This window comes from Sus scrofa, chromosome 5 (genome assembly GCF_000003025.6).
Source record: "Sus scrofa isolate TJ Tabasco breed Duroc chromosome 5, Sscrofa11.1, whole genome shotgun sequence".
NCBI classification, from domain to species: Eukaryota; Metazoa; Chordata; class Mammalia; order Artiodactyla; family Suidae; genus Sus; species Sus scrofa.
The window spans coordinates 6,240,604-6,352,234 of NC_010447.5; the positions used below are offsets into that span (position 1 = coordinate 6,240,604).

At 53.7% G+C, this 111,631-nt stretch overlaps 1 protein-coding gene and 3 long non-coding RNA genes across 6 annotated transcripts; 2 read left to right on the forward strand and 2 right to left on the reverse strand.

Annotated features, from left to right (window-relative positions):
* Window positions 27,726-33,421, reverse strand: LOC110260621. Its single transcript, XR_002343868.1, has 3 exons — window positions 32,920-33,421; window positions 29,558-29,665; window positions 27,726-28,395 (listed from the first exon to the last, which is right to left on the reverse strand). It is a non-coding gene; the product is annotated as an uncharacterized LOC110260621 (long non-coding RNA).
* Window positions 42,822-49,909, reverse strand: LOC110260622. 3 transcript variants are annotated; one of them, XR_002343871.1, is made up of 4 exons: window positions 49,498-49,909; window positions 45,885-46,031; window positions 44,859-45,105; window positions 42,822-43,551 (listed from the first exon to the last, which is right to left on the reverse strand). It is a non-coding gene; the product is annotated as an uncharacterized LOC110260622 (long non-coding RNA). The 3 variants fall into 3 exon arrangements; XR_002343870.1 differs by lacking the exon at window positions 44,859-45,105 and having other exon boundaries at window positions 49,498-49,902; XR_002343869.1 differs by lacking the exons at window positions 42,822-43,551; window positions 44,859-45,105 and having other exon boundaries at window positions 45,457-46,031; window positions 49,498-49,900.
* On the forward strand, window positions 56,318-92,768 carry NFAM1 (NFAT activating protein with ITAM motif 1). Its single transcript, XM_021093097.1, has 8 exons — window positions 56,318-56,327; window positions 57,676-57,708; window positions 57,796-58,068; window positions 73,824-74,153; window positions 75,709-75,821; window positions 81,034-81,132; window positions 90,005-90,091; window positions 92,317-92,768. The coding sequence occupies exons 1-8, from the start codon at window positions 56,318-56,320 to the stop codon at window positions 92,374-92,376; spliced, it is 1,005 nt and encodes a 334-aa protein (XP_020948756.1). The 3' UTR covers window positions 92,377-92,768.
* On the forward strand, window positions 105,843-110,633 carry LOC106509193. Its single transcript, XR_001306506.2, has 2 exons — window positions 105,843-106,067; window positions 110,310-110,633. It is a non-coding gene; the product is annotated as an uncharacterized LOC106509193 (long non-coding RNA).

Sequence of the window (111,631 nt, forward strand, 5' to 3'; positions counted from 1 at the left end):
TGACCCAGTTATATGTGTATATATATATATACATTCTTTTCCCCATATTATCTTCTATCACGCTCCACCACAGCTGATTGGATATTCATTCAATTCATTGCTTATCCATTCAAATTCGGGGTTTGCATCTACTACTCCCAGTACCCCAAACTCCCAGTCATCCCACTCCCTCCCCTTTGGCAACCACAAGGCTGTTCTCTATGTCCATGTGTTTGTTTCTGTTCTGTAGATAGGTTCATTTGGCCACACCTACAGCATATGGAAATTCCTGGGCTGGGGTCCAACCCAGAGCTGTAGCTGCTGGCCTATGTCACAGACACAGCAAGGCCAGAACTGAGCCACGTCTGTGACCTACACCACAGCTCACGGCAACACTGATTTTTTTTTTTTTTTTTTTTTGTCTTTTTGCCATTTCTTGGGCTGCTCCCACAGCATATGGAGGTTCCCAGGCTAGGGGTCGAATGGGAGCTGTAGCTGCCAGCCTACACCAGAGCCACAGCAACGCGGGATCTGAGCCACATCTGCAACCCACACCACAGCTCATGGCAACGCCGGATCCTTAACCCACTGAGCAAGGCCAGGGATCAAACTGGCAACCTCATGGCTCCTAGTCAGATTCGTTGACCACTGAACCACAACGGGAACTCCAACACTGGGTCTTTAACCCACTGAGCAAGGCTAAGGATCAAACTCGTATCCTCATGAATACTAGTTGGCTTCATAACCCACTGCACCACAACAGGAACTCCAAAGCTGAAATTCCTGTAGGCCAAGGTTGAGGTCCAGTGAAGAAGAGGACTCCGATGAGACTGCCTAGTTTGGTCAAGGACAGTCTTTGTCACTTTCCATAGTAGCAGTACAGAGCTGCTCTGTCCTTTTCACAGCGGATTGTCCCTCTTGATGGGCATTTGAGAGCAGTGAGGAGAAGGTTTTATAAATCCAAGTTATTTTCAAGAAAACAAATATGAAATGGGAATTACTTTTTCAAAAATAATTAATGTAGCATATAAAGAAATAATATAATAATCTGAAGTTCGTTTTATTTAAAGAATTCTGGGAAATTGGCACAACATTGGAAATCAACTATACTTTAATAAGAAATAAAAATGAATTAAAGGCATTCCCGTCGTGGCTCAGTGGTTAACGAATCTGACTGGCATCCATGAGGACGCAGGTTGGATCCCTGGCCTTGCTCAGTGGGTTAAGGATCTGGCATTGCCGTGAGCTGTGGTGCGGGTTGCAGACATGGCTCAGATCCTGAATTGTGGCTGTGGTGTAGGCTGGCAGCTACAGCTCCGATTGGACCCCTAGGCTGAGAACCTCCATATGCCAGAGGTGCAGCCCTAAAAAGACCAAAAAAAAAAAAAAAAAAAATCCCCACAAAAAAACAAAAAACTCTCCAACATTCACTGATGATTTCATGAGTAACTACTCCCCAAACCTCTTGCTGATCCCATTGACTTTCCATTAGCATCCTAAGTAGATTTTCCACTGTAGAATTTATTTTAATTCTCCATGTATTATCATTTGGGGGTTCTTGTCTAATCTTGGCTACTCATCTTTTTGACACCCCCGCCCCCAACTCAATAACCTCTAAGCATTTGCTGAGGGTCTCGACCCATAGAGGATACTCAAACGGAGTGAGGGGAAGTTTTCTTTCACAGAAAAGCTATGGCTACTAGCTTTCCAAACTCTGCCAAAAGGTATGACATGGGTAAAATTGCTTTGTTTTTCATCCATGGCCTGGAAATCTAGAGGAGTCAGAATCTTCAAGGAAGGAGGAGTGGTTTTGAGGTAGGTCTTCAAGGATGCTTAGCGTTTGATAGGTGGTCTTAGCAGGAAGCAGGTGCCTAGGGAGGCTGTAGAGAGAGCCTGTGGAGAGAGAATTCCTATTTGGAGTGGGAGGGGCAAGGTGGGACCAAATTATGGGGGACTTTGGAAAATAATCAGCTCTTTGGATGTGACAAGAGGCATTCCTGTTGTGGCTCAGTGGATAAAGAACCCAACTAGTATCCATGAGGATGAGGGTTCGATACCCGGCCTCGCCCAGTGGGTCCACGATCTGGCATTGCCTGGAACTGCAGCGTGGGTCACAGATGCGGCTCGGATCTGGTGTTGCTGTGGCTGTGGTGTAGGCTCTAGCTGCAGCTCCGATTCAACTCCTAGCCTGGGAGCTTCCATTTGCCACAGGCGGGGCTCTAAAAAGAAAAAAAAGAAAAAAAAAAAAAAGATGTGACAAGAGAAGAAATGGAGAGACCCTGTGTGTCTTATGCAAAGTCTTAGATAATTACAGCCCTGCTAAAAGAGCCGGTGTTAGGATAATAAAATCAGTGCAGTAGAGCCTGGGACTTTTTTGTGAAAAGCCGCTTTTAAGTATTTATTTATATCTTAGTTTTTGTCTTTAATTAGTAGGAATTGTGAGGGGGAATTGAGGTTGTGACACATTTTATTCTCTCTCCACTTCATGAAAAAAATGCTAACTTCTGATCCCAGCAACACCTGGCATTGACCTTTCCTTTAGGCGGCGTTTCTTCCTTGAATCAGGAACCAGCACATGCTCCCTGCCAGTGAGGTGTTTTCTCATTAAATACTGACATTCTGCTGCATTCTGGGTGTGGTATTAGTGGCCATAGATAAACAGGGAAATACCATATATTTTTGTTTTTGTGGGCTTAGTGTCTTTTTTGTGGGGTGGGCTTAGTGTCTGGTTGGAAATTGACATATGGAGTTCCCACGTTCCCACTGTGGCGCAGCAAAAACGAATCTGGCCAGCATCCATGAGGATGTAAGTTCAATCCCTGGTCTCGCTCAGTGGGTTAAGGATCTGGCATTGCTGAGGCTGTGGCGTAGGCCCGCAGCTACAGCTCCAATGCGACCTAGCCTGGGAACCTCCATATGTCACAGGTGCACCCCTAAAAAGAGGGAAAAAAATAATACAAAGCAAGCAAGCAAGAAAAAACTGATGTATAAATACACAAATAGAATAGCCCAGCGGTTGGCACATTTTTTTCTGTAAAAAGCCAGATAGTAAATATTTGAGGCTTTGTGGTCACACAGCCTGTTCAGCTCTGTCACTGTAGCATGAAATGCAGCCATGGACCCTAGCTAGCTAAGTACAGGAGTGTGGCTGTGTTCCCATCCAATTTAATTATGGACTGAAATTTAAATTTCGTATGATTTTCATGTGTCATGAAGTATTCTCCTTTTGATTTTGTTCTCCATTTAAAAAATAAAATACAAGTTTAGCTCGCAGGCCATACAAAAACTGGTGGCAGGCCAGATTGGGCCCATGGGCCAGAGGTTGTCACCTCCTGGACTGGGCTGAGATAGACCTCGCATGTATGAAATGCTGGGGAGTACAGAGCGGGCAGAAGTTCATTATTTCTGTGGGGATGAGGCAGGTTCTGAGGGTGCTTCTCGGGGAGGGGAATTTTAGACATGCTTTGATAGTTAAGTATTTGTTTGCCTGCGGTCAGTTGAAGAAGGTGGAGGATAAGGACCAGGGCAGGGCAGATTCTAGGCTCCATGAGCAAAGGCATAAGGACAATAAGACCTGCAGGGTGTGGCATGTTCGGAACCGTGAAAGGTTTAGTGTGGCTTGAGCTGGGTTAATGGGAAGCAGAAGGGCCCGAGGCGGGCGTAGAAACTGGGCCAAGTTTTGCAAAGGGCCTTTATTGCCATGCCAGAGAGTTTGGATTTTATTTCATAGGCCATGGAAACCCTGGAAGTTTCCCAGCCGAGAAGTGATTCAAAGTGTATCAGGGTTTTAGACCTCAGGGGCAGGGGCACCGGGGCCGGGTTCGAAGAGGGGGCTGGGCTGCAGTCAGTGGTCAGGTGAGGCTGGAGGGGCAGGATCTGGGCACGACGGCTGTCCCCAGATGGCCGCTTGTGAGCACTGCAGCCAGAAAGATGCTTCCGTGGAGTCCAGGGAGGGAAGCCAAAAGCTGAGAGCCAGAAACAGCCTGGCAGGGCACTGCCTGGCAGGACTAGGGGCAGGGTGTTGGCAGAGATGAGAGCAAGGGATGGACAGTGTGGGAACGGGCAGAGATGGCCCCAAGAGCTGGACAGGACCTTGAGGGAAAAGATTTCATTTTTCATTATAAAAACAACACTTAATAATTGTAAAAAAGTGGAGTTCCCACTGTAGAGCTGTGGGTTAAGAATCCAACTGCAGTGGCTTGGGTTGCTGCCGCTGCCCAGGCACAGGTTTGAGCCCCAACATAGTGAGCTGTAGGTCATAGCTGTGGTTTGGGTTCAGTCCCTGGCCTGGGAACTTCCATATGTCTCGGGGGCAGCCATTAAAACAAACAAACAAACAACAACAACAAAAAAAAAAACCCAAAAAGAGTTCCTGTTGTGGCTCAGTGGTTAATAAACCCGACTAGTATCCATGAGGATACAGTTTCAATCCCTGGCCTCGCTCAGAGGTTTAAGGATCCAGTGTTGCCATGAGCTGTGGTGAAAGTCACAGATGCAGCTCTGATCCTGTGTTGCTGTGGCTATATAGGCCAGCAGTTGTAGCTCTGATTTGACCCCTAAAAAGACAAAAAAAAAAAAAAAAAGACAAAAAAAATTGTAAAAAAGTAAAACAGCACAGAGGTATACATGGTCCCCCCCTCACCCTTCGCCCTCCCCCACCTAGCGGGTGTTCTTGGTCACAATTTGCTGGGTGTGCTCCCAACTCCCTCTGCTCTGTGCTGTGCAAACATACAGAGCATGTCTTTTTAAATAAAAATGGATTGCATATATTTTTTTATCTTTTTAGGGCCACACCCATGGCATTTGGAGGTTCCCAGGCTAGGGGTCCATTCGGAGCCACAGCTGCCGGCCTACACCACGGCCACAGCAACACCAGATCTGAGCTGCCTCTGTAACCTACGCCACAGCTCATGGCAACGCTGGATCCTTAACCCACTGAGCGAGGTCAGGAGTTGAACCTGCATCCTCATGGATACTAGTCAGATTTGTTTCTGCTGAGCCACGATGGGAACTCCAAGATTGTATAATATTTTTATGCAAATAAAAAATATCTAGGGAATGGGGAGTTCCCATCGTGGCGCAGTGGTTAACGAATCTGACTAGGAGCCATGAGGTTGCAGGTTCGATCCCTGCCCTTGCTCAGTGGGTCAAGGTTCCGGTGTTGCCGTGAGCTGTGGTGTAGGTCACAGACGCGGCTCGGATCCTGCGTTGCTGTGGCTCTGGCATAGGCTGGCAGCTACAGCTCCGATTAGGCCTGGGAACCTCCATATGCCGTGGGAGCGGCCCAAGAAATGGCAAAAAGACCAAAAAAAAAAAAAAAAAATATCTAGGGGAATTCCTGTTGTGGCTCAGTGGTAACGAACCCAACTAATGTCCATGAGGATGTGGGTATCCCTGGCCTCGCTCAGTGGGTTAAGGATCCAGCGTTACTGTGAGCTGTGGTGTAGGTCACAGATGGGGCCGCGATCCCGTGTGGCTGTGGCGTAGGCCCCTATCCTGGGAACTCCCATATGCTGAGGGCATGGCCCTAAGGACAAAAAAAACCAAAAAAACAAAAAAACTAGGGCGCTCTCTGTGGCGCAGCAGGTCAAGGATCTGGCATTGTCACTGCAGGGGCTTGGGTCTCTGCTGGGGCGCGGGTTCCATCCCTGTTGGCCACACCCCCACCCCACCCCCACCCCCCGATGTTGCAGACTTCTTTCCCATCGGCATGTATACACCCACCTTGTTCCTTTTTAATGGTTTGTCACTTTTCAGAGTACGGCTTATCTGTAGAAGAGCGTCCGCCTCATCGCCTTCTATCCGGTCTTTTAGACACGGCTGCAGCTCACGCACAACGAATGCACAGGAACCCCGGCAGTGGAATCGCAGGCCCGGGTTCGCTGGTACAGCTTCCTGGGTGCTGCCCAACTAGAGCAGGAGGTCAGTGCAGCGCAGGGTGAGAGGCCACAAGGGGCTGCCCCAACCACGTACATTTGGGCAGAAAAATGGGGCTTTTTTTCTTTTTAGGGCCGCACCCAAGGCATACGGAGGTTCCCAGGCTAGGGGTCGAATCGGAGCTACAGCTGCCTGGACTACACCACAGTCACAGCAATGCCAGATCTGAGCTGCATCTGTGACCTACACTACAGCTCATGGCAACGATGCATCCTTAGCCCACTGAGCGAGGCCAGGGATCGAACACACAACCTCATGGTTGCTAATTGGATTGGTTAACCACTGAGCCACGACGGGAACTCCATAAAAATGGGGCTTTTTTGATGTGAGTGACACATTTGAAGTGGAAACTGCAGGACCTGGCACGGCAGATAAGGTAGCAGCAGGGGAAAAAAATGGGTAAAAATGTTCCAGTTCATCAGTAAATCCCAGTGGCTTTATCTTCAGGATAAATCCAGAGCCGGTCGTTTCTCCCTCCCCCTCCTACCACCCGTTCTCGTCCAAGCCACAGTCACGTCCCTGCGCTAGGAAACAGTCCCCAGAGCAAGTGGAATGATCCTTTTAAAATGGAAGGGAAACCAGTCTAGCTTCACCTCCTAAGGCTTCTCTGACTTGCCAGCCACACGGAATCAGGTGCAGCTCCTCACCAAGGCCCCCAGGGCCCTGAGGGCACATGCCCTGTGGGCTCCTGGCCCATCTGACCTCGCCGACCCCACGCATCTCCCCTCCTGGACTTAACCCATGCAAGGACTCTCCCTACGTGTCCCTAGACTGGAAGCTTCCCCAGCACAGGGACTTTTTCCGCTTCCTTCGCTGATACATCCTCTGTGCCCAGCACCGGGCCTGCACAAATGGGTGGCTCAGTAAATATTTGTTTTCTGGACTCACGCTGAAGGGGTTGCACTGATTCCAACTGAGAGCTGGGTGTGATGTCCAGCAAATGGAGAGTACATCATGGCCCCACGCTAATCAGGAATACTGGTATACTGTCAGTTTTGCTGACACTATGGGCTTATGAAAAGATGATTTGATGTGTTTATTAATGCGTTCATTCCCATAACAAATAACTTTTTGGGGTTTGGTTTTTTTTTGTCTTTTTTAGGGTTGAACATGCAGCATATGGAATTTTCCAGGCTAGGGGTTGAACTGGAGCTGCAGCTGCCGGCCACAGCCACAGCCACAACCAAGTCAGATTCAAGCCATGTCTGCGACCTACACCACGGCTCACAGCAACCCTGGATCCTTAACCCACTGAGTGAGGCCAGGGATTGAACCTTCGTCCTCATGGATACTAGTGAAGTTCGTTACTGCTGAGCCATCAGGGGAACTCCTAACAAATATTTATTTAAAAATGTTTCATGTTTTTTTTTTTTTCATATTTGAGCATTTCTTGAGCTTTTTTATTTTTTTTTTTCCCCTTCCCCCTGCTCATGACAGATGGAAGTTCCCAGACCTGGGATGGAACTGGAACCACAGCAGTGACGATGCCAGGTCCTTAAGTGTTAGGCCACCAGGGAACTCCAGGAATAGTTCCAGAGAGGCAGACCCAAGCCAGATGTAGATATCATAGTTTAATCATCAGCATTTTTTCTTTCTTGGTGGTACATAAAATATTGATTCATTTTACAATCGAAAACATCTTAGATGATGAAACAGTGTCAGTTCTCATCCAAAGTGCTGGGGATACAGCAGGAATCAAAACAGATAGAAATCGAGTTCCTGTTGTGGCTCAGAGGATTAAGAGCCAACATAGTGTCCATGAGAATGTGGGTTCAATCCCTGGCCTCGCTCAGCAGGTTGGATCCAGTGTTGCCGTAAGCTGAGCTTGCAGATGCAGCTCAGATACGAGGCTGCTGTGGCTGTTGGCCCCTAGCAGAGGAACTTCCATATGTTGCTGGTTTGGCCTTAAAAAAACAAAGGTGAATTTGTTTCTAAGTGCTTTCATGGGTGTAACTTTTTCTTATTTTTAAATACCATGCTGAACTTTAAAACTGAATATGCAGCTCATTATTGCGTTGGATTAGCTGGATTTCTGTCTCCCCCAGTAGAATGTAAATTCCACAAGAGCAGCCCCTTTGTCTCCCTTGTTCACATCTGTATTCTCAACACCTGGAATGGTACATATCGCATAGTAAGCAGCCATAAACTTTTGTTCAATTATATACATCCATTGAGCAGGGTCTTTGTGAGCAAGTTTGAGCCCCAGTGAGGGGAAAAAAAACCCCCCAAAACGGGGGTATCATGGGTAAAGTATAGCAAATATTCACAAAATACTTGTTCCTTCCTTTATTTATTTATGTATTTATTTTTGCTTTTTAGGGCCACACCCGAGGCATGTGGAAGTTCCCAAGCTAGGGGTTGAATCGGAGCTGCCACTGTCAGCCTACACCACAGCTCACGGCAATGCCAGTTCTCCAACCCACTGAGCGAGGCCAGGGATCGAACCCGCATCCTCATGGATCCTAGTTGATTTCGGTACCTCTGAGCCACGAGGGGGACTCCCTCCTTCCTTCTTTTCAAAACAGGCGAGTATGCACCTAAAGTCCTCAGGAGGATTTTGTACATAACTATTCCCTCCTCCAACGACAACACAGAGGGCGCTGTGGGCATCTCACTTGGATACCAATAGAATGGAATGGTCATTGCCTTCCACTGAAAAGTAACAGTATCTTTCATTGGAAGGCTTTTGACAATTTATACCACACTGATACCGCGTGCATGATTTACCAAAGAGGTACTGGGTGAATTTTCTCCTTGGATCACAGAGTCCCTTCAAGACAGGCCAGCAAAATTACATCACCATCTAATGGGGATGAAGGACCTCTTCAAGGTCACCCTGAAGGGCAGACCCAGGACGATAACCCAGGTCTTCTGACTTTGGGAAGATGCACTCCCAGTCCAGCGCCTCTAAATTGTCACCTGTGTCTGACCAATAAATTTGCAAGAAATCACCCCCCTTCGGGTCTATTCTAAGGTACCATCAGGGTTGGGGTGATTAGAAGAATAGTTCAAAGGTGGAAGCTACTCTCTCTGGAGTTTAAAAATAGGCTTCTAAGCTATTTATTTATTCATAAAGTAAGCAGTACTCCTTAGAGTTAAAAATGGAGGCTAATTTTTAAGGAGAGGGGATGGGGTTAAGGACCCTGTACACAGGCATCCTGGGGAGTATCCTTGTGATGCAGCAGGTTAAGGATCCAGTGTTGTCAGTGCAGCAGCTGGGGTTGCTGCTGTGGCGTGGGTTTGATCCCACATGCCGTAGGTGCAGCCAAAAAAACAAAATGAGGGGGCGTCCTGGAAGCTGGAGACAATGCCAGGTTCTACTTGGTTCCTAGTGTTTGAAGAAACTTGCCAGGGTTTATGAGCCTCTCTTCCTTTGGGTGAAATTCACAATTTCTAAATGAACCAGAAATTAATTTTTTTTTTTTGATGGCTGCACCTGTGGCACATGGAAGCTGCCAGGCTAGGGGTCAAATTGGAACTGCAGCTGCAGACCTACACCACAGCCACAGCAACACGGGATCCGAGTTGCATCTGTGAACTATGTCGCCGCTTGTGGCAACACCAGATCCTTAACCCACTGAGCGAGGCCAGGGATCGAACGGGTATCCTCATGGATACTATGTCGGGTTCTTAAGCCACGGAGCCACAACAGGAACGCCCTAGCAATTAAATTTTATTTTTTTTTCTCCTTGGGCAGCCGTTCCTCAGGACTTTGGTGATGGCTGCCAGTGCCCATGTTTATATCTCCGGCCAGAACCCCTCCCTTTGTGTGCCCAGCGCCTTCTCAGCATCCCTGCTTCCACACCCATCTCGGGCTGTTCCAGTCCACGCATCCTGCCAGAAACCCTGCCTGGCCCTCCCCCCCAGGTGACTGCACCTCCACGTCCTGCCACTCAGGCCCAAACCTTTGCAGCATCCTCTCTTCCTTCCACTCCAGAGCCCATCTGTCATGAGATGGCACTGGCTCTGTGTTCAAATAAATGCAGAATCCGTCCATGCCTCGCCACCTCTATTGCTGCCAGCCAGTCAGAGCCTCCCTCATTGCTCCTCCGAAATACTGCCAGAGTGCCTCACCCTGTCACTGTGCTTCGCCGCCCCCCCCCCGCTTTGCCTTTTCTAGGGCTACTCCCTCAGCATATGGAGGTTCCCAGGCTAGGGGTCTAATCGGAGCTATAGACGCCGGCCTACGCCAGAGCCACAGCAACTCGGGATCCGAGCCGCATCTGCGACCTACACCATGGCTCACGGCAATGCCAGATCCTTAACCCACTGAGCAAGGCCAGGGATCGAACCCTCAACCTCATGGTTCCTAGTCGGATTCGTTAACCACTGCGCCACGACGGGAACTCCCGTGCTTCCCCTTTGTTTCCTAAAACCTATTCTCAGCACAGCAGCCAGAGCGATGCCCTGTCCAAAACCACACAAAGGCTCCTCCTGTCCCTCTGTAAATGCCAGCACCTTACAGTGGCCTTTATTTTGTTGGCTCCACCTACTGTTATTTTTAAATTTTGTTTTGTTTTTTTGCTTTGGTTTTTGATTACTTGAAAAAGCTGCTTCTGGGAGTTCCCGTTGAGGCACCCTGGAAACGAATCCGATTAGTATCCACGAGGAGGTGGGTTTGATCCCTGGCCTCCATCAGTGGGTTAAGGATCCGGCGTGGCTGTGAGCTGTGGTGTAGGTTGCAGTCTCAGCTTGGATCCCGTGTTGCTATGGTTGTGGTGTAGACCAGCAGCTGCAGCTCCGATTTGACTCCTTGCCTGGGAACTTCTATATGCTTCAGGTGCGGCCCTAAAAACCAAAAGAAAAAAGAAGAAAGAAAAAGCTGCTGCTGCTGCTGCTGCTTTTTTTTTTTTGGCTGCACCAGCGGCATATAGAAGTTCCCAGGCAAGGGAGCGAACCTGTACCACAGCAGCGACCTTAGCCACAACAGTGGCAATGTTAAATCTTTAACCTGCTGAGTCACCAGGGAACGCCTACAAGTGATGCCCCAGACTCTTTCTGAGCTCATCTGTTGACCTTGACCTTGCTCATTGCCCTCCAGCCATGTCAGCCTCTGAAGGCCCCAGCATACCCCGTCTGGAGCCTTCCCCTGGAACGTCCCCTGGAAGGGGCGCTCGTCCTTCCCAGGTATCCCCAGGACCCCTTCATCACCTCCCCTGAGTCTTTACCTAAATATCCCCTCCTCAACCAAGTCTACCCTCATCGCCTGACTTAAGAATCTCTCTGCACCCCAGTGTCTAGGTCCCCCTTCTCTCCCTCCCCCTTTTCTTTTTCCTTAGTATTATCACTTTTTTTTTTTTTTGGTCTTTTTTTTTTTTTTTTTTAGAGCTGCACCCTCAGCAAATGGAAGTTCCCAAGCTAGGGGTCAAGTGGGAGCTACAGCTGCCAGCCTATGCCACAGCCACAGCACCTCAGGATCTGAGCCGCATTTGCAACCTACACCACAGCTCATGGCAATGCTGGATCCTTAACCCACTGAGCGAGGCCAGGGATCGAACCTGCACCCTCGTGGATGCTAGCCACGTTCACTTCCTCCGAGCCACCATGGGAACTCCACTTTCTTTCATCTATGGTTCAGTTTCCATGGCTATCATTTGTTTGTCTCCCCCTAGTGGAAGGGAAGCTCTGCAAGGGTGGGGCTTTGTCTGCTCCCTATTGTTTAATCCCAAGCACCCGGCACCTAGTAGGCCCTTGATGAACTGAGTGAGCAAATGAACGAATGCTCACGGCCCATCAGCTCAAGCTCAGCTGGCTTCCTTCTGGGATCAAATCTTGGGTTTCAGACAGACCTACGAGGAGCGGGGGCTAAAGGGGGCATATAGAAGGAGGCAAGGATGGATGGCACATTTGGTCTTGAAGTAAAAAGGGATTTATTATGCCCAGCATTTCAGTTATTGGAATTAGTGCATCGAACATTCTCAGGCTCTGGGTAAAAGCTCTCAGGTGGGGGAGGGGAGCACGGTGTGTTCCTAATTGGGGTCCCCTGCGCGGGAGAGGATCCTGTGGACGGTGTGAAGGTTCGTGTGCATGTTTATGGGGAGGATTCCAGAACCCTCGCTGGAGGCTTGGAGGACCCCTGACCCACAAAACGTGGGGAGTTCCTGACTCTGGACAGCATCAGAAGCGTCTGCCGAGGAGTTGCCGCTGGCCCAACAGGATCAGCAGCATCATGGGAGCACTCGGAGGCGGATTCCATCCCCCACCCCACCCAGTGGGTCGGGGAGCCACGTTGCCGCCGCTGCGGTGTAGGTTGCACCTGCAGCTTGGATCTGATCCCTGGCCTGGGGGAACTCCATATGCCTCAGGGCGGCCAAAAAAGGACCAAAAAAAAAAAAAATGTGTCTGCTGATTACTGCTGACTGTCTGCCCCTTTGGTGCCTGTGAGAGTTGCTGTTGGTCTTTTCTGTTTCAGGTTCCCCACTTTTTTTGTTCTTTTTGGCTGCCCGGCAGCATATGGATTTCCTGGGTCAGGGATCAGATCCGAGCTGCAGTTGTGGCCCAAGCGGTGCAGCTGCTGCCAACACCGGATCCTTAACCTTCTGTGCTGGGCTGGGGATCAAACCCGCGTCCTGGGACTCCCAAGACCCCACTGATCCTGTTGCGCCCCAGAAGGACCTCCTGGTTCCCTACTTTATTTTATTTTTATTTCATTTTTCTTTTTAGGAACACCCGCAGCATATGGAGGTTCCCAGGCTAGGGGTTGAATCAGAACTGCAGCTGCCGGCCTACACCACAGCCACAGCAATGCTGGATCTTTTAACCCACTGAGCAAGGTCAAGGATAGAACCCGCGTCCTCATGGATACTAGTTGGGTTCTTAACCCCCTGAGCCACGATGGAAACTCCCTGGATTCCCTACTTTAACACAGGGCAGTAACTTTCTCAAGAGCTACCTCTGTTCAAAAGGGCGTGCACACAGACTCAGGAAAGGGATGGCCTGGGTTTGAATAACGGTCCCACAAGTGTCTGCTGTGTGACTCTGCATGGTTATTTCACGTCTCTGAGCCTCGTTTCCTGCATCACAGAGGGCAGAGAAGTTGTGCTGAACAAGTTTATTCACATAAAAGTGCATGCTGTCCCGTGCCTCCTGGTGAGCGTGACCAGATAACACGACTGTCATCACTAAGAATGTGACACCGGGGCCAAATGTCCTGTAGAAGGGATTGGTATTTCAACCTGAAAGGTACCTGAATATTGTGTTATAGCACGAGGTACAGCCTGCTGGGCATGGGCGGGCCTCCGTTCTGAAACTTTGCTGTTAATCCCGTTAGTGTCACAGACGACTGTTTGTGCCAGTGTTGGCTTCAGTGAAGATCTGACTCAGAAGATTGGGTTCCTGGAAGGCTTTTTTCTTTCTTTCGTTTTTCTTTTTTCTGTTGTCTTTTTAAGGCCACACCTGCGGCATATGGAAGTTCCCAGGCGAGGGGTCCAATCGGAGCTGCAGCTGCCAGCCCACAGCAACATCCGAGCCGCGTCTGCGACCTACACCACAGCTCATGGCAACACTGGGCCCTTAACCCACTGAGCAAGGCCAGAGATTGAACTTGAATCCTCATGGATCCTAGTCGGGTTCGTCACCCACTGAGCCACAACGGGAACTCCCTTTTTTTCTTTCTTTTTTCTGCCAAACCCGTGGCATATGGAAGGTCCCTTGCTAGGAGATGAATCTACTGGTCAGGGTAGCGTGGCAGGAGGCCACAAGGTGGGACAGGCCGTGGCCTTTCAGCTGTGTGGGGGAAGGGCCCAGTGGACCACTGACACCTGTTCCCAGCCAGAGAGCGCCCCGCTTGAGACAGCTTTCTCTGAGTAGCAGACGATTTGCGGTGGCTTCATCCTGCTTACGTGCCCCTTCTGGGAGGTCTGGGTCAGCCTGGGTTTTTGGCTTTGTTTTTTATTTTTTTTTATTTTTTTTTAATTTTATTTTCCACTGTACAGCAAGGGGTCAGGTTATCCTTACATGTATACATTACAATTACAGTTTTTCCCCACCATTTCTTCTGTTGCAACATGAGTATCTAGACATAGTTCTCAATGCTATTCAGCGGGATCTCCTTGTAAATCTATTCTAAGTTGTGTCTGATAAGCCAAGCTCCCGATCCCTCCCACTCCCTCCCCCTCCATCAGGCAACCACAAGTCTCTTCTCCAAGTCCATGATTGATTTTCTTTTCTGAGGAGATGTTCATTTGTGCTGGATATTAGATTCCAGTTATAAGTGATGTCATATGGTATTTGTCTTTGTCTTTCTGGCTCATTTCACTCAGTATGAGATTCTCTAGTTCCATCCATGTTGCTGCAAATGGCATGATGTCATCCTTTTTTATGGCTGAGTAGTATTCCATCGTGTATATATACCACATCTTCCGAATCCAATCCTCTGTCGATGGACATTTGGATTGTTTCCATGTCCTGGCTATTGTGAATAGTGCTGCAATGAACATGCGGGTGCATGTGTCTCTTTTAAGTAGAGCTTTGTCCGGATAGATGCCCAAGAGTGGGATTGCAGGGTCATATGGAAGTTCTATGTATAGATTTCTAAGGTATCTCCAAACTGTTCTCCATAGTGGCTGTACCAGTTTACATTCCCACCAACAGTGCAGGAGGGTTCCCTTTTCTCCACAGCCCCTCCAGCACTTGTTATTTGTGGATTTATTAATGATGGCCATTCTGACTGGTGTGAGGTGGTATCTCATGGTAGTTTTGATTTGCATTTCTCTTATAATCAGCGATGTTGAGCATTTTTTCATGTGTTTGTTAGCCATCTGTATATCTTCCTTGGAGAAATGTCTATTCAGGTCTTTTGCCCATTTTTCCATTGATTGATTGGTTTTTTTGCTGTTGAGTTGTATAAGTTGCTTGTATATTCTAGAGATTAAGCCCTTGTCAGTTGCATCATTTGAAACTATTTTCTCCCATTCTGTAAGTTGTTTGGCTTTGTTTTTTAAGTGGTGGTTATCATTTTAGAAAGAAAGGTTGGGGCCCTCTCCTTGAACCTAAACAGATCGGGCTGGTCCCCTACTGCTGTCTCCATGGAGGGTTTGTGGCTCTACTTTCAGCAAAATCAATTCCTTTTCTCCTTTTACAGCTTTTGAAAAGGCAAGATGGGGATTTTTGTGGCTCCTGGTATGTTCTTCTGACACATACCTGCAAAATCAGATACAGACCAGAACCAGTGCCGAATCAACTTTTATTTAAGATTTGGTCAGTGGTTGGTATACCTCATTTTCCTATTACAGACAGGTCCTCGGGTGCCTTTCGCAGACAACCAGAGTGGAGATATATTTGACAGTCTTTGTGGCAAGTGGGATTGGGCTCCGAGTGTCAGTTTCACCGTAAACCTTTGGTGTCACTAGAAGCACACAGGTAGCAGTATAAGTTTTTCACCTCCCACTCCCTCTCTCCTCTGCTCCTGGTACACTCTGCAAGTCAGCCCCAAATAGGATATTACAAAATATATTGATGCATAGATAAAAGATAGGACAGCCAAGTTAATTTAAAAGCCCGCTAAACATCCTCTTTATGGACAGTGTTTCCAGGGAGATGACTGTTCTTTTTCCCCGCCACACTGCCATATCGTGGTCATTTGTAGGTGTTTTCCAGGGTTAGTGATTCATTTAGCAAAAAAAAATCTCTTGGGCCCACGTGGAGCAGCCTCGTAGCTGTGGAGGAGGCCCCTAGCAAGAGGCCAATGCTAAACAGAAAGCCCAAGAAATGTGACAGGTCGGGAGTTCCCATCGTGGCTCAGTGGAAAGGAATCCGACTCAGCATCCATGAGGACACAGGTTCGATCCCCGGCCTCGGTCAGCGGGTTAAGGATCCGGCGTTACCGTGAGCTGTGGTGCAGGTGGCAGATGCGGCTCGGATCCCACGTTGCTGTGGCTGTGATGTAGGCCAGCAGCTACAGCTCTGATTGGACCCCTAGCCTGGGAACCTCTATATGCTATGGGTGCAGCCCTAAAAAAGTCAGGAAGGAAGGAAAGAAAGAAAGAAGGAAATGTGATGGTTTTTCTCAAGTGAGGCTCTGGGGCTGGAGGTGTAAATCCAGGTCATTGATCCTGGTGTGAGCTCAGCCCTGGACTTTGGGGGGCAAGAGATTAAGGCCTAGAGAAAGGAAATGGTTTGCCCAGAGCCTCCTGACTCCAGCCTGTAGGTGTTTCTTCTACACTATGCCCACTCTGTTCTTGATTTGACTTTGAAACTTTGGAGGAAAAGGGAAAAAAATGTTCATACTCTTAAAACTCGTTGGATCTATATGAAAACACCATTTCCCAAGCGGTATTTCAGGGCATAGCAGTTCTATGAGATATTATTATGTATTCCCAACTGAAAAAAATCGTGTTAGCAGTATTTTTCTAAAATTATAGGTCTATAAAAAATTTTAAATCTGTGTATGTCATTATTATTTTATGATAATCTTCCTTTAATGAATTCTAGTCCAAATGCCAAATAACACAAGGAATAGAAATAGCATGAAAGATAAGTGAATTGCATGCTGGAGCTTGTGCTGTGGACCATACACATGTGCAGCATGTGTCAACTCAACATTTTGTATGTCATTCACTCACCTGCAAACCTGTGTTCTGGATTCTGGATTAGAGTTTTCGGTAAAACCTCAATATGTGGTTGATATTCAATATTTATTTTATTTTATTTTTTTATGCATTTATTTGTCCTTTTAGGACCATACCTGCAGCATACGGAGGTTCCCAGGCTAGGGGTCAAATTGGAGCTGTAGCTGCTGGCCTACGCCACAGCCACAGCCACAGCAATGTGGGATCCACGCTTCGTCTGCAACCTGCACCACAGCTCACGGTAACGCCGGATCCTTAACCCACTGAACGAGGCCAGGGATCAAACCTGTGTCCTCATGGATGCTAGTCAGATTCGTTTCTGCTGAGCCACAATGGGAACTCCAATATTTATTTAAATTTATTTATTTATTTATTTTTGTTTTTTAGGGCCGCACCTGCAGCATATGGAGGTTCCCAGACTAGGGGTCTAATTGGAGCTACAGCTGTCAGCCAATGCCATAGCCACAGCAACACCAGACACGATCTGACCTATACCACAGCTCACAGCAATACTGGATCCTTAACCCACTGAGCAAGGCCAGGGACCAAACCCGCAACCTCATGTTTCCTAGTTGGATTTGTTTCCACTGCACCACGACGGGAACTCCCAATATTTATTTTATATTAAACATCAAATCAGATTTTAAAAACTTATCAGAACCTTAGGTAGCCTTTTTTTCTTTTTGGCTCTTCATGCAGAAGTTCCCTGGCCAGGGATCAAGTCTGCGCCACAGCTGTGCTGTGCCCCAAGCCCCAGCAATGACAATACCAGATCCTTTTTTTTTTCTTTTCTTTTCTTTTTGACTGTGCCAGGGCACATGGAGTTGCTGGGCCAGGGATCAGATCTGAGCCACAGTTGTGACTTAAGCTGCAGCTACATCAAAGCCAGATCCTTAACCCACTACGCTGGTCTGGGGATCGAACCTGTGTCCCCGTGCTCCCAAGACACTGCCAATCCCATTGTGCCATAGCAGGAACTCCGTACACACATTTTTTTTTTTAATTTTCTTTTTACAGCTGAACCTGCAGTTCATGGAAATTCTGAGGCTAGGGGTCAAATCAGAGCTGTAGCTGGACTATACCACAGCCACAGCAACACTGGATCCAAGCTGCTTCTGTGACCTATGCCACAGCTTACAGCAATGCCAGACCCTTAACCCATATCCTCACGGATACTATGTTGGGTTCTTCACCCGATGAGCCACAACAGGAACTCAACAATGCCAGATCCTTAGCCCGCTGTGCCACAGCAGGAACTCCTACGGTAGCTTTATAAAACAAATTTGCATTTAAGCACTGAATTGTTCAATGCTGTGTTTATCTACAATACCCACTTGTTCCTACAGACAGATGAATGGGTAGCTGTGGTGCCCTCAAGAGCTGCGGCTTCTTGGCAGAAGAGGACAGCTCGTTGTTCCTGTCGTGGCGCAGCCGAAACAAATCTGACTAGGACCCATGAGGTTGTGGGTTTGTTCCCTGGCCTCACTCAGTGGGTTAAGGATCTGGCATTGCCATGAGGTGTGGTGTAGGTTACAGATGCGGCTCGGATCTGGCATTGCTGTGGCTCTAATCGGCAGCTACAGCTCCGATTAGACCCCCAGCCTGGGAACATCCATATGCCGCGGGTGCAGCCCTAAAAAGACAAAAAAAAAAAAAAAAAAAAAAAAAAAAGAAAAGAAAAGAAAGGAAAAACCTTTACTTGTCTTGTTTGATGATAAATACTGCATCTTCATTACTCACGGGTAGTGACAGAAGTTGAAATCATTTCACTTTGGTCCTCGGCTGTATTTATAGCAAGAATGAAACAGTATTTCACTCAAGTGAAATGGAAAGGAACTGCCCCACATTTGCTTTAATGAACCTTTTTTTAACCATATGCATGAATGGTTTACAAATAAGATAGTAGATAGATAATTTAAAACACTTATATTTTATTACATTTCGTCTAATTTAGACCCTTTGGGGACTCAAACCAGCCTTTCCCTCAAGCGGGCCAAATGGGCCAAACTATCATACACCAATGTCACCCGCACATGGACGAGCTTTGATTCCTGACCCAGCAGGCTTGCAGGTCAATGATTCGAAGTGCCTCTGCCGGTTTAACCTTATGTTCAGAGCAAGTCATTTCAAGCTCTCCATCTCAAGTTCCTGCTGGCTGGACCTTTTGGTGACTTTTAAGTTTTTTCCAAGAGGAAAGAATTATTATTATTATTATTATTATTTTACCAAACCCGAGGCATATGGAAGGTCCTGGGCCAGGGATTGAACCTGTGCTGCTTAACTCGCTGACACAAGAGAACTTCCACAAGAGGAATTTTTAAAGCCTAAGAAATGGGTGTTCCCCTGGGAACCTCACGCTGGAGACAGAGCAGGGATCAAGCCTTAGCGGGAGTCACCACTGGGCCGTGTCCTCTGCTGTGCGCCAAACGTTCGCGGAGCCTTAAGGGTCTGTCCAGTGGAGACAGAAGAGCGAACAGAGCTCCGGGACTTTGCAATCCGGGGCCTCCTCTACGGAGGGCGGGCCCGTGGGACGAGAGGCTCCTTCAAAACAAAGAGACTTGAGCCACCGCGGAGAACAACTGCGTTTTGGGAGCGCGTCCTGTCCACCCAAGCGCTGCGAGCCTGCATGGGCTGCCCCGGCTCTGCGACCTCGGGCGGCGGCGACCGACCGTGGGCGGGGCCTGAACCGAGGGGGCGCACGTGGCTCCCACCGCGGGGCCAGAGACACGGAGTCTCACTTTCTTTCTTTGTAAAGTGATTTCTCCAAGGGCTCCCGAGCCTTGGCTTGACAGAGCACCGGGGCGGGATGGGGGGTTGGGAGAGACATTTAAAATGCGTTGCATTGTCTTTCCCGGTGACCGAGCGGCCTCCCGCGGCAGGTGTCCAAGTGTCTCTTTGTAACCGTGCCAGAGGGTTCCTCCCTTCTCCTCTTGAAGCGGCAATAATGAGTAGGAAGAAAAAGTGCTTGTTGCAAAGCGCCATTATAGGTCTCCGAGTGTTCCGCGTCCACCTGCTGCACAAATCGGGGCTTTGCCCGTGGGGGCATTTATCCCGCAGGGCATTTGCAAGTTTAGGAGGCCAAAAAGATGGGACGCGCCTGAGGCTGGGCGCCAGAGGCAGAGCCAGCAGCGTATTTGAAGGGGTGCAACAGGGCTTAAGCATCTGGTAAGGTCTCCCCACCCCACGGGCAATGACAGCTCACATCCCTTAGCTGTGGCCCTGTGTGGCCCGGTGTAGCTGGCACATTTTCTAGAACATGACCTAGCTGGAGGTGGGAACCTTGGCTGTGCCAAGCTCCACGTGTAGCTGCTGTCATCTTACAGACCAGCTGGTGGGAGATTGGGAAGAAAGTGGAGGTGTGATTCCAGAGTGTTCCTTGTATCACGTACTTGCTGCTGTGGCTTTGAGGAAGTCCGGTAAACCTCCAGGGCCCCAATTTCCTCCTTTTCCAAATGGAGCATGGCCAGTGGCCTCCTTGGGTTCTAAGGCCATCGGACTCACAGGACGCTGCAGTGAGGGTTCAGCAGGGGAAGGTGGAGAACAGTATTCTGCCTCCAGTGTCCCTCAGCTCTGCTGGCCCGGAGCCTCCTTTGCACTGAGGCCCGAAGGCGGCTGGCAGCTCAGGGTAGCTGTGGCTAGGGGGTCCAATTGGAGATGTAGCCGCTGGCCTGTGCAGAGCCACAGCAATGCAGGATCCGAGCCGCGTCTGCAACCTACACCACAGTTCATGGCAACGCCGGATCCTTAACCCACTGAGCAAGGCCAGGGATCGAACCCACAACCTCATGGTTCCTAGTCAGATTCATTAACCACTGAGCCACGATGGCAACTCCTGTTTTTCATCTTATAAGGGCACTAATCCTTTGATGGGGGCTCCAGCCTCATGACCTCATCTAAACTTGATTACTTCCCAAAGGACTCATATGCTAATACCATCACATTGGGGGTTAGGGCTTCAGCATTTGAATTTGGGGGGACACAGGCTTTCTCAGTCCATAATATCTGGGAATCACCAGAAGCTGGAAGGGATGAGGTAGGATTCTCCCCTGGAGACTTCAGAGGGAGCCTGGTCTAACTGACACCTTGATTTCAGAACTGTGAGAGAATAAATGTCTTCTCTTTGAAGGGTGAATCAGTCCATTCAGCAAGCTGAAAAGGTGGCATTATCAACAAAGAGCAATGATCTGCTTTATGCTGTCAGATCTCAGAAGCAGCTTCGTAGAGCAAACCCACAAGAATCACATATAATTAAAATCCACCTGCCTCACACACACAACCAATGGCACAGGACACGTACGCGGCCTAGACTGAAGAGAACGCCACAGCATCTGCACGATCTGATTCCTGACTCCTTCCTCAGCCCCACCTGGAACCACTCTCCCCCAGCTCTATATACTGCAGCCTCTCTGGGCGATCTTCTGCTTCTTGATACTCAAGCACCTCCCTGCCACAGGGCCTTTGCACATGCTACTCCCTGTGCCTGAAAAGCTCTTCTGACTCTTCCCATGGTTGGCTCCTTCTTGCTCTTCAGAGCTTGCCTTCAACCCCAACTCTTTGGAAAGGTCTTTCCTGACCGCCCTGTCAAAGTACCACCCCACTGTGGGAGGCAGACTAATGCCCCCCTCCCCAACATATCCACGTGCCAATCCTGGGAACCTGTGAATATATTATATTCCATGCAAGGGGGGTTAAGGTTGCAGATGGAATTATGTTTGCTAATCAGCTCATTTAATGAGATTACCCTTGATTATCTGGGTCCTTAAATGGGGACGAGAAAGGCAGAGAATTCGGAACAGAGAGATGTGACATCGTGAAAAGGGAGGCAGGTGCCACGAGCCACGGGATGTGGGTGACCCCCAGAAGCTGGAAAAGCCAAAGATGTTTCTCCCCTGAAGCCTCCAGAGAGGAATGCAGCTCTGCCAGCACTTTGGTTTTAGCTCAGTGAGATGCATATTGGACTCCTAACCCCCAGAACTGTCAGATAATAAATCTGTGTTATTTTAAGCCGCTATGTTTATAGTGCTTTATTACAGCAGCAGTAGGCAGCAATATAGACCTTAAGTTCAGGGCCAGCCCCTCAGAGAAGCCTCCTCTGAGACCACCTTATCCAAAGTGGCACCTCTGCCGTCACCTGGTTGCTCTTTGGGCACCTCCACATGCTGAGCACTGTTTGGGGTATGAGGTATGAGGAACAGAGTAGGGAACAAGACGTTAAAAGTTCCTGCCCTGGAGTTCCCATTGTCGCTCTGCAGAAACAAATGCGACTATTACCCATGAGGATGTGGGTTCCATCCCTGGCCCAGCTCATTGGGTTAGGGATTGGGAGTTGCCGAGAGCTGTGGTGTAGGTCGCAGGTGTGGCTTGGATACCGTGTGGCTGCTGTAGCTCTGATTAGACCCCTAGGCTGGGAATGTCCATATGCCACAGGTGTGGCCCCAAAACACAAAACCCCAAAAAAGTCCCTGCCCTCACAGAGCCTGCCTTGGGTGGGAAGACACAATAAACAAATGGGGAAAGTCACAGTATGGTGAGGGAGTTCCCGCTGTGGCTCAGCAAGTGAAGAACCCGACTGGTATCACATGAGGATGTGGGTTCACTCCCTGGCCTCACTCAGGGGGTTAAGGATATGGTGTTGCCACAAGCTGCGGTGTAGGTCGCAGATGTGGCTCAGATCTGGCATCGCTGTGGCACAAGCAGGCAGCTGCAACTCTGATTCGACTCCTAGCCTGGGAACTTCCATATGCTGCAGGTGCGGCCCTAAAAAGCCCCAGTACGGTGAGAGCGTCTCGGGAGGAAAAGCAGATCCAGGAGGATGGAAGCAGGCATTGGGGGAGTGTGCCGTGTCAATTGCAAGGTCACAGAATATGACAGGTGGGCAAAGACCCTAAGCGGGTGAGGGAAGGCAGCAGTGCCATCGGGCAGCGGCAGGTCGGGCCAAGGAGGGGAAACACAACGGCAGGTGAGCGGCCCGCGCAGCCGTCTAACTCATCATCCGACCCAAGGCCTCTGAGAGTGAAAGGGGCGCTGTTAGTAACCACGCCTGACCAACAGGCATAAACCCCGTCACCTCTCAGCAAAGGGTCCCTGGGCGGCGAGGACAGGGATTACCGTGGATGAAGGAGGAAGCAGAGAGGAGTCTGAGAGGAAAGGGTGGGCTTTGTGCCGCCTTGCTGGTCACCGTGAGAACGATGGCTTTTACTCGGGGAGGCAGAAAATCGTGGGAGGATTTTGAGCAGAAAACTACGATTGGGTGTATGTTTTAAAAGGATTGTCCTGGAGTTCCCTGGTGGCTCAGTGGGTTAAGGATCTGGCATTGTCACTGCTGTGACTCTGATTACTGCCATGGCCTGGGTTCAATTCCTGGGAATTTCTGCATGCCATGGGCATGGCGCATAAATAAATAAAGACTTGCCCGAGCTGGCGTGGTGAGAGCTAAACCTCAGGGCAAGAGGGCAGAGGCAGGAGGCCAGTAAAGCTCCTGGGATCCCAGGGACCATGGTAATCCCAGACCCTTAACCCACTGAGCGAAGCCGGGGATCGAACCCACATCCTCATGGATACTAGTCAGTTTCGTTATCGCTGAGCCATCACAGGAACTCCAAAACTAAGTTTTAAAAGAATATTTAGGAGTTCCCGTTGTGGCACAACAGGAGCAAATCTGACTAGAAACCATGAGGTTGTTGGTTTGATCCTTGGGCTCCCTCAGTGGGTTAAGGATCTGGGGTTGCCATGAGCTGTGGTGTAGGTCACAGACGTGGCTCAGATCCTGCATTGGTGGCTAGGGGTCAAATCGGAGCTACAGCTGCTGGCCTACACCACAGCCACAGCAAGCTTCGTCTGCGACCTACACCGCAGCTCACGGCAACCTCAGATCCTTAACCCACTGAGAGAGGCCAGGGATCGAACCCTCGTCCTCATGGATACTAGTTGGGTTCGTTACCCCTGAGCCACAATGGGAAGTCCCCACAGAGAGTTTCTTAAAAGTGTGACCTCTACTCTGGTGGAGAATGGGTGGCCAAGGCCTTGGGAAGGGCCCCACCGGCCTCCTCCAGGCCCGCTTTTGCCCGGAGGTGGTGAAACTAGGACGGCTCCCCACCCCCCAGGCCCAGCACGCTTCAGGCTGGGGAGGCTGCAGATTCCGGGTAGGGCAGATCTTTATCTGTTCCTAGAAAAGGCTGTAACAGTCAAAAACCACAGGTGGATAGAAACACGGAAGGCTCCAGGTGCCACCGGAGGAGAAATGCAGGGAGGGGCCATGGGGTCAGAAGAAGAAGGAGGGGGCTGTGTGCGGTGGCTGTCGCAGCGAGGGAGGGAGGACGTAATCAACCTTGAAAATTGAATTGGGCCCCCATGGACTGAAAGAAATTAAGGTAACCTTCAAATAAATCAGCTACAGCCAAGTGCATAACGTTTTTGTTAAACATTTAAATCTAGGAGTTCTCTCGTGGATCAGTGGGTTAAGGACCTGGCATTATAACTTCTATAAGGCAGGTTCAATTCCTGGCCTGGGAACTTCCAAACGCCTTGGGCATGGTCCCCGCAAAAATTTAAAATCCAACCCTGGCTTTTAACCAACCAGGTTTAGCACGATGTCTTTCTGTGACTGGTCTTAGAGCTGGGGTCTGGGGGTGTCGTGTGGTGGAGACACGGGCCGCTCCCGTGGGTTCTGTTGCATTGGAATCCTAAGGTCCTGATTCAGGCTTTCAGATGTATCTTCGCCACCAAATGTCTGACATCTCCCAGTCCCACCCTATTGTCCTCTGTCCCAAGCGCCCTCTCCGCCCTTCTCCAACACAAGGGGACCCCCGACCTCATGGAAGCTCTCCAAACTGGGTGCACGGTCACCATCACACTGAGTCAGTGTCTCCTCTTTGTGTGTAAAATCCTTTCCAGCAGGTTAAATGTGTGTGTGGCCACTGCATTCAAGTTTCCAGCATGTGCCATCTCAGGTATTCGGGGAGACACCTTTTTTTTTTTTTTAAGTTTTGTTTTTGTTTTTGGCCATGCCAATGGCATGTGGAAGTTCCTGGGCCAGGAATTGAACTCGTGCCACAGTGTGGACCTGCACCACGTCTGTGGCAAGAACATATCCTTAACCCGCGGGGCCGGAGGGGCTCTTCCAAGCCCTTTGTTTTCTCATTCTACTACTGTTTTTTTCTGTCTGAGTTCAGATCCTAACCCCACCCCCTACTCCATCTGCATCCTCTGTGCCTCCACAGATAAAGGCAGTGTTGGTACATCCTGGGTTAAGGATCTGGCGTTGCTGCAGCTGTGCTGTGCTGTAGGTCGCAGCTATAGCTCGAATTCAATCCCTGGCCTGGGAACTTCCATATGCTCTGGCTGTGGCCACAAAAGAAATAAAAGATGCTAAGGTACACATGTTTTTCCTTTTTCTGAGGCCTGTCATGTTTGTCATTTGCTACTTAATGTCGTGGGCATGAGGACATTCAAAGGGAAGGTGCAGGTCTGTGGAGCCCTCCAGGGCCCTGTTCCCACCGGCCACTGGACCACAGTGGCCTGGCAGGGGGCAGGAAGCCAGTCCTCCCTTCCCACAGGCCTGCCACCCCACCTCATGGTGCTGGGGAACCCCAAGGGAATGCAGCTTTGGTGCCTGGAGAAGGCCCCCTAAAAGTCACCTGCTCAACACGCCGTGGTCCAGCCAGCCTGGGGCCAGGACAGCAGCCATGCATCTGCTCTACGGTCCCTGCCGGGAGCAGAGGGTGCCAGCAACACACTCCTCTCTGCCAACCGCCCCCCCCCGCCGCTAACACCCAGTCGCTGGCCTGGGCTGAGGGCTGCAGCGGGCTTGTGGGGTGTGGGGGGCGAGCCTGGGAAGAGGTGGGTTGAGAACTGCCTTGTCCCTAGTCCTGGGAGGTGGTGTGAGGCAGGGCCCCCCAAGTCCCCCCGCCTTCCACTGTCCCATCAGACTTCACTTTCAAAGCACAAATTCAAAGGCAAAATTATTAAGCATGTCAGAACCCTAAGTATGGGGCCCTTCAGAGTGTGGCACGCTGTAACTGCCCTAGATGCCAGCCCGTGGCCCCCCTCCACACCCCCTTTTCCGCCCTCTGGCTCCTCAGCAGCCCACACACGCCTCCCTCAAGGGATAAAATCTGCCTGCTGTAAGCAAAGGCGCTTCAAAATGCAGCTGAAAATGATCTATAATTGATGCTGTCTTGCTCACAAGCCCCCACTCCTGCTAAGGGCAGATAAAAGAAAAAGCCCTTAAACACCACGAACTTGCTAATTAAAGCTAACTCAGTCGCTTCAGGCTTCAAAAACCCCTTCTGAGTTAACTCAGACACATCAAGAAGAGTTCAGGTACATCCAGGTTTGGGCTCCCAGTGGGGGCTCCTTCTCCCTCCTCCGTCCCAGACAGGCGCCAGGCTCCTGCCTCTAAGGCATGCGGCTGAGCTGGTTCCTGGCTGCCTGTCCTGTGTCCCCTGAACAGCCGTCCCACCTGGTTTGCAGGCTCTAGCCCAGGGCTCAGGCCACACTGGCCTTCGAAACCAGCGCCCAGCAGCCTGTGGTCTGCAGCCACATTCACCTTGGCCTTCCCACTGCTGTTTTGACCTGGAGGAGGGACCCTCTTCCTACCTCATGGGAACCTCCCCTCTGACCCTATACCCTGCTTGTGAGTCCAAGGCCACCAGATTCAGGCATTGTTTCTTAACGAGGAGCCCTTGGAATTTAGAAAATCCCTTTCTTCTCTGAACCAAGCTCACTTTCAAGACTCTCATCTCATGTGCAGAGCTGGTCTTTACACTCAAAGGGCAAAGCGTCTTCTTTTTCTCTTGTCACATTCCTACTACGAAGATCACAACCTACTCTGGGGCAAACAGGTGCCTGTGGTTAAATCGGAGAAGGAAAAATATTAATACATTAAAATTGTATTTCTTTTTTACCTCCAGCATAGCACTTATCGTAAATATATTGAAATTGTTTTCTTATCTGTCTTCCCAAATAAAGTGTAGTTACTTAAAGGCAGGGGACAAATATCACTCATTTTCCAGGTCAAAAACCTAAATATCGTATCTGACACTTTATGGGCTCTAGAAATGATGGATGGATGATGGATAGATGGTGAATGGATGGATGATGGACGGATGATGGATGGATGGTGGCTGGATGGGTGGATGGGTGTGTGGGTGGATGGGTGGCTGAATGAGTGAGAGGATGGGTGGTGGATGAATGGATGCGTAGATAGATCAAAAATCTTCAAAACTATACCTACCAAACCCCTACTTATATCTCATTGGCCAAATGGTGTCACATGCTTCTCTAAGATGCAGGGGAACTTGGGAATATAGTATTGTAGTAGTGGTTATTTTATTTTATTTTATTTTCGTGTCCTTTTAGGGCTGCACCCATGGCACATGGAAGTGCCCAGGCTAGGGGTCCAATCAGCCACAGCCACAGCAATGCCAGATCCGAGCTGTCCTGGACCTACACTGGATCCTTAGCCCACTGAGTGAGGCCAGGGATCAAACTTGCATCCTCATGGCTACTAGTCGGTTCATTACTGCTGAGCCGCAATGGGAACTCCAGTGGTGGTCATTTAAAATTGGGATCTTATTATCCTGAGCAAAATTATGGTTCTCTTGGTTCTAAGGAAGAAGGGCAGAGCGGATGCTGTGGGACTAGCAGGAACAGTCAGAGGAGCTGCATTTTAGCCTTGCTCTTGCAGGATGTGTAAGAGGGGAGGGTTTTTTCCTTTCTTTCTTTTTTTTTTTTGGCTGCACCCAAAGCATACGGGTGCAGCCAAAGCATACGGAATTTCCCAGGCCAAGGATGGAACCCAAGCCAGAGCAGTGAACAAGCCACAGCAATGACAGTGCTGGATCCTTAACCCACTGAGCCACCAGGGAACTCCAGGGGAAGGGTTTTTTTTTTTTCCTTTCTTGGGGGGAGGGGGCACATCCACGGCATATGGTGGTTCCCAGGCTAGGGGTCAAATCAGAGCTGTAGCCGCTGGCCTACACTGCAGCCACAGCAACTCGGGATCCGAGTCGCGCCTGCGACCTACACCACAACTCACAGCAACGCCAGATCCTGAACCCACTGAGCAGGGCCAGGGTTCGAACCCGCATCTCATGGATACTAGTTGGGTTTGCTAACTACTGAGCCATGACGGGGACTTCCTATTTGGAGCTTTTTATTTGTTGTTGATTCTTTTCTTTTCTTTTTTTATGCCGCACCCATGGCATGGCATATGGAAGTTCCTAGGCTAGGGATCCAATCCAAGCCACAGCTTGGCAATGCCAGATCCTTAACCCACTGCACCAGGCTGGGGATTGGACCCATGCTGCCTCAGAGACAACGCTTGATCCTTCACCTGCTGCCTCAAATGGGAACTCCTGCTGTTGATTTTTACTGTGGCTATTTCAGAGGTATATAAAATTAGAGGCCATAGAATAAGAAACCCCTATGTACTTACTCATGTGCCCTCTGCAGTATTAACTCACAGCCAGTCTTGTTTAACACACAATCCTTCCCACAGCTGTCCACCCTGAGATTATTTTGAAGGCAAACTCAGATACCATATCATTTCATCTGTAAATATGGCTCAGATCTGCCTCTTCTTGTTTTGGTGATGTATTGTTATTTTCCTGAGAGCCTGAATCTTTCATTTTGGCCTTGAGTCATTATAAGCATTCTTGCACAGTCTCTTTCGGCCCCACGGTTGGGCTGTCTCCGAGGCTTAAGGCCCGAATCTGCTGTGTTTGATAGGACCTCCTTCTTCAGGAATACAGGCAGACCTCAGAGACAGCAGGGGTCTGCTTCCAGACCAACGCAATAAAGTGAATATCAGAATAAAGGGAGTCACAGGAATTTCTTCACTTCCCAGTGCATAGAAAAGTTACGTTTACACAATACTATACACTCGATGAAGTATGCAATAGCAGCATCTCTGAAAAGACAAGACACAGGTTTTATTAAAAAAACATTTTAGGGGGAGTTCCTGTCGTCATGCAGCGGAAACGAATCTGACTAGGAACCATGAGGTTGTGGATTCGATCCATGGCCTTGCTCAGTGGGTTAAGGATCCGGGGTTGCCATGAGCTGTGGTGTAGGTTGCAGACACAGTTCGGATCTGGCATTGCTGTGCCTGTGTGTAGGCTGGTAGCTGTAGCTCCAATTCAACCCCTAGCCTGGGAACCTCCATCTGCCACGGTGTGGCCCTAAAAAGCAAAAAAATTAAAAATGAAAATAAAAAAAATTTAGAAACATTTTAGGGAGTTCCCATCGTGGCTCAGAAGTTAACAAATCTGACTAGCATCCATGAGGATACAAGTTTGATCCCTAGCCTTGGATTAAGGATCTGGTGTTGCTATGAGCTGTGGTGTAGGTTGCAGATGTGGCTTAGATCCTGTGTTGCTATGGCTGTGGTGTAGGCCAGCAGCTACAGCTCCTATTCAACCCCTAGTCTGGGAACCTCCGTATGCCACAGGTATGGCCCTAAAAAGACAAAAACAAACAAACAAAAAAAATCCCACACACTTTAGGAGTTTTTGTCATGGCTGAGCAGTAACGAATCCAACTAGGATCCATGAGGACTTGGGTTTGATCCCTGGCCTTGCTCAGTGGGTTAGGGAGCCAGTATTCCTGTGAACTGTGGTGTAGGTTGCAGTCTCGGCTTGGATCTGGTGTTGCTGTGGCAGCGGTATAGGCCGGCAGCTACAGCTCTGATTTGACCCCTAGCCTGGGAACTTCCAAATGCCTTGGGTGCAGCCCTGGGGAAAAAAAAAAAACAAAAAAACCTTTAATGCTGGAGTTCCTGCCATGGCGCAGTGGGTTAATGATCTGGTCTGTCTCTGTGGAGGCACTGGTTCAATTCCTAGTCCCTGGAAGTAGGTTAAGGATCCAGTGTGGCTGCAGCTGTGGCATAGGTTGCAGCTGCAGCTCGGATTTGATCCCTGGCTTGGGAACTTCCATATGCTACAGGTGCAGCCAAAAAAAAAAAAGAAAAAAAATTACTTTAATGCTAAGAAAAAAAAGCTAACCATCATCTGAGTCTTCAGCACGTCCTAGCAATAACAGCACAGGTCACTGTAACAATGGGACTTACCAACCTGTGACACAGGACCATGAAGTGAACAAATGCTGTCAGAAAAGTAATGCTGAGAGATTCGATCGACGCAGGGTTGCCTTGGACCTTCCATTTGTAGAAGATGCAATATCTGTAATGCACAAGAGAGCAAAGTGCAATGAAACTAGCTATGCCTGTATGGCGACTTGCTGCTGCGAGCTCATCTTCGGAGCAGCCTGTTTTTCGCGTGAGAACTTCCTGCTACCTGAGTTGTAAGAGTATGCTTCTAAAGCCACTTTGCTTCTGCTTTGCCAGGTGGTCCTGAGTCAGGAGCAGCCTGGAACCATTTCTTTTCTTTTGACATAAGAATCTCAAACCCTGGCGTTCCCACCATGGCGCAATGGGTTAAAGGATCCAGCGCTGCCGAAGCTGGGGCTCAGATGCAATCCCTGGCCTGGGAACTTCCATATGCGGTGGGTGTGGCCATAAAAAAGAAAAAGAAAAAAAGACAGAGAGAATCTCAGATGATGCATATAAGTTTGGACCTCAAATCCACTGAAAACACATTCATGAGGTTTGAATTTTTCAGAGGATCCTTTTTCTAAGCTCCCCTACTGCTCTTGCTTGTGCTGTGATAGACAAGCTTCCTATTATCTCCCTGTGCCCTGGGGCGGTGGGGGGGGGGCAGGCGGGGAGTCTAGCTCACCCTCTCACTGAGAGATCAGCCTGCGGAGGAGCCTGGCTTTGCAGAGCCCGTTTCCACTCTCTGCCTCCTGTCAGCTGACCTTACCTCACATCTCCACATCTTATCTCCACGTGGAAGCCAAAGCCAAGGCCCTGGGGTTACTGGCTCGGATATCTTTCCACCTTTTCTTGCATCCCTTCCCAAGGGGCAGCTGTGGGGTCCAGTCACGTGATTACCACTCTGGTCTTTGCTTCTTTGCTTTTCCCTGGGGACATTCCTTTTTTGTTTGCTAACTCAGCCGTGCACTTAGAGTGTATTTATGTGGTTTTATTTTTATCATGCATGTCTATGTTTTTGTAAGGAGAGTTTTTTCAGTTTACCTTGGTCCAAGATTTTGTCAGAACTGACGGAGTCACCCTTACGGTGAAGGCTAGTTTAATGTAGTTTTTGCTTTCTTTCTTTCTTTTTTTTCTTCCTGATCGTTTTAGAGCCGCATCCATGGCATATGGAAGTTCCCAAGCTAGGGGTAAACCGGAGCTGCCACAGCCACAACAACGCCAGATCCGAGCCTCATCTGAGCTCTACACTGCAGCTCTCAGTGATGACGGATCCTTAACCCACTGAGGGAGGCCAGGGATCAAACCTGCCTCCTCCTGGATACTAACTGAGCTACAATAGGAACTCCATGTTTTGTTTCTTACTTGCAATTAAAAAAAAAAGAAAGAAAGAAAGAAAGAAAGAAAGAAAGAAAGAAAGAAAGAAAGAAAGAAAAAGAAAGAAAGAAAGAAAGAAAACCCAACTAACTGGTGTTCTTTTGTGCTGCAGCAGGTTAGGAATTCAGCATTGGCACAGCAGCAGCTTGGGTTGAGGCTGTGGCATGGCTTTCATCCCTGCCCTGGGATCTTCCACGTGCAACAGGTGGGGCAAAAACCAAAACCAAAACCAAAACCAAAACCAAACCTCACCGACTGAGAGCATCATGCTCAGATCAATCCCACCGGCCCCTAAAGCCATCGCAGGGATGCACCCATTGTCTCGGGTCATTGCCTTGCTAAGGACTTTGGGTTTCAGTGGGCCACCTGTGCTACCCAGAGGCAGGCCCGCTCCCAACCCTGGTCACGTGCCCACCCTTCAGTCACCTACAGAGACTTTGAGGCCAGAGCCCTTGCCCTTGTTTTGGTACAGACCAGCTGTGGTTTCTGCTCCATGTGGTTTCTGTGCTGTTGCCATTTTGCAGAAACCTCAGAATGCTGGGTTTTGCGGTGATGTGGCCTCTGTCCACCTCTCTTTGTAAATAGGCGACATCCATCTATAATACTGATTTGTATCACTACCGCTAAATAGCCAGCCAGCCAAAAAAAAATGGCCCGAGTGTTCATAACCCAGTTCTTTTCCTGTCAAGGAAAACGAATCTAAGAGATGGAGTAAATTTCACCGCTGCTGCCTCAAATCTTTCGCCCTGGTGCTCGGTCACTGCCGTGCTCCTTGCTGACATTCTGGGCTGGATGAGGAAGGGGCGGGCTTGCCCCCCAAAACTCCTCTCTGCTCTGCCACCAAACTGATATGAGGCATAATGTGGCCAGAACCCAATCAAAAACCCTACTCAGAAGGTTTCTTTTGGTGATGATGAAAATGTTCAAAAATTAGATTATGGTGGTGGGTGCACAACTCTGTAAATATACAGAAGTGTTACTATTTAAATATACAAACATTTTAAAAACCATTGAATTGTACACTTTAAGCAGTGAATTTATGGAGTATAATTAAATCTCAGTAAGATTTTTTTTTTTTTCTTTTTAGGGCCGTACCCTCGGCACATGGAGGTTTCCAGGCTAAGGGTCAAATCAGAGCTACAGCTGTTGGCCTACAGCACAGCCACAGCAGCAGAGGATCCAAGCCACATCTGCAACCTACACCACAGCTCATGGCAATGCCGGATCATTAACCCACAGAGCGAGGCCAGGGATCGAACCCGCAACCTCATGGTTACTAGTCAGATTCGTTTCCGCTGCATCACAATGGGAACTCCAGACTTTCCTTTTTTCCTCTTTTTTTTTTTTTTGGCTGAGCCTAGGGCATGTGGATCAAACCTGGGCCACAGAGTGACAACACCAGACCCTTAACTGCTAGGCCACCAGGGAACTCCCACCAATAAGACTATTTTTTAAGGGCATGAAATATGTGGGGGGGGGGGGAACCTGCTTGCACTCAAGCCCCGCTGTGACCTGGTCCTCCACATGGCCTTGACCTCCTCGCAGTCACCAGCCTGTTCCAGGCACCGTGACTCTGCACAGAGCGTCTCCTCCACCTGGGAATGCCTCTGCCACTGACCCCCGGTCATCCGAAACGTCCGAACTGCAGCTTGATTTTCTCCAGGAAGTTTCTCGGACGCTCTGTGGACCTGCGGTGTCCTGGCTTACCTCTGCCACGGCTCTGGTCTGGACGTCATGGAAACCAATGTCCCCAGTTTATCTGTTTGTCTCCTATGACTGCATCTTAGTCATCTCTGTGCCTCTAGGCTCTGTCTGGGTGTCTGGCACCTCGAAGAAGCTCTGTCAATGTTTCAACCAGACCCAACTGGCTTCCAGGGTCTCCCTATTGAGTCCAGAGCTCTCTAGAGCAGTAGGAGCTGTAGCATGAACACACAGGCAGTAGGAGTCCTGGAACTCCGGTCCCCTCTGTACCTCCCCTCTTTGCAGTCCTCTTTGGCTTTTTCTTACCTCTGATTGAGCAATTCCCAATGAGCAGTTTCCAAAGAACCACCTTCCTTGTCTTTCTGGAATGCTTTCTACTAAGGGGCTTTTCCCTTGCCTGGGAAGAAGGCTAGGGGACCGCGTGCACTCCCTGCATGAAAGAGCAGGATAAGGCCAATTAACATGCAGCTAAGAGAGAAAATGATTTCTCCCACCAGCAATAAAAACTGACAGCTCTATCAGAAAATGAGCTGGGGGAGCCGCCGGCCGCCGCGCCTGGCCAGGCAGGTGGGGCGGGCGGGAGTGTGCGGTCTCCTCGGTCTCCTCGCCAGGGCCAGGGATGAGGATGCGTGAGGGCAGAGCCCGCCGCTTGGGAGTCAGGGGATCGCTCAGGCGGCCAGAGGCGTCGCCTGGGGAGGTGACCCACGGTGTCCTCCGCACGCCTCTTTCGGATCCGCCCTCAGGCAAGAGGATGAGCGCGGCTCCGGTTTTATACCCGAAACTCGGAGCGCCGGCTCTCGGAACGGCCTCTCCCTGTGCGCTCGTTTCCTCTGACCTTATCGTAAAAGGCAGGCACGTGATGTCTATTTATGGAGGCGGCGTGGTCTGGGGAGAGGAGGCTCGCGGTGCGCGGATTCATTCCAAGGGCTGCAGAACCGGCTCGGGCTCTCCCATCGCTCCCTGCTGAGAATGATGCGGGGGCAGGGCGGAGAAATCAAACCCCACGGCTATCGGACAGACAGGGTCCTTCTGGAGTGCCACGTGGGTAATTTGGTCTCTAAATCAGACCTTACAAACCAGAGAGGAGTTAATAGAGCTCCAGTCCCATAGCCTTCATATGAGAAGCAATGCAGCGAAAAAAGATGCCGGGACACCCTCATTTGGCCTCCTGGGGAAGACGTCTCGCGTCTAAAAAATATAACCATTCACTTTCTATTTTCAATCTAAGTGCCTTTTACTAAAAAAGAAGAGGCCAATGAGACAGGCACAGCAAATGATTCGAAAGAGATCTGAAACTAGAGCAGCTTGTTTAATTGGAAACACACCCAGACGCGGTTGGGGTCGTGTTTTGTCCACGGTTCGGGACCCCGTCTTCTCAGAGAAACAAAAATGAGGAGGAGCTCCCGTCCTGGCGCAGTGGTTAACAAATCCGATTAGGAACCCACATGCTGTTGCGGGTTCCATCCCTGGCTTCGCTCAGTGGGTTAAGGATCCAGCATTGTCGTGAGCTGTGGTGTGGGTCGCAGACGAGGCTGGGCTCCCGCGTTGCTGGGGCTCTGCCATAGGCTGGTGGCTACAGCTCCGATTCGACCCCTAGCCATATGCCAACTTCCATATGCCTTGGGTGTGGGCCTAGAAGAGACAAAAAATAAGAAACAAAAATGAAACATAAAGATGTGCGAACACGTTCAGCTCCTAAGAGCGTCGGCTTCTTCCGAAGCACCTATGCGGTGGTCGTGGGGGAGCCGTGGGAGAAACCGCTAAAGCAGTGCCGGGTGTCTCTTTTCTCCAGACACCTGTCTTCAGCAGAGATTAATGGGGGCAAAGCAGAGGTCCCGGCCGGCGCCGTCAGACCATAGCTCTCGGGCTGTGCTTTTCCGAAGTGCTCCCAAATGCTTTGGAGCTGGGATTTCTGATCAGGTCTCAGGTCCAAAAGGGTCTCCTTTTTTATGTTCCCGGTAGTGTAGGTGTAACAAGGCCATAAACTTAAGGTCTTTCCTACCCAAGCATTGATTCTGGTTCAAATCAATAAGTTCAGGTACATTCACAGATGCCACGTCTGTAATGGGTTATTAGAGGGTGTCTCTTTCAAGTTACACTGCTGATAGTTTCAGGTTAACAGCAAAGAAAAGGTAGCTGCTGTGAACAAATAAATCCCAAACTATGAAAGGCTTAATGCAAAAGACAGGTGTCTCCCCATAATAACAGACGAATGTGCGTGTTCGTGGCTGGTGGGAACTTTCTCTCACTCATCAGGGATCGTTCCCTTTCCATCTTTTGGCTCCACTTGTCCCCGTGGCTTCACCGTCATCACCTCCCTCTGTCATGGGAAGGGAGAGAGGCTGAGGAAGGCATATTTCCTTCTTTCTTTCGAAATTTTTCTTTCTCTTTTTTTTTGGGGGGTGCACACCCATGGCATATGGAAGTTCCCAGGTTAGGAGTCAAATCAGAGCTGCAGCTGCTGGCCTATACCACAGCTACAGCAACACGGGACCCAAGCCTCGTCTACGACCTACCCCACAGCTCCCAGCAATGCCAGATCCTTCACCCACTGAGCGAGGCCAGGGATCGAACCCGCAACCTCATGATTCCTAGTCTCATTCATTTCCTCGGTGCCACAATGGGACCTCCCCAGGAATAATTATTTCTTATCTACATGGCTTGGAAGTTGCATTTGGTCCTTCTCACACTCCATTGGCAAGATCTGTTCATGTGACTGAGCAGGACTCTAGGGGACCTTCCTAGGACAACCCCACCCCCATGGCCTCTGCCTGGCTCTCATTTGTAGGAAAACTTTAGCAAAGAATAAATTTAATCGGAGAAGTGAGAAAATACAGAAAGAAAGGAAGGCAGTCAAGCAAGACCAAATAATAATAGTTTAGCCATTAGACAAAGTCAAGGACTTTTAGTTCCTCCTCAAGGGCTAGAGAGAATATCCTGAGCCGTATCCTTTGAGCGGTTTTGCAGATACTGAAACCCCACCAGGTGAGAAAAGTTAACTATACACCTCCCACATAGATCCCAGACTGGCTGGAACCAGAAAGTCGATAATGTTGACTCCTAGTTACCTCGCTACGCACCCGTCAGAAGAATGTCCACAATCACTCACTCCTCACCTTTTCTTTTTTCTTTTCTTTTCTTTTTGTCTTTTTAGGGCTGCACCTACGGCATATGGAGGTTCCCAGGCTAGGGGTCCATCAGAGCTACCGCTGCTGGTCTACACCACAGCCACAGCCACTCGGGACCCAAGCCGCGTCTGCAACCTACACCACAGCTCACAGCAACACTAGATCCTTAACCCACTGAGCGAGGCCAGGGGTTGAACCCACATCCTTATGGATACTAGGTTCATTTCTGCTGAGCAACAAGGGGAACTTCTTTTTTTCAGTATATATATATTATATCTCACATCTTTTGTGTGTATGTGTGTGTGTGTGTGTGTGTGTCTCTTGAAGGCCGCACCCATGGTATGGAAGTTCACAGGCTGGGGGGTCAAATCAGAGCTATAACTGCCAGCCTACACCACAGCCACAGCAACACCAGATCTGAGCTACATCTCTGACCTCCACCACAGCTCACAGCAATGCGGGGTCCTTAACCCACTGAGCAAGGCCAGGGATCGAACCTGCGTGCTCATGGATGCTAGTTAGTTTCGTTTCCACTGAACCACGAAGGGAACTCCAATATACCACATCTTCTTGATCCGCTCCTCTGTCGATGGACATTTAGGTTGCTTCCATGTCTTGGCTATTGTAAATAGTGCTGCAGTGAACATTGGGGCGCATGCATCTTTTTGAATTATGGTTTTCTCTGGATAGACGTCTAGGCGTGGGATTGCTGGATCATATGGAAGTTCTATATTTAGTTTTTTAAGGAACCTCCATATTGTTCTCCATAGTGGTTGCACCAATTTACATTCCACCAAAAGTGTAGACTTCCCACGTTGTCTTTAAAAATCTTTCCCTGAGAGCCACTGGGGAGTCAGATTTTTTAAGCACTAGCTGCCTGGACTCCTTGCTTGACGCTGTAAGAAATATGGTGATTGCCTTGACCACAACCTGGTGTCAGTAGAGTGGCTTTGCTGGGCAGTCAGACCCAAGTTTGGTTGTGTTTTTATTTGTTTTGTTTTGTCTGTTTTTAAGGCTGCACCTGAAGCATATGGAAGTTCCCAGACTAGGGCTTGAATTGGAGTTACAGCTGCAGGCCTACACCACAGCCACAGCAACATGGGATGATCTGAGCCGTATCTTCAACCTACACCACAGCTCAGGGCAATGCTGGATGCTTAACCCACTGAGCAAGACCAAGGATCAAACCCGTACCCTCATGGGTATTGGTCAGGTTCCTTACTGCTGAGCCACGATGGGAACTCCCCCAAGTTTGGTTTGATAACGTTCATATTCCCTCACCAGAGGCAAGGACAACTTGGAAACATAATCCCTGGCTGGACAGCCACTTCCTGGCAACACCTCTATGCCACTGAGGAGAGGAGCATGGCTTTTGGTAGGTAGCTCCAAGCATCTCTGGGTGCCACTTAAAAAAATAACTCTCTACGTAGAACCAAAAATGAAAATATGTGTGTGGAAAGTGTGTGGGATGCAGGTAAAGTGGAACTGAGAGGGAAACGTATAGCATTAAAAGTGCTTACATGTGAAAAGAGGAAGGTTTTAAATAAATAACCTAAATTCCTACCTCTTTTCTAGAAACTAGGAAAGAAGAATAAAATAAACCCAAATCAAGCAGAAGGAAGGAAATGATAAAGAGGAGAAATCAAGGAAATTGAAAATAGGAAAACCATGCAGACAATCACTAAGACAAAAACTGGCTCTTTGAAAAGAAATAAACCTCCAAGAAGACTGATGTAAGGGGAGAAGACACAAATCACCAGTATCAGGAATGACACAAGAATCTCGCCAGAGATCCCAGAATGAGGGAATGCTGTGGAAAACTTTACACCCATAAATCAACAATTTAGGGGAAACGGACCAATTCCTTGAAAATCACAGATTACCAAAACTCAGCCAAGATGGAATGCATCATCTGAAAAGTCCTATAACCATAAGAGAAATTGAATTCCCAAGTTTAATGCTCCCATAAAAATTTTCTATGCCCAGGTAGGTTCAATAGAGAATCCTACCAAACATTTCATGAAAAATTACCCCCAGTATTACACAAGCTCTTCCTGAAAAAAGTAAAGTAGAAAATACCTCTCAAACCATTTTATGAGGCTGGTACTGCCCTGATGTAAAAACCAAGGCCTGCATGAAAAAAGAAGACTACAGACCGATATATCTCATGAACCTAGGGGAATCCTCATCAAAATGTTACCAAACTGAATCCAGCAATCTATAAGGAAGAATTAGATGTATACCACAACCAAGCAGAACGCCTTCTGCAGAGGCAGAGCTGTCTCAATATTCAAAAATCAATGACTATAACCCACTATATGGACAAGCTAAAGAAGAAAAATTATCCACTTGTATCAATGAGTGCAGAAAAAGCATTTTGACAAAATCCAACATCCAATTCATGATTGTAAAAAAACCTAGACTTGGGAGGTCCCTTGTGGTGCAGCAGACTAAGCATCCAGTGTTGTCACCACAGCAGCTTGGGTCACTGCTGTGGCGTGGGTTCCATCCAGGAGCTTCCACATGCTGCAGGTGCAGCCCAAAGCAAAACAAACAAACAAAAAACCCACAAAAGGAAAAAACCCCAAATTCCCAGCAAACTGGGAAGAGAAGGGAATTTCTTCAACTTGATAAAGGGCATCTAGGAAATATCCACAGCTGATAATTCCATACATTGTGATATGTTGTGTTTTCTATTTCAGTCAGTGCAAACTGCTTTCAGGTTTCCCTTTTGACTTCTTTTTTGACCCATGCATTATCTAGAAGTATGTTAGTTTCCAAATACTTGGACATCTTCAGAGATCTTCCCGTTTTCAGGAAGGCGAGGAGGAACGCAGCAATGGGTTTGGCCGAGCAAGATCTGAGGGGCCCCCTGGACCTCCAGTGAAGATTTTGAGGGGGAAGCTAGACATTTGGGGAGTTCCTGTGTGGCTTAGCAGGTTAAGAACCCAACAGAGTGTTCATGAGGATGTGGTTCCTTCCCTGGCCTCGCTCAGTGGGTTAAATATACGGCGTTATCAAAAGCCGAAGTAGAGGTCGCAGATGCAGCCCCGATCTGGCATTGCTGTGTCTGTGGCTCGGCCGGCAGCCGCAGCCGTAGCTCTGATTCAACCCCTAGCCCGGAAACTTCCATGTGCCATGGGTGTGGCCCTAAAACAAATGAACAAAAACAAACAAAACAAAAAAACAAAGCCAAAGGAGGCTGGACATTTGAGTTCCAGATTCAGGGTGAGGTCCCAGCCAGAGGTCCGTGACTGAGAGTCCAAACCCTCCAGTGGGACTTAAAGCCACCAGACTAGGCGGGATTGTCTGTGGACAGGGAGGAGAAGTTTGAGGATGGCCTGGGACTTGCCCCCATTTAGAGGTTGGGGAGATAAGAAACCTGCGAAGACTTCTGAGGCGCCAGCGAGAAAGGAGGAAGTGGGTGAGGAGGGCCCGGCACCCAATGGCAGGGGGGTTCCCTGTGTCGACCTCACCTGGGGGTCAGGTGAGCACAGCCTGGGACACGACTGACGGATGGAAACTCCAAGATCATTGGACCTTGCCAAGATCATTGCAGAGAGAGGAGGGCACGGGATCGATCCGATCGGAGTGGGATTCGGGGAAGCCAGGAGGAGGGGAAGGGACACAGCCAGTACCGACGTGCTTTCAAAGCGTTTTGCCAGGAGACGGGAGGACGAGGGAAGCGATTCTTAGACAGCGGTGCTGGGCCAAGAGAGGCTTTGGCGGCTTTTTGGTTGTTGTTGTTGTTGTTGTTGTTGTTGTTTTTGGTTTGGTTTGGTGTTCTCAAGAGGGGAGAAATTGCAGTGTATTTGCAGGTTAGTACATGGGTGGAAATGACCCAGTAATGCAGCGGGAATGACGCGGCAGTGGGGAGAATTTCCAAAGCAGCAGCTGGTGTTGCCAAGAATGGACGGGGTCTGGTCCCCCTGGAGGCCGGGGTGGGCGCGGGCAGCGTAGGAGGGCAGAATCTTACTGAGCTCCCGCCTCGCACTGGCACTGATACGGCGCTGGGGACTCGGGAGTGGGTAAATGACGACTCCCTGCTCTCACGGAGCTCGCATGACATACAGTGAGGGGAGACGGACTCCAAAGAAGGGAAATAAAGATAAAAAAGACGCTGCAGGCGTGCCAAGGAGGAACACGGGGCGGGGAGGGAGATGCATTTAGGGGAAGATGCCATTTTATTTTATTGTACTATTTATTTATTTATTTTTCGGCTGCTCCGAGGCACATGGAGCTCCCGGACCAGGGATCCGATCCGAGCCGTAGTGGTGAATGAAGCCACAGCTGCGGCATCTCAGGATCCTTAACCCACGTCCCCATGCTCCCAAGACATTGCCAGTCCCATTGCGCCACAGCGGGAGCTCCTGGGGAGATGCTGTTGTAGATGGAATGGCCTGGAAAGGCCTCCTTAGGAGGGGAACAGTTCAGTGAAGCCGGTGACCAGAGGGACTGCGGAGGAGGGGGTGTCTAACCAGAGCCGGGCTCTCCCTGGGCAAGTAGGAGAACGGAGGGGGGTCCAGGTGTCGGAATGAGGGTGACACTGACTGAGGATGGGGTGAGGGTAGGCTCGTGGCTCATAGGTCCTGAGGTGGTCAAGGGTTGTCCAGAAGCCGGAAATGGTCAGTAGGAGGCGGTGACCAGAACGTGCTGGAAATGGAGGGTCTGAAGGATCTGGGCATCTGAAGGTGAGGTCTCGAGTCTGCCTTTGGTCACTGGGCTTCAAGGAGGACAAAGCCAGTGGAGGAGAGAAAGTGAAAGGCCGAGGCCAGAAGACCATCTACATGGGTTCTGGAATCACCGAGAAGACAGGAGCAGTTGGTGGATGGGACGGGAGGCCAAGCGCTAAGATCTTCAAGGACCGAGGGCAGCGTGGCCTGGAGGTCTGGGGGCCTGCGGCAAGGGGAGGTCACAGGCGACAGGTAAGAAGAGCTGACATCAGGAGGTGCAGAGGGCAGCTTCAGGGGGAAGAGGGACGAGAATAGTCCAGAAGCAGCAGTGAGGAGCAGGAGTTGCCATTGGTGGTCAGCAGGTTAAGAGCCCTACATAGTATCCATGAGGATGCAGGTTCGATCCCTCTCTCAGTGGGTTAAGGATCTGGCATTGCCATGAGCTGCGGTGTAGGTCGCAGATGTATCTTGGATCTGGTGTTGCTGTGGCTGTGGCATAGGTGGGCAGTTGCAGCGCCAATTGGACCCCTAGCCTGGGAAGATGCATATGCTGCAGATTCGGCCCTAAAAAGAAAAAGAAAAAGAAAAGCAGCAAGGAGCAAACACAGATCTACCTGCAGGCCAGTAGCACCAGAACTGGCCGGAAACACAGCCCCCCCCCCGCTCCGCCCCCGCCTGCTGTAGCCTGTGGATTACATTGCGAAACTCAAGTTTAGTGCTAGGAGCAGTCCCTAGCCACCCTCCTCCCCACCCTGGCCTGGTGTCCTGCAGCAAGACCCTGGCACGAGGCGCAGGACCAGGCCTGAGGAAGCGTCACCCTATGCGGGACGGGCGGCGGGGGGGCGGTGCTGTCCCACCTGTGAACCACCTGGGCTGGCAGGGCTGGTGAGGACTGTTGGTCCCTAGTTTCTGGGATGGTTCATCATGCTTGTCCACTTGACTGGGCCGCAGGTGCCCCGGCATTTGGTCAGGTGTCATTCTGGGTGTTTCTGGGCTCTGAGTGGATGATACCTGCGTTGGCGTCCCTGGACCAAGCCAGGTGGATGGCCCTTTCCAGTCCCTGGAAGGAGAACTTGCTCCCTCTGCCTGCCTTTGAGTTGGAACCTGGGTCTCCCGCCTTCAGGCTCAGACTGGGGCTAGAATTTACGCCACTGGCTCTCTGGGGTCTCCAGCTAGCTGACTGCAGATCCCAGGGCTTCTCAGCCTCCCTATATGTATCCTCCTGGGTCTCCTTCTCTGGAGAACCCAGACTAATTCAACATCCATGACTCTTCTGGCATAAGCAGAGTTTGAAAAATGGCTAATGCTGTGGAGACAGACAAGACAAGGTGGCCTTGGTACCCCAACCACGAGCTGTGGCAGGGTGGCGCTTGGGCAGCTCGGGGGCTGTGGGAATAGTGCAGAGTGGCCCTGGCTTTCTCCCAGCAGCAGTTTGGGAGGCAGGTCCAGCCACCCAAGGTTCCTGGTCTAGGACTGCTCTGTGGAGAGATACAGCTAAGGTCCACCAGGATGCCGAGGGTGGGCCTCTGCCTGATTTGGGGCTCAGCCTCTTCACCTTGAGACATTCCCTCTGCTCTTATGTTCACAGCAGGATGGAAATACATATAATGTTTTGTGACAAAACAAATCTGGGAGTTCCCCCTGTGGCATAGTGGGTTCAGAATCCGACTAGGATCCATGAGGATGTAGGTTTGATCCCTGGCCTCGCTCAGTGGCTTAAGGATGCAGTGTCATTGCAAGCTGCTCTATAGGTCATAGACGTGGCTCGGATCCCTAGTGGCTATGGTGTAGCTAGCAGCTGTAGCTCCAATTCAACCCTAGCCTGGGAACTTCCCTATGCTGCAGGTATGGCCCTAAAAAAAAAAAAGAGAATCCAACTGCGGTGGCTGGATCACTGAGAAGGTTCTTGTTTAATCCCCAGCCAAGCGCAGCGGTTAAAGGATCCAGCGTTGCTGCAGCTGTAACATAGGTCGCCGCTGTGGCTCGGATTCAATCCCTGGCCCAGGAACTTCCATATGCTGGGGGTGAGGCCATAAAAGTAAAATAAAATAAAAATATGTCTTTAAAAGTTAAAATAAAGGAAAATAATAAAATCTTATTTTTTCCAAATAAAGGAAGAAGAAAGTTGTGATACTCTCACATTTAGGAATTTTAAAACAAACCCAATCTCATCATTTTGGAGCTTTTTATCCGAGAGGGGGAGGAACGAAGGTTTGATGAGTAGCCAGCACATGCTGGGACCTCGTGTGTGTTTTCTTGTTTAATCCTAATGCATTTCAGGGGGCGGGGTTATTATCTGTGCTTTACAGATGAATGAACTGAAGCTCAGAGAAGCGAATTACATCCAAGTCAAAAGGAAGATGGAGCAGAGATTTGAACCCAGGTCGGCAGAGCCCCCAAAATATCATGGGAGAACAGAAGATGCTTTTTTTCTATTTTCCAGACTTTTCATTAGGTTACAGGGTTTTACAATAAAAGCATTATTTCCTGCCCACAATTCTGTGTCGTAGAAGGATCGCTCCCAAGTGGCTTCAGAGGTGTTTAAAACTAGGCGCCTGCCTCCTCTGAAGGAGATGCACCATTCTTTCTAACGATCCTTGCTTGGTTTCCGGAAGCTGCTGAAACAAAGTACCACACCCTGGGGGCTTGGAACCACAGGCATTTATTCTCTCGCAGTTCTAGAGGGCAGCAGTCCGAAATCGAGGTGTCCTGCTGGTGGTCCGGGACATTGCTTCCTTTTCTCTCCCAGCTTCTGGTGGCCCCCTGTCCCTTGGCTTCTAACTACATCACCCGAGTCTCAGCCTCCCCTTCGTACGGTCTTCCTTCCCCGCCACTGTGTGTCCCCTTTTCTTCTTACAAGGACACCAGCCATTGGATTTAGGGTCCACCTTAAATCTGAGATGATTTCATCTCGGGATGAAAGGAACTAATTATAGCTGCAAAGACCCTATTTCCAAATGAAGTCACATTGATGGGGGCTAGTCCTTGAATATATCTTCTGGGGAACACAATTCCGCCCCGTTCAGTAAGGCTTTCTCAGAGAGGGTGGGGTGAGCTGGAGCTGTGATGCTGGCTGGTGGCCCTTTAAGCATCGTTGACCTTGGCAGGCTGCCCTTGCTCTCTGCATCTTCTCTGTCCTGCCAGGAAGAGGGATGGGGAGGTGAGCGAGGGTTGCCACTTAGCAGCAGAAAATCACAGACTCACCATTCTTAGTAAACCCCGTTGCTTCTCCCTCATTCCTTCTCCCAGCAATTTCCTCAGTTGTGTCTGTGCTAAAACAAGGCCATCGGGAGGAACAGGAGGGAGGGAGTATAGGTTAGACAAAAACTGATGAAAACATATACTTTTTTTGGCTCCCCACTCCGAAGTTCCAGGGATCAAGCCTGTGCCTGTGACAACACTGGATCCTTAACCCACGAAGCCACCAGGGAACTCCCAAAACATATCCTTTTATGATAGAGGTGGTTCTGCTCATTTTTGCTGCCCAGCATCCTTCTCTCCCCGCCTCCAACAGCCTTGATTTCCCCTTGGGGAGTCCTGTCCTTCCCAGGTCATTTAGGTGGGCAGGGCTGTTCCCACCCTCAGCTCCACCCTGCCCTCTGCCACCTTCCTCAGGGCCAGTCCCCTTGCCTTCTCCTTGGGCCGAGCAGATCTTTGCTCTTCTGCAGCCCGGCCTGGCCGCCTCCTGATTTAGCTGACCAGCCAGGCACAGGCTGGAGCTGCCCCACACCAGCCTGCCCACCAGCCTGAGGCAAGGTGCATTCAAGCGAAAGAGGCAGGGCTGGCTCTCCTGCAGTAAAACCAGGCAAGCCCAGCCCCCTGGCTGTGGCTCTGTGCTTTATGTGTTTGCAGGTGAGAAGAGTGAGGAAGGGTGCAGGTGAGCTTAAGGGTATAGACACCTTTCTGGCAGAGGGGCTGGAGGGGGGGTGGGAGAATGGGGGATGCCCTTTTTCTTTGTAGCTTTTTTTTTTTTTTTTTGCTTTTTAGGGCCACACCCACAGCATATGGAGGTTCCCAGGCTAGGGGGTCTAATCAGAGCTACAGCTGCCGGCCTATGCCAGAGCCACAGCAATGCCAGATCTGAGCCGCATCTGCAACCTGCGCCACAGGTCACAGCAACGCTGGATCTTTAACCCACTGAGCAAGACCAGGGATCACACTCCCAACCTCATGGTTCCTAGTCGGATTCGTTTCCGCTGCGCCACGGCAGGAACTCCCATAGTTCTTTGATTTTGGCCCCTTCTGAGCTCTAATTTCACTGCCCCTCAGCACCCTCGCTGGGTCCCTTCCCTGGCCTGCTCCCTTCTGCCTCCTTCCTCACCCACGGGATTTCAGGGCTTCCATCCTGAGCCCTGGTCCATGGTCTACTCCTGCCACCCACAGCCCTGCCTGCCAGGCCCCTGGCTTCCTGGCCCTGGTGCCCGCAGGTCCCCATTGGGTGGACCTCGCCTTTCTGTTGCTCAACCTGTGAGCCTCCTCGACCGTTACTCATGAACTTGGCACAGCTTCTCTGATTCCAGGCTCCCTTCTCTGAAAACATGGGGAGCTGCCACTCCACGGGTTCCGTGCTCGAGGGAAATGACGGCTGAAAAAATGCTTTGTAGGAGTTCCCAGGTGGCCTAGTGGTTATGGATCTGCCATTGTCACTGCTCTGGTGTGAGTTCGATCCCTGGCCAGGGAATTTCTGCATGCTGCAGGCAAAACCAAAAAAAAAAAATGCTTTGTGAAACTAGGATTTGCTACCAAATGAGAGAGCTTACAACTAAAGATGTGGGCTGAGGGAGTTCCCGTTGTGACTCAACAGTGTTGAATCCGAGTAGGATTCGTGAGGATGCAGGTTCCATCCCTGGCCTCACTCAGCGGGTTAAGGATCTGGCGTTGCCATGAGCTGTGGTGTAGGCTGCAGACGAGGCTCGAATCTGGCTATGGCGTAGGCTGGCAGTGCAGTTCCAATTTGAACCCTAGCCTGGGAACGTCCATATGCTGCCAGTATAGCCCTAAAAAGCAAAAAAAAAAAAAAAAAGATACAGGCTGCAGAACGCTTAACCAGCACTGCAAGGATCTTTTTTCACTGTCAGGAAGGCCAAGCAGAGGCGGGGTGGAATCCAGGCTCTGGAGACAGGGTTGCCACCTTCTTCTGTGCACCCCTTCCCTCCCCCCGCCCGCCCCGCCCATCCGACCTCCAGGGGGCAGCAGAGCTCCACCCAGTGAGGACAGACCCGTCGCCTAGCCGGACCCTCTCAGCCAAGAGCTTTCAGCTGACCCTGCGGCCTGCATGGTGGCTCTGGTAAAGGGGAGACAACCAGGGGCTTTGGGAGCTGTGGGGGTGGGGCACGGGGGGTCGTGGGGGACGAAGGGGTTGTCAGAGAGCAGGGCATCCGGCCAGTATCGGACTTGGGGCTCCATCAATACATGTCCAGGGAGCAGCACGGACAGTCCTGCAAGATTCAGAACAACCCCAAATCACCACCTTTTCCGAAAATGGATGGAAAGCTGATCAAACAGACGTTTGATGCCAGGACGCAAGGGAGCTGGGTCCTGCAAGATCGGGTTGGAGGCAAAGTGCGGGCTGGAGTTCTCAACAGCAGGAGGAGGAGCTTCCCATCATCCATCAGGCCTGAAAGGAAAAGGAACGGAGGCTTTGTCCCTCCTGGAGCCTGACTGCCCCGGAGGGGGGAAAGGGGAGGCTGGCGCCCTGCCTGCTGGTAAACTGACAGCCTGGTTGGGGTTGGTTCAGAATCACCACTCACCCCCTCTCCTCCCCTGGGGAGATGGATGAGCTCCCAGAACCGGGCTCCTAGGCCCCCAGTAGAACCCTAAACAGTCATACCCCGGCCCATCCATGGCCTCTCACAGTCACAGGCACCTGCTCCTGGCAGCCCTTCTTCACCTCAAGGAGGAGGAAGCTGAGGCTCCAAGGACCCTCACCACCTGCACAGGGCCCTGCAGGTAGGAAGTAGCAGGGACGGGCCTTGAGCCCAGATCTTCTGCCTCCAAACCCAGACTCAGTTTCCTATAAGGCAGAGCCCCCCCCCCCCCCCGCCGCCCCCACAAGGGTTGTTTCCAAGGCTGGACCTTCTGGGCAAGACCGAGAACCAGCAGGAGTTTTGCATCCTCTTTGGGGCACTTTCTCTGGAACAGCCAAGGAGCATCTAGACTCTGCCTGCCTGGATGGGCTTTGCTAAGTCAGTGCCATTCAGTAAAAACAAATGCTTTATTTTGGCCACTGAACTGCAAAATGGAATTGCAGTGTGTTCACAGGATCACAGGTTTCTGCCAGGTTTGCAGGTGTGAGACAATTTAAGCTCAGTTAGTGAAACTTCTTTCCACCGCGGTCCCTACCCACTTCTCACGCAGGCAGGCGGGTGCTGGGACTCGCCGAGGGCATTCTGGGGGAGCCTGACTTGGGAATGCGCGTGGCTTGGGGTCCTGGGCTGTTTGATGTGGCTCACAGTTACCTCTGCGTGGAGGCCAGTTCCTGGGCTCTGGAGGGTATGAATGGCTTCTAGAACTTTTCTCCCACTGATGAACGAAGAGGTGAACACAGTGTACTATGATTTAAATTGCTTGTTGATTTGACATGAAATAGTGATACTAACAAAGGCCATGGGCAGTTCCCATTGTGGCACAGAGGACATGAATCTGACGAGTATCCATGAGGTTGTGGGTTCGATCCCTGGCCTCGCTCAGTGGGTGAAGGAGCCGGCGTTGCTGTGAGCCGTGGTGTAGGCCGGCCGCTATAGCTCCGATTCGACCCATAGCCTTGAATATGCTGTGGGTGCGGCCCTTAGAAACAATACATGCCACAGAAAATTCAAAACAGGTCCCTGCAGAGGAGGCAGCAAAGCCATACGGGCTATAGAGGGCCATCGAAGGCATATTCAAGGTTAGTTCCTGCGTGAGAATTGGACATGCCCTGAAGTCTTCCTGCTCATCTTTGAAGGAAACGATGGAAGTTTATATTCTCTCTATGGCGAATGGTGTTCCCAGATCCTTGTGCAGAGGTGGGCAGTGTATAAACATCACAGGGAGGTGTTACGGAGGTGGCCAGGTGGTTAATACAGAATATCCCGTTACTTTTTTGAGTTGCTTGATGCTCATGGGTTTGTCAGCCTTTTAGAATGTGTAGCGGTGCGTCCTGCTCTCACTGGTAGGGGAAGTTAATACCCACTGTCAGACCTAATATTGGCTTTGCAGTTATTTTTTTTCCCCCAGTGAGAACCTCCTCTGAACAGGGAAAGCCTCAGACCCCAGCTTCCCCTGTGCGGAAGGCGGGCCGTTTGCAGAGAAGAGAAGCCTTGGTCCTGCCCCTGCCTCGCTCTGGATCCTGGCTGACTGGGTTTCCCAGCTCGGTTCTTTCTCTATCCTAAGGAAATTCGTGTCCCTCCCTGGGGAGGCTGTGTGTAACGTGGCTGCGGGCCTCCTGAGTCCTTATCAGATGCCACTTTTTGCTCCCTTCCCCCCATCTTTTCCTGGGGCCTGCCCCACCCCGCCCCCGCCAAAGGTGCTCCTGGTTCCTCTCATGGGCCATGCTAAGGCGGTGAGGGTTAACTTTGCCTGATCTCTGAGCTTCTTCACAGAGCATGGATCCTGAAAAAGCTTTTCTTTTTTTCTTTTTTTTTTTTTTTTGCATCAAAATGACCAGTGGACAATCTCAGCCAGTGATTCGAGGGGTTGGGATGAGAGGGGTGGATTTTTTTAAAAAACAAGCATCTGTGTTTATTAACCAAGGGAGGGAAGCCCGAGCAGCGCAGGCTCCCACCAGCCCTCCTGTGGTCTCCCCGCCTAGGCCAGGCTGCCCAGGCCCTTGGAGAACAGTGGGCAGGCCATGCCTCCTGCCCCCACCCCAGGGTGAGTTCCCAGGGCACCAAGGCCCACCGGGAAAGGAAGAAGAAGTCAGCAGAGGGGCCAAGGAAGGACGGATGGAGCTGCTGGGTGGATGCTGGGTGGACAGCTCTGGAGAGGTCCCTTGGCCCCTCAGAGTCAGTGCGGAGGCAAAGCCCAAATCCAAATCCAAATCCATAAGCAGTGGGTCATTCAGTGTCCACCCCAGGGGCCTCTTCAGGGAAGGGCAGCCTTGCCGTGGGGGCGGCAGACATCAGCATGACAGAGGAGCCAGCAAAAGAGGACACGTGGGTGGCGGCTCCCCATCCCCAGGGAAGGACGGGCTTGATCAGCAAAGGGTCAACCAGCAGCCCTGGGGAAGGGGGAAATGGGGGGCCCACAAGGAGCTAGGGGACCCTTTGGAGGCATCTGTCCAGAATGCGGGTGGGGCTGTGGTCCCGTTGACCTCAGCCCCGGTCAGACCCCGGCTGGGACCAGGGAGAGGCAGGCTGGAGGAGCCCTTCACCGGGAAGGGTCTGGAAGCCGGGTCGGGGGGTTGAACAGGGTATCTTGATCTGGAGCGGGGAGGGTGTCCTGACCCGTGGGAAGAGATTGCTCAGGAGGTGGAAGAAGGTGGACCCCGGGGTGAAAACTCCAGTGGAACGACTGCACTGAAGGCAGGGGGTGTTGCTGAGCCTGAGGGCCTCCTGGCCCGGGGAGCGCACAAGCAGAAGGGAAGGGGGGGGGCAGAGCCACACGGGACCCGGGGAGAGGCAGCAGGAGCCCCAGGCCACCTGCAGACTCGGGACACCCATGAGCCCATCTGCCCTCCGCCCCCGCCCACCACGTTCCTCAGGCGGCCTCCGGCTCCCCATCCCCACTCCCACCCCCCACCTGACCCCAAACGCAGCCTGGACCCCAGGACCATGGTTACTCCCCTCCCCTGCCCTCTGCTTCCGCACCACGTCCCTGGGAACCTGTGACACAGGGATCTGGGCAGAGTCCGCGATTTTCCTATGCACCAAGCGGGAGGCCCTGTCTCCGGGGGCACCCTTTAAACACCTAAGGAATTGAACTGAAGCAGGAACCCCATTCTGAGGCCAACTCTCCTATTTCATAAGTCAACATGTTAGCCAATTCTTTCTTACACAGGGCCAAGTTCTGTTTTCAGACCCCAACATTCACTTTCCCCAAGTTTGTAACCCAAGTCATATTTCTCTGTCATTAATTTGCTTAGAATTTTCCCAGGGCCCTTTTACCTCTGTGTTAGCGAGAGGGCTTCCTACAGGACTCCTCTCCCCGTTTTCCATTCGTCCATCCATCCATCCCTTCATTCAAGAGGCACATAGCCTTGGCCTGAGCCCCTGCAAAGAGATGGCTGCTGAGCCCGTGGAACTGGATTCAAACTCCAGCTCTGCTCTTGTCGGCTGTGTGGCCTTAGGAAAGTGACTTCCCTCCTCTGAGCCTGTTTCCTCATCGGTATGATGTGGATACAGCAGAACCTGCCCCCGGAGAGGATGGATGCGAGCCTGGCCTCCGGCAAAGATGAGTTCCCTTCCCTCCTGGGGCGACCCGTCCTGTGCCCTTCCCTCTCCCCAGGCACTGGCCAGGCCTGCAGCAGACAAGTTCATGCTGGCTGCCAGTGGTGGAGTGGGGTGGTGGTGGGGGGGGGGCAGGGCAGGGTGGTGTCAGAAATCACGAGAAGGTTGTGGGTGAGGAGTGAGGGAACCCATGCTTGGGTCCAGGCTCTGGGCCAGATGACCAAGGGCCTCCTGCCCACTCTGAGGTCAGCTGCACCTGGCAAGGAGCCCAGACCTGGTCCCATGGGCAGCTGAGATGGCCACGTCCTGTGCATGGCTCATCTTCCAGAAGGTGGTGACACAAAGATCAGCAGATAGATTTCGGGAGGGGAGAAAGGAAGAGAAATGGCCAGCAGGCGGGCGGTGACTCAGCCACGGGCGCCCGGCCAGGCTGGGCTGCTGCTGAGGAATACTTTTGCCCAAGTCAGATGCAAGAAGCCGGGAAATACCTTCTTCTGGCCTCCGCAGGGGTGGGGCCGTTCCCTGGGGAGGAGGCATCTGGGGGAGTGGACTCTTCAGGCCCTCAGGCTGCTGCTCATCTGCTGTGACCTGTGAAATATCCCAGCACAGCATCCGAAGCGCTAGACTCAGCTGATTTTTCTCCCTTCCTTTTTCTCTCCGGACAAAGGGCAGACCGTGGTTATGGCCCATCAGCACATTCTCTGCAGGTTTTGGGTCCTAAAAAGCCCACAGCCTCGGCTCGGCTCCGTGTTGCCGGCGTTTTGTAGAGAATGGGCTCTTCAATGAACGCAGGAAGTCTCTCTACTCCCAAGTCTTCTGGGGAAAGTCTTTCCACTCAGAAACTGTGTTGACAATGATACCGGGCTTCCAGGAACAGCCAGAAAGCTGCTTAACTCAGAGTGTGGCTGCAAAATCTGTGCATGTGCAATGAAAACAGTAGACATTGACACTAGTTGCAATACTAGAACAAATTTAGCCAATTATTAAATGTTTTAACAGAAAAATAAATGGTTGTATTCCCCTGATGGTTGACCCTGGAAAGAGAAGGTAGTTTTGTCAGAGGGTGGGGAGAGGGAGGCCTTCTGATTCCCCTGGGCCCCTCTCCTGCCTGGGCTCCTTAGCCTGGACCGGTATCCCAGTCCCTCCTGCCGGCCTGGAAGCTTCTTACCAAGACTTTATGAATGCTGTAGCCTTGGTTTCCATGGCAGGCTCAGCCTGATCCGGGCTTGTGTCCCCTTCGTGCTGGTTCCCACGTGGTTGTGACTTAGGTGTGTGGCGGTTGAGCTCTGTCCTAGATGGAGGGTGCCCAGGACAGGGCTTGGCCCAGAGCCGTGTCCTAGAGATGTTTGTTGAACGAATGAGTGACTGAACCAAAGTTGCTTGTGGCTCCCTGGAGGGACTTGTGGACTCTGGTTAGAATTAGAGGCCTTCTGACCTTGACCCAGGTGTCCCCAGACATGAGGGTTTGAGGGAGTGGCCGAGGCCCAGTGAGATGGGAGGAAAAGTGAGACGAGGCGGCTCTGCACAGGGAGGAGAGGGGACCGCAGAGCTTTCCCCAGAGATCAGCCGGTGGCAGAGTCCCCTGCCGCAGTCCAGCCCCCCTGCACCCTGCTTCGGGGACCTCGCCCAGGCCCACTTTCTCCTGCCAACCCTCCCGTTCCCACCCCCACCTTCCTGTCTCCGCTGCCCCCCAGTCTCCTCATCTGTAACCGTGCACCCTCAGGGCTGTACCTCCCTCATGATCAGATGCTGGATCCTTGTTCTCTGTGGAAGCTCCCCCCCCTCCACTGCCCCCCCCAGCCCCTCTGAGGCTCCATCAAGGTTTAAGGCAGAATGGCTACTTACAACCAACATCGTATTCTTTGTAAAGTGCCCTCACCCTCTATTACTGCAACTGCTCTTCATCGGATCCACCCAAGGTGGGTATTTCACCCTCTGCAGTGTGTGAGGAGGCTGCCCCACTGGCATGGGAGACAAGGTTGGAAGGCAGAGGCAGGGACCCGGCTGGGGAAGGGGAGAGGGCGGGGGAAGGGGGAGGGGAGGGAGGAGGAATGGCCAAATCTCTTTGAAGGGCTCCTCCTGGCCACTGGCCCCGTCGGAGCAGGCCCCCCCACCCAGAGGCGCCCATCACCCTGCCCACAGCCCTGGGGACCCTGCCTTGGGAAGTGCTGAAGGCAGTTTCTCAGGTGGGAGAACCAGCATCTGGGAAACGCAGGTCTTTGGGCCTCCCAGAGCCTCGGGGAGCTGGATCTCTGGGGTGGGGCCAGGAATCTTTGCAATTAGCGGCTGCCACACACACACCCCCCCCCTCTGCCCACAGGGGACTTAGGCTCTCTGTCCCCAAGAACCATAGAGCTGTGTGGGGTGATAATGCATGAATTAGCCTCAGGGGAGGCTAATTGCTTCCTTAATTGGCTGAACTCACTGTGGGGAGCCCCGCCTGGAAAATCCTCGGTCGTCGCTGCCCTGGGCTGGTTTGCCTGGTGGCTGATAACCGGCTCCTATGCAGTTTTCCCTAGAGGCGGGTATAAGGTGTGCCCAGCCACAGCGGCGGTGGGGACCGAGGGGGTGGGCTCTGAAGGAGGCGTCTGTGGGAGCCGGGAAAGGCACGCCCTCCGTTCCCATAGGCCCCCCCAGCACATTCCCGGTCCCGCCTGGCCCGTCCACCCCCAGCCCCCCCCGCACCTATCGCGTGGTCTCTCGAGCCCTGGCCTGACTCGATGGGTGCCCGCCTGGGAGCCCAACACCCCAAGAAAAGGCAAGAGCGACAGGGAAAGACATTCCAAGTGGGAGCCACATGTACCACCAGGTGGCGCTATCGGCACAGGACAACCTGGGGGCGTCCTGGGGGCTGGACGGGAAGGGGGAGGCGAATTGGGGCCGGACCTTCAAGCTCTGGCACCTGCCACCCTAGGCTCTCTGGTGATTAGCCTCCTGCCCCCTGCTTGTCTCTCTTAGGGACACACAGGTACCAAAAACCTAAACCTACCAAGGCCTTGGCACATGGCAAAGATGGAGTAAAGGTTGAAAAATGATGCCACCTCTGCTTTTGAGATCTTCAGGATTATTTTCAGTGTGGCGGGGGCTGTGAGGGGGGACAGCGCCTTTCTGCCTCCCCTTAGCCTGGACTGTCTTATCTAACTGGGTATATGTCCAGTAGGAAGACCCTGGACTCGGGTCCCCTTTGCGACCCCAAGCAGGCCACCTACTCTATTTTTCTCCATCACTAAATGAGGGTTGTGATTCCAGCCCCCTTGGGAGAATCAAATGAATTGCAGGAGAGCATAGCGATTAAAAGTGCAGCCAAGGAGCTCAAGGCCTGCTTGCTAGCTGTGTGGCCTTAAGCAAGTGACTTACAGTCTCTGAACTTCAGTTTCCTCACCTGGAGAATAAGGGCAGTGGTCACACCTACGCACAGAAGGTTTCTGTGAAGACTGAAATAGTCAATACATGAAAAGTCTTTAGGACGGCCTCTGGCATGAAACAAGTACTTCGTAAACAGGCCCAAATCCGGGCAGCTTGAACGGAGAAGGGACTTTGAGGTAGGCCAGGTCAGCCTTCTGGGCCCAGCAGGCATCTTCCAGCGGTGTGCAGGGAGGATGACCTCCAGGTGGGCTTTGCACACCTCTGGTGACGGAGAACTCACTCCCTCCTGAGGAAGGAGGCGTGTCCGTTGTGGGCCAGCCTAGTTCACGATTCGGGGGGTCTCGTTCGACTGAGTCACAGCACATTCTCAGGACCCCTGAGTTTAGTGGTCCACTCTCTGAGTGCGGTAGGGGGCTCAGCGCAACTCGCCGGCAGGCTGCTATATTTTGCCGAATGGGGCTCCCCAAGGCAAACCTGAGTGTTGCTAAGAGGGGAGGGAGACGGCCCTCCACTCCGCTCTCTCCAACGTGGGGTGCTTGAGGGAGAGGGTGAAAGGAAGCGAGGGGCTGATCTATTAGCCCCTGGAGCCCCCAGCAGTGGGGGCCTGGGGGGCCTGAAGAGGGGGACATTTTTCATCTCGACCACAGGCCAGTTCAGAGGTCAGCGGGAGGACTCCTGCTGGTGCTGCAGTCGGCAGGGAGGGAGGACATGACTTCTCCCAGGTGGGAAAGGGAAGGGGGGTGTCCTCTTCCACTTCCTGTGCACCTGCTGCTCGCAGGGCCTCCTGGGAAGAAAACGCAGAGAAGACACGGCAGCTGCTGAGCATCAGAGCTAAACCCTGCCAGGCAGGGGCCTCGCTCACTCCCTCGCTCACTCTTTCACTCACTCACCCTAGGTTACCGGGGGCAGTTGGCCATCCTACATGGGGGTTCTCTGCCCTCCATATATGGGGAGCCCCTCGGGGGGCAAAACTATGACTCGCGTTTTGTGCTCCCACTGCCTGGCACACAGTAAGTACTTAATAAGTACACAGAGGCCAGCGATTGTGGTCCAGTTTGGAAAGCTTTAGTCTTTGTATGGATGAGACACCTTAGACTGCAGGAGAGGTGTTCCCTGGTGGTGCAGCGTTATCACTGCGGTGGCTCAGGTCACTGCTACTGTGCAGGTTTGATCCCTGGTCCCAGAATTTCTGCATGCTGTGGGTGTGGCCAAAAAAAAAAAGGATGGGGGGAATTTCCATTGTGGCACAATGGAAATTAATCCAACTAGTATCCATGAGGATGTGGGTTTTGTCCCTGGCCCGGCTGAATGGGTTAAGGATCCAGCATTGCCGTGAGCTGTGGTGTAGGTCAACAGATGAAGCTCGGATCTGGCGTCGCTGTGGCTGTGGCGTAGGCTGGCAGCCATAGCTCCGATTTGACCCTTCTCCTGGGAACTTCCATATACCGCAGGTACGGACCTAAAAAAAGGACTGCAGGGGACCTATGTGCTCCGCCCCTTCTTTCAACTCCTTCACAGCTGCTGCCTCCTCCATGAAGTCCTCCTGGGCACCCACTCCTCCCTCCACCCCGAGGAACTCCCTTCTTCCCCGCCTCTTTGCCCTGACACACTGCCACCACTGAGGCAGGCGGAGCAGTGCTCAGGAGCGGGGGCTGGGGCCGTCCTCAGAGTCACTTCCCTGGACACATTCCTTAGCTATGTTACCTTGGCCAAATATTCTTTTAACCTTCCTGTGCCTCTGTGTCCTTATCTGGAAAACGGAAGCAATTAGAATACCTATCTCATGGAACTGGGGTGGACACTAAATTGATGTGTAGATTAAAATGCTTTGAGACAGTGCCTGGCATCCAGTAACTACTCTGAACTGCCTTGCGATAGTGTAACCATGCTGATTATTGCTTTCCCAGCTGACTGGGGCTCCTAGAAGCTGGGGTCCTTCACTTCTGCATCCTTCTGCTGAGGCCAGTGCCTGGTGAAGAATGTGTGCTCAACAAAATGCAAAGGGATGGATGGATGAATGGGTAGGTGGATGGATGGATGGATGGGTGGATGGATGGACAGATGAATGGACAAGAGCAAGAGCTGAAAGGCATGGTCCTAGGGCCTTGCCTGAAGACTCAGCTGTGGAGGCCTGGCCCAAAGGCTGCAAAACCCCCGGCTGCCAACTGGAGATGCCATCAGAGCCTCATGTCCTCTGTTCTTCCTCTTGCTCACTTATTTGCAGCCCCTGCCAAGGGCAGGGGGGAGGAAAATCCCCTGGATCCGAGTCTGGGAAGTTCGCTGCTAGGCAGCCACTTCAGTGGAGAGTTTTGAAGAACATGAGGTTTCCGAATGTGCTGCGGTTTCCTTCCCATCACCCGGTTCCTGAGGCCCTGACGGCGCAGCCGCGGCCCGCTGGCTCCCCACCCGAGGTCCAGGTCTGCATCCGCCCAGGAGGCTGCACAGCTTCAGAGCATCCAGGAAACTCAGTAATGACCCGAGACCCCCAGCCACTGCTTTCCAAGTCCTGCCTGAGGAGGGTGTGGCCTCCTCACACCCCACCCTGGAGTCTAGCCGCTGCCTCCCACCAATGGAAGCCTGATGGGAGCCTCCTAGGTGCCAGGTTCAATGCTGGGCGCCCACCTACACGGCAAGCCTGGGAGGAAGGCATTTTATCCTCGTCTTGTGCCCATTCACCTGTCATTCGTGCACCAGTGTCTATGCAGCATGTACTAGGTGCTGGCCCTGTGCTCGGCTCAGGGGGATCAGACGAAAGAAGACAAATGGGAGGCCCCAGGCAGGCAAGAGGCCGTGGGTGGGTTGGACCCAGGCTCAGAAGTGGCAAAGTTCCCGGGGCTCCATGGTGCAGATTCAGAGCGTGGGTTGCACCGTGAGGGGGCAGGGGGCTTTGTGGAGGCATGGGGGAGGCAGAAGAGCCCCGGAGTGGGCGGCGGAGGCAAAGCCCAGGTTCATGTTCCAAGGCAGCCTGGCACTCAGCTGCCTCCCGATGCCAAGTCGTAAAGAGACTCCTGGAGGCACAGACCGATGCCTTTGTGAGGCTCTCTCTGAGCCTGGAGGCATTAACGAGACGTCTATCACCATGGCATCGAGGTGCTTAGACAACCTGCGCCCCCCAGGAGCTTGGAAACAGCGTGAAGCAGATTATCTGTGTCTCACTGTGACATACGCGATCATGTATCACGGTGATGGATCAACAGTCAATACCGCCGGGGTCCCTGCCGCCCGCCCCCCAGCCAGTAGGAAACGTCTGGTGTGCACTCGTCTTCCTTCCTCCCCGGGTTGGCGGGCCCCGCTCCCGCTTGCCGTCCCCAGACACTCCTGGAGTTGGTGGCAAACGTCTCCTGGCTTTCATTGTTCATGTGCAAAGCAGCCGAGGGAAAAGCATTCAGACCAAGGGTGGAAACTGGACTCCGTCCTGCCGTCGCTAGACGCCGCGGCCAGGGTGGGAGAGAGGCTCCGGATTCGCACAGCTGGCCACTAAATGCCAGCCCCATGCACCTGCCCTGATCTTGGGCAAGTTTCTTTGCCTCTTGGGGGCATCGTTTATCATAGTGGGATAATAACCTTTTTTTTTTTTTCTTTTTTTTCAGGGCTGCACCCACGGCATATGGAAGTGCCCAGGCCAGGGGTCAAATTACAGCTGCAGCTGCCAGCCTACACCACAATCACAGCCACAGCCACACAGGATCTGAGCTGCATCTGCGACCTACACCACAACTCACGGCAACACAGATCCTTAAGCCCCTGGGCGAGGCCAGGGGTTGAACCCGCATCCTCGTGGATATTAGTCGGGTTCTTTACCAGCTGAGCCACGATGGGAACTCTGGGATAATAACCTTTATCTTGAGGATTGACGGGCACTCGTGAAGAAAAGAGGGGCAGTGTCAGCTTGTGCTGAAACCCAGCACCTTCGGTTCACCCCAGCTTCCCCAGGGTGCTGGCTGGCTCCTCACCACCCCTTCCCTCTGCCGCTCCGAACACGTGGGCAGACATCTGTCCCCAGCCGCATCCAGCTCTGCCCAGTGCTGAGCTCCAATGCCAGGGCTGCGCAGCTCCCGGTCTGCTGGGGAAAGGGCCCCAGGTGGCAAATAATTGCTGGCCCTGAGTTGGCGCCCATGGAAGTGAGGACAGGGGCTTTGGTTGGGCCAGATGGGGAAGCAATTCATGTGTCTCCTGGTGGGGGAGGGGTGGGCTCAAGTTTAGGGAAGCTGCAGGGAAGAGAGACATTTGAGGGGGGGCTGGAGGGGGAGGCGTTCCCCAGGGGACCCACTGCGGCCGTCACTGGGCTAATGAAGGGCAGCTGGCTCCTGCCCTCACCCGAACTGCCTGGCCCTCCTCTCCGTCACACACCTGCCCCTCCCAACCGCAAAGTCTGCTCTTCGAGGGGCACGTTAATTAAGGGGCTCCCAGACTATTTTCCGGGGGAAGTTTGTGTGAATGGGGCTGGTTTTTTTTTAAGAGTTTCAGAGGTGCGCAGCTACGCCAGCCCTGGGGTTACCCGTGGAAATCCTGTGCCCTCTCTGTCACCAGTGTCTTCTGAACAGGCCACCAGCTGGCACGGGGGTAAGGAAGGGAGAAGCCGATAGCCCAGGGAAGAGGGCTGGGGAGACCTTCCTGCTGGCCCCAAGCTTGGGGCTGTTCCCACTGCTTGAGCGGAAACTCTGGGGTTATTGAAAGGACAAGGTGGCCCACTGAGGCCTCGAGGAAGCAGAGGGCTGGCCAGGGAGGAGCTTGGTGGGGACGTGAAGGGGAACTGTGGCTGCCTGGAAGCTGTCCCCTCCTGTGAGCTAAAGAGGAAGGAGGAACGCTGGCGTGAAGGGCCCGATGGAGAGCTGGCCTCCGGGGCGGTGGGCGCCGCCGGGCCCCCTCTCGGCCCCCTGGCTCCTGGGCTTGTTCCTGCTCCCCTGGACCTGAAGCTCACAGGTACACCGTCTTCCTTCTTCCCACGTGCTCTCTGGCCGCGCACATCAGAGCCGCTTTCATCCTCCGGGCGGCTAATTCCCGGACCTGTCTCGGGGGATTTGCTGGTTGCTTTTGAACATTGCAGACTTCACAGGCGACGCCTTCAGGGACCAGGCGATGTTTAGCTAATGCCTTGCCAAGGTGGCTTTTGAAGAGGCAGGGGCAGCGCTGCCTCCTCGCTGCTGGAACAGCCCCTCTGTGTACAGCCGGACCTCCTGGCCCTAGAACGAGGTGGGTGGGCATTGCTGCGGCCAGGGGGCCTCAGGTTGGGTGCAGGATCCCTGGGAAGGGACAGCTTGTCCCCGAGGATCTCACAGTGGAGCCCCCGCATTGAGCCCGCCACGCAGTGCCTGGCCCGTGTTAGCCAGGGAGGGGCGAGGCCAGCTGCTGGTCACAGGAGCTCAGAGCCTGAGGCACAGAATTGACACAGTTGCCAAAAAGGATGGCACCTCCCACTTCCTGAAATACAGCTAGAGGCCTCTTTCCTGGCTCCAGGTCCCCTCAGACTGGCCCTGGGGATAGGTGGCTTGGGGGCAAGTTCATCCGGGCCAGGGAACCCCCCCCAGGAGTGTCCCTGGACAGGGCTGAGTACCCCAGGATCCCTGAGGCTCAGTCTGTCTCACCTGGGCAGGGCTGACCCTCTTGGAGTGCCAGGGTGCCCTGACCCAGCTGTGCAGGCTGGGTGCTTTTCTTCCCAATCCTTTGACTTTTATGAGCCTTTGGGGAGCTGCGCCCCACCCTTCTGCCGCATCGTCTGTCTCTCGTTTATACCCTAAATAATAACAGCTATTCTTATTACTATGCCTTAGCTTCTCCCGTCCTCAGGCCCCCGTCCTCAGGCCCCCTTGGGTGCCGTCCCACTGGCATCATTTAAGAACAGGAAACTGAGGTCGGGAGGCCAGGTAGCTCGCCCGAGCCTAGAGGGTGAGGGGAGGTCAGATTCAGCTCCGAGCCAGGACCCTTGGCAGTGGGCTCCGGGGGTCCTCTCGCCTTTCTTTGTAAATAATTCTCTTCACAGAAAAATACACCCTTGGGGAGCCAAGACCTGACTGTGTGGTACCCACTGCAGGCCTCAAGGGCCAGGCCCCTGTGACTTCATCTCCTTTGGTCTGTGCCCCTCCGGCCCCTCCCCCACCCAGGGACAGATGCCAAGAGGGAAACTCGGCTTGTTGGTGACGAGTTGGAACTCATTCGTACTCACTTTTAGCTTGATTGCCCCCAAATTCACATCATTTCCCTTTGTGTGGTCCGTCTTCCCCAAAAGGCACCCAGCACATCCCAGTAACCAAGAGGAAGAGGATTTCGAGGTGCTGCCATGAAAAGTGCTTTTGTAACTGTCTTCATTGCAAACAGATTTTCTTCCCCAGTGTTGCAACAAACATACGAAAGAGACACTCTGCTCTTTCACAAGAGGTGGAAACACCCCGTGATCTTCTAGAACCTCTTGGAGCAACAGGCAGCACCTCATCATTCCTGGCCTTCCCCCGCGGGTGCTTGGCTCTGCTATGCCCCGCCCCTCCCCCACCCTCTTGCCTCTGAGCTTTGGGGGTTTGATGGGAAGAATCCAACCTCTCCTCATCCCCCAAACCTCCCCAGCTCACCCACCAGCCTGGTCCAACCCACTCCATCCACTGCGAGCACTGAGCCCAGCCTGCAGCCCTCAGCCGTGTCCACAGGGGGACTTGGGTAGCGTGGTCACTGAAGCCGCGGCTCAGTGTGTCATGTCCCTCAACCGCCTGATGCAGGGTTGAGGGCCAGTCAGGGATGTTGGGCCTGAGTTTGGATCTGAGCTCTGCGACTCAGCCTGGGCCCCTGGGCAGGTTCTTGTTGTTGCTGTGTCTCAGTGGCCTCATCTGTTAAATGGGTGCACTAGTGATGCCTGCCTGCTAGCACATCCTGAGACTGAGGGGGGAGGGCACGTGGTTAGGGCTCGAAAGACGTCAGCCACCTGCCAGCCTGGCAGAGCCAGCTGAAATGCAAGGTTCAGTTTGTTGGCCCTATATCCTAGGGAGCCCACGGGCTCCTTTGGGTCACACCCCCCTTCCCGGCATCTCCAGCACACCCTGGGATGGCAGATCAGGACCTCTCTTGCTCCCAGTCCTCCTCCCCCTGCTCTCCTCTGGTCTCTTGAGCCTTCTGCCACTTCTTTCTCAAAAGGTCTAGCAGCCACCTCTGGTCTCATGGTCACCTGCTCTCCCCCAGAGCTGAGGCTCACTTTCCTGAGAGCAGCTGCACACATGCTTTCAAAAGGCCTCAAGTCACCTCCAAGGGCTTTGGGGCCAGACAGACCATGTTGAAGTCCTGCCTTCATCTAGCGACTGCTGTGTGACCTCAAGCAAGTTACTTAACTTTTCTGAATCTCAGTGACCTCAACAAACATCCGTCCCCTTTCTCTTCCTGGCCTCTCCAGAGCTCTGTCTTGTGTTCATCTCTCACACATTCATAGAAAAGGACCAGGACTCGGCACTGGGGGGACCTGCTGGTGAAAAGCCTCAGCCCCCACTCTCAGCTTGGAGGAAACTGTGAGACACCCGCAAAACAAGGCCCAAGGCAGGAGGGAACCAGGGCGGGTTTGCCTCCCCTCCCCCGTTAGCTCTGGACTCAGGTGTCACCACCCCCTTTGTTGTCCCAAAGATGTTCTGCAACCTGCTGCCTCCCTCCCTGCCGCTGCGGGCCTCTGTCAGGACCGGCCTCGGCTTTTCATCTTCTTCTAATCCCAATAAAGAGCTTTCGAGGCAGGCGAGGAAAAGCACCTCTCTGCTGGAGGTGGGGCAGGGGGAGTGGTGGAGGGGGAGACAGAGCAGGTGGGTGGGTGGCAGGCACAGCTGGAATAAAGGCTGGGAGGCCAGAAGGCAGAGCCGGGGGAGGGGACCGGGAGCGGGTCGGTGTGACCAGGGAGGAGCGTCTCTTAGCAGAGCCGTGGGCTACGGTTCCCCTGGGATATAATTCTGGGTGGATTATGAATGCCTGTCAGGTCCAGCTTCAGGTGCTGTTCCAGTAGCTCCTATTGTCAGTGCTTTCTTTTTAAATCGTGAAATAGAATAGACACGCAGAAAAGAACAATCAATATAATAAAACATGTTGCTGCGTGTGGCCCTCTCAGGTCACGAAAAAGAACAGGACACTTCCCCAGAGACCCTGGACCCCCCTCAGAAACCGTCCCCTCCCCCAGGCACCCCCATTCTGAAGATAGGGCCATGGCTTCCTGGCATTTCTTTATACTTTTATCTTTTGGTTCGTGTCCCTAAATGATAGAGGTGAGTCGGGCTTGTTTTTTGAACTCTGTGCAATCAGCGCAACCCTGCGAGTGTTCTGTGTGACCTGCTTCTTTTACTCGACGTCCTGTTTTTTAAAGATACAGCCAGCTGACCGTGTGGCTGAAGTTTGTTTATTTTCGTCGCTAAAGAACAGGGGTCGCAAACCCTGGCCCGTAGGGTAAATCCAGCCGACCACCTTTTTGTCTGGCCTGCAAGTTATGAATGGTTTTTTACATCTGTTCATGGTTGGGGAAAAAAAAAAAATCAAAAGAAGAATACTGATTGCACAGCATGTGAGATTACACCATCATGTCAGCCCTCCATTCCCACCGGTTTCGCATCTGCGGATTCCACCAAGCGTGGACTGAAAATATTCGGGGAAGACTTTCCAGATCGTGCCAAAAAGCCACCCTTGCTTTTGCGGGCAGTTATTTATAAAGCATAGTATTTACAGCCGTACCTCTAGCACTTACATTGCATTAAGGGTTATAAGTAATCTAGAGATGATTTAAAGGACCGTTGACCCTTGGACGAAGTGGATTTGAACTTCAAGGGTACATTTATACGTGGTTATTTTTCAATAGCAGCCACGACAGGACTACACGGTTGGTTGACTCTGAGGATGTGGAGCCTGGATACAGAGGGCTGACAGCGAGTTGTATTTGGCTGTCCCACGGCGTGGGGATCAGCATCCCTAACTAGCACGTTGCTCAAGGGTCAGCTGAGTGTGGGACCCCTATGCCGTTGGGGGTAAAGGAGCGTGTGCGGATTTGGGTTTCCGTGATGGATCCTGGAACCAATCCCCCCTGGATACGGAGTGACAACTGTACTCACATTCCCGCGTCCATAAATAAAGTTTTATTGGAACAGAGCCATGTGTATCCATTCATAGCTCATCCGTGGCTGCTTTTGCCCCACAACCGCAGAGTTGAGTAGCTGTGATGGAGACCATATGGCTCGCAAAGCGTAAAATATTTACTATCCGGCCCTTTACAGATCATGCTTATCAACCCCTGCTGCGGAGCGTCCCGTTGAATGAATATCCGCGAGCTGTTTAGTTCTGATGGACAGTCCAGGTGTTCCCGCCGGTGGCTGTGAGCCCTGGTGTCGTCTCCAGGCTCACGTGGGTTTGGTGTCTCCGGGGGATCTGCCCACGAAGGCTGCTTCTCTCCGAGCTGTCCGCAGAACATGCGTGGGCTTACGTGGTTGGCTTTGCATCCTTGACCCCCCAGCAGGGTGCCTGGGCCCCAGGGGAGGCCCAGGAAATGCTAATGATCGCAGAATGAATTCAGCTTCCAGCCAGGTGACCCCGGAGTTGGAGATGAGACGCCCCTGGAGAGGCGCAATAGCCGTCTTGACTCCTGAATGAGGAGGGAGTGGGAGCTTGCTGGGCAAACCTGGCCCAGAAACAGGATCTGACACCACCGCTGCCCCCACGCTTCTTTGCTTGTTATGGATCCAGGTGGGGCCTTGCAGTGGTGGGCGGGGGGTGTCAGGCACTGGAGCGGGGGCTGAGGCCAGAGGAAAGGAAGGGGGCAAAGGAGGTGAGCCTGGAGAGGTGGAGGGAGAGGGCGTAGGTATGAACTGGCAGGTGGAGCGTCCGGCTTCCTGGCAAAGGACAACCTGACCCGTCTGGTTTGAGCCCTGGCAGACTTTAGCCAAGTCACCCGACCACTCTGGGCTCCCACCTCCCTCCTCTGCCAGTGGCCTCAGGAGGGCACATCCAGGACCACCAGTAATCCTAGGGCTGGCACCTGGGACCTCTCGGGGAGGGTCTGTGGACCTGGACCACAGGGACAGGCTGCCTGGAGGAGGAGACGATCCTGGTGGGTTTCTGCTCCCCCCACCGCACACACCGGTCTCACCCTAAGACTCTCCATGGGCTGTGGCGGAGACAGGTAGAGCCAGGGCTGGAGCCCCTTTCGGGCTCCAGGCCTGATCCCTGCTTGCTGCTGATGGGCAGACGAGGGGGGAGGGGAGAGGCGACACCAAGTGGGTGCAGCCCAAGCCCAAGTGCAGGGGTGGCCTCCCGTCAGGCAGCCTGTCCTCTCATCAGAGGTGGCACACACGACAGCGCTGGTCAGAGAGGCACATTTCTGAAAGCAAGTTCACGCGCAGCCACATACATCAAAATTTAAAACACACATATTCTTTGAGGCAGTAACTCCCCTTCTCAGACACGTACCGAGGAGCTGGGGGCCCGGGAGACAGGGCGTGTATATGAGGATGCACGCTCCTGGGTCCACGGAGCACAGCCGGCCTCGCTCCGTCCGCAGAGCATTTAGATGAAACCCTCCGGCTCCTGCCCCCCCACCCCCACTTTTGAGCCAAGCTGGATGCCTGCTGCCCCTGAGCTTTTGCTCCTGTGCCTTGCTTGGCCGGGAAGGTGTCCTTTCCCTCGCTCACCTGGTGACGACCACCTGTTGGTCAAGGTTGAACGCTGGTACCTTCTTTGTGGTGCTCTTTCTGTTTCACGGTCCCAGCCAATGACACACCCAGCCTTGCTCCCCAGGGTGTTCACCTGTGGTTCTGAGTGTGCAGGAGCTCAGAGGTGTGAGCTCACCGGGAGCAGGTGAGGGTATAGTCCCGGAACAAGTACCCAGCCCTTTGGAGGTGGGGTGTGTAAGAACGAGAGGAAGGTGTCTGCAGGGTCAGGGTCAAGGCCAGACAGAGCAGGAGCCACAGGGTCTTTGCTGACCTCCTGGCTGGAGAGCATCAGGTCTTGGGAGGGAAGGACGAGGCTGGCAGAAATAGATGTGGAAGGGAGGGGGGGCAGTTGAGTGATTTTGTGCCCGGAGGGGTAGCCTCTTTGGGGAGGGAGAGATTTAAGAGGAGTCAGGATGAAAGTAATGTGGTGAAGGCGTTCACAGGAAGGAATTAGTGTTGTCAGCCAGAAGTATTTATATTTTAAAAGTATTTCTATTAAAAAATGTTTATATTTTAAAAGGAGGCTGGAGGCGGGGGGTGCCGAATCCCACAGAAGGAGTCACTCATGTGAGGGTTTCAGGTGACCGAGGAAGGCTGTTTGGCTCTTGTCACCTTCTTAGCGTCAAATGTGATCATGTCACTTCCCCACGGGGGGGGGGTGTCCACAGAGGCCCCCCAGGTTTCTAGGACAACATTCCACATTCAGGTCCCCGCCTCCCCCATCCCACCCCTCCCACGTGCATCGCCCTGTTTCGAGACTTGTAGAAGCTTCGCCCAAGAGTTTTTTAGGCTTAAACCTCCTCACCTGGCTTCCCCGTGAACCTGGCTCCCTCCTCCTCTTCCTTCAAAGTTCCGCTTGGTGAAGGGACAGGAAATGCTCGCCCCGCTGTGATGTCAGGGGGGCAGACCTGCACACAAGCTCAGTGCTAAGGTTTCTAGAATACACACAGTGAGCATGCTGCACTTTTGTACTGGGGGCGCGGGGTGCCCTGACGAGTTACCATTTAAAAAGCAAAGGGACTCCAACTGTCCCCTCTCCAGGAAGGCCCTGCCCCCTCGCTGGGCGGGGTCCCTCCTGGCGGGGTCCCCTCCCCTGCGTGTCCGCCATCCCTCAGACTTCCTCTTATCCCACGCTTTCAGCTTCATCAGGCAGCACCCTTCCGGGGGGCAGTGGGACTTTGGGGGGGCACACACTCCTTGCAGGAGGGGGCATCCTGGTGGGGTCTACCCCCCTCACTCCTTTTCTCCCCTTTCAGAGACAAGGAGCAGGACCTCATGCCACCCGTCCGGTGGCTCTGTCACACTACCCCATCCCGACAGCCTCTCTGAGGTGGAGGTAAAGGCACAGGCCACATCCTGAAACCATCTCCAAAGTCTGAGCAACTTGCCTTTCAAACACAGGCCAAAAGGGAGGTGACTGCTATAAAAATACCGTTAACACCCGTGAAGCTCATACATTTCGGGGACCACACATTTGGCATTCCACACTTGTTTGTGTCCCCGAATGGCCACTCGGCACCCAGGGTCCAGAGTCTGGAGGCATGAGAACAGGATGTAGGCAGGCGCGGACATGCCACCCCCACCCCCTAACCCCTGCCCCCACAAGGCAAGTCCCATGCGTGAGCATCTTTGTCATTTGGAGGTGTTGAAAGATGTGACAGCCAGTCTGACGGCAGTGTTCCGAGGGCATCGGCGCCAAAAGCTCCAGGAAACACATACTCCGTTCAGCGGCTGCCTTCCAGCGCCTGCCCCACGCTTCTCCCTGATCAGCCACTTGGCGACGTACCTCCGTGTCTGATGCCTCTGTCCTAAAGGACTCACCCGTTTTTCTGTGGCATCCTGGGACTTCATGCCCAGGCAGATGGCCAGAGTCCTGTGATAAAACCAGCATCTGTGTCTTCCCAGCAGCCCCTCGTAAGGGCCTTGAAAAGAGAGGCACGGCTCCGAGAGATGCCAGGATTAAATGGGAGGGCAAAGCTCCATGCCTAAAATAGAGACCGTGGGAACTGCTTTCTTCTGTAGCTGGAGAATCAACGTGTGTTCCTTTAAAATCGACCTAAGTTGGAATGCATACCTTTGATCCCCAACTCTGGGCTCTCGTTCCTCTGGCTCAATGCCATGGAAGGGACTGGGTTCCAGGCAGAGGGGAAGTGGGGGCCAGGGCCCGGCTGGGGAGGTAGTTGGTGAGGGGAACGGTGAGTGAGCCGGGGAAGCTGGAGTGGGGGGGCAGTGATGGGGGGGCAGCGATGGGGTGAGTGCCAGGTTCTGGGGAAGAAGGAGGGACTCTGGCTGGCCTTCTTCAAATGCTTGGCTGGCCCTGCCACAGGATCTGTCTTACGGGGCTCATGGGGCCATTGGTTTCTGCTCTGGGAGCCACAGGCTCTCTTGAGCTAGGCAACAGTAGCCAACCCCCGATGCTGCAGGCTTAGCCATCATCCTCAGAGCCCTAGGGGCTGCCAGATGTCTCTGCCTCTTAGATGACCCAAAGTTAGGGGGAAGACCCCTGAATTTTTGGCTCCCTTTAAAATAGGGCAGTTTGCGAGTTCCTGTTGTGGCTCAGTGGGTTAAGAACCCAACTAGTGTCCGGGAGAATGCGGGTTCGATCCCTGCCCTTGCTCAGTGGGTTAAGGATTTGGCATTGCCGCAAGATGTGGCTTGGATCTCGAGTTGCCGTTGTGGCAGAGGACGGCAGCTGCAGTTCTGATTCGACCCCTAGCCTGGGAACTTCCATATATCATAGGCCCTAAAAAGAATAAAATAAAATTAAAAAGGGCCATTCTTTCATTTGAGAAGTTTTTTTCTTTTGCTTGTTTCGAGATTTTAAAACCATAGCCTCGAGCAGTGGTTATGAGTGTGGGGTGATCGGCTCAAGGAGACCCAGCTTAAAACACTGCCGCCTCCGCCACCACTAACTGCTGTGCCCATGGGCCTCCCTTCTCTGAACCTCAGTTTTCTCATCTGCAAAAGGGAACAGGCACAGCTAGTTTTATCATCGCAGGTTTCACAGCTTCATCCGAGGGTCTGTGTTGTACAGACGGAGCTGTGCACCCTGAAGAGGCTCAGGGAAGAGGTGAGTGAGTCGGGCAGGCAGAGAGGGTGACCCCACAGCCAGGGAGAGGGAGGGGACAGGAGGGCATTCTGAGCTGTGGGAATAATGTGGCCCAAGGCTCCAGAGCCCGGCAGGCCTGGCGTCAGGGGGGAGTGGGTAACTGGGGACCAAGCGCAGCTGAGCTGGGCTGCACAAGGCCTAGAGGAATAGACTGGATCCTCCAGGCCAGGGACCTAAACATTTTTTTTTCTTAAACGGTGGCCCACAGTGAAGGGATGCATGTCACAGCGTGACCCTGTCTGAACCCAGTTGTATGAATATAACAAACCATAAGGTCACCAACAGCGTCCTTCCTACAAACGAAATGCTCCGAGTTCTATTTTTTTTTAACTGCATGTCTTGACCCTGTAAATTGATTTCAGACTCCTTCCGGCCTCGGCTGTCGGGGGCGGGGGGGGGGGGTGGGCGGGTCAGGCAGGGCTGGAGCAGGGTGGCTGACCAATCCCCCGGGGCAGTGCCAGGCAGGCCCCGGCTGGGGAGCAGAGCAGGCTGGATTCTGGGGCTGTCTCTAGGGGGAAGGGGGGGGTGCCGTGCTGGGGGTGGGGAGGGCTGATGGGGTGGGCACCCCTCCCACACCCAGTCAAGGTCTTTGATGGCAAATCCCTCCCCGTGGGGACTCGGCATGGGGTCCTTCTGAGGTGGGAGTGAGGCACCGCCAACCAGCTCTTGAAGCGCCTGCAGATTCAAAAGAAGAACCGGAAAAGGAAGGAATCAGGCACCAGCGGGTGGTAGATAAAGTCTCTCCCAACGAGCTGGCCAGGAACAGGGTGGGGGAAGAGGAGGAGGAGGCTGGGGGGAGGCGGGGAGGGCTCCCAGGCTGAGCCGAGGCACACTCACTGCTTGCCAAGCAGCAGCGGAGCCTCCAGTACCTGACCTGGGGGGTTGCCTACTCCCTGGTGTCCAGCCCACACGGGGCCGTGGTGTTAGACAGGCTTGGGGCAGGGGGCAAGGGGTCCTTGGGGGTTCTGTCCTGTCCAAAGGCCGCCCATGCCATGGTGTTCTGTGCTATGGGCCTGTCACTTACATGGGCAGAAAAGTCAGGCTGGCATTTGTTTTCCAAGCTCACATTGAGGACATAGGACTCAAGACTTAGGACTTAGGAGGTGTCCCTGCTTCCTTGTCTCTGGAGAAAGGCAGCCTGGCCCTGAGGCAGGCATGCCGTCTTCTTGGCCCCATGTTACCCCATGACAGCCCTGTAAGGCTGGCATTGCTGTTCTCTCCTTGTTGTAGGAGAAACACTGAGGTTCAGAGAAGTCAAGTGGTTGTCTAAGGTTGCACAGCACTTTTTTTTTTTTTCTTTTTAGGCCTGCACCTATGGTATTTGGAAGTTCCTGTGTAAGGGGTCCAGCTGGAGCTACAGCTGCTGGCCACAGCCACGGCCACAGCAACACTGGATCCAAACCATATCTGCAACCTACACCACAGCTCACAGCAACACTGGATCCTTAACTCACTGAGCGAGGCCAGGGAGTGAACCCACCTCCTCAAGGATTCTATTTGGGTTCGTTACTGCTAAGCCACAATGGGACCTTCTAGGTTGCACAGATTTTAATGACAGAGCCAGGATCCGAACACAGGCCCGCAGCCTCCAGGAACTAGGCTTCTTCCAGGTGCCCCACCCCCATTTCTGGCCAGGCCCCAGCTTCCTAGCAATCCCTGGAGCTGCCGATAAAGGAGGGGCAGAGGATGTGCTGTCCCTGAAAACACCGTCTCCTGCAAAGTGGGGTGGGCAGGGCATGGCTGGGGTAGCCGGGGCTGCCCAACACAATCTTCTGTTGAGTGGGGGTGGGGAGGGGAGGGCTCAGAGATGTCGGGGCTGGGCTGGTGGCCCTGGGGAGCACTCCCCAAACACCATACTGCAAGGCTTTCCCAGTCCCCCTCTGGCTGACCCTGCTCGCAGCCTCCTCTCACCTGCTGGACCTCACGCAGGGCCCCTGGCACCCCACCATCCACACCGACAGAGGCTCACCATTCTCCCTTCCAAAAACCCCTGCCCTGGACCCAGCCTTCAAATTCCCCCTGTGCCTCTCACTCTCTCCTTTCCTCTCGGACCTGTTCCAGAAAGATCAGCCACCCCAGTCCCTGCTCCCTTCGGCCACCAATCTGACCCTCCTGCAGAAAATGCACGAGGCTCCTTGGGGCTCTATCCTCGCCAGCTGTCTCAGCCTTGCCGCGCCACATGGGGTGCGCGCACACAGGAATCCTGAATCATCCCAAAGCAACCTGGCGGGGTTGCTGCAGCTCAGGCCTCCCAGGTGTGGGGAGATTCCGCCACGCCTGGGGCTGCTTCAGCCACTCTGAGCAAGGGTCCCGCTGTCACTTTTGGTGGCAAATGCGCCTAGTTCTTCTGGTCTCCAAACCCGAGGCCCAGCCAAGATTCAGAACTGATTCACCCTGAACTCATTCCTGGCGCCGTCTCTCTCTTTCTGTCCTCAGACCCCCTCATCCAGCTTCTGCACATGTCAGCTGGGCGGAGGCAGGGACGGAGGAGCAGGAAGAAGCAGAGACTTAGGCCCATCAGGTGCTGCAGGCACTGGCCCTGTCTTGGGGTGTTTGCAGAGCATGGAGTAGACGCCCTTGGGCATTTTGTGGGCCACGCAGGTCCCCCGACCTGGCTCCTGTGGCTCTCCCTCCTTCCACAGCCTCAGGAACCCAAGGTCCCCCCAGTCCTCCAATCCCTGGGCTATTTGCCCCTCTGGGCAGCCTGCAGTCTAAGAGTATCCCCAGGCTGGCTCACTTGGCCCCAGCAAAGCTTGAAGCTGCTGACACAGGGTTTGAAACAGACACCTACCACTGTGCCATCCCTGTGGCACTCAGAGGCTCACCTCAAGCTCTTGGAGGGTTCCAAGGAAGCCCTTCTGCATGTAGGATGCGAAGCAGGCCTCTGTAGGGCAGCCCTGCCAAGCCCCCGCTGCATGCACGCTCTCTGGTCCTTGTGACCCTGCCTTGCAGCCATGCGGCCACTTGTCAGCCTCCGATTGTAAAAATGTATGCCTCCTCCCAGGGGTCTAACCAACCCTTCTCTTTAGCATCTGATGGCTACGAGCTTGGTGTCACCCTGAGCACTCGCCGCCCTGCCCTGGTCACGCTTGGCTGGGTCTCTGACTCCACCGCCTGGCCCGGCTGTTGGCTCTTCTTAGCAGAGTCAGACAGGCCGGGGTTCAGACCTCAGCTCTATCCCTTAGGCGCTCTGTGGCTTTGCACCTCTAAGACCCTCTGTTCTTTTCATCTGCAAAATGAGTTTGCAGTAGTTGCCTCATAGGACAGTCATAGGGCCTGTGTCACACCCAGCCGGAGGATGTTTTCTGGACTTTTCTCTCCCCACTGTACCTGTGTGTTTCTGCTTTCAGGTCACTGGTAACCTCCAGACCCCCTGGGCGTCACCACCCCTCTCACCTCCCCGTTAGGATTAGTGGTCCCCTCCCCACCAGCCCTCCCACTCCAGGCTTCCTCTGCTGCCATGTTAAATGGGGGTGGTTGCCAGGGAGCCTCCAACAGGGCTTGTGATCTAACTGGTCTTTTTCGGGGGGGGGGAGGGCACACCTGAGGCACATGGAAGTTCTCAGGTTGGGGGTCGAATCGGAGCTGCAGCTGCTGGCCTACGCCACAACCACAGCAACACCAAATCCCAGCTGCATCTGTGACCTATACCACAGCTTATGGCAACGCTGGATCCTTAACCCACTGAGCAAGGCTAGGGATTGAACCTGCATCCTCATGGATATGAGTTGGTTTCCTTACCGCTGAGCCATGACGGGAACTCCAGCTGGTACTCTTATATGTTTATTGGAGATGCAAACAAGTGAGAGCTGAGAAGCATTCATGGACTTGGGAATTACTCTGAACTTGTTCGTAGCATTGAGCCAGATGCTTCTAGGTGGCAGCCAACGGGAGCAGCCTGCACCCAAAAGGGGGCCGCTTGGAGGCACAAATCCAGGGAAGGACGTGGGAGCTGGGCTGCCATGGTCCAGGCTCTGGGGTGCCAACACCCCAGTGAAAAGGGGGGGCATGGAAGCCGTTAGCTACCTCATCAGGCCAGAACCTATTCGCCTTGGCTGCAAAAGCAGGCCTCCCTCCCTCCTCCTTGATTTTGGCCTGCTGTCTCCTGATTGGCTGTCCTTATTGGTCCACAGACACAGCTTCATCGCTGCATTTTTTGGAGACAGCGGTTTCACGGGCGGTCTGAGGGTCTCTCTGGGGCAGACCTGAGCCAGGGCCACGCACTTCCACGAGCCTATCCCTCTGACCCTAAAATAACGAATCCCGGAAGAATACAGAACGATGGTGATCCATTTTTACAGATTTCCCCAGAATTGCAAAGATGGGCTTAATGGCACCTGCAGATTCCATCATTTTCTAGAAGGATACCTCAAATGGGGATAATCTTTTAAGGCAACTGGATGAATGTCTTCCTGCCAGGACACACGGGAAGTTGGCCTTGCAGAAGGTGGCCTCGCTGTGCTGACAGCTTGTCCAGCCTCCCCGGGCTGGGAGTGGCTTCTTAGAGGGAGAGGAGGAGTGGGAGGTTCCCGGGGAGGAGCAGAGGCTTCAGCGAGACCACTTGCCTGGTGGTTTGGGTCAGATTCCCACCCCTCCTCCGACCCTCATGAGGAAACACCAGCCTGTCGCTGGCACTTGGACGGCTGGCTTCCTCTCAGGGTCACCGTGAGAGCCCAACAGGAGAAGGTGCATACAATTTGGCAAGCGGTTCCCGCGCCGAGTCTGGGGGGCTAAGCAGGAGTGGGGCAGGTGAGGAGGTCGTGATCCGAGGCAGGAGGGACAGCAGAGGTGGCTGCAGGGTGGGGCCGTGTCCTGGGTGTGCGGGAAGGACACAGGGTGGGCTCACAGGGCGGGGTGAGCACAGTTCATGTCACCTCCTCACCTCCTGTCCCTCTTGACCCACCTGGGACCTGCACCCCGACCTGGCCCCCGCAACTCCTCAATCCCCAGCCCTGAATCAAGGCTCCCGGTTTTATGACAAAACTAATGGATTGTTATCGTTAAACCACCACCACCACCAGCCCAGGGATATATGGTGACGTGTGAGGTCCCCTCCCCCGGGGCCGGCACAGTGGGCGCTGCAGGCCTGAGCAGCACAACTGACAAAGCCGACCTGCTGTGACATCCAGACATGCCAGTCCGTTCCCTGAAACTGTCACTGGCTTGAGTTCCTCGGGCGGGGGGCGGGGGGGGGTCCTCTTTAGTTGCGCCATAGGAAGCTCACATATCAGAGTGGTCTGAGCTTGGGGGATTAGCTGGCGTGGAGGGCCACCTCTGTCCTTGTCACCTGTCACTGAGCCTCCCCTGGGGATGCAGCCCATGGCCTTGCTGAGGAGACCCGAGAAGAAACTGGTCTGCCCTCTCGCCAGCCCCGCAGCACCGTTGGCGGGGGAGGGGTGGTACCCGCGCCCCAGGTCCCCATCTAAATAAACCCTGCCACTCCTTCCAGTGGCTCCAATGCGGGATCTCTCCCGAATAGCAACCTGGCCAGCGTGTTCTCAGCTGCTCGATGCTGACCTCAATTTTTTTTTTTCCCATTGTTACCTGGGTTTTATTTTTTTCTCTCGACTTAAAGCAGCAGAGCTTAAGCTATTTCCACTTACTTTTTTTTTTTACATTTAAATCATGTATATATATATATATATATTATTATTCAAATGAATTTATCACATCTGTAGTTGTATAATGATGACCTCAATTTAGAACTGTCTGCTCTTGGACTGCTGGAGAGGGAAGGTGCTGGGGAGATGTGAACTGAAGGTGGGGGTGCTTTGCAGCCGAAGTCCGGGGCTGGCGAGGTGGCAGCTGCTGACCCAGCTCTGAAGCTGCCCCCCATCTGGGAGCCTGTAGGAGGGCGGGAGGCCGGCCCAGGCAGGCTGCCGCTGTGGGGCCTTGAACTGTTCTCTCAGTGCAGCTGATGAGAGGGGTGATGTGTGCGGGTGAGGGGGGGAAGACCGCTCTGGAAGCCTTCAGATGGCCGTGGCCAAACCCGTGGAACACCTCTGCGCCGTCGGAAAACCACTCTTGGGTATTGCTTGTTCTATTTATATATTCTTTCTTTCTTTTTAATTTTTATTATAGTTGATTTACAATGTATATGTAATTTTTATATGTGTGTGTATATCTATATATGTATGTTCCTATCTGTATATGTGTGTGTGTGTGTGTGTGTGTGTAAACTTGGAGTTCCTGCTGTGGCACAGTGAGTTAAGGATCTGACTGCAGTGGCTCCAGCTGCTGCAGAGATGAAGGTTCACTCCCCGGCCCAGCACAGGGGATTAAGGATCCAGAGCTGCTACATCTTTGGCTCAAGTTGCAGCAGCAGCTCAGGTTCAATCCCTGGCCCAGGACTTCCATATGCCATGGGTGTGGCATTAAAAACAAAGCCAAACAAAAACTTGACACATACTTTCCCGAGCTGAGATTCAGGGGAAGGTTTATCTCTCCGGTCTGATGGCTGCCGTTCCTCCTCCTTCCGGTGGGGGAGAGCTGCGGGCAGACCTGCCTCCCTCTGCTGTCTGCCTAGGCCAGGAGGTGCTTCTTCCTGCCGGGACGGGTTGCTTTATTTTGGGTCCTGCCTCCTTCCTCCTGATTTCTCCGCCTTCCCGGCTTCGGCGCATCTCACACCTGCGCTTTTATCAAGCATGGCTTCTTGGACTTTGGGAAGGACAGCAGTTGGGAGCCTGGGATCGGGCGTCTTCCAGCTCTGGGCAAGGTTGCAGGTCCCCTCCATGCCTGCTGAGAAGGTGAAAGCTAGCGGCTTGACCTCCTTGACCCTCAGACGCGTCCTCTCTTAGACACGTTGCTGGCTGCGTTGGGAACTGTGGGGTCCTACGTGGGAGGCGCTGGGCACACACCCTGCGTGCTCACCGGGAAGCAGGTGGGGTTGAAGCCGCCACTCTCTCCTTTTCCTTCCCCTGCAGGAGGGCAGTCAGTGACCCACACCGGCCTCCCCATTGTGGTGTCTCTGGCCAACAAGGCCGTTTCCTTCAACTGCAGGGTTGCCTACCCACACACCCCCGAGTTTGAGAACTTCACCGTGGGCTACTATTATGTGGACCTCCAGGGCCGGAGGAGCTCTAAGAAGCAGACCAGCTGCAAACCTGGCCGGAGCAGAGAGAACCAGACCCTCCTCATGGAGTGTCAGGTCACCCCCAAGCTGCCTGATGCATCTGCCACCGGCACCTACTACTGCTCTGTCCGCTGGCCGAGCTCCCGAGTGACAGGCAACGGCACCTTCATCCTGGTCAGAGGTGAGCTTCCTCCGCGTGGCTTCCCAAGGTGAAGGGCCCAGGAGTTTCAAGCGGCAGAGTTTGGGGCACAGGAACTAAAGTGGGGAACGCGGGCCTCATCGTTCAGCTTCAGTCAAGTGAAACAGGGCAGCCGCGGGGAGCCCCTGGCTGCACAGGTGTGCCGAGATGCCCGCCTTGGTGTGGCAGGGGCCAAGGCCGGGGATGTGAATCTAACCCTGGCCACCTCTGGCGAGTGATCTGCGAAGGGTCCCCTGGTCCTTGCTCTCAGTGTCCCTTCGGCACGATTCGGGGGTTGGGTGAGGGCACGGGTGAGTTTGCGGAGTCCTGTGAGTGAGCACACGCGCTCTTGGACGTCTTTCTGGGGACAGATTTCTAGCTTTCCTCACGTCTCCAAGGAGCAATGACTCTGGATGTTAAGAAGGGCCCATCACGGAAGTCGCGGTTCTCCGACCTACCTCTGCCACCCCCACCGGGAGGGCCAGGGTTTCAGAATCCCACGGACCTGGGTTTGACCCCCAGTCCTGCTACTTGCCTGAGTGTGACCTTGGATCTGGTCTTCATGGCAACACCTTGCCTGCCAGAGGCTTTTCTTGAGATAAGTGAGCTCCTGCATGCAAAGGCTGGAGCCCAGTGATAGGACATGCTAGATAAATAGCAGATACTCTGGTGCCTGGAGTGTGGTTGGCACTCTGCAATTTTTGGCCAGCCAGATGGACAGAGGGATGGAGGGAGAAAGGGATGGATGAAAGGATGGATGACTCAAGGGAAAGGGCTAGGCTGTGCCCCTCCCCTACCCCTGGGGCAGGCCAGCACCTGCGAGGCCTGGTGCAAAGCCACCCCTTCACCCTCCCCGCTTCTGCCTGTACCATCACCACTTCACCCTTGGAAAGCAGGAGGCCCCACGAAATGAAACGACCCAAGCACCTCTCAGTGGAGCCAGCGCCCCAAGGCAGGAGCTCGTAAGAAGCAAAGATGTGGTCCTTGCCCTTAATTGGAAACAAGGCAGCAAACGTAGAAAGGGGTGCAGCCAGGGTTCCCGTTGTGGCTCAGTGGGTTACCAACCCGACAATTGTCCTTGAGGATGTGGGTTCAATCCCTGGCTTCGCCCAGTGGGTTAAGGATCCAGTGTCACTGCAAGCTGCACTATAGGTCGCAGTCGTGGCTTAGACCCCGAATTGCTGTGGCTGTGGTGTAGGCCGGTAGCGGCAGCTCTGATTCGACCCCTAGCCTGGGAACTTCCATTGCAACAGGTATGGTCCTAAAAAGAGGAAGGGAAGAAAGAGAAGGAAAGAAAGAAAGAAAGAAAGAAAGAAAGAAAGAAAGAAAGAAAGAAAGAAAGAAAGAAAGAAAGAAAGAAAGTAAGAAAGAAAGAAAGAAAGAGAAAGAAAGAAAGAAAGAAAGAAAAATGGGGGCTCAGCCGAGGAGAGTGGGAATGAGGAACTCAGCATAGTGACATCTGGGGGTCCCCGGGGGAGACAGTTGTAAGCAGGGTTGGGAATGGGATGTGTCCGGCCCCTCCCAGGCAGCTAACCTCTGCTTCCCTGGCCTCCCCCAGACACAGGGTACCGAGAGCCCTCACAGGGCCCCCAGAAGCTCCTGCTCTTTTGCTTCCTCGGCATCCTGATTGTCCTCAGCATCCTGGGCACAGCTCTACTGCTCTGGAAGAAGGTAGGGATGCAGGCACATGGCAGCGCTGCCCCCACCCTGCTCGCTGTGGCGTAGGGACGCCTCCCCAAGGGGTGGAGGGTGTTCCCGTGGGCCTTGTGATCGGAGCCTGGAATGGGTGTTTCTGTGGCCACTGGCACCAGGGGCCTCTCTTTTGCCCTCCCCTCTGGCTGGGCCTGTGCTGCCAGCTCATCACCACCAGGTCTTTTTTGATCTTGTTGCAAGAAACCAGGGCTTTTCAGCCTTTTCCGGGTCACAGGTGCCTCTGAGTCGCTGATGGAAGCTGCAGGCCCTGGGCTTCCTGATTCTAGCTCTTCAGATTAGGAACCCCTATCCCCGGGTTTCTGGATCCCAGCAACCTAGAAGGAAGGAAGAAGCATTTCTTCAGGGCTGCTGTGTGCCAGGCCCCCTCCCACGTGTGCCCTGGTGTGTACCCCACTGTAACTCCATGAGCGAGGTTCCCCTCCCACTTTACAGCTCTGAAGAGTGAGGCTCAGAGAGGCAGCGCCTTGCCCTCAGTATGTTTCCTCCCCACCCCTGCTGCTCTTCCAAGGATGGGAACAGGTAGGACAGTTTTTTGTTGTTGTTGTTGTTGTTTGTTTTGTTTTGTTTTTTTTTGCCAAACCACAGCGCATGGAAGTTCCCGGGCCAGGAATCAAATCCGAGCTGCAAATGGGATCTACACCACAGCTATAGCAATGCCAGATCCTTAACCCACTTCACTGGGCTAGGGGTCTAACCTGTGCCTCTGCAGTGATCTAAGTTGCTGCAGTCAGATCCTTAACCCACTGCACCACAGCGGGAACTCTGGACAGCCCTTGATTTGTTCTCACTGAGCAGCTCCTTGGCTGGAACGCAGGTGCAGACACAGTAACTGCGCTTCAGGCCAGGGTGCTGGGGGACCCCACACCGGGCTTAGCTCTGTGACCACGCAAGGGTCTTCCAAGGGCACTAAGCGCAGTGGGTGGAGGCAGAGCAGGGCTAGGGTGAGACCTTGTGCTTGAGCCCCCATTTTAGCCCCTGTTTGGCAAAAACAGGGTTGTAACGACTGGATCTCAGTGCCCTGCGAGGCCAGGGCGGCATCGCGACAGAGTGGGGGCTCAGTAAAATCTCAAGGGGAGAACACCTCTCAGAGCCTCAGCGTGACTCCAGTCCAGCCCCTCCCCCTGCCATGTGGCCTCGGGGACCCCACTTTCCTTCCTCCCCGCCTCCTCTCCTTCCAGGAATAGCTGTTGAGTGTCTAGTACGTGCCAGGCACTGGGCTAAGTGCCAGACACAGCAGAAAGCAAGACAGAGGCAGCCCCTGCCCTCTCGTCCAGTTTCAACCCTCTCTGAGTCTGTTTTCTCCTCTGGCAGTGGGGATGAGGCTGGGTCCCTGCCCTCCCCCGGAAGGGTGAAGACGGCCAGCTGGTGCCTGACCCTGATAGGAGGGCAGCGCTCGGTGCTTCCTGCCGCCCCTCCCGGCACTTGGGGGAGGAAGGCTGGCGTGCGAGTCTGGCCTTGAAAGAGGGAGAACTTGGAAGACCAGCTTCTGGTTTATGTTGCAGAGACATCCCCAGAGCTCCTTGGAGCGGGATCCAAATTCGGATATGGACCCTATAGATGCTGCCCTGCCCCAGAATTGGATGCCACGAGTGGCCTGTCCTCTCCTGTGACATGAATGCAGGAACAGAGCATGCAGTGGGGTCCCGGGGCCAGAGACCAAGCCAGGCAGCCAGCCACGGGGCGAGAGGACAGGGCTGGGGAGGAAGAGGCACCGAGGACCCCAGGAGCACGCCTGATAAATGAATCAAAGCCCGAGCTTCTGACCCAGGAGCGGCAGATGATTCCCATCCTGAGAGCAGGTTCGAGGGCTCCCACTCAGTTTGGGGTCAAGGTTGGCTTCCCGGCTCAGGCAACCTCCGATGCTGATCAGACCTCATCCTCTGAGGGCATCGGGCACAGCCTGTCTCCCCGACCCTCCACTCCTTCTTTGGTCTCAGAACCCCCGGTGGCCCTGTGATGGGTCACCCACATCTTCGTGGCCGCTCAGCATCGGCAGGTCCCGGGCCCCTTCCTCAGAGCTCCCCCCATCTGTGCGCTCCCAGATCACCCAAGGTTGCTGCCCAAAGCCCTCCCGGAGCTCCAGACCACATCCACCTATGCGGGCACCTGTGGGCATCTGTGTGTATGTGGTCCAGACAGCACTCTTTAAGCCCCTAAGTTTGCCCCATCCCAGCACATGGCACCAGGCCCTGGATGCTCGGGCCGAAGCCCTGCAACTGATCCCTTAGCAAGGCCTGTCCACCCTCTGCCCAGGATCCAGCCCCTTCTCTCCTGCCCCAACCCCCAGCCCAGGCCTCCAGCACCCCTCGCCCTGCTTCTTCTCACTCTGCTCCCCACACCCTTGCTTCTGTGTCATCACTGTCTCCCTACCCTCCCGGAGCCTAAACCCAGAAAGTAGGGACTCGGTGTCCCTGGGGCCTAGGGGAGCCTGACACAGAGTGCTTGCAGAAGCAACGACAGAGTAAGAGACCCTGTGGCCTGAAAGACGAGTTGGAGGTGGCCAGGCTGTGCGGTGGGCAAGGTGACTGAATTGCTCCCATTTTTCAGACGGGGACACTGAGACTCTACAGGTCTCCTGAGCTGCTGACGGCCCTGCTGATTGGTTTCTTCATTTGAAAATCACAGTAGGTAGGAGAAGGTCGATAGTCTGGGGCAGGGCACACAGATGGGGCCAGGCTGGCTCCAAGGAGCATCCGCTCCCCTGTCACTAAATGCACTCTTTCCGAGGCCTGGGACACTCCCTCAGCCTCCTCTCCTGTCTTCAGGAGACAAGCAAGCCCTGAGAAGTCTGCCCCAGCCCCCAGTGCCCCCCACCCCAGACGGACTTGGACTCCTTCTCAGGACCCCACAGTGGCATTTAACTCCCCATTGGCGCCACCAGTCTTCGTGGGGGTACCATGAGGCCGGGCCTGGGTCTTGCACACCATGGGGTCTAGGAGAGCCCACACTCACCTGCCTTGGCAGTGACAGGAATACTAGATTTAAAAACAGGCATCTGGGAGCTCCCATCGTGGCTCAGCAGTAACAAACCCGACTAGGATCCATGAGGATGGGGATTCGATGCCTGGCCTCACTCAGTGGGTTAAGGATCCAGCGTTGCCATGAGCTGATGTGGCTTGAATCTGGCGTTGCTGTGGCTCTGGCATAGGCCGGCAGCTACAGCTCCGATTGGACCCCTGGCCTGGGAACCTCTATATGCCGTGGCTGCAGTCCTAAAGAGACAAACCAAAAAAAAAAAAAAAAAAAACAGGGCATCTGGCTTTGATCCAAGGGCAGTCAGTGACTAGCTGGACAAACCTGTTTCCTCCCCTGAAAGTGGGAGTTCCGTGCCCACCTCCTCTGGCTATTATGAGACTTAAATGACTAAGTCCCAGAATTCTTTGCAACCTGTAAAGGGCGGCCCACATGCCAGCACCCATCTAACTGTCAAAGAGACCTAACATGTTCAAACACAACAGAGGAGCGAAAACTCCAGATACTGTCAGGTCAGCATCTTGGTGACTCACACAGACCTGGGTTCAAATCCCATCCCTGCCACTTCCAGCTCTGTGGCCTCAGGCAAGTTGCCAGCCTTCACAGTCTCCTGTGTGGAACACGATGATGTGAGGAGGTCTTTCAGATTGGTGAAGGGGCACAGGAGATAAGGCAGGGAACGCATTTAAAGCCCCGCCTGGCACCCAGAGGCCCCCGTAGTCCTGAACCATTTTTGTGCTGTAACTGGGGGTGGCGCTGGCTTCTGCCTGAGAGTTAAGTAGCTCTTGAGAGCTAATCCCAAGTAAATGGGCTGGGGATTGGCAGGCAGCCAGGGTTTTTAATTAGCTCCTGCCCTGAGATGAGGCTGCTGTTGCTCCGCTGCTGGCAGTGTGATGCCTGCGACGACGAGCGGGGCGTTGGGGCGGCCTCCCTCCGGCCTGGAAGGAGTTGCCTGCATGGCCTCCTGCCTCCCCAAGCCCCCCACCTTCCGGAGGCCCACCGCCTGTGTGCTTCATGCAGCAGCCAGCCTAGCTTCCTGCAGCTGCCCTCTGATGCCGGCGCCTCCTGCTTAAAGCCCTCCGATGTTCCCCACCGTCCATACTCCACCCATCAGGGCAGGTTCGCCTCTTGGGTCATGGTGACCATCGTTAAGTGACCTCAGGCCTCGGCATGTGCTCCTCCCTCCGCCTCTTCCTCCCTCACTTCTCAGCCTTCTGGTCTTCAACACCCCTCCCTGCCCCCAGAGGCTGTGCCAGGGGCTGTGGCCCCACCGGTCAGCAAATGAACCACCCTTGGTAAAACTGCTGCCTCAGGAGTTCCCTTTGTGGCTCAGTGGATTATGACCTTGACTAGTATCCGTGAGGATGTGTTCGATCCCTGGTCTTGCTCAGTGCGTTAAGGATCCAACGTTACCGTGAGCTTTGGCATAGGTCACAGACACAGCTCAGATCCCACGTTGCTGTGGCTGTGACATAGGCTGGCAGCTATAGCTCTGGTTCAACCCCTAGCCTGGGAACCTCCATAGGCCACAGGTCTGGCCCAAAAAAGCAAAAACAAAACAAGACCCCCCCCAAAAAAAAACAAGACAAAAGTGCTGCTTCACTGTCTGTCTGCCCGGAAGGGCCAGGTTGGTGTCCACCTCTTCAGGTCGCTTGTAACCAGAGGTGCCTGATGAGTGTGTGTTGGCTGGACAAGGGCCACCTAAGTGGTACCTGAGTGTCAAGCACTTACTTTCTCTTCACCTCCCTGAATTTTGCTGATGAAGATTTTGAGGTCCAGAGAGGGGAAGTGAGGGAGGCCACAGAGCCAATGGGGGACAGAGAGGGACGGGACTCCTGCTCTGGCTGGCTTTTGCTCAGGTCCCCCCAAAACAACCGGCCCTGCAGCCGGGGACCCTGTCACGCTGGCACTGTGCCCCGCAGCATGGGCCTCCCAGAGCCGGGCTCTGTGATCGAGGGCAATGCCTCCCTGGGGTCTTTTATCGTTTCTGGGGTCTCTGGGCAAATGAGTGGTTTGATGTTGGTCTCAGAGGTATTTGCCACATTTCCCTGGAAGGAGGCAGGGAGGTGCTTCGTGGCCAGTTTCTCCTGACAGTCTGCCCTCCTTTCCCCTGGTGGCAGGGGAGTTTGGGGGGGTGCAGGGATACAGGGCAGCCGCTCATCCCCAGCCCTGACAGCCCCGCCTCCTTTTCCCACAGAAACAGATGCAGGCTCCATGGAAGCACGCTGCCCAGAGAGGCCCGGACCCCAGCACTGCCAGCAGCCTGGAGCAGCCCCCGTCTGAATCCATCTACACGGTGAGTCCTCCCCCACTCCCCAGGTCTGACTTGGAGTCTGGTTCCTGGGCTTGGTCAAGGTACCAGCTCCGTGGCCTCTCTGTGCGCTGTGAGCCTCCACTTCCTTACCTGTGAACCAGGGACAAGAATTCTCACCTGGCGGGGCTTCTGTGAAGGTGAAGCAGGGTTACGAGGGTGTGGCCCTGGCCCCTGGCAGGGGCGTGGATGTGAGGTGCCGCCAGGAGCCCCTCCTTGGCACGCCCCTCCACTTCTGGAACAAGGGGCGGTGAGGGCACCTTTGGGGGAGGAACGAAGACGGTTCCTTCATCCAAGCAGATGATGCCGAATGGCTCACCAGCCCCTTCCTGTTTCTGTTGCACAAACATCGGAGCCACAGCAACAAGCACAAAAAGAGGAAAAGGTCAGGCAGCATCCCACGCCGTTCACACACCAACAGCTTTCAGTTCTTCCCACTCCCCCCCCACACACATGTTATGCCCTTACGATCAAGCAGAGCATGGGCCGGGGTGCTGTTTCTTCCCCAGCCCAGCCCGCCTGCCTGGGCAGCGCCAGGGCCATTCTGCCTAGTGGCTGGGGCGGCGACAGACCTTCTTTTCCAGTTATATCTATTTTAGTTTCACAAGTAACATATGCGCATCGTAGAGAAAGGGAAGCATGAATGCCACCCCGTGCCAGCTGAGGTCTCAACTCCAAGGGACCATGAGCCACAAGGTAGGGGTCTTGGCTCCACACCTGGAAGGTGCAAGGCCCTGCCAGGGTCCTGCAGGGTCCCCAGGACAGGTTCTGGGGCTGCCTCCTGTACCAGGACTCTGCCTCTACGTGCTGTCCCTGTTCCTGTCCCCACCACCGTGACACACATGTGACACGTGGGACTTTCCTCAATGTCCACAAAACCCGGCACTGACGGCGCTCAGAGTATCCAGTTAACTGAGGATGGGGCCGACGGGGACGAGGCTAAGGCTGTGTTCCTCGGGGCAGCGCCAACAACCCAAAGGGGCTGCAACATGGGCATCTCTCAAGGGGCTTCCAGGCCCCCCGCCCCAGGGAATTTCCATCAGCCGCTGCTCCCACGGGGCCCAGACGTCCCCGTATCCTCTCTTTTCTCCCAGCAACTCATGGAGGTATTTTCCCTAGGAGAATTCTGGTGCCAGCTGTTAAATAAAACATTTCTCTCCCGCCTCCCCCCACCCCAAACACACACACACACACACACAATCTTTCTGCATCAAAAGAAGAAAATAACCATCTTCCTCAGACTACCTTCCTCCGAGATAAATATTAATTACATTGACTTCTATACCTTTCAGGTTTTTCCTATAAACAGTACAAAGGGACCCATACAAACATATACACATACTTTTTTTCTGGCTGTGCCTGAGGCATGGGGAAGTTCCCCGGCCAGGGATCGGAGGCTTGCCATAGCAGGGACCTGAGCCACAGCAGTGACAACACCAGATCCTTAACTACTGGGCCAACAGGGAACTCTCATACTTTTTTAAAAATTGGACTAGTGCGGCTGTTTTGGTTCCTGTTACCATATCTCATGCACATCTTTCCACATGAATAAATATCCCTCTCCAAGATTATTTTTCATGGGAGAGACTCCCTTTTGTATGGAACATCCTGCTCGCCTGTGTTTAGACTTCTCTGAGGCTCTGGCTGACTTCTCCGGAGTGTGGGGAAGAAGCCCAATGGCCCTGTAGTGGTTTGAGGGCTGGAAAGGAGGTGTGAATGGAGGCTGAAGACTCTGCTAGCCCTTGAGACCCATCCCTAGCAGCTGGCGTTGAACCTGGGCAGATGAGAATGCCTTTAAGAGCAGTGCTGGTGATGACGTCAGGAGGCATTCATTGAGTATCTGCCAGGCACTGTGGTAGGACCTTACACCTGTTATCTCATTAATCCTCGTAATAAGGTTTTAGGGTACAGATGCTATGCCGATTTGAACTAGACTTTCTAATTGGCTGTTGCTGGTATGTAGACAGGTGACTGATTTTTTTATATTGACTTTATGTAGAGTGACACTTCTCAATCCACTAATTAATTCTAATAGTTTATCTGTAAATTCTTTGCAATTTCTCTGCACCCAGTTAAGTCATCTATAAATAAGGGACATTTCATTTTTTTCCTTTTTAATTTTCATACCTTTTATTTCTTTTTTTCTTGCTTTATTGCTCTGCCTCAGACAGTGATGGTGAATAGGAGTGGTGACAGTGGGCAAACTCCAGGGAAGGGTTTTTATATATTTCACCTCTGTTTTTATTGGTTGGATACTTAACTATTTTTAATCTTTCTTCTTCTTTTTTTCCTTTTTTTTTTTTTTTTTTTTTTTTTTTTTTTTTTTTGGCCATGGCTGTGGTATGTGGAAATTCCCAGGCTAGGGATCAAACCTGTGCCACAGCAGTAACCCAAACCACAATAGCAACCCACACCTGGCTCCTTAGCCTGCTGAGCCACAGAGGAACTCTTCCATTTTTACTTATTCTGAATTTATGCACTTAAGACTATGAATTTCTCTTTAAGTGTGGCTTTAGCTGCATCCCACAGTTTTTTGTTTTTTGAGGGTTTTTTGTTTGTTTGTTTGTTTGTCTTTTTTGCCTTTTTAGGGCCGCACCCTTGGCATATGGAGCTTCCCAGGCTAGGGGTCGAATCGGAGCTGCAGCCTCTAGCCTGAGCCACAGCCACGGTAACGCCAGATCCAAGCCACGTCTGTGAACTACACCACAGCTCATGGCAATGCCAGATCCTTAACCCACTGAGCAAGGCCAGGGATCGAACCCACAACCTCATGGTTCCTAGTCGAATTTGTTTCTGCTGTGCCACGACGGAAACTCCCCATGAGTTTTAATATGTTGTCATTATCTTTCAATTTAAATTTTCCATTGAGATTTCCTCTTTCCTGGTGAGTTATTTAAAAGGGTTTTGCTTCATTTTCAAATTTTATTTTCTAGTTATCATTCTGCTTTTTTTCTCACTGATTCCATTGTGATCATAGAATATAATCTTTATGTTTGTTATCCTTTGAAGTCTTTGGAGACTTGCTTGATGGTCAGCTTAGATTTTGCAGGAATTTGAAAAGAACTCGCATTGTTTGTGGCATGGCTGAGTGTTCTCTATGTGTCAGTGAGGTCAAGTTTATCTATCCTGTTGTTAAAATATGCCATATCCTTATTGAATTTTTTTGTCTATTAGATCTTAAGCGAGTCGAGGTAAAAGTCTGTCTGTGTGACTATAGATTTGTGTATATCTCCTTATGATATATCAAATTTTGCTTTTTATTCATGTGGAAAAATGCCCATGATGTACTGTGACAGGAAAAGCAGAGTCGTACTACTCCCTTTCAAAAGGAGTGTGTGTGTGAGATTCGACCCATTAAGGAGGAGCATGAATTCGGAGTATGCCCTACAGACTAGGGTTCAAAGTCTAGTTCTTTTGCTCACAGATTCTGCTGCTTAAACTTTCTGAGTCTTGGTTCCATAATGTGTAACCAAAGGTGAACGATACAGTGTTACATTTGCAGCTTGGAAACATTCTATGGTTTCTTCCCTCTAAAATTCCTTGTCTTGAGTCCACATGCCCCTCCAGCAATCCCGGCCTTTCTCCATGACTACTTTTTTTGTCTTTTTAAGATTGCACCCACAGCATATGGAGGTTCCCAGGCTAGGGGTCGAACTGGAGCTGCAGCTGCCAACCTACACCACAGCAATGCAGGATCCCAGCCTCATCTGGGACCCATACCACAGCTCACGGCAACGTTCCTTCACCCACTGAGCAAGGCCAGGGATGAACCTGCATCCCCATGGATACGAGTTGGCTTCGTTATTGCTGAGCCACCACGGAAACTCCTCCATGACTACTTATAACAGACCTGTCAAAATTCTGTCTTCAGTTTCTCTCTCCTTTCCAATCCATTCAGTCAGGCTTTCTGCCCACCAAAACTTTCCATCTCAAGGTCACTGCTGACCTCCACATTATTAAACCCAGTGGTCAGTTCCTGCTCCTCATCTTCCTTGGTGAACCGGCAGCAGCTGACACCCATCAAGCTCTCCCTCCTCCTGGACACACTTTCTTTTCTGGCTTCTGGAATATTCCACTCTCCGGATGCCCCTCTGAGTCACTGCCAAGCCTCTGCAGCCTCCTTCACTAGTTCATCCTTAGGAAACAGAAGAAGCCTGACCTCTAAACCTTGGGCCGGGGGTGGGGGGAGGGGCTTTACCTTTGATCCTCACCTCCCTCCCTGGGTGAGGTCATTTAGCCTCAAGGTTTTGAGACCATCTATGCTCTGACTACTCCCGGATTTCTGTGTCCAGCCCAGACATCTCCGCTGAACATCAGCATCAACTCCTTTGGAACCCTCCCCGGCACCTCTCTCAGACCAATCTCCAATTCTTTACCTATCTGAGTGCCCCTTCCCACAGTTCTCCTCACGCAGTGAATGATCGCAGCATCCTTCCTGTTGCTCAGGCTAAACCGTTGACGTTGTCATTTCCCTCTCACCTGCCATCACTGCTCACATCTGATCCATCAGCACATTTTGTTTCAAATCTATCCAGAATCTGACCCTTCTCACCCCGCCAGGGCTGACGCTGCTGGAGCCACCACTGTTCTCGCCTGGACTCCTGCAATTGGTTCTAATCGGCTGGCCCATTATCCTCCTTGCCCCACAGTCTGTGCTCCACCTGGCAGCCAGAGCGTGATCCTGTCCAGCCATAGACAGATCACATCCCGCTCTGCTCAGAGTCCTGGCTGAGTCCAGGTCCCTTGAGAAGCAGACACCAAGACAGGGGTAAATGTGCACTGGTTTTATTAGGGAGATCACCTGTGAGGAAAAGTGAAGAAGACTGGGAGAGCCATCGGGCCGATGCAGATCTGGTGCTGGGGGAAGGAACGAGCAGATGTCAGGGAGGAAGCATACAGCACCGCACAGCCTCGGGAGGTTGCGAGGCCATGGGCGGGGCGGGAGGCTGTGATGGCCTCTCTGCCGCGCTCAGCCATTGGCTGGGCGTAGCCCGTGGGGGTGTGGCCTCTGTGCACCGCAAGGGTGGTTTTCAGAGCCCAGCAGCCCGGCCTTTGGTCAGTGCTGATCCCTGGAGCGGGAGGTCTGAGAATCCCATTCTCATGGCCAGAGAATGGCTCCTGTCTCTTCCGAGGCTCCTGTCTCCCTCGGAGTCAACATCAGGGCCCTGACTGTGGCCCCGGAGAGCTCTGCCCACGGGTCCTTCGGCCGTCTCTCCCCTCCATTCACTCGCTCCAGTCACACTGGCCTCCTCGCTCTTATCTAAATGCACCCGGCCCGCTCCTGGAACTGTGCACGGGACCGCTCTCTCAGTCTCTGCTCTCTGCTCAGAGGGCATGTTTGCAGGGGGAGCCTTTCCTGAGCTCCGCATCTCCTTTCTCTGGGTCTCCCATGGTCCTAGTGGCACTGTTTACTTTCGTGACTGTGGTCTGTCTTGCCCCCCCTCCCCCGCAGTGCCCGGCACACAGTAGGTGCTCAGCCATCCTCTGCGTGGAGGCCTGTTCTTAGGTCCCAGGTGCCCGGCCGGGGCTCCGTGCAGCTCAGTGCTGGGCACAGAGAGGGCTCCCGCGGCGGATGCAGGCATCAGCGCTGTGGTTTCACTCTCCCCAGAAGCCCTTGGGCACCTCCCCTCAGCTCTGTTCCAGCCTCCACCTGGCCCAGTGCCCTCATTCTTGCTCTCAGCCTCCAGCACCGCCCCCCCCCCCCCTGCTTCTCACTGTAGCAGGAAGGGCCTTTCCAACATGCCACTGATGCTGTCACTTCCCACTCAGAAACCTCCAGTGGCTCCCTGCTGCCAGCTCCTTGGCCTGGCACAAGAGGCCTTCGTGGGAGGCCCATCCCAGTCCTGCCTCCCCAGACTCCTGTCACGGCCCTTCATCCCAGCTGCGCCAGGCCTTGACCTGGAGCAGAGGTGCTCTTTCTCTCCCGAGTACTTCTCCCTTCTGAACAAGGCCCCCAGATCTCCCCCATCTGCCCCCAGAGGGCTTCATGCAAATCAACAAGGAGGTGCTCCCGACAGCACAGGCCTCGTGTTTCCCTGGTGATGGGAGGGGGCAGGGGCAGTATTACAGGGGACTGATATCCAGGAGCCTCACACTGGGTCCTGGCCCACCTGGTCAAAGGCCTTGGCTCTGACTTCCCACGTCTGCCAGGGCCGGTGACCCCGCGGGTTGGCACCGCTGCCCATCCCGGGCCTGAGTCCCAGCCAAGCAGCCCCAGCCCAGCCCAGCCCAGGCCAACCCATTTGGAGACCTGGTCTTCTCCCCGCAGGCCTACCCTGCGGGCAGCAGTTCCCATCACCTCTAAGGAAAGCTGAGAAGGTGTCCTGAAGACAAGGCTGCCCTCGTTTCACGGCCTGGTGCTGCAGGTCACAGCCTGCATGCAAATGCGGCTCAGCAGGTCAGGGCTTGTCAAAGGCTTCACTCAGCAGCTGCTAATTGGCGGCAACCTCTGCAGCCCCCCTGCTGCCCTCAGCCCAGCAGCTGCTCCCACCCACAGCATGACCACTGCCAGTGTGAGTCAGAGGCCTGTGTGGTCCCAGGGCGGGCTGCCTCTTGCTGGCTCGGAAGTCCCTCCGCCTCATGCCCTGCCCGGTGGGAGCACAGGGAGCAGAGGGTGGGAGGGGCTGTGTGACCTGAGACAGCTCTGGGCGTCTCTGGGCTAGCGTGTGGCAGGCCGCATGTGGCCTGGACATGAGGAAGAAGAGAACCATGTGTGGGACCCGAGAGCTGCTCCCCTGCCAAGATGTCAGCTAGGAGGTCCTTTGTCCCCCATCTCTGGTTTTTTTTTTTTCCAGTCTCTTTAGGGTCACACCTGTGGTGTATGGAGGTTACTAGGCTAGGGGTTGAATCGGAGTTGTAGCCTCTGGCCTAGGCCACAGCCACTGCAACGCCAGATCCTTAACCCACTAAGCGAGGCCAGGGATCGAACCTATGTCTTCATGGATACTAGTTGGCTTTGTTATTGCTGACCCACCCCTTCTCTCTGTGACCAGCAAGCTTGGAGGCCTGTCAGATCTGTGGAGATACAGGTCTGGGTGGACAGAGAGTGGGGGCCCAGGGCTGCTGAGAAGCCCGCGTGCCAGGCTTGCCGGCAGGGCATGGGGCTCTGGGTAGGCATGAAAGCCCAACAGGCCAGAGCAGGCCCTGGAAGACGCCTTCCACTAGAATTGGGTCTCCTCCTTGGGACCGCTTGCCTCCTTTCCTACCCGGAGGCAGATTGGAGGCTCCTGGTCCAAGGCCCACCTTCCTTCTGACTCCGAGGGCCCTAGGGCAGCCTTGCCATCACTATGTGTGATGCCCTTGAAGTGAGGGTCTCCCATGTGCCAAATGGTTTATTACACAGGTTTTCATGCCCTGCTGCCTCCCAGAGCCTCCCCCCTCCCCCCCTTCTCTTGCCTCAGAGCACCACCTGTCTCTCCAGCCTGCCTCGGCAACCCCTGCTTGCCTGTTGCCAGGGAAACCACCTCCTTGGCAACAAGCCGGCATCCATATGACAAGTACACGTGGGAAGGAAAGGTTCCTGCCTCTTGCTTAGGCTGTTGGTGGCTCTGCTCTGACAACCCCCAAATAACAGCGTCTGCCCCTTGCCTGGGACTCCAGCACCCAACAGGGTCTGAGAGAGGGTCCAGGCTGGACCACAGAGAAGGGAGAGAGGCATCAAGCTTCTCTCGATGATCATTCAACAGTTATTAAGTCCCTGCCACTTGCCAGCCCCTGTGCTAGGCCCTTTACACACAGCATCTCATTTAATCATGCATTGAGCCTGCAAGAAAGATATGATTATTCCCATTTTACAGATGAGGAAACTGAGGCACAGAGAGGATCAGAGGCTGGCAGGTGTCAGAGCTGAGACTCGAATCTAGTCTTGTGTCATTTCAAAGCTCCATTTCTGGGCTCAGCAGTTAACAAACTCAACTAGGATCCATGAAGATGTGGGTTCAATTCCTGGCCTCGCTCAGTGGGTTAAGGATCCAGCGTTGCTGGGAGCTGTGTAGGTCACAGATGCAGCTCAGATCCTGGGTGGCTGTGACTGTGGTGTAGGCTGGCTGCTGTAGCTCTGATTCCGACCCCTAGCCTGGGAATGTCCATCTGCCAAGGTCATGACCCTAAAACGCAAAAAAAAAAAAAAAAAAAAAGCAAAACTCAATTTCTTTCTACCTCCTGAGACCTCTGGTCAGGCTGTTCACAGCTGGACCAAGAGTGAGCATGGCCCTGAGCCACACACCAGGAGAGCAAGGAGCCCCCTCAGCAGAGCTCACTTGGTGCTGGTGTCCTAGTGCACCACCCACAGCTCTGGAGACCCAGAGACAGCCAGACACAGCTGGATGGGAAAGGAATATGACCGCATTGGGTACCTAGGTGATCCGTCAGCACAGGCTGGATGAGGGCATTAAGGGACACCTAGAGGGGTGGAGAAGTGGCCGGGACCCTCACAGGGGCAGGGCTTTGGCCCAGGGGTTGAGGGCAGATGCCAGGAGAGCATCCTCTTGGAGCCTCGGCTGTGGGTGTCACATCAGGGGCTGCTGGCTGTCAGGGGCCCAAGGACCTAAGGGCAGGCAGGGCTGGTGGGAGTGGGCCGGCTAGGCGGAGGCCTGGAGAGCCCACTGGGGCTCAGCACACGGCTCTACTAGAGCCTGGAGGTGGCCTGAGGGAGGCAGCAGGGGCACAGGGAGGAGTCGCCCTGTATAAGCAGGAGAAGGGTGAGGTGGCTACGAGAGTGCCAAGGTGCAGCCCTGTGACCGACCGCACGTGGTGAGGCTGGGGGGGTGGTGTCTCCTCGCAGACTTGGCCCCTGCCCTGGGCCCCCTCGGGCAGGGCTGAGGTATAGCGGCTGCTGACCCTCCCGCGTTCCCTGCAGGACCTGCAGCGCCGAGACACCGAGGTCTACGACTGCATCCAGAGTGAGGCCATCGGCCCGCCCACCGCCCAGGACCTTCTGTCCCAGGTATGCAGGGGCGGGGCCAGCCTGGCTCCTCCTCTATCCCATTGGGCCCTCTCCTCCCCTGGGCAATGGGAGTAAATGGGATCCCAGGAGTGAGCCACCACCGCTGAATCAGAGCTCTCTCCCCAAGGCAGCTGGCCCAGTGAAACCCTTTAGAGGCTGTGCAGCCCTGGCCAAGGGGCTGACCTCTGTGCTCACAGCACCTCCTCTGTAAACTGGGGAGCCTAATAGCTCTCCCCTCCCAGACTGGCCATGAGGATCAAATGTTGTACTGGGACCCCGTAGGCGCCATGCAAGGTGAGCAATTGAAACCACCGCCGGGCATGAGATAGTGTCTACACTGTCAAATGGGGGTGTCCCCGGGCTGATGTTGTCTAAAGTCAGGAGCTGGAGTCTGAGCTGGGGGCAGCCTGGGCAGGAAAGATGTCGTTAGCATCATGATGGGGCCAAGGCATAGCACTCGATGGCGATTCTCTCTTGAACCTCAGTCTGCTCCTCTGTGAAGTGGATGAATTCCTCTGTGCTGCAGGGGGTTAAGAATCTGACTGCAGGAGTTCCCGTCGTGGCGCAGTGGTTAACGAATCCGACTAGGAACCATGAGGTTGCGGGTTTGGTCCCTGCCCTTGCTCAGTGGGTTAACGATCCGGTGTTGCCGTGAGCTGTGGTGTAGGTTGCAGACGCGGCTCGGATCCTGCATTGCTGTGCCTCTGGCGTAGGCCGGTGGCTACAGCTCCGATTCGACCCCTAGCCTGGGAACCTCCATATGACGCGGGAGCGGCCCAAGAAATAGCAACAATAACAACAACAACAACAACAACAACAAAAACAGAAAAAAAAAAAGAAAAAGAATCTGACTGCAGGACTTCCCATTGGGACTCAGCAGGTTAAGGACTGGATGTTGTCTCTGTGAGGATGTGGGTTCGATCCCTGGCCTGGCTCAGTGGGTTAAGGATCTAATGTTGCTGTGGGCTGCAGCTGCAGCTGCAATTTGACCCCTGGCCTGGAAACTTACATACGCCGCAGGTATGGCCCTAAAAGGAAAAAAGAAAAAAAAAAAAAAGAATCCAACTGCAGTGTCTAGGGTCACAGCTAAAGCTCGGATTCAATCCCTGGCCCAGGAACTGCCATATGCCACAGGTACTGCATGAAAAAATAAAATAAAAAGCCTTTTAAAAGTTGAAGGAAAAAAAAGGTGTTCCCATCGTGGCTCAGCAGAAACGAATCTGACTAGTATCCATGAGGATGCAGGTTTGATCCCTGGCTTCGCTCGGTGGGTTAAGGATCCAGTGCTGCGTGAGCTGTGGTGTAGGTCGCAGACACGGCTCGGATCTGGCATTGCTGTGGCTGTGGTGTAGGCTGGCACCTGCAGCTCCAATTCAATCCCTAGCCTGGGAACTTCCATATGCCATGGATGCAGCCCTAAAAAAGACAATAAATAAACAAACAAACAAACCCAACTGCCCTGTATGCAAATGAGACCCAAGTTAAGTAACATCTGCCCCAGAGCCGTGGACACCAGAAAGCGCAGGAGTGAATTGGCAGCCCAGGCGCAGTGGGTGGGCACCTTGGAAGCGCCGTGGTGAAGCGAGACACGCTGGTGCTGGGTCCCCCGGTCTAGGCTGCTCTGTTTGTTGAACCTCCGATTCTCCAAGTCCTTTCCATACTCCTCCTGAACTAGACCCTGACTGGAGCAGGGCTTCCCCACTCCGGGAGCCCCAAGGATGTCCAGGCCATCCCAGGCAGTGCCCCCCGTGTGCCAGGCCCTGGGTTTGGCCCAGATGACTAGACATGTTCCTGCCTTGTCGGCAGGACTAGGGCCACTGATCTTACAAACCCACAGAGACTCTTGTGGCCCCTGTGAAGCGTGGGCTCCAGGGAGGGACCAGCTCAGAGCTGGGGTGGGGTGGCATTCAGGGGTGCTGAGCCCGGCAGAGTGAGTAAGAGGTAGTCAGGGAACAGCCAGGATCAGGGAGCACCCCAGAGGGAAGAGCACACGGGGAAGCCCGAGGCAGGAAAGAGAGGCCAATGGGGCTGCAGGCGGAGAGCAGGCGTGGGGTGGCGTGATGGGAGAAGAGGCTGCGGGGTGGGCTTGGGGACAAGGACAGGCTTCCCTGTCAAAGCTCCTTGGGACGTCCTCTGTTTGTCTGCCTCGGACTAAAACTAGAGTTGTGCAAGTTTGTTCTTTTCCCTCCCCACCGTTCTTTATTTTTGTTTTTATTTTTTTCCAGGAGAAACAGCACAGATTTGAGGGGGACGGTGAATTTAACCTGGTCTATGAAAATCTCTAGGACAAGCTCCGCCTCCCCAAGGGCCCCACCCTGGATCACAGGCCCCGGGACAGCCTCTTCTACAAAGGACTTGATCTGTGCCAGGAGCGAGGCCCTGGGGTCCCCATCACCTCACCCCCACATTCAAGGCCCCCTTGCCTGGGCCAGACTCCACCGCCCCCTTCTGCAGCCCAGCCATACCCCTGAGCAGTCCACCTCCCAGGCCTTTGCCTGAGCTGCTCCCACTGCCAGGCAGGCCCCCCCTCAGTCTTTCAGGGCTCTCTTGACACCAACCCTTCTGGGAGCCGTCCTAACCCTCTCGAGACCCACAGGCCCTCCGGCACCAGCCTGCACCTGCAGTGCTGAGCACACAAGGGCCACAGACTAGTTGAATAAAGGAGCAACCATGCAAATGCCCCCACCTCCCTGCCCCCTGCCCAACCAGGCCAAAGACACAAGGTGGCCACACAAAGTGGAGGAGGGGGCTGGCAGGAAGACTGCGCCAGGCAGGGGCTGGGCTGGGCTCAGGGACAGAGCCAGGGGCCAGGGAGGTGGCTAAGGGGTGATCCTCAGGCTGCGGGCCTGAAGCTGCATCTGGACATGTGCAGCTGAGGAAGCAGATGTGGGCACTTTGGGGGGCAGGGTGGGGGAGGTGCTGGCTAAACAGGTGCCCAACAGCCTGAAGCTCTCTGCCTCCCCAGCCAGGACCCCAAGGTTGTTTCCCATCAGCCTGGCCCCCCACGCTCAGCGCACCAACTACCCCCTCACCCCGCCCCTCAAACCTTCCCCACCCCCAGAGCCCCTGCCGACCTGGCCCATCATGACCCCACCCACCTCCTCTGTCCTGATCTGCCTTGGGCCCCAGCCCGCCCCCTGGGGATCGAGGCCCCTCCTTGCCCAGGGCCAGCCCAGCTGCCTTGAGGCCACCACTCTCCACGTGGTTCAGCTGCTCAGCTTGGCTCTTGGGGCCTCCCCTGGGTGAGTGGAGGGGGAGGTTCAGGTCGGGGGGGCCCTCAGGGTCGGGTCCTGAGCCATTTCTGCTGCTCCAAGTGCTCACATTATGCCTCATTTCATCCCCACAGTAGCAGGGCACTGGAACCCCTCTCAGAGGCTAACGGGGGCACCGGGTCTGTGCCCTCTGTCCTCTGCTCTCTCTCAATCCTCATTTTCCATCGTTTGCTCCTTCCTGAAACGGGCAGGTCCATCCTCTCTCCCCACTGAGGGCTGCCCCGGAGCCCCTGAGGTGTTCTCCACACAAACCCCAACAGGCCCAGGAGGGTGGCGCAGGCCCCACCCAACGGCAGGCCCCGCCCCCATCAGCTCTGCAGTCTGCCCGGCCCCAGGCCGGCCCTGCAGGGAAGGAAGGCCTGGGGGCTGCGAGGTGGGCATAGACTGCTGTGCAGAAGGGGTTCAGACCCTCTGTTAGGGTGGCACAGGCCGCCCCTGGGCCCACAGGTCAGTCCAGAGCCTGCCAGCTGGGCTCTGGGCCTGGCCTTCAGCACACGGCAAGGAGGGCTCTGAGCTGGATTATGAGGCTGAGCGGAGAGGCCCCTGCTTGCCGAGAGCAGAGCTGCTTTCCAGGCTCCGGACTCCAGCAGCTGGAGGCAGCAGTGGGGGTGGTGAGGAGGGGAGACATGCCATTGCAGGGGCGGTGGGCCTCTCCAGGATCAATCAAATCCGGAAAGACCGGGCTGGGCCCTGGACCTTCCTCAGCCCCTGGACCCTAGACCCCCAGGCTAGGAATTGGCCTTTTCCAGTTGGCCCCAAAGGCAGTGCAGGGCACCTGGAGGGTCTGCAGCCCCCACATCCCGGCCCAGGCCCCGGCACGGCTGCCCTGCTCCCACAGGCCCCTCTCCAGGGAGCAGCCAAAGGATCCCGGAGAGACCTATATGCGATCATGTCTCTCCGTGGTCAAAGCTTCCCATGGGCCCCACCTCACTCAGAACAAAATCCCAGCTCCTCCCGGGCCCAAGAGGCCCTCAGTGACCCTCTCATCACCCCTCTTGCGGACACAGGCGTTGGCAGTGTGGTGGCCAAGCTCGGTTTGGGACGAGGCTGGGCGGGCTCACTGAGGTCCTCGGTGATCCAGGAGAGGCAGGGAAGTGGGAGAGGGTCCAGGAGGAAGATGGGACCCTCAGGGGACAATGTTCTGGGACTCCCAGGGGGGGCAAAGAAGACCGAGCCCCCCGATCCCCAGCCCCGAGGACTGAGAGTCTGTGGAGACGGGCCAGCGCGGGGGCGAGGGGCGACAGATGACTGCAGGGGTGCAGGTGGCCCTGAGGGAGACGGAGGGGACAGAGCGGCCCTGAACTGAGCTCCCTGAGGGCTTGTGTGGACTCAGGCCACGGAGGCAAGAAGAGAGAGGAACTGCCCTTGGGGGTCGTTTGGGGCCGGGTGGCCGCTGGCCTCTCTCAGATCCCAGCTCCACCTGAGCTTTGGCTTCGCTGACGATGAAGAATCATTGCGTTGCTCAGAGAGACAGATGGGGAACTCTGTGCTCTGTAGAGCCTCAGACGGTGTGCAACGTCCTTCTCCACTCATCCTTGGGGAAAGTGCCACGGGAGGGAGCCGGCTAGATGAAGGGCAGGCCTCCCTGGGGGTGGGGAGCTCGCTGTGCAGGGAGCCCCTGGGGCTGGGCAAGCAGAGGCGGGTCAGGGGCGGGGAAGAGCAGCGAGCTGGCTGGGAGGGGCCTGTGGGGAAGGCGCTGGGGTGCCAAGGGAGACCCAGGTGAACTTCGACCAGAAGTGTGGTCGCGGCCATCCTGAGAATGGACCCCCGGGACCAGGGCTGGTAGGAAGCCCCTGTCCAGACCCGGCCCCATCTGAAAGATTTCAGCTACTGCTGGCTGATACCCTCAGCCCCCACTGGCCTGTCCCGCCGAGTGGCTTAGGAGTGGCCACCCTGCCCCTTCAGGTGGGTTTGGCCTCCTACCCTCCCTTCTGCTCCTGCCCCTCCCAGCACTTGCTCCAGAAGATCAGCCCTGGAAACCAAAGCCAGGAACGCCAAGTGGGTGTGGGAAGCGGTGCCCCCCTCCTCGGAAACAGTTTCCAGAGGCTTCTGTGCAACAGAGTTTCCATGGGAACGTGTGCTGTTTACCTTGGAAACCTCTGTGGGGCTGGGGTCCTCTTCACAGCCACAAGGCAGGACCTTGGTGGGGGGGGGGGCTCGGCCAGGGCAGCCGTTGTGTTCTGGCCACTGGGCCCTCCTCACTCACTTGGAATCAAGTTACAGGCAAATCTGCTCTTTTTTTCCCCCCCGCATTCTAATTTTAAGGCACGCTCCACTCTAAGGATGCCTTTGGGATTTCCAGGATGGATTTTTATGTGTTCAATAGTTTTCTTGGCAGATGGCTCAGCCAGGAGAGGTGGGCTGCGTGAGAGCCAGCCCAGCCTGGCCAATGTCCTGAATGCAGATTCCAAGAGCTGGGGACATCAGCATGAGGTCCTGGGACACCTTCCTTCCCAGGTGCCTCTCCTTGAGCCTCTGAGCCTTGACGGTGCCTGAGTCAGGCTCACCATGACTGCTCTTGCGCTTGGGGTTGGCATGTGTTTTGTGTGTGTCTGTGCCTCTGCAGGTGACACCGGCAAATATTGCAGTAAAACACTTACACTACAGCAAAGTGAAATTCCCTTTGATGTTCCTGGCACCTCCCAGCCTCCACCCTGAAGTCCTGTCCCCAGAGGCAGCCGCTGGGTCGTTTGGGTGTTTTTTCTTTCGGACTGTTTTTTATGGCATTCCCATAGCTATGTGCAAATATACAAACATACAAAATCTAGTGCTTGCGTGAGGCTCTGAAAGGCTTAAATGGAAATCATCTGTAGGTGCTATTGGCTCTTGCTTTGTTCATGCAGCTCCACGTGGCGGGGATCTGCCCGTGACAGCACATTAGGAACTGCCAGACTCCTTAATTACCGCAAAGGATTCCACAGGACTGATGGATCCTGATGTAATCAGGCCCCTATTCATGCCCCTTCTCGGTTGTTTATGATTTTCTAAGGTCACAGAAGGTGCTGCAGGGCACAGCCTTGGATGTATCTGCAAAACTCTCTCCACGGGAAATGACAAGAAGGAATGGTGGGGGCCCAGGGCGGGGGCATTTACTGTTTTAACAGCCACTGCCACATCGTGTGTGCACGGAGGTTGTGCTGGTTCCTATTCCTCAGACCCTTTATCTGCAGTATCTCATTTAATCCTGGAAACAGGCTGAGAAGTTGGTGGGGGCGTTTGTCTCCCCATTTCACCAAAGCAGAAACTATGATTTGGAGAAGCTGACTGGTTCAAGGTCATACCTGGAAGGGTTGGCTTCAGCTGTGTGCAGAGGAACAGGGCAGGACGGGGCGGGGGGAGGCAGAAAGAGCCACGGAGGGGCCTCTGTGCCCATAGGGCTGCGGGAGCCCATGAAGGCGCACAATTCCTTCAGAATGTTGCCCAGGAGTTCCCTGTGTGGCTCAGGGATTAAGAACCCAACTAGCATCCATGAGGATGTGGGTTTTGATCCCTGGCCTCACTCAGTGAGTTAAGGGTCCAGTGTTGCCAAGAGCTGCACCGTAGGTCACGGATGCAGGTCAGAACTGGTGTTGCTGTGGCCGTGGTGTAGGCCGGCAGCTGCAGCTGCAATTCCATTCCTAGCCTGGGAACTTCCATATGCCGCAGGTGTGGTCGTAAAAAGAAAAAAAGAAGGAGGAGGTTCCGTCATGGCGCAGCAGACATGAACCTGACTAGGAACCATGAGGTTGGGGGTTTGATCCCTGGCCTCGCTCAATGGGTTAAGGATCTGGCGTTGCCAGGAGCTGTGGTGTAGTTCGCAGACGCGGCTCGGATCTGACGTTGCTGTGGCTCTGGCGTAGGCTGGTGGCTACAGCTCCAATTGGACCCCTAGCCTGGGAACCTCCATGTGCCTCGCGTGTGGCCCAAAAAAGACAAAAGACAAAAAAAAAAAAAAAAAAAAGAAAGAAAAAAGAAAAGAAAAAAAATGTTGCTCAGAATTGTGGGGGTGTGGGGGGTCCTCCTGCCCCCCAGTGGTCTGCTTCCTTGGGGAAATGAAGGCAGCCTGCACCCCCGGGGAGTAGGGATAGGGCTGGCTTCAGGCAGCCTGGAAGTTTGGATCCCAGCATTCTCCTGGAAATATCCAGGCACAGCATGCCTGGAGGTGTGAGCCGCCTCTTGGAAGCATTATAATCCAGGCTAATGCGGCTGTAATTGGTGGTGTTTTGCATTTACAACCTCTTGTTACCCGAAAACCTACCCGCAGTGGCTATATCTGGAGAGGGTTCAATCTTACCACTCTGTGGACCTTGAGGGCCTGAGGAGCACCATTTTTTTTCCTCTGTCACCCCCTTACCCACCCCATCCTGATTCCCCAGCCAGTGCCACAGGCCCCCACAGGCCACATCCTGGCACAGCCCTGTAACCTGGCTCCCCACCATGGCTCCGGCTGATCTGGGGTCTGCTTTTCTCCCCAGTTCCCCCTTCCTTTCTCCCTTGAGCCCACCCATCTAGTCTCCAACCCCTCCTCTTTCCAGCCCTTCTGGCTCCCTGCCACCAAATTGATCTTCCTACAGCCCAGATTTCACCGAGTCACTCCCCTCTCAAAACCCTGCAGTACCTGGCATTTATGGTCAATTCATTGCAGTAAAGGGACCAAGATTATTCAATGGGTGAAACTGTCTTTTCAAGTAATAGTGGAGAAATGGGTATGCACCTGCAAAAGGTAAGTTGGACCCCGACCTTACCCCCCATACAAAACCTCATAGTGGCTTCCACTGTCTGCAGGTTGGAGACGGCCCCGGGCTCCTACAACCCCTCATTCTTCCAACATTTGTCCAGCTCCAACTGTGTGCCAGGCCCTGTGCCAGGGCCAGGATAAGAGACAGTCAGTTCTGTCCTCATGAACTTCATTTCCAAACAGCCCCCGCTGGCCCAAAGCACCCCCTAATCCCATCCTTGCTTCAATCACTGTGGCTGTTTCCCACGGTGCCCAACTCCCCACCTCTGAACCTGAACAGGAATTCCTGCTTAATTAAATGCCACCTCTTCCAGGAAGTCTTCCCTAAAACTTCCTCCCCCAACAAGCAGTTTATTCATATCTCCCTCCGCCCCTGCGCCCAGCTCTGACCTCCTTGCACTGAATCAGTTCACACACCCCAGGAGGCTCTGGGCGTCCTGAGCCTGGCAAACATCTTACCCGTCTCTCTTCTGCCTCATCAGAGGGGCTCAAGAGCAATTTGTTTAAAGAACAAATGCAACTTTTCCTTTGGGGGTGATTTAGTGCTGGTCTTTGCTGAAAAGGGGAGAACATTTTCCCTTCCAGTTTCCAGGAAGCAGGCAGTACGTGACCCATTTTACCTACGTGAAAACTGAGACAGACATGCAGCAGCAGCCACACCACCAGGACAGGCAGGGCAGTGAAAGTGCAGGTGCTGGAAGGGCATCATCTGTGGCCTGGTAGAGCTCGCACTCTATGCTGGGCTGTGGGAGGCGGCCCTTCGCTTCGCCTCCTGGCTGCAGAAGCCATCAGAGGCTCGGGGCGATTGATCGATGCTGTGTGCCTGTGGAGTGCACATCAGAGGCCATGAGCTCTGTTGGGATGGTTCTGCTAATTGATCCCAGAAGCCTCTGTCGCTGCCAGGGGATGCCTCAGCCAACTCAGCAATGTCCTGACTGCTGTCCCTCAGCTGCCTCTAGGTGAGGCCAGACAGCCCTGGCCATAAGGGGCCTGGGACCCTCCAGGCAGCCAGCAGGACTGAGCCCAGTAGGGTGCATGGGGTGGGAGCCCTGAAGAAGTCCCGTGGTCCCTTGTGTCCAGGCTGGGTGGCTGCCACCCTGGGAGTGGCTGCGTTGGTAAGGAAGTCTCAGGGCACTCAGGCCTTTCAAAGGCCCCCATGCTGGCTTCCTGGGAACAAGTCAGGTGCCAGCTTTAGGGCCCCCTGTCTTCCTCCAGCAGCCCCACAGCCTGCTCTCCCATGGGAGGGGGTGCTTTGTATGGGAGGTCAGGCCAAGAGAACTGCTGCCCGCCCCGAGCTATTAGAACAAGTCTGTGCAGTTGAGTCCCCAGCAGAGGAAGTGACCAGGCTCCGAAAGAAAAATGGCAACAGTGATGATGCAAAGCGAACCCTGAGCCCCTGAGCCCCTTCCCCTCGACCTCCCTCAGGCTGCGCTGTGGGTTACCCCAGCTTCCCTGGATTAGGTGAGGACACTGGGAGGGCCCAAGAAAGAGGTGACCCCAGGTTGGCCCGGCCTCTCAGCTGGCACGCCTACCTTTCTGGGTTCAAACCTGGACTTGGGACTAAAGAGAGTCTTAGGCAGTTCCCACTGGGGCGCAATGGTATCAGCGGTATCTTGAAGCACCAGGATGCAGGTTTGACCCTCGGTCCAGCACAGTGGGTTAAAGAATCTGGCATTGCTGGAGGTTCCCGTTGTGGCTCATCAGTAACAAGCCTGACTAGAACCTGTGGTGATACAGGTTTGATCCCTGGCCTCGCTCAGGGGGTTAAGGTTCTGGCGATGCCGTGAGCTGCCATGTAGGTTGCAGATGCAGCTCGGATCCCACATTGCTATGGATGTGGTGCAGGCTGGCAGCTGCAGCTCCAATTGACCCCTAGCCTGGGAACTCCCATATGCCATGGGTGCAGCCCTAAAGAAGCAAAAAAACAATCAAAAAGAAGCCTGCATTGTTGCAGCTGCAACAGCGGCTTGGATCTGATCGCTGGCCCAGGAACTCCATATGCTGTGGGGTGGTCAAAAATGATAAAAAAAAAGAGACAGCGAGAGCTTTAGGATGCTCCACCCTAAAACTGTCCTGCATGCTTGTGGGTGCTTGAGCGCACACACACACACACACACACACACACACTCACACTCCTCCCTGGGACCTGGCCTGGCACTACCCTCACCCTCCACTCCAGCCTGCCCTGTCCCCTTTCCTGCCCTCCGCCCCTTCTTCCTACAGAAGGATCCTTCTGTGGTCTCACCTCCAGGCCCTGGTCCATGCAGCTCCCTCAGCCTAGTAGATACTTCAGTGCTCACTAAGTTCTTGTCTGGAGCTAGGCACTGTTCCCATTTTATAGATGAGGAAACTGAGTAGATGTGGCAGAGCGATGTGGCAACTTGCCCAAAGCCAGGTAGCTGGCAAACGGACCTGCTGAATTCAAGCCCCCAGAAGTGGCTTCAGAGCCTGTGGTCTGAACCTCTTTGCTTGGCTGCCTTCTGTGGGAGGCTGAATAATGAGCCCCCCTTCTCCCCCACAAAAATATCTATATCCTAATTCCTAGAACCTGTGATGTTACCTTATATGACAGAGACTTTGCAGTTGTGATCATGGATTTTTTTAATTTATTTATCTATTTAGAGCCACACCTGCGGCATACGGAAGTTCCCAGATGAGGGGTCGAATTGGAGCTACAGCCGCCGGCCTACAACAACAACACGGGATCCGAGCCACGTCTGTGACCCACACCAGAGCTCACGACAACGCCAGATCCCTGACCTGCTGAGCGAGGCCCGGGATTGAACCTGCATCCTCATGGATATGAGTCAGATTCATCTCCTCGGCACCACAACAGGAACTCCTGATTGAGGATTTTAAAACGAGGAGAGTGTCCTGGATTATCACCATCACAGGTGTCTTTAAAAGAGGGAAGTGGAAGGAGATTACAGACAGAGGGCAGAAGGCAACGTGATGATGGAAGCAGAGAAAGAGGTTCGAAGACGCTACCCAGCTGGATTTGAAGATGGACGCCGGGCCATGAGCCAAGGAACACAGCCCCTTGTTCCTTGGCTGGAAAGGGCAACAAAACTGATTCTCCACAAAGCCTCTGAAAGGGGCCCTGCTGACTCCTTGGTTTCAGCCCGGTGAAACTGATTTTGGATTTCTGATTTCCAAAACTGTAAGGCGGAAAGTGTGCCCTATTTTGACCCATCAAGTTTGTGGTCATTGGAGGAGTTCCCCTTGTGGCTCAGCGGAAACAAATCCGACTGGTGTAAGTCGCAGGTGCAGCTTGGATCCCGAGTTGCTGTGGCTGTGGCGTAGGTCGGCAGCTGTAGCTACGATTCGACCCCTAGCCTGGGAACTTCCGTATGGTGTACCCGGCCCTAAAAAGAAAAAAAAAAAAAAAAAAAAAAAAGTTCGTGGGAATTTGTTATGGCAACCCTGGGAATAGGAGACACTTTCCCTCCCAGAAGAGCTGATTCAGCCTCCAAGGCCTCAGGTCAGTGGCCCACCCCTGCTCTCTCCCCTTGTGATGTATCCTCATGGCTCTAACCCTGGAGGTTGCTGCCGTCACAGCCTCTGGGCTTCTCTCCCTCCCAGCTGACTTCACCAGGCTGGCCTCACGCTCCCGTTGCCCAAAGACAGGCACCAGCTCTGGGTCATGGCAGAGGAGGAAACTGAGGCTCAGAGAGGGCCAGGGATGCCTGAGGTCACTGAGCTGGCAAAGCCAGACTTGAATATGGGCCTGTCTGATAACAGAGCTGGTGCTTCCAACAACTCCTCTCCCAGTGGACACACTGTAGATGTCCCCGAATGAATGTCAAGGCCAGCGGACACAGGAACCCAGGGAAAATGCATTGAGGGCAGGGCTGTGGGCCCTCAAGAAGGGTGGTAACTTTACCTGAGCAAACCAAGGAAGGCTTCCTGGAAGAGGGGCCCTTCTAGGCAGAGAATATCATGAGCAAAGGCCTGGAGATGGAAGGAGTGAGATGGCAGGAAAGGGAAGGCACTGGGAGCAGCCTGGGGAGGTGTCACCAGGCCCAGGCTGGCTACCAGGCTGGGAGGCACAGCCAGGATGGGGAACAAGAGAGCAAAATCTTCTATGCTGTCCTCTAGGAGGCAACCTGATTGAGTGGCCCTGGGCAGGGTGGCCTGTTCCATCTGGAGGCTGCTGAGACAGGCAAAAGCTTTGGGGCTGGGACTGAGCCTGAGGAGGTAGAGGTTGAGGGCAGGGGACCAAGAGCTACACTGAAAGGGAGCCCACAAGACCTGGTGATCTCCTGGCTTCAAGGCACAGGGTGAAGGGGTGTCCATGCCCCATCCGATGGGCAGAGGCTGGCTCCAGTAAACACAACCAGAAGTACAGGAGAAGAGCAGCCATGCAGGGAGAAATCCAGGTGGCAACCAGGGGGAGGCGTCTGGAAAGCAGCCAAGAGAATGGGTCGGGACCCAGGTGGCGGGTTGAGGCTGCAGACAGAGGATGGTGAGAAACTGGGAAGGTGTGGTGGCCACAGCTGCAGGGGGAATGAGGTAATCAAGGAAGGTGTGCCAAGAGGTGACCAGGCCACCCACCGTCAAGAACCCTCAAGGAAAGGGCTCTTTCCCGCCTCACGTGCTGCCGCCGCCCCTGGGTGCCCACCCCAGCACCCACATGGGCCCGTATGGAATTGGACCTTTCCTGGTGGGCTCCACGTGAGGGAACCCTGATAGCAAATTCCAAACCAATAAGAGCAAATAAATGAGGGGTGATTACTGACAATAGGAGAGGGTACACCACGGGGAGCTCCAAATAGCATCTCCTCTAGTACGTTTTAAGTGCTTTATAGGTCATTAAGTACTTGACAGAGAGAGCCTGACACTTAAAGCAGCGAATTCTGCACCTCTGCCAGGGAAAATCAATCAGAAATGAAGATAGAGCATCCCTGGCATTAAGATCCACTGGGTGGGCAAACAGGGTTCGATTTATACATAATTTTAAGGCCTTCTCCATTGTGTAAAGTGAGGCACATTGGTATTTGAGGCCATTTATAAATCCTCAAGTGGAGTTTAGAATATTTAACCCCCGCCCCCGCTTTGTTTGTTTTTTGGGTGGTTTTTGTTTTGTGCATGAAATATTTCTGAGCCGGAAAAGTACAGAGACAGGCTTAACCATCTAAGCCCACCACCTGATCTTCCAATAAAACTGTACAGCTGTGATTAATGCTTTTAAACCTTAGGTGCTTCTTCTTCCTGCCTTTTCAACTTCTACCTTCTGGCCCCACCTCTTCAGGGAGACAGAGCCTGACCACACACCCCTGCCCGAGACCCCACTCCTTCCTCTGAAAACCACGAGTAATTACTGCCTCTTTAATTAACTTGGTGATTAATCACCACCTGCTTGTGAAACAGCTTCTATTGTCCTTGTCCATCTTGCTTGCGGGGTGTGGATGGGGATGGGACCAGGCAGGAAGCGGGAGAAGGCAAGGCCAGCCAGGCCCTCCTCAGGGTCCCAAGGCTGAGCAGGGTCTGCTGGAAGGAGAGGCTTGATATCCGGGGGGTCAGCTCCCTCCTGGCTCTGTTTAGGCAGCTGCCAGGTACCAGGAACCAAGATGAGCTGGAGGGAAGCCCTAAAAGAGGAGTGGGCAGCTAGGAGGGTAATCAACCCTGGGCACCCTCAGGGCCGTGGTTCTTGCTGTTCCCCTCTAACCAGAATGTTCTTATGCCCCCACTCCAAAACTATGTGGAAGCCCTAACTACCAGTACCTGTGAATGTAACCTGATTCAGAAATAGTCTTTGCAGGTGTAAGGACGTTAACATTACACCAAATTAGAGTGGGCTCTGGAGTTCCTGTCGTGGCACAGTGGTTAACGCATCCGACTAGGAACCACGAGGTTGTGGGTTCGATCCCTGTCCTTGCTCAGTGGGTTAAGGATCCAGCGTTGCCGTGAGCTGTGGTGTAGGTTGCAGACGTGGCTCGTATCCCACATTGCTGTGGCTCTGGCGTGGGCCGGCAGCTACAGCTCCGATTGGACCCCTAGCCTGGGAACCTCCATATGCCGCAGGAGCGGCCCTAGAAAAGACAAAAAAAAAAAAAAAAAAAAAAAAAATTAAAGTGGGCTCTAAATCCAATGACTGGCATCCTTATAGGAAGCCCATGTGGGGGAGTTCCTGCTATGGTGCAAAAGGGATCAGTGGCGTCTTAGGAGCGTTGGGACACAGGTTTGATCCCCAGTATGGCACAGTGGGTTAAGGATCCTGCATTTCCAAAGCCGCAGTTTAGGTTGTGACTGTGGCTCAGATCTGATCTCTGACCTGGGAAATCTATTGCCATGGGGCAGCCACAACCAAAATAACAACAAAAAGAAGGCCATGTGAGGGTCAGGTGGGGAGTTCCCTTTGTGGCTCAGTGGGTTGAGAACCTGACATAGTGTCCATATGCATGCACGTTCGATCCCTGGCCTTGCTCAGTGAGTTAAGGATCCAGCATTGCAGTAAGCTAGCCCTGGAACTTCCATATGCCAGAGATGTGGCCGTAAAAAGAAAAAGAAAAAGTAGGCCATGCAAAGACAGAGACACAGAAAGAACTACCTGTGCCACTAAGCTGGCTCCTCTACACACCTGAATCTGGCTGCCCAGGACTCAGCACTTTTCTGATGGACTAACCCTCCCTCACCCAACTCCAGAAGCAGTTCCTACATCCTCCTTTGTCAGAGGATGCTCTCCTCTATCCCATATCAGACATCACCCCACAATCAAAAGGACTCTCCTGCCAGGGGTGGGAGGGGTGGGGGCACTTCCCACCTCCTTGCCCAGAAACAGCAGGGCTGTTCAAGTCAGTCTACTTAGTGATAACCCCTGTGGCTCCCCTAGGAAAATCTTCCCACCTGTCTCCAGACCCTCAGAAGTGGGCCAAGTACCCTAATTTGACCAGAGTGCTTTTAAGTTCCCCTGTAATGTGTGCCAGGGGGGTGGGGTGCAGAGATGGAGAGGGCACAGCAGGCTATCAAGATTTTAACCTGAAGGCAGAGCTATCTCACTGATACTGCCAAACACAGCGCCCGGTACAGCCTCTTCATTGAAACAATTCACCTTCTAACACATCTTCTGCTCTAAACCAACAGTTTCTTTTGACAGGTGGGAAACTGAGCCTGCGCACACCACAGGGCATCACTGGCTGTGTAGGGATCTGAGGTCCGGGGATGCAAGCACGTGCTAGGTGAGAGCGTTTCTCTGCATTTCAGACTCCTTATTCTTGAAGGAGAGTGATACCATCTTCTAGGGATGTTACTAACCTTAAAGATAGCTCTAAAAACCTCTATGTACATTTTCCGTGAATTCAATCAACAAACAGGTTTTGAGCACCTCCTGAGTGTCAGGCCCTGGTGAGCAGCACGGACACGGTGGCCCGACTTCAAGGTGCTACCTATTTGGTAGAAAAGGACAAAGAAACGCATGTACACTCGAGGTGGTTAAGTGCTGTGACGGGGTGTACCGAAGCAGTGAGGAAAAGCCTGCGGATCTTAGGAGAGCCCAAAGAGCAGTAGCAGCCACAGGGGAAAGAAAAAAAAAGCTAAAGAATGGATCCCTCAACCCCCCACCCTCACTGCCTGAGCCACTTCTCGGCCTTAGCCAATCAGCCGTCAGTATCGCCGGCCGGCCAACCAATCAGAAGCCGGAACAGGAGCGCCAGTCGCGGGCCAAGGCTTCCCTGGGGAGGGCGGACGGAGGCCGCGTGCCCGCCCCGCCCCTCCCGGCCCCGCCCCCAGAGCGACCGGGCCCGCCCAGACCCCGCCCAAGGCCCGCCCCGCCGCGGCCAGCCGCGCCTGCTTGGAGTCCCCTGGCCAGCGGCCGGCCGCTGGGGCCGAGTATTGTCTTAAAGGCCGAAAAAAGAGGAAAGCGGGGCGGGCGGGGAATTGCTCAGTGGCCGGGAGAGGATTTATAACATTTTCTTTCGTCGTCGACAATATTGCAAAATGTGTCAAAGTGACGGCATCGCCTGGACAGGACCGTGAGGGCGCGGACAAGGTAAGCAGCTTCTTCTGGCGCTGGGGGCACCGGGAGAAGTCTGAGCACCACCTCCCACGCCGAGCGGCTGTCGCGGGGTCTGCGTCCGGGTCCGCTTCCTGAAGGGTTTCGTGAGCCTTGAGCGGTGTAGACGTGGTCCCGGAGCTGAGGTATCTCCCAGGCGGTGTGGACGTGGCCCCTGAACTGAGAGGTGTTCAGTGACCCGGGGGCTGCCGAGGAGGTGTAGACGAGCGCAGGTGAGCCGGCGGAGGCGCCCCCGAAATCCCGACGTAGTCAAGACTGATCCCTAAGGCTGGGGTTGGTGGTTCGCGGAACGCGCGGCGGGTGATGGAGGTAGCGGACTATGACCGGGGCACCTTCCAGCTACCCCGGGGGCGGATGAGGCTGTATGGACACGCGCCGCAGAACTACGAGCAGGTGTAGACGCGGGCGGGTGGCAGACGCGGAAAGTTTGCCGGAGTGCGCGGCGCGGGCGGTGCGGAGGGAGGGTCTGCGCGCAGATGGAGGCGCCGCGCTGAGCTGGGACCCGGCTCAGCCGCTGGTGGTCTCAGCCGCCTCTCCTGGCTGGAGGCGCCGGGGAGGAACCCCAAACCCCAACCTCCGCTGCTGCAGCGGAGGTGGAAGAGGGAGTTGGGGCGGGAATGACTGAACTGAGTCCTAGAGGAAAACTAGTGATTGATGTTGAGCCTCTCAGGCAGATTCTCTAAGCACTGGCTCTGTCCCCACTGGGAGCCTGGGGCATCTCCATTTCACCTGTGAAGGATCTGAGGGGCAGAGGCCAGTCTGGTGTCCAGACACATGCTGGTAATCAGCTGAGGGGACGCAAAACCCGGTGAGGTCCAAGCCCGGAGTCCTGCCCTCTCCCTCCTTCCACTTCTGCCTCAGGGAGGAGAAAGGGTGTCAGGCTGGTCATGGGGGGGGGTGTGTGCAGATGAAACCTGTGGGCGGGGTGTGGAGACCCTGGACTGGGACCCCTGGATCTGCCTCCCACTGCTTCTTTGTGGCTCCTAGTGGCACCATAGCCTCAGACAAGGGAATGAGTGGAGGAGGGAAGGCAGTTGGGGGTGGGGGGGATTGGGCAGGTGATGCTACTGCCCACCTCCGTGGCCCCCAGGAGAGCTGTGTCTGGGGCAGATCAAGTGGGGCAGGATATCACTCTCATTAGGAGAAGGAAGATGCCCAACCTCAGTCCCTGCCACAGGGGAAGGCCAGAAGGGGGACACTTACAGGTCCAGGGTGGTTCATGGGGTGGCTCTGTCTCATCTCCCACGACTCTCTGTGCCTTTTGTCCCCATTCTTACTCCCTCACCCTCCCAAACTCTGTGATTCCTCCAACACAGGTCCTTTGCACATGTTGTTTATTTATACATATTTTTGATCAACAAGTAGTCATCCAACATCTACTATGTCCCAGGCACGGGGAAGTCAGTGGTGAACAAGACAGACCCAGTCTCTGCCCTCTCGGAACTTCCAGACCAGTGCCGGGCCATAGATGGTGAACAACAGCCTGGAAGGGAATGGGGTGTGGGGACAGAAGGCAGCCTCAAATGAGCATCAGGAAAGGCTTCTCTGCAGAGGTGACACTGAAGGGTTAATGACTCATCATCATCATCACCAGTCACCTCCTCCAGGAAGGCTTCCCTGACCTTCCTGGCCTGACACTTCCCCTGCGGCAGGCTCGCATAGCCTGGGGACCACTCCCTCCATGGACATTTGTGTATCATCAGTGGGTCAGTGTTTGTCTCCTCCCATCAGCTGTAAGTGTCGTGAGGGCAGGACTTGAATCTATTCGGGGTGGATGTAGGCAAAGCAAATAAAGGATGTTGTGTAGAATTTCCCCAGAAAAACGGGAGCTGCTCAGCCAGGTCAGGCATCCAGATGGCAGAAATTTTTCTTTCCCCTTTCCTGGCCTGAGTCCTGGGCTCCACACCCCAACTGCTGTTCACAGAAGCAAAGTGACAGAAACCAGCAGGCCTGGTGAGGAAAAGAGCAGGGAGAGGCCTGGCGCAGGTGGCCCACCAAAGTGCCACGGCCGGCCGTCTAGAAGGGAAGGGCGCCTTTGGGGGGAAGCCCGGGGACGGGTGACTGTCCTGTTCTCTGAGCTCAGACCAGCCTACTCCTCATTTTTCTGTCCCAGCTCTGGGAAGCTTGGTCTCCTTCAGAAGCCACTCTGGGAAAAGGTGGTGGCCAGCAGGGTCCCTGGGATGGCCGGGGCTGGAGCCACACAGGGCAGTGCTTCCCCAACCCAGAGGCAGGCCTCGGGCCACAAATAGCAGCCCAGGGGATCTGCAGTTCCTTTAAACTCCTGGCTGGAAAGTAGGAATCAGGCTCAGAGGGCCAACTCGTATTTTCATTTTTCATCGTTTCTCTACTCCGTGCATCTCTCCCTCCCCGGCTGTCAGACCTGTGCGCCTGGCAGCTTTCCTGTGGCAGATTATGCTCTCGCAGATGCCTGACAAAGCTCTTATGCCGCACATCCTCCCCACTTCGGGGGACTGAGTGGCCTCCACGCACAGTCAGAGAGTGTCTGCGTGCTTTATCCAGGCTCTGGCAAGGGATGGAATAAAAACGGCCTCCCCACCCAGCCAGCCAGCCAGTCAGCCAGCCCTCCTGACTGGAATGGCTTTAAAAAATTAATTTGCAATGATTTACTCCCTTCTGTTCTATGGGGATCACCAGCATTTTAAAGATGCATTTAAATCAGATGCACTGCTCCCGGTGAAACCTTCATGGCCTCCCCTCTCCCCCAGCAGAAAGAGCACTGGATTAGGAGTCTCAGCCATTCACGCCAAGTTCTGCTAATGATGAGCTGTGTGACCCTGGGTAAATTACTTAACCTCTCTGCGCCTCCGTCGGCTCCTCTGGAAACTGAGGTTAATGATAATCCTTCCCTCACAGGGTGTTGTGGGGATTAAATTAGACAACGTTCAGGGAAGAGCCAGGCAATGCCAGGCCCATGTTTTCTGCTCCCCAGGACTGGCTGTCCCCCTAATTAGCCTGGTGACCTTGGGCGGGCCACTCAGCCACTCCTGGCCCCAATCTCTGCATCTGAAAGCAAAGGCGTTGTTCTAGGAGATGATGCCACTGAGCATCCCCGCCCGCCCCCGAGCCCTGAGCCCCCACTCACCTCCTCCTGCCCCCAGCCAGACACCCTGGCCTGGCCACCCCTTTCCTTGTTATCCAGGCGCTCAGTTCTAATTAGAGACCGTCCCCCGCCCCAGCTGCCTCTCCTCCTGGCTCCCTGTGAAGTCGCAGGGCTTGAGCCCCAGAGGCCCTGCCGTTCTTGGCTCATTTTCCGGAGCAATTAGCCACAGGCCTTGGAGGTGGCCTCCATGGGCATGTGGCCAGGCCACTGGAAGCCAGGACTCTGCTCCGTCTGTGGCCTGAGGGGCTCCCTGGGGCCAGGGCTGTGTGTGTGTGTGTGTGTGTGTGTGTGTGTGTGTGTGTGTGTCCCCATCCCAGTTGTGGGGAGTCAGGTTCCCAGGCACAGCCATTTCCATTTCTGTACTTTATGGCTCCTTGAAGCCCCGAGTCTGAGTGTAAATTAGTTCTACCCTGTGCTTTTGTTGGCAACTGTCTGTTCCTTGGAAGCGAGGGGCTTTGTCAGGAAGAACAAAGCTGTTTGGTGTTTTTCTGATGGGGGGGGCCGCTCCTGGGGGAGGGCTCATCGCTTCTCAGTGTCAGTTGCGAGTCCTTGGTTCTCAGACTCAGACTGGTTTTGTTTTGGGTTTTTAACTCCTATGGCTTAAGAGTCGCATATGTCTGTGTGTTGGCTGAGGGATGTTTTCCCCCCTCCTTTTTGGCCTGCACAGTGTATTCCGTGGAAGCTAATTCCAGGGACTGAACTTTTCAAATCACTGCTTCCACAGCTTTTTAAAATCTGGACCTAGTTACTCCTGTCATCCAAGTGTAAAGATTTAGAAAAAACAAAATCCCAAACCCGAGGGTGGGCAGCCTCGAGGATGTACAGGTCTTGGCAGCGCGCACTCGCTGTGGACCTGAGGTCAAAGCCGAAACGTCGAGGCCTCTTGGGACGGGAGGGGGAAGCGGGGGGAGCCTGGTCTGCTTGGTGCCAGACATCTGGATATTTAGAAAACATCTGGCTGGCTGGATTTTTCAGGTTTCTGCCTGACATTTAATATCACAAACACTGAGCCTGACTCCCGTCGCCTCCCAAACACACCCAGCCCCTTCTCTCCCCTTCCTGACGGTAAGAAACATCCATTCTTTCCAATTCCCCAGCGTTCCCCCCCTACCGGAAATCTGATGGGCTTATGACATCATGGCTGGCTGCTGAGCGATGAAGAGGATGCCACAAAGAAATCCGACATATCAGATGAATTCTGAAATCAGTTTCCCTCCAGCTGTAGGAACAGGCGTGAAGTCAGGAGACTGTGAGCTTTGTTTAAAAAACAAAAAATAAAACTAAGATACGACCTGTATTAAATGCGATTTTTTAAAAAAACAAACAGACCTTTTGGACATCATCCTATTTTAATAGAAGTGCTGGTTTTTATGAAACGAAAGCGGCTAATAAATCAGACCTGAAGCTGCCTGTGAATGTTCCATTGCTGCTGAGTTTTTGTGTGTCCTTACTCACTAATAAAGGAGGAATGGGGAATGGTTTCTCTCCCTTCGTTATTCAAATGGGATAGCTTTTTTTTCTTTTTCTTTTCTTTTCTTTTTTTTTTTTTTTTTTTTTTTTGAGGCCAATAAAATTCACTGGGTAAATTGCTGGTTTACATTTTTTCCAGGAATCCATTTTTATGGCGTGACCTTGGACCTGACCTGGTCTGCAAATATTGCATTTCCCTCTGCTGGTTTTTCTGGCTGTGAAACTGTTAAGAGGATGCAGTGAAGCCTGTTTTTCAGCCTCCTCTCTGAAGGGCAGGGCTGGGACCCAGCAGGCCAGGGCGATTCTTGGGGTGAAAAACCACTTTGAAAGGACCAAGGAGGGGGACATACAGTAAAGGGTCCTGTGTCACCAGCCCTGCCCCGGGGGGTGGGGGCGGGGGGTGGTGGATCCACTATCTCCCCCATCTTCCCAAAGGGGACCAAGGACGTCGGAAACGGCAGGCCCAGGATCTGGACATCCTGTGGGCCCATCAATTTGGTGCCTCTGCCCCATGAGTGGGCATAATGACCTCACCTTGTCTGCTGGGAGAAGCAGAGAGACAGAAGCTGCACTCGATGCCCAGCCACTTTAGAGGGCTCTGGGGTCAGTGTCAGAGCCGGGAGAGGCTGGTGTCGATTCTGCAGTGGAGTCCATGGCCTCAGTTTGTGTCCCGGCTCTGCCCGCTACCATCTGCCTGATGACCTTGGCCTCTGCGCCCTGGTTTCCTCGCTCATCAAACCGTAATAATAACAGGCTGCATCTCCTACAATGGGCAATTGAGAGAACTAAGGCAGTATTCGCTCACCAGGTGCTGGCTCTTACTAGGAGAGGTGCCCCCAAGCCCAGCAGGCAGGCTGCTGGGGAGGACTGCGGGCTTGGGATGGGAGGGGTGTGTTCGGTTGAACACAGGTGGAGGAGAATCAAGGACTAAAGAGAGCATCCCTCCTCT

Coding starts and splice junctions, on each gene's coding strand:
- NFAM1 (XM_021093097.1), top strand. Junction 81,133..90,004: donor CGTCTGAATCCATCTACACG/GTGAGTCCTCCC, acceptor CGTTCCCTGCAG/GACCTGCAGCGCCGAGACAC. Junction 90,092..92,316: donor CCCAGGACCTTCTGTCCCAG/GTATGCAGGGGC, acceptor ATTTTTTTCCAG/GAGAAACAGCACAGATTTGA.